At 40.0% G+C, this 104,289-nt stretch overlaps 1 protein-coding gene across 2 annotated transcripts; it reads right to left on the reverse strand.

Moving 5' to 3' along the window:
* Positions 1 to 6,181: 6,181 nt before the first annotated feature.
* Positions 6,182 to 101,183, reverse strand: ptpn4a (protein tyrosine phosphatase non-receptor type 4a). 2 transcript variants are annotated; one of them, XM_047370454.1, is made up of 27 exons: positions 100,683 to 101,183; positions 62,670 to 62,824; positions 52,546 to 52,653; positions 50,643 to 50,685; positions 50,033 to 50,111; positions 47,248 to 47,292; positions 46,901 to 46,953; positions 42,480 to 42,600; positions 39,319 to 39,406; positions 37,881 to 37,969; positions 27,070 to 27,133; positions 26,050 to 26,222; positions 25,388 to 25,456; positions 22,837 to 22,971; positions 21,379 to 21,540; positions 16,561 to 16,720; positions 14,632 to 14,715; positions 14,473 to 14,529; positions 14,175 to 14,331; positions 13,264 to 13,430; positions 13,082 to 13,172; positions 12,883 to 12,944; positions 12,617 to 12,763; positions 11,865 to 11,993; positions 11,236 to 11,384; positions 7,874 to 8,009; positions 6,182 to 7,154 (listed from the first exon to the last, which is right to left on the reverse strand). In XM_047370454.1, exons 2-27 carry the CDS (start codon positions 62,805 to 62,807, stop codon positions 6,783 to 6,785), a joined length of 3,078 nt encoding a protein of 1,025 aa, XP_047226410.1. In that variant the 5' UTR covers positions 62,808 to 62,824; positions 100,683 to 101,183; the 3' UTR covers positions 6,182 to 6,782. The 2 variants fall into 2 exon arrangements, with proteins under 2 accessions (XP_047226410.1, XP_047226409.1); XM_047370453.1 differs by having other exon boundaries at positions 22,837 to 22,974.
* Positions 101,184 to 104,289: the final 3,106 nt, after the last annotated feature.

The following is a 104,289-nucleotide window of genomic DNA, read 5'->3' on the forward strand; positions in this document are numbered from 1 at the left end:
GTTGTTAATTAGGCCATTTAGATTAACCCAACAGCCAGAACATTATGACTCCAAACAGATAAAGTTTGGAGTCATAATGCAGTATCCCGACACTTCCCTGACTGCTTGTTAACAGCTTCCAAACTAATTTCTGAACACGCCAATCGTAACTGGCAGGCATTGTTAGAGTGGGGTTTGAATTAGTAAAAAAAAACACAATTAATATAGCATAGTTGGGACCCATGTCTACTCAGCACTAATGGTGTAAATCCCACATTGATCCCCTTTTCTGGCAACTTGAATTCATGGAATGTGACAACAAAGAAATGCCCTCCTTAAGAAATGTCATATTTATGTCACTAAAGCATTGTTATATACAGTTTTATGTAGATCATTGTGGAGGAACACAGGGAACCCTTCCTTATACTCGTACTCGCTGTCTACCGCTTCATCCGGGACCGGGTCGTGGGGGCAACCGACTCAGAAGAGACACCCAGACGTCCCTCTCCCCAGACACCTCCTACAGCTCTCCTGGGAGGAGCCCAAGGCGTTCCCAGGCCAGCCGAGAGACATAGTGCACCCAGCGTGTACTGGGCCGTCCCCTGGACCTCCTCCCGGTGGGACGTCCCTGGAACACCTCCCGAGGAAGGCGTCCAGGACGCATCCGGTATAGATGCCCGAGCCACCTCAACGGACTCCTCTCGATGTGGAGGAGCAGCGGTTCTACTCCGAGCCTCGCCCAGATTATCGAGCTCCTCACCCTATCTCTAAGGGAGCGCCCAGCCACCCTGCCCCTTCCTTATACTCTCTCATAAAAATAGGAAAGATAGGAGAACAAGTCATTTAAGTAAGGCAGACATGTTGGCCGTCCTAAGTCAGCTACATAAATACTTTCCTGAACTTGCCCACGCTCAGACCAATTATAACTTTAAGGCTTTAACAACTGGAGCTGTGACAAGCAAGGCAAGTTTATAAAAAAAAGTTCATGGTGAGGATGTATGGAAGGCTTAAAAAATTCCCTGGTGCTTTCTCATAGGAGGCGGAGGGCACTGCCTTCACTGTGGGGATGGAGACAGAAACAGGTTAGAGAATAAGGCCTCAAATGTGTTAATTGGGACAACACAGTTAAAAACTGTTAGACATGTTCCTTCAAATCAGTCTTTTGGTTTAAATCACAATATGCCTTTAATCTTCTGCCAAAAGCTCCAGGTTCTGAGATACTCCATCATGGTCTTTGTGAATATGTAGACTACCATGTTGTTTCTGATTCAAGACACGATGATGTCATCACAGAGTGCTCACCCAGGTTAAATGTCTTTTCAACATTGGCACAAAGCGTTGATTGGCTTGCTCTGCGGTGCACAGCGTCCACTGCCTGAAGCAGCCTTTGAGGTCTCAAAGTTCGTTTTGCTCTATCGGCTAATCAGTTATTTTCTGTTATTGCGTCACAAAACATATGGGGTTAACTAGAAGCTACTGGAACTGTGTGCCTCTGTTAGATCAAATTAAGATTAAGGTTTTAGCAACAAACCCTCCCGTTGGGATCTTATGGGAAACAAAGAATGAATATGGTGGGAAAGCTACTCATGTCCACTGTAAAGCATAGTGGAGGGTCTTTGATGATGGTGGTCTCTTTCTCCTTTTTAAACCCTGAAAACCTAGTATCATAAACTCTTCGGAAAATCTTAAAATGGTTCATCATTGGGTCTTTTAGGGTCTGAGAGGAGTAGATAGAAGTTCTTTAATTGTACTGTATCTACTGAATGTGGTCAATAAAAGCTGGTACAGTATGTGATTTATCCTGCTATTTTGCCGTAAAACCACAGCAATTCGCCTCATTTAATCAAAGCCGCCATTTCCCTGTAAGGTTCACTTTAGTTGAAGTCTTCATTAGTGATCCGATCTGTCTGATGAGATATATGATGTTGCCTAACCTCACTTTTACAGTGTGGAAAAGCAATGTGATCTGAAACCACATCTCCATGCGTTGACAGACAAGCTTTAATTGTTCAGAATCAAGCTTATAGACATGTCCAAAGCGCTGTAAAACCATGATACCAGAAAGAAACGAGCAACTGAGGACAAAGGCTTGTTTTTTTATGACACAGGTAGGAAATAAACCAAGGGTAGAATACGGTAAAACATCTTGCGGTTCATTAAATATACACATTTGCTGTAATAGATTCAAATAAAACAAACAAATCAAACTTTTGAATTACACAGCATTTGTGTCACATTTGGAAACATCCAAATAAAAATAAAACAATTTTTCTGCTCACAAATGATTTTCCCTTTTATTTTAAAGTTTTTTTTTCATATACAACATTGTATTTACAAGGTCTAGTAGTATTTACACAAAATGAACAAGTGGCACTGTGTCATTAAGAGTTCTCTTCTTTGTTCTTTACAGGTGTCTCATTTTCAAAGAAAAAAAAAGATAAATTAAGAATAAAAGTACTTATTTAAACAATGCTTTACTTAGATCTGCTTTTTATTTTCAGTAGCACTACCTGCCCGCCCAGCCTCTCTACAAAGTGCTGTCCCCTTTCCCTAACCAATTAAAACTGATATTAGTTTTTTACAAAAATACAACGAACTAAAACCATCCCCACATCTCATCTCCAGACTTCGATCAATCAGCACCTTTAACCCACATCTTAAATTATAAACTCGCAATTTCCTACAAATTCCAGAGATTTTCCGCTTTTACTCTTTCTTTCTTTTTGAGCTAATTTGGAGCTTTAAGTTCTCTCTCTCTCACACACACACACACACACACACACACCTCAACAACAAAAACAGTTAAAAACCAGTTATTCAGCAAGTCATTGCTTAGCTGGTTTAAAACTGAGCTGTGCTTCTGGACCCACCATATTCTGCTCAGATGTGTCATTTGCCTCGAGGCCATGCAGAGAGAGTGGGATCTGTGTACAATGAGCCGAATAGAGAGGCATCTGGGTGGAAGAAATGAGGAGAATGGATGCTGTGTAGGCAATGCAGAGATGACTGAAGGATGCTGGGCTGAATTTGGGAGAGTGACACACTAGAAGAAAGCTTAAGCAATAAATAAAAGCGGAAGAGGATGGCGGCTCTTCGCTCATACCCAAAATTATGATCCAGCTCTGGGAAAAAGAAGATTTAAACACAGTGTAAATATTTTCTCAAGCAGGACTCTGAGATGGATTTGGATGCATTTTTTCAATGTTGTGCAATAGCATGTCTGCAAAAACAGAGGAGGAGGAGGAGGAAAGGGCAAGAAAGAGGTATAGTACCTTGCAAAAATATTTATACTCCCTAAACTTGTTTCTTTTTCGTCAATTTCCAACCACAAAACCTTAATTTAGTTGTTATTTTATACGATAGGCCAGTACAAAGTTGTGCATAACTGTGAAGTCGATGGAAAATTATGCATATTATTTAAAGTGTTACCTTGATTTGTATTCAGCCCTTTTTACTCAGAACTATTTTAAAATCTACCGAAATTACCTAAATGGTAAACAATTCACCTGTGTGTGAACATGCTGGAGGCAGTATTATGCTGCCTTTCTTCGGGAGATTCAGGTAAACTCGTCACAGTTCATAAAGAAATGGATGGAAGTTATTTCAGGGTGACTCCAGAGAAAGATACTGATCTGATTATAAATACAGCCCATTCTGTACTTATTCAGACCTCTAAGGTTTGTTAAATAACATTAATGAACAAACTGCAGGCAAGAAGAAAGTCTCCATTAAAAGAAGGCCATAGAAGACCAGTCTGCAGTTTGCAAACATCTGGAAGAGGGTGCTCTGATCTGATTAAACCAAATCTGAACATTCAGCCTGCATGTGGAGAAAAACTAATTCCCTTAACACAACATCCTCATAGTAAAACATGGTGGTAGCAGCATAATGCTGTGGGCACACCTTTCTTTAATAGGAACAAGAAAGCTGGTCGCAGCTGATGGAGCTAAATACCAGGCAATGTAGGTTCCAGTAAAACGACCCTGAAAACATATAGTCAGCGCTCCAATGGAACGGTCTGGATCAAAGCATATTCATGTGCTAGGATGGCCCAGTCAAAGTCCAGACCTAAATCCAATGGAGAATCTGTGGCAAGGCTTGATTATTCATCCTCACAGGCGCTCCCTATCCCCTCTGACTGAGCTTCAGCTTATTTGAAAGAAGAATGGGCAAAAAATTTAGTTTCTCGACTTAAACAACTGGCAGAGAAATACCCCAAAAGATTCGCGTAACTGCAAGAAAAGTAAGTTGTAGTATTTACTCAGATAAGCGCCACATTTACCAAGTTTTATCATTGTCAAATAAAAAGAATGAAGACCATGCATCCCTTTTCTTCAACATTACAACTACTCATTGCTTTGTGTTGGTCTAATCACATAAAATCCCAACTAAACACACCGACGTTTGTGGTTGTAAGGGGACCAAAAATGTCCCATTTTCCAAATCCTTGTAAGGACACAGATCAACACAAATCAGAGACTTCACACTCTCTCTCTCACACACACACACACACACACTCACACACACACACACACACACACACACACACACACACCAACGCCCAGAGCTGTAGAGTTTTCTAGAAGAATTTGTGAGTTCAATGGGAGAAGCCATTTACAGCAGTTCATTATAACAATGAATAAAAAAAATAAAGTTTAATTAACTGTACCAAACTCACAAAAAAATCTAGTGAGGTAAAAACAAGTCATTCTTCTCTTTTATCACTCAAACATTGATTTATCAGTTGCTTTGAAAGGAAACAGAGATGAGATGGAAAAACTTATCGCACATATGTTATGTTTGTGCTACCTCTGTCAACCAAGCTCAGGTAGAAGCCAATAAGTCTTTACACACCCGGTGTGTGAAGACATTTTCAGATCAGCTCACTATAACTACTTCTGTTGAAGCACCAAAGAAATAAACAAATACTGATTGCATAAAACTTGTAGCAGCTCTTCAACCACCTCTAAAACAAAACAAAGCATGAAATGTCTGGAAATATCTGTGTTGCAAACTCATTCTGATCTGAACTACACAGGGCTTTAGTGTCTGGCTCAAGGACACTTCAGCAGGAACACTGAACACAATGAAAAAAGTGAAGTGATCCCAGATGTTGAGATGGAGATTCTAGCTGAGGAAACAGTTTTTCTCTGTCTATAGGCTCCCACAGAGTCGGACGTACTGTGCGTGTACCGTGAGCGGCATGGACTCCGCGTGCATTGACCGAGGACATTTGCGGTTTCATACTCGAGCGTACCAAATTCCTACATTTTTTGCCATGCCATCATCAGTCGAGGAGGAAGAGCTAATTTACCTCGTAGCTTCGGAAAAACAAAATAAAAGGTGGTACAGTGCTTTGCTAAAGTACTCAGGCCCCCTTGAACTGGTCAACATCATTTCAGGCTTCAAACATAAAGATATAAAATTCAAATTTTTTGTGAAGAATCAACAACAAGTGGGACACAATCGTGAAGTGCAATGCAATTTATTGGATGTGTCAAACTTTTTTTTAACAAATAAAACACTGAAAAGTGGGATAAGTGTTGTTGATTCTTCACAAAAAATTAGAATTTTATATCTTTACGTTTGAAGCCTGAAATGTGGCAAGAGGTTGACCGGTTCAAGGGGGCCGAGTACTTTCGCAAGGCACTGTATATAAGGCCTTTAAACCAGACTAGGTATGAAGAAGGGGAATATACCGGTCAGTGCGGCGCAGGAAGCGGCAGCGACACTGCACATCCTCACAACTAGTTGCTTGGAACAGCGCTTCACATATAAAACAGTTCAATGTGAAGACTTTTTCCCGCTTAGTAGTTTATTGTGTGACACCAAGTGCAGGTATGCAGACGTAAAAATGTAGCTTTGTCTGGCAGACTCCCGCGGAGTCAAGTCCGCCCGATTCTGCAGGAGCATTTAGCCTGTTAACTCGTTTTGGATGACTGAATACTGCTGGGAATATCTGCAAAAGTGGAATAGAGATCTCCAGTAAACAAAGGCCCTGAGGATTGCAAACTACAAAGTGTGTCCAAGCTCAGAAAACGCAGCGCAGAGTATGAGAAAGTACCCAGCTTACCGCAGCGACGAGTAAAATAAGCGAGAAAGTGCTTTCAGCTGTCCACCTGTGAGTCTATGCTGTTAAAAACGTAGACAAGAAAGCGGAGAAAGATCAAACCAAATACAATAAATTAAATCACTGCTTTTGTTTTCCTCCACAAAAAGCCAAAAAAATTAAATAAAACAAAACAGAGCAGGAGGAGCAACACTATCTCACTAGCTAAGATTTAATCAGGAAAGCATGAAGCTCTAGACTTGTACAAACAAACAGAACATAGAGCTTTTTTTTGTTCAGTGGACAGGGTTTGACACAAACTAAAACACAATAAATACTCTTTCTGAGGAACCAAAGATAAGATTTCTCTCTTTATCAGCTAACATGACTTAAAAAAGGCAGGTCTGCCTGGCAGACTTGCTCAGAAGGGGACAGGATGACCCTTTGGGTAAAACAAAAAGAATGAAGGTCGGGGGAGCTTCTCATCTATGGGGCAGCCCCTCCCCTTCGGACTCATGGCACTACCGCGATTTCCCAATCCACACATTACTTTTTCGTACTGTTTTATTCTTTTATACACTTGTTTTCTAACCCTGATCATGAAACACCCCGTCACGGTACCTATTCAACACAGCTGGATTTCTTATTTTTGTTCATAAATGTCATGTTTGTTTGTCCTTTTTTCCGTTTTCGTCAGCATAAAGTGCAACAGTGCTTCTGTTTTCTCCTCCTCCTGGTAACCTCCATGCTGAGGTCAGGCGTCAGCAGGAACAAAATCCGGATCCGGATCTGGATTCGCGCTGGTCTCGCTTGTCATGCTGGTGCAGCTTGCGACGCTTGGCTCCTCCTCCTCTTCTTCCGTTACCTCCCCCACGTCCAACACCTCCACTTCCTCATCGTCATCTTCATCCTCTTCGTCCAGGCCTCTCTCCAACAGCTCCACCACAGCCGCCTCCGCTTCATCTACCACTTTCTCAGCCTCTCCTCTGTCCTCTTTATTCTGCTCCTCTTCACCCTTTTCCTCCCTTGGCTTCTCCTTCTGCTGGTAGACGACCGGTGTTTGGGGCTTGAACAGGCCTTCCTCGTACACTTTCAAGATGGCCTCACACACAAAGCGGTACTGGCTCTGATTGAGCAAAAGAAAAACCAGAAAAGAAGATTATAAGCACTGATCTGACTCTGGTGTTCCTGCATTTTAATGTAAGAATTCCAGACTTTTCTAGACAAAATTGTGCAGAGCTCTCAGTCATCGTGGTTCATTTTCAAATACAAAATACGACATTTTATTGTGAAAGTATGGCAGACATTTGTACAGGGGACAAGATATAAATATCGAACCTGCAATTACCAGAAACTGGGATGGATGGATGAACACAAGAAAAGAAAGAAGGACAGACAGAAGGAAACAAGGTAGGACACAAAAGGAAAAAAACACAAAGAAGGAAGGAGGGAGGTTGGGTGGGTAGGTAGGTAGGACACAATGAAAAAAAAAGAAAGTAGGGCACAAAGAACACAAGGTAAGAAGAGAGGTGGGACTCAAGGGAGGGGAGAAATGACATAAAGAAGGATAGATAAGAAGGAAAGACACAAGGAAGAAAATAAGGAAGGGCATAAGGTAGGTAAAAAGGAAGGACACAATGATGAAAGGTAGGTAGGGCACAAGGGACTGAATGAAAGGAAGGAAACAAAGAAGGAAAGAAAGGAAGGACACCATGAAGGAAAGAATAAAAACTAAAAAAAGGAACAAAGAACACAAGGACGGTAAGACCGGAGGGAATAAAGGAAATAAGGAAGGATGCACTCAGATGGAAGTAGCTGCGTGGTCACATTGTCCAGTCTACTTACAGGTGTTTGTATCATCATTGCCCTCTGATCTCTCATGGTTCTGACGATATCCAGAGGATACACGGGTTGACCACACTCCATCAGACACAATGCTGTCTCCATGGTGATCAGAACCCCTGTTCGACCAATGCCGGCGCTAAAAAAAAAAAAAAAACACAAGACAGAAAAAGATTAAAATCTCTTTAAGTTCTTAGGTTGTTAAATATCAGTTCATAATTTACTTGAAATATTGTAAATGTAGCCTCAGAAATATATCTACACATCATACATGCAACCATTTCTTCATTTAAATAAAATCAACCTAAAATAAAATGGCAGTGTGTGAAAAACAAACTGCATCCTAAGATAAACTAGCATGTATGATGACAAAAACAGCAATAACCTGAAGTAATACTTTAGTATATGACCTTCTCAGTCTCTCACACTGTAGTGAATCCCGAGTCCGGCTAATTTAAATTAATTACGGACTACCATACTTAAACTGTCAGACAAACTTGATTATGGAATAAACCAATCCCAAATTATTACAACACCCCCACCGTGCTTGATAGCTGGTACGAGGTGTTTGCTAATATTCTGTTTGGTTTTCTGCAAACATGACTTATTTTGTAGCCACAACTTCTGCTAGGTATATTAGTTCATTAGGAAATGTTTTCAGAAGTCTTGTGGTTCACTCATGTTTCAATGTTGTATCTAGAGAATCCTGTTTGAATTAGCATATAACTACTAACTTAGCCCTGTAGAGGCCCAGATTGAGTTTCTTTATAACTTTTTTTTAGCACAGCATGTTTATAGAGAACATTTTTAGAGAACATTGTTCCAAGTCTTGCGGTTTATTTAAAAGCAATTTTGCAGTCCTAAACTTTTTGCCATGTGGTTCCGTGAAACAAGACAACCCTTCCAAAAAGCTAGTATTGTTAAATTTGTTTTTTCATAAGCTTTAATATTTAACCTTGTTTCAGACGTCTGATGCTTCATTCAGGTACAAATTTGCAAACCTGAGTCATGCTGCCATAATCTTTTCAGGGATGCTCTGTCCGTCAACTCTTACGAAAAAGCCACACTTCTTTACTCTTTTTTTCCTGTCTTGTCATAAACTCTAATGTTTAACATGCTTACAGAGGCCTGAACAGGGTAAAAGTTCTTGGGATTTTGCAATTTGTCTGAGCATTGCACATTCTCCCCTTGAGCTGAATTTACAGGGAGGTCCATTTCTGGGAAGTTTCCCAGCTATCCGAAATGTTTTCCACTTATTTATAATCTTTCTTTCTCCAGAGCAGTGGATTATAGGTTGTTTGCAAAAATCCTTATAACCATTCCCAGATTGATGGGCAGCAACAGTTGCTACTCTAAAGTAATTGCTGATATCTTTCCATTTTGGCATTGTGTTAACTAACACCTACAGGTCCTTCTCAAAATATTAGCATATTGTGATAAAGTTCATTATTTTCCATAATGTAATGATGAAAATTTAACATTCATATATTTTAGATTCATTGCACACTAACTGAAATATTTCAGGTCTTTTATTGTCTTAATACGGATGATTTTGGCATACAGCTCATGAAAACCCAAAATTCCTATCTCACAAAATTAGCATATTTCATCCGACCAATAAAAGAAAAGTGTTTTTAATACAAAAAACGTCAACCTTCAAATAATCATGTACAGTTATGCACTCAATACTTGGTCTGGAATCCTTTGGCAGAAATGACTGCTTCAATGCGGCGTGGCATGGAGGCAATCAGCCTGTGGCACTGGTGAGGTCTTATGGAGGCCCAGGATGCTTCGATAGCAGCCTTTACCTCATCCAGAGTGTTGGGTCTTGAGTCTCTCAACGTTCTCTTCACAATATCCCACAGATTCTCTATGGGGTTCAGGTCAGGAGAGTTGGCAGGCCAATTGAGCACAGTGATACCATGGTCAGTAAACCATTTACCAGTGGTTTTGGCACTGTGAGCAGGTGCCAGGTCGTGCTGAAAAATGAAATCTTCATCTCCATAAAGCTTTTCAGCAGATGGAAGCATGAAGTGCTCCAAAATCTCCTGATAGCTAGCTGCATTGACCCTGCCCTTGATAAAACACAGTGGACCAACACCAGCAGCTGACACGGCACCCCAGACCATCACTGACTGTGGGTACTTGACACTGGACTTCTGGCATTTTGGCATTTCCTTCTCCCCAGTCTTCCTCCAGACTCTGGCACTTTGATTTCCAAATGACATGCAGAATTTGCTTTCATCCGAAAAAAGTACTTTGGACCACTGAGCAACAGTCCAGTGCTGCTTCTCTGTAGCCCAGGTCAGGCGCTTCTGCTGCTGTTTCTGGTTCAAAAGTGGCTTGACCTGGGGAATGCGGCACCTGTAGCCCATTTCCTGCACACACCTGTGCACGGTGGCTCTGGATGTTTCTACTCCAGACTCAGTCCACTGCTTCCGCAGGTCCCCCAAGGTCTAGAATCGGCCCTTCTCCACAATCTTCCTCAGGGTCCGGTCACCTCTTCTCGTTGTGCAGCGTTTTCTGCCACACTTTTTCCTTCCCACAGACTTCCCACTGAGGTGCCTTGATACAGCACTCTGGGAACAGCCTATTCGTTCAGAAATTTCTTTCTGTGTCTTACCCTCTTGCTTGAGGGTGTCAATAGTGGCCTTCTGGACAGCAGTCAGGTCGGCAGTCTTACCCATGATTGGGGTTTTGAGTGATGAACCAGGCTGGGAGTTTTAAAGGCCTCAGGAATCTTTTGCAGGTGTTTAGAGTTAACTCATTGATTCAGATGATTAGGTTCATAGCTCGTTTAGAGACCCTTTTAATGATATGCTAATTTTGTGAGATAGGAATTTTGGGTTTTCATGAGCTGTATGCCAAAATCATCCGTATTAAGACAATAAAAGACCTGAAATATTTCAGTTAGTGTGCAATGAATCTAAAATATATGAACGTTAAATTTTCATCACAACATTATGGAAAATAATGAATTTTATCACAATATGCTAATATTTTGAGAAGGACCTGTTAACTAACACCTATATGCTCCAGGCTGTCAAACTAACAAAATGTCAGCTTTTACAGAGGTGGTTACATTTGCTGTTAATATTCCAATAAGGACATTATGTTGAGGGTTCTTTAAACAAATTTGAATATAACCAGGCGTGTTATGTGGGTGCTTTCATTTACACATCACTGAAGAAAGAAAATGACATCTGTGATTGAAGTTGAAGGATATCTAAGCATAACTCGTCAATGAAGAAACTTGTATAATATGAGCTACAACAACATTTAATTTTCCATTGGGATTAATTAAGTGTTTTTGAATTTGAATGAAATCACTGGCTTCCTACTGACATAATTCAGAGATTGTGTACCTGCAGTGCACCACCATCGGCTGGTCCTGTCCGGCCCGTTTACTTCGTACCAGAGCCACGAAGTCCAGAAAATCGGTGGAGTCATCAGGAACGCCGTGGTCCGGCCAGGCCAGGTATTGAAGCTGAGTGAGCTCTCTCTGCTGGGCACTCTGAGTAAGTATAAACACATAAAATTACAGGAGAAATTAAAAAGACTCAATATATTTTTCAGAATACGTTCTACAGAGATAATAGTAGATATGACAGATCCAGTTCGGGATCAAGCATCAAAGTATAGAACCATTAAAACGCCTAAACATGGAAATAGAGCCAACTTCTCATTTACATATTCCCTATTTTGTAAACAAAAAATCTTCATCCCACTTCTCGCTCCTCTGTTTAGTTTGATCTTTTCTCTCCCTTTCTGCATTGTGACGGACTGGGATGGTTGTGTTGTCATGGCAACCAGATCCCACAGCATGAGGCCTGCGCTCGGGCACTGGGATCCAGAAAAAGAACAGCCCACACTGGTCACTATGGCAACACACCTCTTCGGGGTCCTCGGCAGGCTGACTGTATCTGGAGCGGCGCCTTTACCTCAACTCGGTCTTTGTTGGGTTTAATAAGTGTGTGTGTGTGTGTTGGGTTACCTGTGTGTGAGTGAGTGTCATCTCCCGGACCAGGAAGGCGGAGTTGCCCTCTTCGTTGTGGCACATGACTTTGAAGTCCCCATAGGTGGCCATGCTGTCTGGGTTGGGCCAGTACTGGTGACACTTCACCTGTAAACACAGACGGAGGATTCTGTTCGTATCTGCACGTTAAACAGATCAGATCTCAGTTATTCTGCTTCTGGAGCTTTCGTTGTTGTTATGTAACGCTGGTTTCATTCTTTCACAGGTTTGTTTCTTTGAAACTGAATGAATGAAGAGTTGCAGGAAAGATAAAGCAGTTTCCTCAAACTACATAGTTTGGAAAAGGCAATAAGAAGATGGGATATAGTAGTCATACTAGTCAAGCATAACTCAATTTTAGACTTCATGAGATGGATAGTTAAATCCACTGACCACTCCCTTTCTAATGATAATTATGATCATTACAGGGTTCTTCATGGTTTCCACATTAAATTTCCAGGGATCTCAGATCTTTTCAGCCTGTTTTACAAGTCTAAACAAAAAAGTCATTCTTGCAGATATTTCTAAATGAGGCTTTAAAAACAAATAAATGGCTCTTTTATGCAATATGTTTAGACTCTAGACACAGGAAACTCTTGTTATTAATGTATTTTACACTGAAACATAGACAAGCCGGTAACATGTCTTAGCGTTTACGCTGAATGGTTGTTTGCAGCTGTCGAAAAAAGATAAACAGAGCGTTTGGGAGTATTAAGCGTGGTATTACATACCCGCCCTCTCTCCACTTGTGTAGTCAGCATGACCACCATAGACGAGCCCTGCTCCCAGGTCATTCGCCAGAAGTCAGGGCAGGTGTTGGGCAGTGGACCCTGGCATGCAATGTAGCGGTTTATCAGGCTAGATGCAGGAATCTCCATCTGCACAAAGGGAAACATCATGTAGCAGATCATGTTATTAAAAATCTTTATCAAATATCAGTCACATAAAAGCTAATAATAGGAAGGCCACACCTATGACTGAGGAGGAACAAACTTACATTGATGTAATTTGCATTGATGTAGTCGTCTGTGCTTTTCAGTACGACCCGTGTGGCATCATCTGTCAGCAGAGAGAGAGAACAGTCAGATTACACAAAGACCAACAGGGAACACAGACATTTAGAGCTCAAGATGAGAACAATCCGAAACAGGAGAAAGTGATGGGACGAAGCATAAAACACATGTGAAGTCAAGTACATGGAGAGATGTCTCTGTAGCGATTTTTGGAAACATTCTGAGGTAATTTGGCACACAGCATGGTCATCCCCGGCCTCTTCCTGTACAGTTGCTATGGGATGAAAGATGGAGATTATCAGGAGGATAAGCATTTCCTTCCAATTATTGCAGCGAGTCTGATTGTGTGAACTTGCTCTCCTCACATCAAACTGAGCCAGTATGGCTCCACTACTCAGGCCTTCCTTTAGAGCCATGATGGAGTCCCTCAGGGCGTGCTGGTCAAGCTGGGTGGGATCCTGCGGAGATTTCTCTGGGATGTACTGAAACTCCGGCTCCGAGTCTACCTTCTCTTCCACCACATCATAGATGGCTGAAAGACACATGGAAACAAATCACACCACTGTTTCCGTAGATTAAGACCAGAACTGACGCACAACAGTCAACTTCAACCGCAAAACTGAAATATTTGCACTAATAAGCCTTCAGTACATTGATCCAGTAAGATTTGGGATATATGAGAACTCCAAGCAAAAATTCAACTATGACCCCAAAAAAGACTTCAACAATGCAGATGTTTCTTTTTGATCATTTGTCTAAAATGTACAACTCTTTAGTACAAGAAACACTACAGGATGAGGCTTTAGGATTGTTTTTGTCCCCCCACCCCCCACAACATGATGCTGCCACCACCGCACTTCACAGCTGGGTTGTAATAAATGTAATAATAGTATTTATGGGTAAACCTTGCAACTTTTGCTGCTGATTCAGTCATATATTTAATTGTTAATACCTGGTTGCAGCTGTATGATTCCATAACTATAACAAAGATTATGCATTCATGACCATATGAATCCATGTCACAGTCCTTTTTGAATATTTAGCCTCGTCACAAACAGTATGGTGAAGTGTCTTTCTGATGACCTACTGCTACCATCTTTTCCTAAACCTACTTTATCAACTACTTTAAGTATATAGGAAAATAGGATTTATGTTTTTTAAAATCTGATATAAAGCAAAACAAACTTGTACTTAAACTTTACTGTATATTTTCAAGAATATGTATGAATTTAAAAGCTCTGTATTCACTGTAAAAATATAAATTTGAAGAATTTACCGTTCGGCCTGACCAATAGGATGAGCTCCCCAGAATGGCTTTCACAGCTGGCTTTGATGAACATCACCACCTGGTCATGGGTGTGGTCAGAGATGTCCCGTCCATTTATCAGGACCACCTGGTCCCCTTCGTTAAGGCGAGGAACGCAAAGGTCGGCCTGAAAAGGCAGACAGGGATGAAAGGTAAAAAAAAGGACGTTTAAATGTCCTGAAAAGCATCGGGTGTTTGAAAGGCTTCTGCTCTGCTGCAGGCTCAGATGTTTTGGTGTGCATCGTTGTACGTGAAGTTGTTAACTTACTGAAGTTCCCGGAGCCACTCTAGACACAATGATAGGCATCTTCTGGTCAGCTCCACCCTACAGATAAAGAGACATGTTGAGAGTTCAATGCCTTGCACACAGTTTTTTGAAGGCTGCCGACTGAGAAATGATCCAATGAACCACAGATTTAAAGCTTACCTTGACATTGAAGCCAAAACGTCCGTGTTCATCAGGCCTCATCTTGATCAGGACCAGATTATCATGAGGGACGACTCCATTAAGCTGAAAGCACCCATTAAAAACATAATGGAGTCAGAGTTGTCTCCATCTGTGCTCCACACACAGACCTGCATTACACTGTATGTTTTAGCCTGAAATATTAAATATTGAAGATGTAAGTGAGATCAAAGACTTGAATGCATCTGTGTTGACCACCAGGGGGCAAAAAGTGATATAAAGCTGCAAATCCATGTTGCATGTCTACTTTACAGCAGTAAAAACTTTGGTAATAAACATGGAGCTGCAGTATTAACAGTTTTTCAACCAACCCACCAGTATGTTGTCTGATTGTCAGATCAAAAGTCATTTTAAAGTATAAACAAGCTCTCTTTCTGCTGTTGTAAATACAGAATGGCTCAGTGTGTTTCTTGGTGCTTGTTGATAATCTGCAACAAACGTTTTACGTATGAAGAAAACAATGATGAAAAGGTATATTTTGGCATTCAACAGAGACTAAAAAGCTCACAGCGTATTAGTCATCCTGTTACATAACAATAATTGCACTACTGATTGGTAATTATAAATATTTTAATGAAGAAGTAAAATGTTGCTTCACACACTTATGTTAAAAAAATCAATTCATCTTTCACAGACCCAACCCCGTTTGAGACCAATGTCTCGCATCTTAAAACATTTCTTAAAAATATAAGAAAAGCAGTTTTTTATGTAGACTTTATTTTTACAAGTTGATCAAAGTGTCATTGAACATTAAATTAGTAAGCCATAACATCCTTGGTCTCTGTGGTCCAAATAGGACACAGAAACCCATTTCTCTTAGCGAGTTTTCAACATAGGAAATACGGGAGAACAGCCGTTTACGAAAGTCAGACCTGACCTGATCTGTTTGCAGTAAACCCTAAATGGCCAAAAAATTGGGTACTCACCTAAACTCACCAAACCTCACTTTTAGAGAACTGCAGCAAACAGAGGTCCCTGGACTCCACAACACATTATGCATTATCTACATCCCAGATGGATGTATGATAGTAATGACAGAAGAAAAAAATATTTTCAGCCCCACATGTTTACAAATGTAAACAAGGACTTTGCTAAACTCTACTGGGGACTTTAACTCAACCAGCGCTTTAGTCACATAAGACTAAGATTGAGCTTTTCTTCAATAAAAAGACCAGGGTGAATATGTGGGAAGGACTTTTTGTCCACTCTTAACTACGCTAGAGAATCTGTGATGCTGTGGGCCTGTTTCTCTTCCAAAGGCTCTTTTAGAGTGCATGGCATCATGAACTACAAAATACCAGGACATTTTAAATAAAAATGTGTTGCCCTTTACCAGAAAGTTGAAAAAGAGTCATCACTGGGTCTGTTAGTGGGATAACAATCCAACATTTCCAAATCAACAAAGAAATGGTTCACCAGACAAGAAATCAACCTTCTTCTATGGCTAATCCAGTTTGTAGACCTAAATCCAAAAGAAATGCATGATCCAAAGGGAAGAGAGGACCCAGGACTCTGGATGATCTGTCTGCTCCAGCCTTCTAACATATCATAGAAGACTCAATGCTGTCCAGTTGGCAAAATGGTTCAAGGTATTAACAGCAGGGGTGCTAAACATTGAGGATTCCTTTCTTTTTCGCTCAAATCTATTATTTCTTAACCTAGATTTTTTTCCACCAGTTAAATTAAAGGTTGGATTTTTCTAAGGTTTTTCAATGTGAGATCTTGATACTGTAAAAAAAGCTACATTTATTTTTAGGACTATTTACAGACTTTTCCGGAGCTTCCTTAAAATGTGGCAATCTATAAAGCAAACTAGCAACTTCCTCATCAATATGCAGATAACCGAATTCTTAGTGACACATTGTGAGTACTTTCATTGGGCTCACTGACCGTGGTTTTGTCGACATTGACAGGAACATCGTACATCTCGTTGAGGTGGTTGTCCAGGAGGCTCTGCTGGGAGTGGGCCTGGATGATCTGGCTCAGTGTTTTCCTGCTCAGCTGCTTCGGGGGCAGCGCTGGAGGCTGGCCATCTACCCCATCAGGAGACCTGAAGTAGAGGACAGAAAACTTTTATATTGCACTAAAAGAAGCAGCGATGCAGGAAAAAAATAAGAGGGCACAAAATAAACCATTTATGAGAGTTATGCTGTTTCTTTTGCATGATATGACAGAGCCCGTCTTTACAAGACTAAGTCATTTCCAAACGTACTGTACATTTGGTATAGAGGGAACATAGAAAAATATGGATAAGAAGTATGAGGAAAAATAGACATAGAAAGAAGTAACAGAACCGTTTGTCCCAGCGCATTAACCTCAATAAAAAGGCAGCAAAGGGAAGGAAAACAACCACCCCTCACACTCCAGCTCCATCAAGCAGACAGTAAAAGACCGTTAGTGCGCAGGGGGAAACAACATGGCCAGTCAGTTAAAGCTTTCAGCAACGTCAAGGCTCGCTCCTTTGTGGGTAAAAGCCAGTCGTTTCACTCTGTGTGCTTTTCTGTGTGAGGAAAAATGCTACAAACCGGCATTCCTTGGGGGAAGGGGGCATGAGTCAAAGAGCATTGCATTTGTTTTGGCTGCTGCAACTGGTGCCACTTTGTGTCTTAAACAGACACACACAGACTGACATTTACTACGGGTCAAAACCAGGTCAGGACGAGACGGTGCTCAGCAGGATGGAGCCAGAGGCGACACATCCACCTCCTTTCCTCTTATCGCATTGATGCGAGGCAGACACGTGTAATGGATCTGCAAACGTCTTCATACCACACATCTGCTTTGTAAAACAACTTAAAATACTACAAAAAATATTCGCCCCTTATAAATTTCCTCCGCTCTGCTTATGTTTAGGGATGGGTACCTTTCACAGCTGAACTGATACCGTACCAATTCCAGGTACCTGGGAATCAGTATTGGTACTCAACAGTACCAGTTTTCAGTACTTTTGTGTGTGTCTGTCTTGTGGTAATAAATGTTAATTTGTTTAACAATAAAATATCAAAATTTTTACATTAAACACATTTATTTCTTAATATCTAAACTTTAACAAATATATCAAAACAACATCCAGCTGTTTTCAACATTTCCCTTGTTGCTGGCTGCAGATGACGGGTTGCTAATGGATGCAGGCGTGCTAACCGCTGGCCTTGCACTTTGCGTCACCAATATTGCAGCGAGCGTAATCTGCATCGCATTCTGGAAAGTGGAGCCATAATTCTGAGTGCTTTCTATCAGACATGCTTTGTTGACTGTACCAGCGGCTACTGATGTCATTATGTTTTTGTGCATGCAATGCTATGTTCATGTCCGGCATGGAAAATCGCCCACACTTCCACTCCCTCAGTGGCACAATGATGCGTTTAAGTACCGAAACATGGTACCATTTGATTTTACATGGATAGGTACTCGGCAGTACCGACGAAATTCGGTCGGTACCTATAAAAGTACCAAATTCGGTTCCCATCCCTAATTATGTTTCACTTTTACCGCTTCAGATTAAACAAATCTTTTTATCAGGAAAAGACCATCTAATTAAGAATCAAAATTCCGTTTTCAAATGAGGATTTGCCCCTATGTGAAAAAGTAATTCCCCCCTAGACGCTGCACGGTGGTGCCGTAGGTAGCACTGTTGCCTTGCAGCAATAAGGTCCTGGGTTCGACCCCTGGCTGGGGGTCGTGTTGCATAGAAATGGTATATTCTTCTCGTGCATGCATGACTTCCCTCCGGGTAAGCCAGCTTCCTCCCACAGTACAAAACATGACTGTTAGGTAAACTGGTCTCTCTAAATTGAACCTTAGGTGTGAATGAGTGTGTGCATGGTTGTTTGTGTGCTGCCCTGCAATAGACTGGCAACCTGTCCAGGGTGTACCCTGCCTCTTGACCCTAGACTGCTGGAAATAGGCACCAGCTTCTCGTGACCCACTATGGAATAAGAGTTAGTAATAACTGGTTGTGCCACCCTTGTTTGTTATGGAGGAAATTAGTCCAGCTTTTGTCTCAGCAGGACTCCAATTTAGGTCCAGACTTCAACCAGACCTCGCCTAAACCTGTTTCTCTAACCATGCTGAGATGGGCCAATTGACAATTGATGGACGGACGTTCTTCTTCAGGAATTTCTAATAGAGAGCAGAATTCATGGTTCTATTAATTACGACAAGTTGTCCAGGTTCTGAAGCAGCAAAGCAGCCCCAGACCATCACACTACCACCACCGTGTTTGACTCTGAAATGTACAGTAACAAGCCATCTTTGTTACTGTTGCATCATGAACTCTGACCTTAACCGAGACCAGCGAGGCCGTCTTTAGATCTGGGGATGATGTGTTGGTTTTGTAGAGCTTACTGCCTACTTCATATGTTGACAGACAGATTCTTTTTCAAGGATTGCTTGATTCTACAGGTCTGGCAGTAATCTGTGTCTTTTTTTAAATTTAAATCGGGTTGATCTGAGACATTAAAATGTTAGCAAAAGCAAAAAGAGCAGACATCTGTAAGGGAGCAGATACCTTTTCACAGGACTGTGCTGAAGCAGGTTGGGTCAGAACTAAGTAAACTAAGAAGCAGATACCAGGTCAAGAAAACCCAACTCAGCACTAAGTTCTTAAAAAAACAGCAATCCCACAATCCAACCAACCAACCAACCAACCAACCAACCAACCAACCAACCAACCAACCAACCAACCAATTAACCAACCAACCAACCAACCAACCAATTAACCAACCAATTAACCAACCAATTAACCAACCAACCAACCAACCAACCAACCAACCAACCAACAGTATTATTAAAAAAATATAAGAAAGAACCTAAAAAATTCAATTTCACCCTATTCAACTGAAACACCGTGTATCTAGATCATTGTGTAACTGTCAGAGTGAATCGAAGAGCGTGCAACTGTTTCTCCTGCAGAGGAAATGTAGACTCACATCAGAGAAAAACGTTGGGAAGATCTGGATTATAGGCTTGAGTAAAGTGGTGAACCAGGAAATCAGTCAGGATGGCAAATCTGCAGTTACATTTTTAGTCATTGCCATCAGGAACATAAATTGTCAGAGAGGAAAAATGCAGCATTATAATCTGCAGCCATCAGATAGTTATTACGAAGGAAGTGGATTGGGACCAAATCTTTTCCACGGACAATATAATGGAGCTGGTGAAAGATAGACATTAGAAGCTTTAAAACACAACTAAGACTTCAATCTGTTTCTTTGATTCAGGTTCTGGAAATTACAACCGTGACCATCATTCTGAGAGGTTTGCAGTCTAACTGAAATATCCGATACTGAAAAAAAGTCGATAGTGAATTTGAACAAATGGATCATTTGTCACTGTTATGGTTGGCATGCCAACAGTGAAAATGTCTAACACAGACTGCTTACGCACAGTTTAATCTGCTTTGAATTTATCGTTAAATATATTGCCTTGCTTGCATGCCAGCAGGTGAATAATTAAGGACAGATTAAGATCCTTTAAGACAGAAAATTATAGGTTAAAAGATTATAAAACCTGGAAAATCTATTTAAAAAATGCTGCTACAGTGCTATCCAAGGTTATTTGCACCTCTGCTATAGATGTGTAAATAAGCTTTAATTATTAAACATTTTAGTGCATTAACATATTCTCACACAGCATTTCCTAAAACATTTAACAAGATTGGAGAATACCGAGAGAGGGATCTTTGACTACTCCTCTGTCTGTATCATTCAGAGTGCTAGGTCCTCTCTTCCCTAAAGCTCACATTAAAATTATTTTACGGCATTTAGGTCTGGGGACACACATGGCCATGGAAAACGTTTGACTTCATGTCTGGTTAACCATTTCATTGTTGATCCTAGTCATTTAAAAAAACTTATTTTCAGTTTTCTGGAAGATGGCAACAGCCTTTTTTCCAAAACGTTCATGATTCCCTTCACTTAGGAAGAAAAAAACGCCCCATGCCATCACAGATCACAATTAGTAGATGGTCAATAATTCTTCCCCTCTGAATAATTGTACTAATAGTAATAGTTCCAGTGTGAGCAAAGATAGGTTAATTTATTTTACCAGCCGTGTATGACGGGTGCTTTATAGGGACGAGAGCTGGGGATTAAGTCATTCTTTGGCTCCAAGTTATGAACCACTAAACGTTCAGTGACACTTTGATTTGACTTCACTGCTCTGAAAACTGCTGCATCCTCCCAGCTCTTTAATTTTTTACTCCCCACTTTCAGACTTCAAAAACAGCAAATTGGGACCTTAACAAACTTTACCAGAATTTTTTAGTGTGTGAGCAGTTTGAGGATGTGCAGCGAGCCCAGATCTGCTTAAGTCCTGTTGTTCAATCTTCTCCACCCTGCTACGCTGCTATAAACACATTTTACAGGCTGTTTTTTAAAAGGCTCATCTTTCCAATGGGGCTAGCAACGTGACATTGGGAGAGGGTGTGAACTGCTGGGAGAAGCCACAGACACCGTAAGACGTTTAAAGGAATAAAAATAAACCCGTCAGTACAGCAGAACAGACAGACAGACTAACGCTAATGAGGAAAATGTAACTGCTAAATTAAAGGCTGTCTGTTCTGGGGAGATGTTTTATTTATGAAGCAGTAATGATCTAACTAATCCTCTGCCAAGTCAAAGCTGATGTTTTTAAAACAAGCAGGAAGGAAAGTTAAGGGAATGGAAATATTAAACTGAGAATGATGATTAGCAAAAGGTTTTGACTGACGGTGTTGAGTCCAGGCTGATGCTGTTGGCTTGGGTGGATGATGCCGACTTGTGATTGGAGGAGAAGACAGGTAGGCTGGGTGAAGCGTGGATCACATGATCAACCAGGTGGCCAACTGACGATGGGCGTAGCCGTGTGCCGTCTTGTACAAACAGCGAGTTCCTGACAAGAACACACAAAGAAACACACATTTCAATGTGAAATGAGTGTGTTACTTTTTGGCACACGTGCAAAAATAAACTTCTAATGTGAATGACAATAAACAAACCATCCGCACGGTGAAACATGGTGGCGGTGGTTTGTCCATCAGGCTCAGTAAATCCAAGTTAAAGGGAAAATGGTTAGGAGCTAAATATAGGTGAATCCTGTTAATAGAAACCTTGATAGAGGCTGAAAAAGAATTGAGACTGGTGCGAACGCTCACCTTCCAGTAGGATAACAAACCTAAACAATCAGCCTGAGGGACAGTGGAACCGTTTAGATGACTCAAACTTTTTGCCATCAGAACCAGAATCGTCACCATTGAAAGCACTTTTTCTTTTCATTTTCATTTGAAATAAATATCGTTTGCGTTTTTCATTTTTATCTGCTCAATCATAAAATAAAAAAATGATAGATTTCATGAAAATGAATGTAATAAGTCTGATATTTTTAGAAAAGGGATCAGGACAGTATTATAGTTTCCTAACCTTTTGGGTTAGAAATTTTCTTTTTTGGGCATGAATATTTTTAGGTCTAAGCCAAGCAATGAGAACAGGACAGTGCTTGCTGTAATGATCTAAAGGGTGCACCCAAGTCTGATTTTCAGTAAAGGTTGCAGGATTTTTGTGGTTCGATTTACTACAAGGTTCCTATGTAACGTCGGAGGCCGCACACAATTATTCAGAGGGCAGCAAATGTTCCTCGAGCCGCACTTTGGACACCCATGATTTAGATCAAAGGATATTCATGAGTTAAAATGGACCAGTCAAAGTCCAGACCTAAATCGAACTGAGAATTTAAGGGCAAACCTTAAAAAAACTGATGTTCACAGATGTTCTCCATTCAATCAGAGTCAGCTTTTGCTATTTTTTTTAAATGACACTGTCTGAATTTGCAAAGCTGGTAGAGATATACCCCAAAAATCTTATGGTTGGTCTACAAAGTATGTATTCAGTAGGGCTGAGTACAGATGCATGCCACACGTTTAATATTTATTTACAAAAAAAGGTTGAACCCATTAATTATTTCACAATTACTTACTACTTTCTGTTGGTCTACCATATACAATCCCATTAAAATACATTAAAGTCTTTGATTTTAAGGTGACAAAACAAAAATAAAAAGGTTCAAGGTGTAAACTTCTGCAAGGCGCTGCCTAATTCACTCTAAAAAAGCGTTTACAACAACCTGCAGGGTGGCTCATTAAATAGGCTTATTACTATGGAACATGGACAACTAAGATCTGCGCTAACTTACTGGTTAGGTGTTCCAGGTGGCGAGCGTGTGGGCAGGCTTTGGGTTTCCAGTCTCTCGTCTGATAGGCTGTTCCTGCTTACAGACTCCCAGTCAGTCCCGCCCACCAGCTTCCTAGCCAATGGCTTGCTGGGAGACCTGCTCAGACCAATAAGGTATTTTGGTTACAACCAAATTAAAAAGAAACGTCTCAGTGCATTTCCGCCACGTTTTAACTGTAAAATGCAACTCAGTTTGCCTCCACTTTATTCACGACAGCTTCCAGCTACTTTGCTTCACTACTTCTACTGCATGTCATTAATGTGGGCAGGATGTTGTAACCACCAATGAAAGAAGCAAAATAGGAAACTGTTGTGTTGAAAAAGCAGGCACCTCAAAAGAGAAGAGAAGAGTGATCATGTAACTGAACTGAATAGAAAAGGGTTGAACATGTTTTAATGGAAGAATAGCAGCTATTTGTGAGTGTGTGTGAAAGAGCTGGGCTCTGTTTTAGAGGCAATACCCTTTTTTCTGACCCATTAGTGGCCTGGAGTGTTTTAGTGTCTGCAGTGGTCCAAACTTTGATGTTGCATTTTTATTTATTTTTTTATTCTTAGTCAAACCACTGGTCATCTGATTCACACAAGCACTTCCTGAACCTTCGTCACACGCATATGCATAATCTTAATCTGACTGAAAGAAAGACCAGTACTAGTTTTCTCTGCAGAAATACAAGCAAATCCAACTAGAACTGGTGGAAATATGGATTCTGGGTAATTCTTGGGATAAAAACAGTATTTCAGAGTTTGCTGCATGACGCCGAGTAGTTGGACTGGTCAGGACAGAAGGTGGCCCAGTAAAGTAGGTGGAACAAATATGATGCCTTCAGGTGCATCTGAAACAAACAGGAATATCACTGAAAAGACCAACTGAAAGCATGAAAGAAACAGAGAGACATATTTCTGCATTTCTTTCTCTAAAACCAGAGACGATATCAGAAGAGAGTCTTATCTGGGATAAGGAGAGAAAAGACTGGACTAATGCTCAGCGTTCAAAGTCTTATTTTTAGAAAAGAGTAAATGATGCTTTTTAGTTGAAAATCAAGGTCCCAGAGTGTGAAGGCACACACCCCACAAAGAACCTGCAGACTACTGTCAAGAGGAAGATTAGAGATAACAATAAAGACAAGTTGAAGGCTTCAAGTGACTTCCAAAACACCTTAGCAGAGCCAAAACCTGATTATCTTCATGCTGTGTCACAATGATGCAGGAATTCATGCAAAAAAGCCCTGAGCAAGAGGTGCACACACTGTACAGTAAATGGACATATGTATGCATGGTGGTCACATGTTTGATATTATCTTGCACTATTCAACAGAAGACAAACATTTGTTTATGTTGATTTCACAACTACTATCGATAGTATCGAATCAAAGCAGAAATAAGGTTCATCCTACTATGGCTTTCCTAACATTTCCACATTTGCATTGTTTAGCTAAAGCTGTAGCTCTAGGTCAGGAAAGGGCAGAAAGGTTTAAGAGTATTAATAATATACCACGGCACAATATGACAGGCATTAATAGTTGCAGAAAACACAGGACAACAGTGACATTAGAAAAACTGAACATTTCTCTAAAAATATTGCAAAGTCAAGAGAAACTAATCAGGGATTTTGCCAAGAACTGGTTATGTTCTACATGAGAAAACAATCTTTTATATTTTCCACAAGTCTAGACTAAGGAGTAGGGCTGTAAAACTGAAGCGTCTTCTTCCATATAGAACATCTGGCCCAGGTTAAAATCTCCTAGAAACTTATGGGAGATACACTTTGAAGGAACCAAACCAGAAGATAAGTTTGGCACAGAAACAACACTGAGCTTCAACAAAAGAACACCATGCCCACAGCGAAACATGATGGTTGCAGCATAATGATCTGGGGTTACTTGTCTTAAGATGGAACTGGGTTTTATGAAGATTGATATAATTATGAACTAATAGTGAAATGGACTCCTGAAGATGAAGAGGGATTTTATGTAAATCAACAAAAGAATGGCTTAATGAGAGGAAAATTAAAGCTCTGTAATAGGCCACTACGTCTCAAAAGTACCCAGATTTGAACACAACTGCATTTGTGATGTTCTTTAAAAACGAGAACTGTGAATGCAGAACAAGGCGTCACCACTTCCAGAAACCGAGAGATGCACTGAGAACTTTATCTCAGACACAGTGGAGTCTGTGCGTAAATGTTTCAGTGCTGTTTTATTTTATTATTGTGACGGAATATAAGGACTGATCGGTGAATCCCTGAAAAGTGAGTATATAGGGAAAAGATGTGGTGGTTAAGGTCTTGGCAGAAATAAGGCTGGGGAGTCAAATTGATGCCCTTCTGACTTAAACACAAACACTGATCACTTGAGTCATGTTAATTAGTGGACTGATGAGGCTGCTAACAAATGCAGGCTGCCAGGATAGGCCCATAAAGCAAAGGTGAGTACAGTGGAGTCATGTTGAGCTGTAATGGATGAGGAAATAAGACTGCTTCCAACTAACCAGAAAGGACAGAAGGCTTTTACTACCTGGCAAAAACTCTGTCCTTGATCCCTTTCTCCTTTCCATACTGCACAGATTGCACTTCTGTCCGCCCACTAAAGAGAAAAACAACAAAAACAACAGTTAATAACACGATTTAAAATAGTTAATACCTGTTCCCGAATTAGAAAAAGAAAAGATAATTTCCTCACAGTTTTTAAAATCTTTCCAAAAATAAAGCTGCATTCAACAAGAAAAAATCAAATCAAAAGAAGCAGTCAGTCACATAATATTAGCTGCAACACATTTCCCAGTTTTCATGAACAAAAACAGCTTCAATTCAAAAGATTCTCTTTATAGGAAAGTGTGGAGATATCTCAAGGGCAACAGCGGATTTGAGCCAAACATCAGACAAGGCTCGCTCACGTTGCATCACTGCTACTCAATAATACATCACATAACTCGCTTCATATTGTACAGCTGCCTTTCATAGAAAAGGGAACCGAAAAAGGTTAACGGTGAAATGAAACAAAGTTCACATAGGGCGAACTCACCGTGAGGACAGAAGAAGATAGATTTTATCTAATGGGTCTCAAACCAAAGAGAAATGACAGGAATAAAAGAAGAAACCGTGCATGATGATGCATCATCAAGGCTGTTTCATGCCTCATTGCTCCTCTGGGAGCACATGTTGGGGTGATCTTCTCACCAGTATCTGAACTTTGAACCCAGGCTGAAGTAGTGAGCGAAGAAGTTTTTCTGTGGTGGGATGGGCCGCTCCAGCCTGAAAAAGGTGTGGTGCTCCACACAGGCCTTCCACAGGTTCTTACAGGCCCGGTAGTTGACCATGTTGAAGCCCAGCAGCGACTCCCGAGCCTCAGTCTGCATGCATAGAGAAAAACATCAGTTTATGGGGGGCTGAAAGGGATGGATGGATGGATGGATGGATGGATGGACGGAGGGATTCAAGCAAATTCTACTCTTTTCCAGAATGGGTAGGAACTTTATTATAAAAACCTTCACTCATTAATATTTAAGAGCTTTCTGAAAAGATTTTCTTCAGTTCAGTTCAGCTGCTGCTAAGGCAACACCAGATTTTGGACAGACAAATCAATGATAGAACAGTAAACATTACAACATCAACAGTTGGCAGCACACAAGAGTTTCATGTGTTAAGATGGCTGGCTGTATGATCACTCATCATCCATATATGGCAGAGCACATTCATTTGTATAAAGCAACGCCTTCACAGGCTGTCACTACATCAGAATATTTTAAAAATTAAAAACTGATAATCTGCTTTAAAAACAGTAAAACACCAGACAGTGAATTATTTATGTTGCTGCTATTAAGCTTTGTAGGTTTTCAGTTACCAAAGTATGATGAACTATAACCTTTAAACATGGGATTGCTTTAAAATGCACAAAAAATGACTACATTCACAAAAGACAACAAAAAACAAAGAGATTCAAATGTGAAACAAAGGATTTAAAGGGGGGATTAATTCATAAATGTTAGGACAAAGACAGCAGGGGGTTAATCTGACACCTGATTACCCAAACAGATGCAGACATAGCACAGCTGCAATGCTGTACCTTAATAAAGTACATAAGTAAATTCATACATTTGGCACAATACAGAAAACAACACTATGAACTCCAGATGATTAGTTACTGAGCAGTGGGGGGAGGTTGTCTAGAGGTGCATATATATTTGTGTGTACACCCACCGCCTCTCTTCTCAGCTGGACGAAAAACTGTTTGCACTTGAAGGAGATTTTCACTATTTTCAACCTAGAAGTTGGAAAAGAGAGCAATATAAAGTGAGTTCTTGCCTTTTTTATGAGATAAATGTCACATTTTAAAGCCTGACAAAAATATTCTACACCAACACAGAACTGTGTGCCAATAAATGTATGACCTTGATTGATAAGGTTCAATAAGACGTTGTAGTTACCCTTTTCCGAATTAAAACCACAGAAAATGTAGCTCTAAATAGATCTAAATTAAAACTAAGACAATTAAACTTATTCTTAAAAACTCAAACCAAACATTTACGTTCCTGAAGTCTAAACAGTGACTTCCTTTCTAATAACAGGTAAAACTGAGCCATGCTACAAACACACTATATGCCAAAAGTACTCACTTATCTGCCTTCACACAAATAATACTGAACGACAGGCCATTCTCAGCCCACAGGGTTTGATGGAATATCTAGCATAACGTTGCCGCTATAACAGCTTTAACTCTCCTGGAAAGGCTTTCCACCAGGTTTACGAGGGTGTGTTCATGAAAATTTGTGACCATTCTTTCAGAGGAAGATTTGTGAGGTTAAGACACTGATGTTGGACGAGAAGGCCTGACTTGCAGTCTTTGTTCTAATTTATCCCAAAGGTGTTCTATCCGGTTGAGGTAAGGGTTCTATGCAGACCTGTCAAGTTCCTAAACACCAAACTCACTTATCCATGCCCTTGTGGATCTTGTTTGCACACTGGTGCACAGTCATGCTGGAACAAGGACTTCACTGGAACCTGGGACAAAGCCCTGAAAAACAGCCCCACACCATAATCCCAACAGCACCAAACTTCACACGATGAAGTCATGTAGGTGTTGTTCATCTGACAAGTGTCAAATCCTAACTCGTGCTAACTACAACAATCCTACCTACAACGTTATAGTACACCTGAGGTCAGGTAGGTGACCGGTTGCTGGTAAGGAGAGTACTCCAATGTGCCCTGTGCTTAAAAAATATTCTATCGCTGGAATGGAGAAAATATAGACAGATGTTCCTCAAGTGTGCAAAGATGTAGAGAAGTTATAACTGTGGAGAAAACTCCGAAGCTCAGGGGAGCAGCAACAAAGAGCTCCTGCAACATCATCAGGCCAACCAATACGCTGCTTTACTTTGTTGTTTCGGAATTTTAAACTCTGGATGCAATAGAGTATAAATGTTCTGCTAACAAAGCAAATGGCTACAACTGCTGAAAGAAAGAAAGAAAGAAAGAAAGAAAGACAGGGGTGTAATAGATCTCATTTAAAGATAATATCCAAATAAAAGTATATTTTAATAAATAACTTCTAATTTTCTACTTTAGTCATATTTTACATTAAAGGTGAACATCAGTTTCTGACCAGATGAAGTACGATCACTTCATGTTACACAGCCATGATGTTAATGCATTATGGGTTCGAAGCTTATCAGAGCAGAGGAGTCTCAAAGCGGTGCCACAGTACATATTTTCTAATCACATGTAGGAGGGAGGTGTATAAATTATGCTAAAATCAGGGGACCACACGCCAGGCAACAGTAAGACAGCTACTGATGAGCAGCGGCAGCAGCGTAACATAATCTGTTCTGCTGCTGTGACTCATCGCTCTCTGCTAAATATATTTTACACACTCACTCACACACACTTGCATTGGCAACAACAGCACGCACACACACACACACACTCTTGTTTTGCTATATGTAGTGAGGACCATGTGTTGAATCCCATTGACTTCCATTGATTTTCAGTCATTTTCAACCCTTTCTATGCCCTAACCCTGACAATAACCCTAAACCTAACTATTACCAGTGCATGCCTAACCCTGACCTTAACCTAAACTCAATTCACACCTTCGTCCTAAACCTAACCGTTAGCTAAATAGGTCGTGAGGACCAGCAAAATGTCCTCACTTTGGTACAAATGGTCCTCAATTTGATGGTGAAATCGGGAAAATGGTTCTCACTGGGATGCCAAGACAGGAACACACACACACACACACACACACACACTTAAGCAGAGAATGAGTCATGCCCCATCTAAGCGTGGCTCATTTGTCAGGCTGTTGCAAACAGAAATAGAAAAGAGGCAAAAATCTAAATGTCTTCCTGCTGCTCTCCTGCCCCCTAATTTTAATCTAACATTTTAACTGAAAGGAGAGTAGAAATAAAATAAGTGAAAGGATATAAGCGGCGAGCCTTCGCTAATAAGAGGATAAAGAAAGACGATGAATTACAGAAAGTCAGTGAGACCAGAGCTGAGAGAGAGTGACCGTGATTATGTTTCGCTGTTTCTGTCTTGAGGACACGGCGCAGAACAGCTGCTGAGGACACCGCTGGGGGTCTCTAAATTTAACTCATCTGGTGGGATTAACTCAGGAGGCCTCTGTTTTGATTTAAACCTTCTGAAGTGAAATGTCCTACACAATGAAACAGAAATGTTGACGTTAGCAAACAGGTGTATCTTAACTGACATTATCATTGAACAGTGATGTGAAACTCATATAGACTTGTTACATACAGAGTAATAGATTTAATTAATTTATTTCTGTTAGTATTATGGTTTGCAGCTGGTAAAAACTCAAATTTCAGTTTCTCAAAGTGTGACCAATAAAAAGGATTTTAATTTAGACATGTTCTCTAATGGCAAACACTGTCTTGGGGGTGACTGCTGACTTCACAGTTGTCCAGAAGAAGGTCACTGACACACTCCACAAGGAAGGTAAACCACAAAAGGTCATTGCTAAAAAAGCTGGCTGTTCTCAGAATGCTGTATCCAACCATATTAATGGAAAGTTGAGTGGAAGGAAAACACTTGGTAGAAACGGATGCATAGGTGACAGGAATACCTGCAATTTCAAGAAGAGCAAATTCAAGAGTTTTGGTGGAAATTCAGAAGACCACAGCTGGAGACGTCAAGAGGAACTGCACAGAGACATACCCAGAAAAAGGGCTACAACTGTATGCCTACATTTTCTTGTATTAAGCCACTCCAGAACCAGAGACCATGTCAGAAGCCAGATAAATTCTGAATTTCATTTGGGAATCAAGGTCCCAGATTATAGAGGAAGAGTGGAGAGGCACAGAATCCAAGTTGGCTGACCTTTACCCCATAGAGAAATTGTGGAGTATTAACAAGAGGAAGATGAGAGACACGAGAGACACCAACAATGCAGACAAGTTGAAGGCCGCTGTTACAACATGGGCTTTCTTCACTTCTCAGCAGAACCACAGGCTGATGTCCTGCATGCCATGCTGCATTGCTGCAATAATTCATGCAAAAAGAGCCCTTACCAAGTAATCAGTGCATATACTGTAGAGTACATGGAAATACTTTCAGCAAACATTTCTTTATAATAAATAAATATTACATTCATCTTCTCGACCGTCCTCCTCCTGAATTTAGCTTTTTAATTAGCTGTAATCATCAAAAGTAACTAAATCAAACACTTGAAATCTATCTATGTATAATGAATCTATATAACTGAATGAACTTTTCAATGATATTGTAATTTTTTACAAGTTATACACAGACACAAGAGTTTGCATAACCTGTAACAGTAAATAATGGTCTCCAGAGTTCGGAACGGTTTCTCTTTCTCTTCTGCATGCAGTAATATTTATTCTCTTCAACATGCATCAGCAGTCTGTAGCAGATTTCTAAGTACTGATTTATTGAACTGAGAACGAGACAAAACCAGTGATAAGAGGAACTAACAGCAGAAAGAGGGTCAGCGAGAGCAAACAGATTTGATGGTTGTAATGTTTCCAAGAAACCTGGTTTAACAGCAGGTCACTGCTAGGGAAAAAACAGAAAACATGCTGGAGTCAACTACATTATTCTGCAAAAGTTCAACAGAGGCTTAGATATAAATATTCGCTGTCAATAATCACTATGTGAAAGATTTCCAAATGCTATGCAGGCCAGTTCTCTGTGAGACTGTTTCTGGAGGCAGCTCAAGTGAAACTGGCAGCAGCAGTGATGGCCACAGAGGCCAGTTTGTAACAAAGGCATCCACAACTTGAACTTCCACTTCAGTGGAAATGACAGAGAACATAAATATCAACAAAGAACGTTTGTTTTAACAGTGTAAGAGCTTCTCAGGTGTGTTTCCTGTCCACACAGATCCCCTGACTTCCACCTGATAGCTGCCAGGTTTTCTGCTGGCCAAAGAAGACACACGCTTTCAAGCAGTTGGCTTTCAAGGGGCAGGATCTTGGCCTAGAGCAGTTGGAACTGAAATTCTTGATCACAAAGTGCCTGGAACATATGTTTGTTTTCAGGTGCAGAAGCTTGTTCAAAAACCACAGTTAAAACAGGAATTAGTAGTAGCTTTCTTCTTTTTGCTCTACAGCAAAACAGTCTAGGCTCCTACCAAACCATCTAGAAGAAGCCTATGTATTACAAATATAAATATACACTGCTCAAAAAAAATAAAGGGAACACTTAAACAACACAATATAAATCCAAGTAAATCAAATTTCTGTAAAATCAAACTGTCCACTTAGAAAGCAACACTGATTGACAATCAACTTCACATGCTGTTGTTCAAATGGAATAGACAACAGGGGGAAATCTTTGGCGATTAGCAAGACTCACTCAATAAAGGAGTGGTTCTGTAGGTGGGGACCACAGACCACATCTCAGTACCTATGCTTTCTGGCTGCTGTTTTGGTCACTTTTGAATGTTGGTGGTGCTTTCACACTCGTGGTAGCATGAGACGGACTCTGCAACCCACACAAGTGGCTCAGGTAGTGCAGCTCATCCAGGATGGCACATCAATGCGAGCTGTGGCAAGAAGGTTTGCTGTGTCTGTCAGTGTAGTGTCCAGAGCCTGGAGGCGCTACCAGGAGACAGGCCTGTACACCAGGAGACGTGGAGGAGGCCGTAGGAGGGCAACAACCCAGCAGCAGCACCGCTACCTCCGCCTTTGTGCAAGGAGGAACAGGAGGAGCACTGCCAGAGCCCTGCAAAATGACCTCCAGCAGGCCACAAATGTACATGTGTCTGCACAAACAGTTAGAAACAGACTCCATGAGGATGGTATGAGGGCCCGACGTCTACAAATGGGGGTTGTGCTCACAGCCCAACACCGTGCAGGACGCTTGGCATTTGCCAGAGAACACCAGGATTGGAAAATTCGCCACTGGCGCCCTGTGCTCTTCACAGATGAAAGCAGGTTCAAACTGAGCACATGTCACAGATGTGACAGATTCTGGAGACACCGTGGAGAGCGATCTGCTGCCTGCAACATCCTTCAGCATGACCAGTTTGGCAGTGGGTCAGTAATGGTGTGGCGTGGCATTTCTTTGGAGGGCCGCATGGCCAGAGGTAGCCTGACTGCTATTAGGTACCAAGTTGAGATCCTCAGACCCCTTGTGAGACCATATGCTGGTGGGGTTGGCCCTGGGTTCCTCCTAATGCAGGACAATGCTAGACCTCATGTGGCTGGAGTGTGTCAGCAGTTCCTGCAAGATGAAGACATTGAAGCTATGGACTGGCCCGCCCGTTCCCCAGACCTGAATCAGATTGAGCACATCTGGGACATCATGTCTCGCTCAATCCACCAACGTCACGTTACACCACAGACTGTCCAGGAGTTGGTGGATGCTTTAGTCCAGGTCTGGGAGCAGATCCTTCAGGAGACCATCCTCCGTCTCATCAGGAGCATGCCCAGGTGTTGTAGGGAGGTTATACAGGTCCTTCTCAAAATATTAGCATATTGTGATAAAGTTAATTATTTTCCATAATGTAATGATGAAAATTTAACATTCATATATTTTAGATTCATTGCACACTAACTGAAATATTTCAGGTCTTTTATTGTCTTAATACGGATGATTGTGGCATACAGCTCATGAAAACCCAAAATTCCTATCTCACAAAATTAGCATATTTCATCCGACCAATAAAAGAAAAGTGTTTTTAATACAAAAAACGTCAACCTTCAAATAATCATGTACAGTTATGCACTCAATACTTGGTCGGGAACCCTTTGGCAGAAATGAATGCTTCAATGCGGCGTGGCATGGAGGCAATCAGCCTGTGGCACTGCTGAGGTCTTATGGAGGCCCAGGATGCTTCGATAGCGGCCTTTAGCTCATCCAGAGTGTTGGGTCTTGAGTCTCTCAACGTTCTCTTCACAATATCCCACAGATTCTCTATGGGGTTCAGGTCAGGAGAGTTGGCAGGCCAATTGAGCACAGTGATACCATGGTCAGTAAACCATTTACCAGTGGTTTTGGCACTGTGAGCAGGTGCCAGGTCGTGCTGAAAAATGAAATCTTCATCTCCATAAAGCTTTTCAGCAGATGGAAGCATGAACTGCTCCAAAATCTCCTGATAGCTGGCTGCATTGACCCTGCCCTTGATAAAACACAGTGGACCAACACCAGCAGCTGACACGGCACCCCAGACCATCACTGACTGTGGGTACTTGACACTGGACTTCTGGCATTTTGGCATTTCCTTCTCCCCAGTCTTCCTCCAGACTCTGGCACCTTGATTTCTGAATGACATGCAGAATTTGCTTTCATCCGAAAAAAGTACTTTGGACCACTGAGCAACAGTCCAGTGCTGCTTCTCTGTAGCCCAGGTCAGGCGCTTCTGCTGCTGTTTCTGGTTCAAAAGTGGCTTGACCTGGGGAATGCGGCACCTGTAGCCCATTTCTTGCACACGCCTGTGCACGGTGGCTCTGGATGTTTCTACTCCAGACTCAGTCCACTGCTTCCGCAGGTCCCCCAAGGTCTGGAATCGGCCCTTCTCCACAATCTTCCTCAGAGTCCGGTCACCTCTTCTCGTTGTGCAGTGTTTTCTGCCACACTTTTTCCTTCCCACAGACATCCCATTGAGGTGCCTTGATACAGCACTCTGGGAACAGCCTATTCATTCAGAAATTTCTGTGTCTTACCCTCTTGCTTGAGGGTGTCAATAGTGGCCTTCTGGACAGCAGTCAGGTCGGCAGTCTTACCCATGATTGGGGTTTTGAGTGATGAACCAGGCTGGGAGTTTTAAAGGCCTCAGGAATCTTTTGCAGGTGTTTAGAGTTAACTCGTTGATTCAGATGATTAGGTTCATAGCTCGTTTAGAGACCCTTTTAATGATATGCCAATTTTGTGAGATAGGAATTTTGGGTTTTCATGAGCTGTATGCCAAAATCATCCATATTAAGACAATAAAATACCTGAAATATTTCAGTTAGTGTGCAATGAATCTAAAATATATGAATGTTAAATTTTCATCATGACATTATGGAAAATAATGAACTTTATCACAATATGCTAATATTTTGAGAAGGACCTGTACAGGCACGTGGAGGTCACACACAATACTGAGCCTCATTTTGACTTGTTTTAAGGACATTACATCAAAGTTGGATCAGCCTGTAGTGTGTTTTTCCACTTTAATTTTGTGTGTGACTCCAAATCCAGGCCTCCATTGGTTAATAAATTTGATTTCCATTGATGATTTTTGTGTGATTTTGTTGTCAGCACATTCAACTTTGTACAGAACAAAGTATTTAATGAGAATATTTAATTCATTCAAATCTAGGATGTGTTATTTGAGTGTTCCCTTTATTTTTTTGAGCAGTGAGTGTGTGTATATATATACATATATATATATATATATATATATATATATATATATATATATATATATATTATTTATATATAGTACAGACCAAAGGTTTGGACACACCTTCTCATTCAAAAAGTTTTCTTTATTTTCATGACTATGAATATTGTATCTTCACACTGAAGGCATCAAAACTATGAATTAACACATGTGGAATTATATACTGAACAAAAAAGTGTGAAACAACTGAAAATATGTCTTATATTCTAGGTTCTTCAAAGTAGCCACCTTTTGCTTTGATTACTGCTCCGCACACTCTTGGCATTCTGTTGATGAGCTTCAAGAGGTAGTCACCTGAAATGGTTTTCACTTCCCAGGTGTGCCCTGTCAGGTTTAATAAGTGGGATTTCAAGCCTTATAAATGGGGTTGGGACCATCAGTTGTGTTGTGCAGGAGGTGAATACAGTACACAGCTGATAGTCCTACTGAATAGACTGTTAAGCAGCTAAGTAAAGAAAAACGAGTGGTCATCATTACTTTAAGAAATGAAGGTCAGTCAGTCCGAACAATTGGAAAAACTTTGAAAGTGTCCCCAAGTGCAGTCGTAAAAACCATCAAGCTACAAAGAAACTGGCTCACTTAAGGAGCGCCCCAGGAAAGGAAGACCAAGAGTCACCTCTGCTGCGGACGATAAGTTCATCCGAGTCACCAGCCTCAGAAATCGCAGGTTAACAGCAGCTCAGATTAGAGAACAGGTCAATGCCACACAGAGTTCTAGCAGCAGACACATCTCTAGAACAACTGTTAAGAGGAGACTGTGTGAATCAGGCCTTCATGGTAAAATAGCTGCTAGGAAACCACTGCTGAGGACAGGCAACAAGCAGAAGAGACTTGTTTGGGCTAAAGAACACAAGGAATGGACATTAGATCAGTGGAAATCTGTGCTTTGGTCTGATGAGTCCAAGTTTGAGATCTTTGGTTCCAACCACAGTGTCTTTGTGCGGCGCAGAAGAGGTGAACGGATGGACTCTACATGCCTGGTTCCCACCGTGAAGCATGGAGGAGGAGGTGTGATGGTGTGGGGGTGCTTTGCTGGTGACACTGTTGGGGATTTATTCAAAATTGAAGGCATACTGAACCAGCATGGCTACCACAGCATCTTGCAGCAGCATGCTATTCCATCCGGTTTGCGTTTAGTTGGACCATCATTTATTTTTCAACAGGACAATGACACCAAACACACCTCCAGGCTGTGTAAGGGCTATTTGACCAAGAAGGAGAGTGATGGGGTGCTGCGCCAGATGACCTGGCCTCCACAGTCACCGGACCTGAACCCAATCGAGATGGTTTGGGGTGAGCTGGACCACAGAGTGAAGGCAAGAGGGCCAACAAGTGTTAAGCATCTCTGGGAACTCCTTCAAGACTGTTGGAAAACCATTTCAGGTGACTACCTCTTGAAGCTCATCAACAGAATGCCAAGAGTGTGCGGAGCAGTAATCAAAGCAAAAGGTGGCTACTTTGAAGAACCTAGAATATAAGACATATTTTCAGTTGTTTCACACTTTTTTGTTCAGTATATAATTCCACATGTTAATTCATAGTTTTGATGCCTTCAGTGTGAAGCTACAATATTCATAGTCATGAAAATAAAGAAAACTCTTTGAATGAGAAGGTGTGTCCAAACTTTTGGTCTGTACTGTATATATATCTATATCTATATCTATATATATATGTCTCTTTCAAATTGAATTGTTGTGTATTTTATCATCTAACACTTTAAACATGTAAAGCACTCTACACAAATCCAACTAGTGCTCAAAGTGCTTTGTAAATAAACTTTGATTGATTAATAACTAATTAGCAGGATTAGTTTGTTAGCATTTCTAACTGTAAACAGCTGTCTCCTTGTGTATTGTGTAAAGAGATTAGAAATCTTTAACTCTGACATTCTCAAAAGGCTGCCAACATTTCCAAATCCAACATTTTCCATGACCGAGAGGGGCTAAAGCCTCACTAGTTTCAACGGGGTTTACTTGCTAAGCTTTTCATCTTTATGATCCTCAGACGTTCTTTCAAACACCTCCGTGATGCTAAAACTAACTAAGTTTAAATCTTCTCTCACATTGAAGAGTTTTTGTTGTTGGCGTGATCGGTTAGTGTTTAAGAATAGCAGATTTTTCTTTAAATAAGTCAAGCTGAAAACCGACCGATTCTAGCCACCAGACTAAGTATCTACCGTTAAAGATGAATTCCCATCTCCCAGTCCACTCTACCGACCACTTGACTGCAAGGCCTGTTTGGTGTAAATTTAGCCAAATTACACTCCCCTTCATAGGGTGGCGCCAAATCCACAGTAGAAACAGAAACCCGAGAATAGGATCATGAGCTAAAGACAAAAAACAACAATGAAGCCATTTTTTAAGTAACAGTGCAGGTGTTACCCTCTGGATGGTTTATCTTTCAGGGACCATAAGGATACAAAAACACCACTAAGAAATCAATTCATTCTCACTTTCCGGTTCTTTTCTTCTTTTTTGAGCAGACTCTACAAACCAGCGCATTTTCGCCCTCTGTGAGGCTGCGCTTCAATTGAACCAAAATAGCATGTCATCTGGGGCCAAACAGAAATGTATCAGAGTTGTACACAACTGCATTTGAAATGGAAGAACTTCATTGATAATTATAGAAGGAAAACTGGGAGAGGGATATCGATACACATTTCCAATTATTAATGGTCTGACTAACTTTAGAGAATGTACCTTTCTTCCATGGTCCTACACAGTTTAAGATTGTACACAGGCTTCACGTCTAAAAGTTATTCCATATTTAACCCTTTGATTCAGTGTCCAACAAGGTTTTTCATTTTAAACTCTGATACTTTCTAGCATCATCATGTCCTTCCAGATTTCTGATGACACTATGAGAACGAACACATCTGTGCCTAAAGTCAAGACTATAAAGACAGGCTTTGATAGGTTCAGTGTGGCCTGCACAGAGCCCTGACCTCAACCCCAGCGGGGACCTTTGGAATGAACTCAAGCAAAAACTGCGAGCCAGACCGTCTCATCTTTACATGACCTCGTTTAGACTGAACAGCATGAAACGAGAACCTATTCTCAAGAAAAGTTCCACAGTCCTGTGAAACGTTCTTCAAGATGACTGAAAACACAGGTATGTGTTCAGTCTGTGTTTCACTCACCATGGGAAGTAGTTGATCCGTACCCTGTTCTTGTAAACCATGATTCCAGCGGACATCACCCCAATGAGAATCTCTGTGTTGCTCTGGTCCTAAACAGGGAAGAAGAGACGACGTTTGAATAATAAAGACGGGCCAAATCCATTTTACATCTTGTCCCTACTTTACGGCCATCTTCAAGCCGTGGGATCAGAATTTCCCAGTCATTTTGTGATGTAGGCATGCCCTTCAAACACAGATTTTCCAAGAAACAAAAATGTATGAGCTGTGTATGTAGATGCCTAGTTTTAGGGGACTTCTGAAGGGAATCAGCTGCACTAGATTTAGGGCGAAAAGAGAAGAGGGGAGGGAATACAAATGCAAATAATATTTATGTAAGAGTTTGAAAACCATGCATAAATGTCTTTCCATTTCACAATTAAGGACTACTTAGTGTTATTCTGTCACATAAAACCCCAATACGTTACATTAAAGTTTGTGGTTGCAGCGTAACAAAATGTGAAAAAGTTCAACGGGTCCTCCTCTATCGAACCTGCACATGTGGCCACATCAGCTGGCACAAAACAAAAACTGCACTTTGCGGATTTTAGAGGGAAGTTAGAGGAAGGGTATTAGAGGCTTTTAGAAGAAAATTTCACATTTGTAACTTTTGGAAATCACAAGAGATCAAAACAAAACAAATAAAGCTGCATCAGCTCTATAAGAAAGAAGTCAAAATACAAAAACACAGTTTTTTTTGTTATTGTGGGACCTTTACAGATGGAGGAAACACTGACTGCCTGACATGCACTGACCTCAACATGTAGCTGGATCAGCTACAACACAAAAAAACAAGAATAACACAAAGAGGGCAAATGACTGCTAGAAAATAAATAAATCTATGCTGCTACCTGTAAAAAACAAGATGACTAAAATAATCTAGAAAGACTTTTAGGATATATGGTAAACATGTCTCCCAAGGACTCTTCATATTTTTTTTATTTCAGTACTGCTCAGTTGAATCCATATGTAAGCATCTATTTACTGAACAGCTTATCTTTTCCACCTTATGACATTATGGCTGAGAGTACTTGCTCTTATTTCCGGTCAGAGGATTCACTCTATAGGATGAGCAGGAAATGACCAGATGAAAGCACTATTCAGCCGTGGAGTGGAGTTATATATTGAATCTTTAATCTTTTTCTGTTTATCTTTCTACACCTCTGTAAAAAACAGAAGCTTAGATGTAAAGAGTAAAACAAATAAATGATGGTTTTAGGATTCTGGCAGGGCATCACTGTTCAACGTAAACACTGAAAGTAATGTTCGCATTACTTTCAGTGCAGAACTGCTCAACTCTGCAACTGGTGGCAACATTCAAGCCGTCTTCCTTGTGGAGGAAGCCGTAAGCATGTAGAAACATACGCATGAAATAACAGACATCGAATTAAACTTTGCTCACCTTTGCATAGTGCAGCTCCACCCCGTAGAGCTCCAGCGAGCGTGCTGTGTTCAGATAATTAAACTCCGACTGGGCAGGAGACAGACCGCTGAGAGAGGGAGGAGGGGACAGACACAGACGCAAGAGCGCGGTTGTGAGAGCAAAGGAAGCAGTGATGGTAGGGTGGCAGGGTGGTGGAGAGGGAAAGATGACAAAAGAAAAAGAAATAGTCACAGATGAATTGAAGTAATGGCAGGAAAAAGGGTCAAGTAAAGTTCAGCATATGAGCTGTTGGTGTGTGAATCTGTGTATGTCAGAGCACGTTAAACTATGTTAGGTATGTACGCTCTTACAGCTTACCACTATCGCTTCCAAATATGATGCACACGAAAGGAAGAATTATTTATGGCTAATCTGTTCATCCCACACACTTTCCTGTCAAAATTCCAGTCAAATTTCAAGAGCTTCCAATATTTTTTATTCCAGTTTTTGAGCTTTGAGTTACAGGTTGTTATATAGTTAATGCAAATGGATGGATGGATGGATGGATAGATGGATGGAAATGTTTTTCAATACTCCAGTCATTTTCTGATATTTGTTTAGAACTGGAAAATACAAAAAAAAAAATCTAAATCTTTTTAAGACATTTCCAAATAGTGTTGAAACTTTCACCTAATTTAGATTTGAAAACACTTTTTCCACCAGAGTGTCTGTCCCAGTTGACTTCTCCTGTTTCCACACATACAGGTCCTTCTCAAAAAATTAGCATATTGTGATAAAGTTCATTATTTTCCATAATGTCATGATGAAAATTTAACATTCATATATTTTAGATTCATTGCACACTAACTGAAATATTTCAGGTCTTTTATTGTCTTAATACGGATGATTTTGGCATACAGCTCATGAAAACCCAAAATTCCTATCTCACAAAATTAGCATATCATTAAAAGGGTCTCTAAACGAGCTATGAACCTAATCATCTGAATCAACGAGTTAACTCTAAACACCTGCAAAAGATTCCTGGGGCCTTTAAAACTCCCAGCCTGGTTCATCACTCAAAACCCCAATCATGGGTAAGACTGCCGACCTGACTGCTGTCCAGAAGGCCACTATTGACACCCTCAAGCAAGAGGGTAAGACACAGAAAGAAATTTCTGAACAAATAGGCTGTTCCCAGAGTGCTGTATCAAGGCACCTCAGTGGGAAGTCTTTGGGAAGGAAAAAGTGTGGCAGAAAACGCTGCACAACGAGAAGAGGTGACCGGACCCTGAGGAAGATTGTGGAGAAGGGCCGATTCCAGACCTTGGGGGACCTACGGAAGCAGTGGACTGAGTCTGGAGTAGAAACATCCAGAGCCACCGTGCACAGGCGTGTGCAGGAAATGGGCTACAGGTGCCGCATTCCCCAGGTCAAGCCACTTTTGAACCAGAAACAGCGGCAGAAGTGCCTGACCTGGGCTACATAGAAGCAGCACTGGACTGTTGCTCAGTGGTCCAAAGTACTTTTTTTGGATGAAAGCAAATTCTGCATGTCATTCGGAAATCAAGGTGCCAGAGTCTGGAGGAAGACTGGGGAGAAGGAAATGCCAAAATGCCAGAAGTCCAGTGTCAAGTACCCACAGTCAGTGATGGTCTGGGGTGCCGTGTCAGCTGCTGGTGTTGGTCCACTGTGTTTTATCAAGGGCAGGGTCAATACAGCTAGCTATCAGGAGATTTTGGAGCACTTCATGCTTCCATCTGCTGAAAAGCTTTATGGAGATGAAGATTTCATTTTTCAGCACGACCTGGCACCTGCTCACAGTGCCAAAACCACTGGTAAATGGTTTACTGACCATGGTATCACTGTGCTCAATTGGCCTGCCAACTCTCCTGACCTGAACCCCATAGAGAATCTGTGGGATATTGTGAAGAGAACGTTGAGAGACTCAAGACCCAACACTCTGGATGAGCTAAAGGCCGCTATCGAAGCATCCTGGGCCTCCATAAGACCTCAGCAGTGCCACAGGCTGATTGCCTCCATGCCACGCCGCATTGAAGCAGTCATTTCTGCCAAAGGATTCCCGACCAAGTATTGAGTGCATAACTGTACATGATTATTTGAAGGTTGACGTTTTTTGTATTAAAAACACTTTTCTTTTATCGGTCGGATGAAATATGCATTACCTCCACATTACCGCCCCCACCGTTTCACAACTGTGTTCTCACAGGGACCGTCTGTTTAAAGCGACGTCGGTCAAACACTGTATGCAGGCAGTGCTCAAGGGAGTTGTACAGGTCCTTCTCAAAATATTAGCATATTGTGATAAAGTTAATTATTTTCCATAATGTCATGATGAAAATGTAACATTCATATATTTTAGATTCATTGCACACTAACTGAAATATTTCAGGTCTTTTATTGTCTTAATACGGATGATTTTGGCATACAGCTCATGAAAACCCAAAATTCCTATCTCACAAAATTAGCATATTTCATCCGACCAATAAAAGAAAAGTGTTTTTAATACAAAAAACATCAACCTTCAAATAATCATGTACAGTTATGCACTCAATACTTGGTCAGGAATCCTTTTGCAGAAATGACTGCTTCAATGCGGCGTGGCATGGAGGCAATCAGCCTGTGGCACTGCTGAGGTCTTATGGAGGCCCAGGATGCTTCGATAGCGACCTTTAGCTCATCCAGAGTGTTGGGTCTTGAGTCTCTCAACGTTCTCTTCACTCTTTCTGTGTCTTACCCTCTTGCTTGATGGTGTCAATAGTGGCCTTCTGGACAGCAGTCAGGTCGGCAGTCTTACCCATGATTGGGGTTTTGAGTGATGAACCAGGCTGGGAGTTTTAAAGGCCTCAGGAATCTTTTACAGGTGTTTAGAGTTAACTCGTTGATTCAGATGATTAGGTTCAAAGCTCGTTTAGAAACCCCTTTAATGATATGCTAATTTTGTGAGATAGGAATTTTGGGTTTTCATGAGCTGTATGCCAAAATCATCTGTATTAAGACAATAAAAGACCTGAAATATTTCAGTTAGTGTGCAATGAATCTAAAATATATGAATGTTAAATTTTCATCATGACATTATGGAAAATAATGAACTTTATCACAATATGCTAATTTTTTGAGAAGGACCTGTATACCAGTCTAGGTGGACTCTCAGAAGCACTGCAGTGAGCGTCCAAGCGTACCTGTGCTGCTGGTGATGTTTGGAGACCTCTTTGTGGAAGTCTTGTGGAGGGTTTGGGATGAAGCAGAAGTCGGACAGATAGCCGGGAGAATGCTCCGCTTCATTGTAGTCCCCCAACTCGGCTATAGGAAAGGAAGGGAAAAAAGATCCAATGTGTGACTTTATTTAAACAAACCAGAATGATCGCTGACAAATTATTTTTAACCTATATACTAGCTGCAAAGTGGAAAAAACACTTTTATTAATTGTAAAAGGTTGATGATTAAACTTACAGGTGTTTGGCACTCATTCAATAATCAATGTTTGAAATGTCAGTTTTTAAGAAAATGAAGGGATTTCAACTCCAAAATTTGTTGTTACTGTTTAACTGTTATACAGTTTACAATACAGTGATTTATAAATGTTTTTCAAACCTGAGCATGTTACTGAGCTGTGGCTGATTAATGATTAGCTCTGAGATGTTACAAGTGTTTATTTTACAGGTTCATCATGTCCCATCTTCTGTTTTCAGTGGATTCAAAACCAAAGTAAAAAAACAGAAATCATGATAGAAGATCAATTATTTATGTTGTCTTACATTTTTAACTCCGCGTAGGCTTTACATGAAAAAAAAATAAAACTATTCATCACTTAATACCAACTAATGAATAAAGATCAAACAACTTAGCTGGCTGGGATCTTATTTAAAGCCTCAAAAGCATATTTCAAAATTTAAACAATTTCAGCCAATGAACATCATAAAAACTATCACTATGAAATGTTTTCAACATTTTGACATTTTTACATCAGCACCAAACCACAGCTGTACTTTGTTGCAACATCTGTGAATCTTTGTGTAAACCACTCTGTGATGTCAGCTGTTTATACAGAAGATAATACAGGTAAAGAGAAGTCCTTTTCATACCTTCACCGTACGTTTTCTGATTACAACTCATTAAAACCGCCACGAACTTTGGATAACAGAAGAGTGAAAGCATCAAATCAATGCTGTGGTGAAGAAAAAGCTGAGCAGAAAGGCAATGATGTTTAATCACTTCGTGAAGATCTAAAATAAAACCCAAGCTGTCAACCTCAGAAGAAGGGAAATTAGCTACAATATTCTGGAACAATCAAGAATCAAGCTTGCCATGAACAGGAAAATGCGGGACCACCGGTGTCACTGTACACAGTGAGATCAGTTTTACATTAACATGGACCAAGAGGGCGCCAAGATAAGAAGAAGCAAATGAGGTCTAATGAGGCATTTTTTCCCCTATCAACAAACCAATGAAAAGGTACTTCCGTTTGCATATAATATATTTAATAATCTAAATGGCAATGGCAGAAGAATTTAGACTAATCTTTATTGTTTTATTTAAGAAATACAGGAATTTACCTCTGACTCAGAAAAACAAACAAAAAAACCAATGGTTTGAACTCCAAGGAAATAAAAAGGGCTGTTTACGGGCAACAAACAGAACGAATGAAAAGACTCTTGATAGCTTTCAGAACCCACAGGGATGGGGGGCTAAAAGTGGATCCCATTGGCTCACTCGCTTTCAGCTGAAGCTTAAAAACATCAATTCGCTCAAGGAGTCCCTTGACTTACCTACAAGCCGGTAGCCTAAGCATATTGACCAACAAGTTGATTGCAGCTCAGACACTTATTGACGCATACACACCACCAGGGGCATAAACAGTTCAGCATCAACATTAAAGCAACTGACAGGTTAAGAGAAGAGCACTGAATATCTTGTAAGGACGGCATTAGTCATAATTTAGACAGTGAACAGAACCCCATATGAGTAGTAGGAATGGTGGTCAGACAACTTACAAAAGCGACTGGGGTCAAAGCCATACTGATGACATCCACCATTGTCTTGACCTCAAATGACAAAACGGCATTCATTGTTTTGTTTTAGTTGTAAGTTTGTTTTGGTTTTTTTTTTTTTTTTAATGGAAGGGACCGGTGTGAGTTTAAGGCTACTTGTAATGATCCAATAAAGAAAGAAAACACATGCAAAAGAAGAAGAATCAAGCGAAATCGAGAAACCGACTGGTGACCAGAATCTGTTGGTCACCCTGGACGGTGACCGGTTGGGTGGAAACTCCACTGATCTTTTTCCAGTGAGTGAACTCTCCATACCTGAGCACAGCCTGGCTGCGGTAACCACAACACTCTTCAATGTGTATACAGAGTGAAGAAGAGGTAAAGTTGAACATTTATACGTATCTCTGAGGTGTTTAAATTTAAGTCTAAGGAAGTGCAGAGACGTAAGAAGCAAACAGTATGTTCTACGATCTATCAGCCCTATTTCTGTGCTTTATTCAGGCTGAGAGAGAGACTTTCAGCAGATAACAGGAAGGCTAAATGAATGGATGGACACATAGAAACCAGCTAAAATCGATACTGAAAGATCTAAAATGTTGCAAAAACCTAAATCAAAAATTCAAAAACAAGAATTCAGAATCACTAATAGCTAAAATAATTAATTAATCACATTTTGTATGTATCAGTGAGCATGTAGAGTATAACAGTTTATTCCATCAGCTTCAACTACTGTTGGCATAATTAACAGTGAACAGTGAACCTAATGATAACAAGCGTTTCAAGTGTTTGTTTGGTGGTGATACAAACTGTTTGGGCCAAACTGTGAGCCCACATCTACTGCAAAATACATACATAAAAAAACTATATTTTATTTCCCTCTAACAAGAGGTTTGATAAGTTGAGGAAAGGCTTATTTTTCTACAGCTTTTCAGTCAATCATGAAACTGGAATTGAGGTCTACCAGAAGGGATTTCAGATCTTTTGAGAATGCAAGCCTGAGAGTGGGATTTGGAGTCGGCAGTGCTGGCAGTCGAGCTGAATTAGCAGCATAGCAGCTGCTTCAAGCCATTTTTTTCTCCCCAAAGCAAACATTTATCTCCATAATCTGTGTTGGCACTGTGAAGAGTGACAGCATGGACCCAGCAACACAGTATGTGTGTGTCAGTGTAAAAGCCGTAGGGTCAGAGTGACGAAGGTCTAGGTCAAATCTCTTGTTTGACCTATATATTGAGGCTGTGGAGATTCCTGGCTAAATATGCCATAGAGGGGGAGCGCAGGGGGAGGCAGAGAGAGCAGAGGGGCTAGAGGGGGGAGGAGGTACTAGTGCTGAAATGGCATGATGAAATCTAGCAACAAATGCAACAAAGCAGCAGGCAAAGGGCTAAAAGGCTGCATGAACACAACAAGTAAGAGTTTAAGAGGATGGAAGACAGAAAAACCACTGTGTTGGAAGTAAACAAGCTTAGCTCCTAAGCTAACATCTATTGGTATAAACCAATCTGTTGTTTTACAATGATATTTAGTTTGAAACAATGTTGCATAATTAGTCTTATAAAACAATAGAGAACATAAAATGATCTGGTCCTACAACAAGATAAAAACAATGTTAATGAGCTTCTGAAAAATTGCATTTTTGTTATTTTAACCAGTCATGTTCTACAAATAAATGCTAAAAATTAGATTTTTATTAGAAATGTAGAAAAAAAATGGTTTTGTTTAGAAGAAAACTAATTTCATTCAAAAGATATGCGTCTGAAAACAGTAAAGATAATATGTAAACACTGTGGTCCAGCCAGAGTCCTGACTAGAATCTGATCAATAATCTATGGAGGCAGCTAAACATTAGGGTGATGGCTAGGAGACCTTCTAACCTCACAGACTTGGAGCTCACCATCAAAAATAAATTGGCAAAATACCAGCGGAAACATGGAAAATGCTGGTCAGCAGTTATTAGAAGGACTTGATTGTTGTAATACCCATAAAGATATTTCCAGTTTTATTGTGAGAAGGGTGTGAAAACTTTTTGACTTGCCAGCTTTCAATAAAATATCAATTAAAACTGATACCTTTCATCTCATTTCATATCTTAAAAAAAAAAAATTGTTCTTGAATGAAACTGATTTTACTTCTAAATCTATAAAACCTATAAATACTTTTAGGCTTAACTGTAAGTACTTAATGTTGTTGGAAACTCTTCTTACTTTTTGCCACGTCTGTTTTAGCTTACCTAAGCATCATGTAACGTGTATTTTATCAAAAAAAGCACAAGCTTGCAGACTGAAGCTGGATCTATGAAGAGAGACTGAACATCATCTCAACAGCTAGTCAAACTGCTCACCTATCGATCTGCTTCTGTACATTAATCTATTATTAAAGGCTCCACTCCAGAGAAAACCAGTATCACATGGAATGTTTATGTAACCGATGGTAATATAAGATCCCATCCCACCATACGGTAGGAAGAAAATCTCCATGGCTTTGGGGCAGCAGTTGTAAAAGCACTCCAGCAACCACAGTCATTACATTTAACAGTGTGTGCAGCTAAGGAGAGCCCTAATGAATCGCCTTTTCATTGTTACGTGTAATGGGTGTACCCAGGGAGCAATACTTACACTGAACAGCATAGGATGCCAGCAGAGCAGCTGTGTTGTGAGGACAGGGCAATCTGAAAATAGCAAAAAAAAAAAACAACAACAAATAAATTAACACAAATATACAAAAGTTCAAGGATTTCTGCACAGGTGAATATTTAAGATGACGCTCTCTTCACAGAACATAATGTTAGGGTTTAATAACTATAATAAAAATTAATGAAAAGAAGCATTAACTTCAATTATTATTAACATGCTGTACATGAAACCCCATTCCCCTGTTTGTACAGTACACAACTCAGTTTTATCAGGAAAGATAGCTCAACTCTCTTTAAATCCAACAGATCCCGGAAGTACAACATGCTCACCTTCCAGTTAATATATCCTGTTTGATCTGAAGAAAGTATTGGTACCTTAGGGGGACAAAACACACCATTATCACAACAAATGAGCAAACTATCCCGTTGGTTTTAAAATTTAGAATACATTTCGAAATCAAAGGCAGTGAACATGTTTTAGAAAGGGTGCATTTTTGTTCATCTTCCAGAATAAAGTATTACTGGAGAACTACAAATCAAAACGTGATTAGAAAGCTCAGCAGACCTGCATGACACTCGAGATTTTACAGAAGAAAAATTTGTTTCTTTACCTGAAGAGTCACATGGGGACTACTGTAATATTACATTATCAACCCTATGACCCACTGCTCTGCTTGGAAAGTATGATGCCAGAGCATCTCTCTGACAGAGGGACACATGTTTAACATTTGAACTGCTCTCAGAACTGACACCCTTCCTCGGTGTCACAATGAACTGCTTGTATGTGCAATTTGGAAGTGTGTCCGTTTCTCCTCAGCTGGAAGCCCTGCTCCACAGGCAGGGTGGCTGATATGATAATATTAGATCATGAAGGATTAAAATTGTTCATGGTCTGCCAAAGCAGAGAGATGTGGGATCAGGCACAGGGCACACTCTATGCATTGCAGTTCTATGCTGTTGCTTAGAAGCATCAGTTTCATTTTACTCCTTTAGGTTTATAAACTAGCTTATATATGGTGACAATGAAATAGTTATTGGTTTTACTGATGACCATGGTACAATTATTTGTTAATATTTAACAATATTAACTTTTAATAATGTAAATAATATTGAAACTGCATTCAGTTTCCAAACAATAAAAAACTCAGTTTTGTCTCAGAAACGTGCAGAAACAGACAAACTATAAAAAAGTGTTAAACGTAGATGCATGTTCAACTTTTTAACAAGTTAAGACGGGTTTGGAAGAGGTTTCTCCTCCCTCCATGCAGATGGAAATTATTAGACTCCTCTCTTTCAAGCAGCTTCAAGCTGGTTAATGTATAGAGAGTTAACCTTCAGCTGGGTTTGTCTATTTAACTTGTTACCAGCTTGTGCTACCAGTATTGTATCAGAGGGTCTACTTAGACTCTGCAAAACAGCAAAAATAATATAATGAGCCTGAAGTTAGCAGTTAACTGCCCTTAAATCCTAGGAAGTCCTAAGCAAACATACACGTACTGTACTCTGAACTTTACTTTGGTCCCTGACCACATAATGCATACATAAGACAAAGTTTGTGTGAGTTAGAGAGTGATAGTCATTCTTATATTATTATGCTCAACTCAAACAGTAATTTGCTTGTAATATAATACAAAAATTCTCATAATTTTGCATCCATATTAGTGAAAGTGCAGTATATTATTTTTTGGTTTAGTAAAGGAAAACAGCTTGATGCTGCGTGTTCTTTAAGTATGTATTTCATTAAATATTAATCGGATAACAGAGCAATTTGTCTTTATCAGCTATGTTTTTACAAAGGGAAATTGCGCTACAATTCTGATCATAATTTTAATAAATGGTGATATATTACAGTGGATGCCTATATCTATGCTGCAATCGCAGACCCTAAGCATTGTAAACCTCACAATTAATATTTAATTTAGCAAATAAATGTCGGTTTGTCAGAATATACAGCCTTTATTTCAGGGGTGTCCACAGTTCAGCCTGTGGGGACTTGGCTGTCCTTGGAATGATTTCGTGCCATCTGCCATTTCAGAAACAAGCTTTTTAAAACAAAATGGAGTGTGATTTTCACAGACGAGTTCAAATCTTAAAATAGAAGATGTTAGATACAACACAAAGTATTTGTCTTTTATTCACCGGAAACTCCAGCAACAGTTAAATGCAGCAGCTTTACTCAAAGGCAGAGCTGGGTGCACCCATATTGTATAAATACTGTATTGTTTTGTATTGTATTGGTTTATTTGTCATATGCAGGTTAACACACAGTCAATAATGCAATGAAATCCTTGGGATAAGAAGAACCGTTCAACTCACTATAAAAACTAAAGTTCTAATGGCGTGCAATAAAAATGTACACATCATGCAGCAGCAATAAGTTAATAAAGTGTCACAAATGTGGTTTGGTGCAGTATTATTGTCCAGAGTTCAGTAGTCTGACAGCTTGTGGATAATAACTGCCTTTAAGTCTTTTTGTGCGTGCTGGCAGGCACCGGTACCGCCTGCCAGAAGGTAGAGGTATATATTAAACTTGACTAAATGCATCAAGCATTTTCTTACAAAAACTGACTTATTTATAATTCTTGTTGCTGAGAATAGACTAAAAACCTTTCTAGACCAAAAAATGTTTTTTTAAACTTGCCTTTTTTAAACTAGGTTACAGTTCAATGCATGTTTAGTTTCTTGTTCTGCAGATACATGCAAGTATTTTCAACTTGACGATTATGTTCTGTCTGACAAAGGTTTGGATTCCTCTGCGGAAAGTAGACACTATTCCCTATCTTAAAGTGTAGCTATATGGAGGTTGATTACAGCCCATAGGTACCAAGACAATTGCTGCTGGTCTGCTTGTGTTTTCTCTACATGTTTAGGTGCTGATAGAGAATGTTTAAATCGTATGCAACAAGAAAGAAACAGAAAACACTCAGAAACAGCTTTACTTTGCATTAAATATGTAACTTCCAGCATCACGCTCATATTCAATAAAGAAATAAGCAAAAAACATGAACTCTGTTTCAACTTCCAGTTGGCAATATGGATGAAGCAATGTTAAAACTGTGGTGAGGAACCTAATGATGCTGAGGTGATGATGTCAACAGCTGAAGTCCACTCTTACCGTGTGTATTCTTCCTGAAGTTTGCTCGGGTCAGTCACAAAGAATTTGACCCTGAAGCTCAGGTTATGTGGAGACCCTCCTGGAGGAAATGCAATTAACAGTTACGAGACACATCAGACATTGATATCAACATGACATCAATATACTGGTAACTAAAATGACATTTTCTACCCAATTACACATTTTTTTTCACTTACAAACTCCATACCAAAAGAAAAGCGAGTGGTGTGTTCAGTCAGTTAGTCAGTCAACTGAGATCAAAACAAGGGTTGAAATACAGTTCAATCATTGCTGCAGGTTGACTGCCGGCTCCACTTGAGCTACTCCTTAATTGTTCTGCATGTTACAAATTCCATTACTCATTATCAAAAAAAGAGCAGAGTTGAAATGGAGTTTAATGATTCCCCGAGGCGTTTTCAGAATAGTAAATGACATCGTGGACTGGTGACTTTTGCTGGAGGCAAAGTGTGGATTGCTAAATGTTACAGAGACTAAACTGCAACATTTAAAACACGTGATCAAGTCAGACTTGAGTGAACTTCAGATTTTCTGATGATTTGCTCATGATGCAGTGGATACGCTCAGGTGCAGTGTGGTGGAAATCACCTACTTTTTAACTGTTTTCTGATGAGCTTATTGGGATCCAGCCAGCGCTGTAAAAGATTGATAAAAACAGACTTAGAGTCATTCTCCAGAAAGCTGGACCACACCATTTCAATTTGTTCACCAGTGGCCACCAACACAAACACAGAAACCCGTCAAAGACCCACCTATATAAAAACAAAACATTCAAACCACCAAAAACATCATCTGGTCTGGATTATGATCTTAAAATGAGGTTTTATGGGTTTTAATCAAGTATAACATAATCAGCAAGTGTTGGAATCTCTATAAAAGCAGAAAGAGTTTATCAATCCAAGTTTGTGTTACCAAAATTACAAAGAGAGAAAACTTAAAAGATCTTATAGATGCAACGACTGTTCATTAACCTATGAAGGATTTCCAAATCATTTAGCCTGCAGTAGGAAACATTATGGACAAGCAGCAGAGACTCTAGTCTGCAGCAGAACATCCATGGAGTGGACACCAAGCTCATACTGCTCAGAACAATTCGAAAAATACAAAAAGGAAGATCTATGACACCACTGACCTAAGGTTGTATAACATGTTAAAGTTCATGGGAAAACTAACTATAGCTTGTTTCAAATGGTTGCCAGAAATGAGTAAGTTAATCATTAACTCTGCACTAGGTACTATTGTCTTCTGGAGGATATAAGAAAAACCTAACATGATGATATTATTGTTAAATATAGCTATGACGACTTGGTTTGACCCAAATGTTGCCCACTACTCTGCCTGAGCTTGGGAATCAACCCAATCCAGTTTGTCAAGTACCTGACTGGAAAGCAGAATTTATAATACGTGGCACCTGAAATCCTACAGCCTCCCTAATGTTGCATCCAAGTTGTAGCAACTCTGCACATATTGATATCGTGCTGACAATAGTGATTTGATATACTGCCTAATGTAAAAAAAAAAACAACGCTATATTGTGAAGCGAATTTGTGATTTGGGTGGATGCAGTTGTAGATTTAAAGCCAAAAACACTGTTATGGATTTTTAAACCGTTTTTTATCATCATCCGAAAGCGTTTCACAGTAAAATTCAGGGCTAGCTGTCCAGCAGTTCAATTAAAACATTAACCTTCCATTATTTAAATCACACCTGATTTAAATAATGTAGTGGGGTCAGATGTTTGTCCTTATTCCAGGTTTGTACTTCAGCAGTTTTGGTCTTTTCATACCAATCATGCTTCAAACTGTTCCTGTCACGTGATTTGAAATACTTTTCTAAATCTGATCATTGCCTCCAAGGAAATTAGGTCCTTTGATCTCAATGAACAATACCTATCAGTAAGAGGTTGCCCATAGTTAAATGTCATACAATTAAATTCAATTACACAGGAGATTTGAGCATTTTAATAGTTTGCTCTCTATTTATCTAAAATACACAACTACCGGGAAAAATAAATATATACTTGGATGCGAGGGTATAAAACGTTGCCACGAATTGACCTGGAGCCGGTGACACAAACGAGGTGTTAAAATATAAGAGCTTAATTAAGTCATAAAGAAGAATAGCTTCCTAAATGTGGCTTGAAAAGATTTTAAAACATAGTAATTGTTTTTTTGTCAGGTTTTGTTCTGATATCTGGACTAGGTTTTCTTACCAATATAATATTCATGATTGTGTTTTCATTCTTCAGTAGAAGAATACATCTAATTGTGAAACATAATAATGACCAGATGAGGTTTTGTTAGCATGCAAAACCTTCAAAAATAAACGCTTTATTAGTAAATATTAAAATATACAAGTCACAATGCACAATAAGTTTTATTAGAAGAATTAAAATACCACACATCTTCAAAGTAAAAGCGTGCACGCTCAACCCACTAACACACACACACACACACACACACACACTGCAGGCAGAGTGAAAACAGGATACTGACTGGTGCATCTGAGCCATCATCAGCCAGGTGCAGGCCAAAGTAGTCTCTCTCAGTCAGCTCCAGGTGCTTAAACACGGTGTCCAGCAGCACCTGGCCGTGATCAGACTTCTGCAGAGAAGAAAAGAAAACAACGAATAAGCTCGCTGCCCGGTGTGTTGCATGGCAAATGGGTCTGAGAATCCCATCTTGCAGCTCCTCACTGAAAGGTCAGGGAAGGAACAGCGAGCGAGTTGAATCCCCTTTTCCCACCACAGACATCTAAATTATTTAAAACACCCTCGATTCTGCTGAAACATTCCATTTATTTGAAATTCATCTGCAACTTGTCTGTGTTGAGCCTCATTTAATATGGTTCCAACCACATTGGAGAGTTACATATTTAAGGAATTAAGCTGATGAACTCCTGTGGGCTGCTCTTTTTTATTCAGCTCCCTTTTCAGCAGTAACATATGATCACGACCACTAAATGACGATATTTTCAGAGATATGAAACATTAATGAAGTGTGTCAATCTGTTAAAACAGCTTAATTCAAAATGATTAATTAGCTTTTCCTCATACATGAGTATGTAAACAGTGCATGACTCAAAATGATCCAAACAGGAGCTAAGCCTGAAAGCACATTTCAATGTTCAGTTAAAAGAGAGAAAATAACTTGTTGGATGGACTGCAGTGAACTGGACGTGATCCAGACTGCGAAATGTACCACTAATGGCAAAGGAAAGATCATAAGTAAATCAAAAAGTGGATAGAGTGCCACTTAAACAGAAAAAAAGAAAGAACAGTAGGAAAAAGTGAAGAATAATTGATCAAATCCATCATTAAAATCTCATCGTTCTGAGAAAGCGTAGGACAGGCGAGAGGATAAACTGTGGGAACACAAGTGGAGCAGAAATTCGCACCTGATCCTGTAACTGAGAGCGAGAGAGAGAGAAACTGAGTGTGGAACGCCATCAGCGCTCCCACGGGAGAAATGCACACACACACACAGACACACACACACACACACACACACACACACAGACACACACACACACACACACACACAGACACACAGGGTTAGTGCTTTTGTCCACTTCTCCTGTTTGCCCTGGTGACACAGTTACACAGTTTTACAGCGCCGGGCGTGAGAGTGAATGATAGTTGACAGTTGACATGGTAGCCCTCTAGGAGAGCTGGCAGTGTGTGTGTGTGTGTGTGTGTGTGTGTGTGTGTGTGTGTGTGTGTGTGTGTGTAGGAATGGGTACCGAATTTGGTACTCTTATAGAAACCAACCAAATTCCGTCGGTACTACCGAGTACCGATTCACGTAAAATCAATCGGTACCATGTTTCGGTACCTAAACATTGTGACACTGAGGGAGTGGAAGATTGGGCGATTTTCCATGCCGGACATGAACCCAGCATTGCACGCACAAGAGCGTAATGACGTCAGTAGCTGCTGGTACCATCAACAAAGCACGCTTTCACAATGCGGTGCAGATTACGCTCGCTGCAATATTTGTGATGCAGTGTACAAGGCCATCGGTGGGAATACTTCTAATCTGAGGAAGCTCCTGCAGCGACTCCCCTACCACTATATTCTTCTGAGTGTGTGTATTTACACCGACATGGTTAAGCACAAGATTTTTGTCAAGGCTGAACAGACAATTTTCGTCAGCCTCAGATCTACGGCTACAACTTCTGCATTCAGCGCCGTTTGGACGCCTGCATCCGTTAGCGACTCGTCTGCACCCAGCAACATGGCTGGGTTTTAATTTGTGCATTGCACTGCGGAGTCAAAGTTAAACGGTTTAATGTCGAAGAAATGTTTGAAACAACTGAGATGTTACAATACAAACAGCTGGATGTTGTTTTGATATATTCATTAAAGTTTATATATTGAGAAAAGAACAAATTAAACTGAAAATGTTTGAGATTTTATTATTAAACCAATTAACATTTAGTATCACATAAACAGACACAAAAGTACCGAAAACTGGTACCGCTGAGTACCGGTATCGATTCCCAGGTACCGACTATTGGTACGGTATCGGTTCAGATGTGAAAGGTACCCATCCCTATGTGTGTGTGTGTGTGTGCAGTCAACTGCTGTTAAAGCTGAATTAAACAGTGGATTATGGCAGCCTGTGGGCTCCTTCCATCTCTGTTGTGTTTCTTTCAGCATTTGAACATTTTGAAGTAGTGTAAAAAGCTGCTGCAAACAATTAACATCATTGCAATCAGTTCACAGTAAGGCTGTTCAATGAACATGCTTGCCTTCTTTGCAAAATAGTCCAGTCAGATCTGTGTTACCACAGAATCTCAATTAGATGTAGGTCTGGACTTTGACTAGCACATTCTAACACAGGAATACGTATGTTTTGATTTAAAGCATGTTATTGAAGATTTGGCTTTATAATTAGGGTTGTTGTCCTGCTGGAACATTAACATCCACCCCAGTCTTAAATCTTCTGCAGCCACAGGTCTTCTTCCAGGATTGCCTTGTATTTAGCTTCACCCGTATTCCAGTCAACTCTAACAGCTTCCGTGTCCCTGCTGAAGAAAAGCATCCCCACAGCATGATGCTGCCACTACTATGTTTCACCATAGTGATCTATAGTTAATTTTTCAGCCAGAAATCTGGGCCAAAATGTTAATTTCTGGTCTTTTTTCCACTGTGTCCCCAATATGGCTTGTAGCAAACTGCTATATGAATTTAATATGGTCTTTCTTTCAATAATGGTTTTCTTTCTACCAATTCTCATCCTCTCAACGAATTCTCCCACTTGAGCAACTGATTTCTCCAGGTCATCCAGGGTTACACCATGCCTGGCCTGTCAACTGAGGGTGAACAGGTAGGTCTGTTGTTGGACCAATTGGAGGATAGATGGAAAAGAGCTCTGAGCGCTGTTCAAATATTGCAATACTGCTTTATAACTTAACGCTTATTTAAACTTCTCCCCAGTTTTAACTCTGAGCTGTCTGCTGTGTCCCTTGGTTTTTATGATGTTTGTTCACTAATGTTTTCTAACAAACCTATAAGGTTTTCACAGAATGGCTGGATTTTTACACATAGGTCGACTCTAGTTCTAATTCTGTGACTTCTGCAACTGGTTGCACTGGGGTAAAGGGACTGGGTAGAAAGGAACACAACAGTTGTCAGATTTTTTTAGTTGTTAAAAAAAAAGTTAAAAAAAACTGCAGAAATGTCCTTCTGTACAACTGTGCAATAATGTATGCTGGTCTGTCACAGTAGATATCAATGAAACACTAAAGTTCCAAGGGGTATGACTACTTTTACAATGCAATGAATAACACTATGTTTTTGGGTGAACAAACAAAACAATTTGGAAAATGTATTAAAGTGCATAAAAAGTTACATTTAGTGTGCATAGCAACAACATCAAGGCTGCAACATATGGTGAAAAATGGCGGCACTCCTTAAATTATGTGTCTTTTATAGTTTCTTTGTTTAATTTGATGTAATAGAGCTCCAGCAAATATTATAAAGGCAGGTCTTTACCCACTTTTGAAAGACTTGCATCAAACAAATATCACATTTCCGTGCTTCCCTTCCCTTTCTGTCATTCTGAGGGTCACAACCTTCTCCTTGGGCTTTAATGCCTCAGTTCCTTGGAGCATCTAGGACAGCGAGAGTTCATCTGATTGGCCAAACATCACTGACATTTAGAAAGATAATGAGTGGCCTACACAGGCAGTTTTTATTATCTAGTTGCTTACTACTTGAAAGAGAAATGAAAATGAAAAAAAAACATTCAACACTGTTATGTTTGTATCCCCTTGCTATGAGGACACATTTATCCTCTCTACATGAGAAACCTAGTGCTTTTCCAATGCTTCTTCTTTGTAAGATGCAGCTTGTCAGATGGATGTGGGAGCCCTCTGTGCGCCTCACACTGCACTCCCTGAAAGCGTGCACAAAATATGAGCAAGTGCAACGGCAAACAGCCGTATGTTGTTAAAATAAAACTGAGTCACATAGGCAAACCTGTCTGCATGCAGTCCGTTTTTGTACTCTGTATAACAGAAATTTTAAGAGTAGCTGATGGGTAAAACTTGCATAGAATGTGTCACAAAGAGTCACACAATGTAAACTACTGGAGACGTTCAAAAGGAAAAAAGAGCAAAAGAATGCAAGAAGAAAGAGACACATTGAGGGAGAGGAGAGAAAGTATAGGAGAAAAGAAGTGATTGACGATGCGACTGGGTGAGACAAATGCTTTTTGTGCGGACTGAAAAAGTGTCTGTGTGCATGAGAGTGAGGAGAGAGGAAGAAGACATGGCGATAGAAAGCAATTGGAGCACGAGAGACTGGCTGAGACCGGAAAAATGGGAGCAAAGGGGAAAGAAGTTCCTATAAGTTTTATACCCTCAGGGTTTATCTTTGGCATCAAAGGGAAAAAGGACCCACAGACAGTGGCTGGGGTGACAAGTAAGGGGAAATCCCAGCTTCTGTATGGCAAGTGACACATGTACTTCTCTTCTGAAACAGGAAACAAGACTGAATATTGTGGATGTGTTTAAGGAGAAGGGAAGTTCAGGAGCATCCTGTCCAGACAGAAAAAAACAGGAACATGAAATAGAAGTTTATATCTATCTAACCCAAAGGGAATCATGGCTTTTTTGTTCTGTGGCAAACATTAAAACCTAAATTTTTTGCCCAAATTACTGGTTCTATTGATACATACGGCCATGTCAGTTAATTAATTGTTTGCAAAAATAATTTCATATCTTAACATTTAAACCAACTCCATCCACTTAGGAAAGTTTATGGTTTAATTTATGTCTGGACTTTGACTGGACCGTTCTATCCAGCTCTAGCTGCATTCTCGGCACTGTTGTCCTGCTGAACGGTGAACCTCTGACCCAGTATCAAGTGATTTGCAGCCTCTATTAGATCCTCCAGGACTGCCCTGTATTTAGCTCCTACCAGTGGTAGTGAGAACAGCTCCATGCAGTGCACTGACTGACAATATTAAAACAAACAAGCAGAGGGAGAATCTGTTTCATTGGTAACCAGGCTTTCTCTCTCTGTACTGGTGAGAAAGTTGGTGCCTTTAAGCAATAAACAAAGAGAGAAAAGGTAACAGCACTGGTTTAGTACCCCAGTGCTATCGTTCCAGGCTGGTCTCTGTTCAGACAGTTTGATTTACCAAAGAGGAACAGCATCAAATTCATGTAGCCCAATCACTGTGTGAAAATAGATCTTACTGTGAATTATGACCGCAGTAAAAGACTAAATCATATCTGCAATTCAGTTAAGAGTCAAAGTATTGTCATAACTAAGCAGAACTAAAGATGGATTACAAATGATCATTCAGTCTTTAAATATCCACTAATATTTTCTGTTCCTCACTACAACATACTTTATGACCAAACAGCTCCTCCAGACAGCTGGATGTTTACATGGAGAGCAGCGGTTACTATGGTAAACTCTGTAATACATCTAAATAAATTATCCCTCTGACCTTTCTTTTCTATTATCCCAAAGACGCATCCATTAACTTGAGTTTTTGTAAGATGCTTCTCAAGCTTTCTATCTACAATTGATTGAACTTAATGTTAATTATAATTTCCATCCATCTAAGATCAGCTAAGCACACATGCTCGTTGGTTTCCATGACAGTAAGTGACTGCTTCTGGATTTTCAGTCGCCACTAGAATCGCAGGCGGTTGGCCAGAAAGAGGATCAATGGATGTATTGTTGCTCAGAGGATGGCTCGTCTTTCCAGGAAGTTGCTGCGGCAGTAGGCTTCTGATCAATGACACTGACAGAGACCGAGTCGCTTCATTCAGCATCGCGCAGGGGAGACGGTGCGGTGCTGAGAGAGCCGAGGACAAAAGCTCTCACAAAAAAACCAACGAATATGAAGTTAAAACGTTTTGGCTGCACTCCATGAAATGTTTCATCGTGTCGAAAAAACAAACAACACACATAAAAAGGCCTGTCACACTTAATAAATAGTAGAAAATTGCAGTTATTTGAGTCGATTATAAAATAATTAATTTTTTGTTCCGCTTACGACAGAAGGTGCTGCCTCTTAGAGCTGGAGCCTCTTTACTAAATTCTTATGTCCATGTGTATTTACCATGCACATTTAGTTCTGACAGATATGAAGGTAAACACTAACGGTCATTCTTTTAAAACATGGTGTTGTATTCCCTTTTGAATAAAATATTTAATTTTTGTAAGGATTAAGTTAAATACCAAATCAGAAGGCTTGAGCCATAACAGCAGACGGCCAGTGAATCACAAGTTCTCACAGAAAGTCCTGGTTTTTAGTCGGTTTGAGTTCTCAGTCTGTATTTGTAGTTTTAGAAACTGTTTATTGGGAATTTCCAAGACAAAAACCTACTAACATTTTAAAACTAAATATCAACAATTTATTTAAAAATGGGGAAATAATCACCGCACATATAACACCACTTGAACTTGTCACATAACAACCACCAACTTCAATGTAATTTCTTGGGTTTTATGTTAATGACAGGAAGTGAAGCATATCTGGAGTGGAAGGAAGAAGGATACATCATTTACATGTTAAAACCTTCTGGCAATGCTTTTAGCAAGTACAGAAAGGCTATATGCAAAACTAACATTGTGTGACACTGCAAACCACCCTGAACGCATAATCCTCACAGTTAAATACAGTAGTAGCTGCTTTATGCTGTGAGGATGGGTTTATTCAGCAGGGACAGGGTTGATGGGATGGAGCTAAATACAGGGCAATCCTGGAAGAAAACCAACTAGAAGCAGCAGAAGAGTTAAGAATTAGGACAAAAAATATCCAATTGTTGGAATGGCCTAGTCAAAGTCAAGATATTAATCCATACAAGATTCGAAAATTGCTGTTCACCGGCATTCCCGATCCAATCTGACTGACAAAGACCGACTGGAGAGACAGAACAGCTCTTCTAAGTATTGAATAAATAAAAATGCATGCTACAACGTTCATATTTTCATTTGTAAAAAAAAAAAAGAAAAACACTGAAAAACTGGAAAAAAAAAACCATTTAACTTCCAATTCAATTATATGCAGTACCTCTCTGTGTTGATTTATCGTAGAGAAATGTTTCCAGATCAGCTTGTTATTGACAGTTTTCCTTCCACTGAGAGCCAAGCCGTTTTAGTTCGTCTTACTTGAAAAAGGTTTGAACGCTGCTGTGTGAAGACCGATGCCATACTGAAAAATGTACCCTGATAAAATAAGGAAAGTCTTCAAACACGCAATGTCTTCCTGTGAATGTGGAGTAGAGGAAATGCCTGCAGCCCCTTTAGTTTAAACGGAAATTTAAATATCTGTGTAGCTGCCTCAAACAGTGTTTGATTCATATGGCATTCAGTTTTCTTCCATGTTCTACCTTTGTTTCACTTTCACATCTGCCCAATTTAGGTCTTACTTATTTTCAAGTCCGAGGCCATGGTTCTCGACCGGAAAAGGGTGGCTTGTCCTCTTCAGGTTGGAGGGGAGTTCCTGCCTCAAGTGGAGGAGTTCAAGTCTCTCGGGGTCTTGTTCACGAGTGACGGAAGAATGGAGCGGGAGATCGACAGACGGATCGGTGCGGCTGCCACAGTAATGGGGACGCCGTGCCGGTTCGTTGTGGTGAAGAGAGAGCTGAGCTGAAAAGCGAAGCTCTTGATTTATCGGTCGGTCTACTTTCCTACCCTCACCTATGGCCATGAACTTTGGGTCATGACCAAAAGAACGAGATCCCGGATACAAGCGGCTGACATGAACTTCCTCCGTAGGGAGGCCGGGCACTCCCTTAGAGATAGGGTGAGGAGCTCAGCCATCCGGGAGGGGCTTGGCGTAGAGCTGCTGCTCCTCCACATCGAGAGGAGCCAGTTGAGGTGGCTCGGGCATCTATACCAGATGCCTCCTGGACGCCTTCCTCGGGAGGTGTTCCAGGTACGTCCCACTGGGAGGAGGCCCAGGACCCGCTGGGTGGACTATATCTCTCGACTGTCCTGGGAACGCCTTGGGCTCCCCCCGGAGGAGCTGGAGGAGGTGTCTGGGGAGATGGACGTCTGGGCGTCTCTGCTGAGTCTGCTGCCCCCGCGACCCGGTCCCGGATAAGCGGAAGACGACGAGTATGAGTTATTTTCAACACTAGACACGGGTAAAGTGGGGGAAATTTTTTTTTCTCACATTTAGATTTATTTTACCTTTATAAAACACTTGAGAATCTATGTATTGTTTGATAGGACATTGTTCTTATGTCAAGCATTTAGTTTTAATTGCTAACTGATAAAAGCACCATCACTAAGCAGTGGACACAGAATAGTTTTGTTAACCATTCATTTCAACATATCTGCATTTCTATGAATAGTATGATTTCACACATATACACCCTGTTCTACACAATGAGGATGTGGTCTGAAAGGAGAATGGCGGTTTTTTTTTTGACTCAAAGGGAATTTCCAGGCTCATGCTGACATAAATCTGACTGAACGCATGATAAAGAGCCGCATGCAGCCAGAAACAGCCGTGATAAACCTCTGAAGCGTAAATCATGAGCTTATTTGTCACTTCCTTTATTTGGTCCATCTATGTGTCCTTCACAGCGACCAACTCATGATGAGACACTGAGGCCAATGGGATATAAATTTAAACTTAAATATTGTTATGGAAAAGAAAACGGACATAAACAGCGTGGGTTGGGTTTTACATGCATTCCAACGAAGGTGTACAGACATATGAAAACACCTCCATCCCCCCACCAACACTAAATCAGTTTAAGGTGGGTTTGGAGGAGAACTAAATGGCAATGTGAGGAAGAGGAGGGAAAACTGTGGGAGGAAAAAAAGGGGGTGCAACATGAGTGGTGTTTTTTAGTGCACCATATATTCTGGTAAAGGAGATGCTCATAGATCCAGAAAAATGTCCTTTTGTAAAGAACACAATTATTTTCCATGAGTCACACAGAAGCAAGAAAATGTTTTTATTTATTTATTTCAGCACTTCAGTTCAAAAAGGGAAACTCATATATAGATTTGTTATACACAGTGATATTGTAAGCAACTGCTTCTGTTAATTTTGATGATTATGGCTTACAGCAAACCAAAACTAGAAATTACACAAAACCAAAAAAAAAAAAAAAAAAAAAAAAAGATTTTTAGTACAGCAATGATATGTCATGGCTTCATAGTGACCTCTGTGATCATGGGAAAGACTTCACAGTTGTCCAGCAGACAGTCTGACTTTTAGGGTGAGGCACAAAAAGAAGCCGGCTGTTCACAGAGTGCTGTTAACCAAGCCTATTGATAGAAAGTTAAATGGAAGGAAGACGTGTGGTAGAAAAAGCTGCATAGAGAAACAGTCATAGCCGCGGTCTTGAGAGGATTATGAGTCAAAGGTCATTTAAGAGTCTGGAGAAGATTCACTTGGTGTGGACTGGTGCTGGAATCAGAGCTCCACGGGACAGATCCAAGACATGAGCTGAAGCTGTAACACTGAACCAGAGACAATGTCAGAAGTGGCTTAGCTATGCAAAGGAGGAAAGGGAGTGGACTGTAAATGTTCATTTTTATTTGGAAATCAAGGTCCCATAATCTTAATAGAGATGCAGGTTTCATTGTCCAGCAGGACACACAGAGAGGATTGTTAAGAGGAAGTTGAGACGCACCACAGGAAATAATGCAGAGGCGCCATAGGCCGTCATGAAAGCAACCTGGACTTATTTAACAGCAGAACCCCAGGCTGATCACCTCCATGCTACACTCTATTGATGCAGCAATTCAAGCAAAAGGAGCCCTGACCAAATATTGAGTGCATACACTTTCAGTAGGCTGACAATACTGTTTTTTTTTTAATCTCATGTGATTCTGTCTGAAAACACAACTTAGGGTTTAATTACTTGTTAACCATAACCATTAAAATAAAAATAATTGAATGCCTGACATATATCACTCTGTGTAATAAATCTAGATAAAATGAGTTTCACTTATTGAACTGAGCTACTGAAATGAATTACCTTTTAAATGGTATTTAAAAGGTAATTTAATCTTTACCAACTATATGAAAACCCGGCAGCCACGTGTGTATGATTAGTACCTCAAGAACATTTCTGTCAAAAACATAAATGTGTGCTTTTATCCTATTTAGGGCATAGGGTGACTTACATTGACTTTGAACGCCTGCACAGTGTTGTCCAGCAGCAGCACGTTGCACACAACCTGTGTGTGCTGCCTGTCTCGCTCCAGCTCCGTCGCCCGGACATTGTAGGATTTGCCAGCAGGCAAGCGGAAGCGCGCGCTCATCACGCTCCTACCAGGCTCTGCAACAACCAAACACAAGGACAAGAGAAGGCGATGAGTTTGCGAAAGAGAAAAAGATTGCTTCGGTCAGATCCATGACATTTAGACAACTAATAGATTGCATACACTTTAAGACTCGTGTTCCTTATGTTGCAAGAAAAAAATGCAGATGTATGTATGTTGCAGTTTTCTCCAAATGCCTCAGGGAAGGAAGCTAGAGAGCAATGCAAGCCTGTACAGGTACAGTGAGGGAGTAGAGAACGTGTTTCATCAGCAAAGAATGTCTACAAGAAGGCAAGCTCAAAAAGGAAAATAAAAATGTATATCATGCAAAAACGGTTTAAAATGTATGCAATCTTTACCATTGCATGAAATGAAAACACATTTTTTAATCCTATTAACACAAAATAGTGTTCACAATTAGAATTAGGCAAAGATTAAAATCAGAACTGAAGTTAGAGTGATTTTAATCATTAACTTCTATGAAATAAACAAATCCACTTTTACTGGTTTATAATGATTTCCCTGACATCTTTTATTGTGACTATAACACATGCCAACCCATGTGCATACGTTAAACCTAGCAAGGCACGAAGATGTGGTGACTGTTCTGCCAGAGGGACATGGTCAGGAACAACAGTGTGGTAAGCTATGGTTTTAACACAAGACCAAGGGCAATAATGTGTGCTTACAAAATATCCCCACACCATTATACCACCACCATCATTAAACCACTGATACGGGACAAATTTGAACCCTACCCTCTGAATGTTGCTTAATGTAGCTTAAATTAAAATAACGTTAAATAGTCAGAAATATAATTGTTAAATCCTGCTTTTTTAGTTGAGGCGACTGTCTTAATCGAAGCTCATAAAGTCTACAAGGAACCTTGAGACAATAATACATGATTTCATAACATCCAGGCTTGACTTCTGTAATGTGCTTCATTATAGAATAAGTCAAATCTCCATCGCATGTTTGCAACTAGTTCAAAATGCTGCAGCCCGATTATTAACTCGTACTGGCAAAAAAGAGCATATTTCTCCTGTTTTGGCATCCCTTCACTGACTGCAGGTTCACTTCGAATAAATTTGAAAAACCTTCTGTATGTTTTATAAATGTCTCAACAGTTCTGCACCTTCTTATCTCCCTGATCTGCTGCAGCCATATGCTCCTCGGCGCTCTCCGAGGTCAGCAGAGTAGATGCTTTTATCGATTTCATGAACACGATACAAGCTCAGAGGTGACAGAACTTTCTCTGCTGCAAGTCCAAAACTGTGGAATGATGTCAGGCTGGCTCCCTATCTCGCTGTTTTAGGTCTCGTTAAAAAACGCTTTTGACCCAGTGTGAGCTGTTCTTAAAGTCTTTGTGTTTCTACATATTCTAGTGGATTGTTCTTTTTCTCTGCAGATTTATGATTTTTATTCTGTAGTTTCTGTTTTTTTTGTTCTGTGGTACAGAAGTTTGGTTGGTCTTGTTGCTGTTTTATTGTGCTTTATAAAAAAAGTGGTATGGTATGGTGAAACTCATTCAACCATTTTTTCCAATCTGTCATTGTCCAGTTATGGCTGATCTCTGACAGGCAATGAAACATCTTTGTCCACATGTCTGCCGCTCACTGGATAGTTTATCTTTTTCAGAATATTCTCTATGCAACCAAGAGTATGTGGTACAGGAAAACCCGAGTAGATCAGCAGCGTCGGAAATACTCAGATCAGCTCATCCTCCTGCAAGAACCACGGCATGTTCAAAGCCACTTAACTCCCCTTTGTGCCCCAGTCAGATGATCAGAACTTCGCCTCAACTAAAATGTCTAAATGCATTGACTTGCCAACTAGTTACATTACTTTGATTAAGTAACTGAAATTTAAATAGACGTAACTAATTTTTAAAGTAATCCTACAAACACTGTTGAATAATACCTCCAGACAGGAGGGTGTGTAGATGATGATAATTGTGTCTCATTATTACAGGATTAACAAATTAAAAGCAACTTCATTTCATATATTGTGACATTTACTGTCTTCACATCTCACCACATGACTCATCTCAGTCTAGAGCAAACTGACCACAAGCACTAAATCGCAGTTTACAGAGTTCTCAACATCATTGTACATTTTTCTGTTACTTCTGGTCAATCAGTGCTTGGATCCATCAATACTGTCACTAATTATTCCGCCAAAACCTTTTTCCACTTTATCCGTCTGGTGCAGATTTTTCTGTTGTTGTATTTAGTTTAAATTTGGTTATCTCTCACCGTTTTTGTTTTTATTTCTTTGTGATCCATTGTGACCGTAAGCATAATGACCCCACAGGGGTCATGGCCCATACATCAGAAGCTGCTATATGAATACAGATAGTTTGGTGTGAGCATATCTCATTTTTAATAAACAGTGTGTGTTGAAGGTTTGCTGTGCATGTGAACGGCTTGTCATAACAGATCACCACAAAGCTCTGTGAGCACTGGCAGATGGTGTAAAAGTACACTCACAATAGCCACACAGTCTATAGTCTTGCACACTTTCTTTTACTTCATCTTTTTACTACTTTCTTTTTACTTCATGAGAAAATCTGGTGAATGAAAATCTTTTCAACAGTGACCTTTTATACACCTTAATAACGTTACTCCATCAACTTATTAAAGAAAGAGCCACGTAAAAGGCTTGCTGGCCTTGGATCCCTGGAGGGAGCCCACGAAAACTAACAAAAAGGAAAATGCCACAGAAATAGGTCTGCTGCAAAACTAGCAAAATGTTAAAGGAAAGAGAAGTGCTCAAACAGAGCAAATTTGATGGAAAATTTCTTATCTTATTCAGTTGCATTTCTCCACTACGTTATGCTATAAAACAGACTGACACTTCATGCGCTTTGCTTCACAGCTGGTTTGAGATTCTTATGTGAGTTTTAGACTTACCTGACCAACGCAATTCAACAACTCCTTGACTTTGTCTACATTTTCTCTTTTAAGCCTTTTTGATTTTCCTCCTTGTACATCTCCCACGAAACTTAAACTCCTGACAAGTTCTCCAAAATTGGTGAAAAGGCAAAACGATAACTGGCATCCCGGAAATAAAAGCAGCACTGAGCACAAGTAAAAGAACACAATACCTGCATGATGGTGGCAGCATCATGATGTGGGGTTATGTTTTCTTTTAGAACTGTGGAGTTTTTTTTTTTTTGTTTGCTAATTTTGAACATATCCATATCCATTTTGAAAGAAATTTCAACAACTTACCCCAGATGTGTACACTATTACTTTCTGATGATATCCAATGTCTACCATAACATGCTAGTGCTTTTTTACATTTTTTTCCACTGTAGAATGACTCCTATGGAATGATTTCCTTTTTTCCAGGAAGCTGACACGAGGCTATTCGACTGAATAAACGTATTTTTGATTTTACATCTTAAAATACACAAACATGGCTCATCTGAATCTGGAAATTGCTACTTTTGTGAGTAGACGTTGTGCAAAACTTGAAGTGGGCATATAAAATTGTCTCGTGTCACATTATGAGTCTCTGATTGGCAAGATGTGCAGGTTTTAATGTCACTCTTCGGCCGGTCAACAGAACAATCACACAAAAAAAGAACAATGTGGCACACACTAATGCATAAGTACAGGCACAAACTCACAAATGTGCAAGTGCACCAAGAAAGGCGGGCATGTGCAGTCAGCGGTATGGTCAGCTCGGCAGAAACGGATGCAGAGATTAAGGCATGCAGAAGGAAAAACAGAGCAAGCCTCACAATGACAAACAGACTCATGGATGGGGAAGTCTGACTTTATCCTCGACTGCATCGCCTTATACCAAAAACATCTCTTACACTTGTGATTTAATCTGATCAGAGTGTGATCCAAAAACAGAGTAAAACCTACTTTTATTGGCTTCTGCAGTAAAGCTGACAACAAACTGTCTCTGCTTGCCCTCATCAGGTTTACTTTAGTTAACTCCTAGTGGTCTGACTGCTTCCTGGTGTCTCACAGTAATCAACCTGTCTCATCTCATACCCCCTACTGTAAACACAAAGCACAGAAAGCATATAAGCACAATGAAGTGGAGTCTCACAGCACTTTTGGGTTAAAAGAGGCAAACAGATCGTTTTCGTTTAATTGGTCAGACAAGCTGCCCCGGAAACAAATTTACACGCAGCCTCGGCCGCCTCTGTCCACACGCATTTTCATCCCCTTGAGCCTATTCATATTTAATTGCATTACAGGGTTTGTCTTCATTCTATAATTAAAATGTATGGCTGACCTCTCTTTACACAGAGCCCAAAAGGTGGAGGTCATACCTTCATTAAGTTTAAGCAGAAGCATTAGCATCTCTAAGTTAAAAGGTTAGATGCATGCAATTTTTAAAAAAAGGTCTCCATTCATAAGTGAAACTATTGGCTAAGATGCATGGTAATATATTTTACAGTGGTATCATTACTGTTATCACAGTTCTTATCCCAGGATGAGCCATTTATATCCAGAACTTGCCACAGGCCGTTTCTGCCAAGTTGCATCATAATGTTACTGAAGTGGTGAAAAATAAATGGGTCAAACTAACAACAGTGGCTGTGGATGATGCTGTGTTTGAGAACAGAGGGGGGTGTGGATGTTTTTTTGATTAATGTGCCCAGATTAAAGTCTTTAAATAGTTTTTAATGTAAAAATTAAACAAAAAACATTTAACGATGAAAAAAAAAACAACAGTAGCTACTATGTTCCAGCTAAACAACTAATTGTAACAGAGTTCTAACATATTTGCCACATCAAACCTCTGTCCTTTTCCAGCCTCATATTTATTGCAGATATTTTCCCATTGCTCAGACTTTAAATATGGAGCCAGCGGGAAGAAAAGTTTGGTTGGTTTGGCTGATAATGAATTAAGAGACTAATGCAGGAATACAAGTGACAAACAGTGCTAATGGAAAGAGAGATGTGTGGATGAAACGGGGACCAATGGATGAAAAGACGAATAATGGACAAAATTATAGAAGGAAGGCAGGATAGGTGGATAAATGGATAGACGAACACATAAATACAGGCTTAGATGGCTGGATAATGGGCAAACAAGGTGATGGATGGATGAATGGATAGATGGATATTAGAATGTTTTGTTGTATTTATTATCAAAAGGGGAAAAATGAAAATACATTTTCAAAAAATTCATTACAGCCTTTTAGTTGTATCCCTGAATAAATATTGTTCTAAATACAAACACATGAACATGATCAAAGACCATTTACAGTAAGTACTATGGCTATAATGCCAAACAGCAGCCAATAATTGCATTCAATCATGTTTCAAACATTATCTGGTCATTTATTGATTCTCAAATGGAACCAACGGTGGAAAAATCATGCAAAAATGGCAGTCCCAACCCATGATGACATGCTTCTGAAGTCTGAAAGCGTAATCAGTTAGAATCTGTCGTTATAATAAAGCACAGTTCTTATGATGAAAATGATTTTCTCCATTTAAAAACGATACTTGTCCAGTCTTAAGGAATCAACGAACGGACAGATGTATAGATAGATGGAAAACGGCTGTAAGGATGGACGATTGGAAAGACAGGTAATAAAGGAAATGAAGTCTTATTTAATATGTCCGGTCTTTGTAGGATAACTGATATTATGTAAATTGAACTGAGGCAACAAGCACTTTACTGTAGAACACCATGTAGGACGCCATTGGTTGGGATAATAGAAAAATCTTACTCTGTTTCAGAAACGTCAATTTATTAGTCATTATCAAGCAAACTAAACTGAAAAATGAAAAATATACTAACACATATTCAACATACTTTTAAAACTTAGAAAAGATGCATCCTTGCAGATCTTGTTTGGCTGGGTGTTTGCAAATATTCACAGCCTTGGCAAGAAAGGAAAAATGTAATATGTTGTTCCATTTTTGCCAAAGTAATGTATATTTAAAGGCTTTAAAACTCTGCTAAAATACTGTAACAGCTTTGTCAAGACTTTCTGTTAAATGCAACATGTCACTGGATGCTGTGTGCATTTTACACATCTAATAGAAAATAATTTATGTTAATAACTCTACTAACAACTGGCCGTTTTCTTTTCTTTGTGCTAACAGATGCCTACTGCGACATTTTTTGTTGTTTTTCGTCAACTGTGTTTGTTCCCGTTTGGTCGTATTGTATATTCTCAATTGTACTCCAGTCTATTGACAATGTTCCATAATTTTCTGCACTGCTGTGTTCTTTTCAGCTAAGCTGGACAGGATGGCTACAGTCCCCTGAGAGAAGCCTCCGGAACTCCGGAAGCATGCTGCCATTATTGCTTCCTGCAGTCAGCAGAGCTTACAAACACAAAGCAGAGCATCTGTGTGTATCCGAATGTGTGTGTGTGTGTGTATGTGTGTGTGTGTGTTTGTACTATAAGGGCTCTTGACCCTTACGCTTCCCTCACCGGTGGGCTCCTCTTAACTTATGGCAAATGCAGATGGCCCTGCAGCCTTCCTGTCAGCTTCAGATGGACACATTAAACAATCTTACCTTAGCAAAAGCGATAGACACAAACTTGTGTTATTTACCTTTAAAATCAGGCATGCAAACAAATCAATCACCGAAAAAGGATTTAACTTCTAGTCCCAATTTCTGTCTACAAAACAAACATCTTAAAAAGCCAAGCAACACAACAGCCTCAGTACAAATATACTCTGACAACAAATGAACCTCCAAGGCCGATACAATGCTATTAATGCACAGATTTCTTTGAAGTAACTCAAATACATGCATGCACACACTCTCTCCTGTCCTCTGTTGCTTTGGACCAATTGAAATAAGGCTCTTGCATTTAGAAAAGTCACTGGTTGTGTATTTAACTGCTCTACAGTGTTTCACAAAGCATAAACTAGGTCAGAACAGAAAGCAGGGATGAATATTTGGTTAGCAACAGTAAATGATTTGGAAAAAATGCATTCATTCAAACATAGAATAAGAAATATATAAATGTAGTACACATGTAAATCTCCATGGGACCAGAAAACACCTAAAAGGAGTAAAGTTGCTTTTTTAAATTTTCTCGTACAATAAAGTCTGCTTTGACTGACAGTAAAGTCACGCAACGCGGGTCGATAAATGATAAACGGAGTGAATTTCAATAGTGCTTTCCAATCATAGCGACCACTCAAAGCGCTTTATGCTAGAGTTATTCACCCAATCGCACTCATTCATACATCCATATGCAGCTTGGTAGGCAGCTTGATGTCCGATGTCTGGATTCAGCAGAGAAAAAATAATACAGACAAAACGTCTATTTTGACTGAACATTAATTTAAAACAAGGTAACGAGTGAAAAAGATTTACTGCTATACACAAATGTCACAAACATCTTTGTGTTTATCATCCTTAAAATAAAATAGTTTTGGGCTTATTAATCTTTTTATCAGGCAAGGGAAAAAGTTTATTAGTGAACGAAACAGTAGACGACACAGCTGCTTTCTGAGCTTCTTCTGGTCATACATAAATACCAATGATCCACACCCATGTGAACTTTAAAAAAAATCAACACAGCCTCATGCAACCAAAGGAATCATGGAGTGCGTCAATAAACACCACAAAGAGGTGGTCTCTGCCTTAAATCCCTCAGCCAGCCTGCCGCACAGCCCATCTAATCGCTACAAAACAAATTCAACTGATCCAGTTTACCCTTTATCAAGTCAGCTGACACCGCTCTGTGACAGGGGCCATAACAGTGACAGCTCTGAATTAGATTTTGAATAACTAAAGCAAAAAACATGCCAAGATCACAGGAAAATACAGAGTTCAGAGTCAAATGCCAATGATACCCAATTATGACTCTCATCAGCATCACACACCAGCACCTTTAGGTGGTTCAGGTGTTGCAACAATAGAGCAAATTAGTAAAACATGTTACCAAAATAATGAAATAATATTGCTGACAAAGCAAACAGCCAAAGAATCAACATAAAGTACCACAGTCTCTCCCCTTTGTGGGTCTCCTAAACTTCGACATGAATTAACACCAATTGTGAAAATCACATGGCCTTACTTTAGTTGGACTTGAAGAGAGTCTGTTTTTAATAGTGTGCTAAAACGTAGCAGAATATTTCTCTTTTTTTTTTATTTGTAAACAAAAATGTGCATTCTGATAGAGGTTAAACTAACCAACCCATCACTTGGTACAGATAAACCCAGTAGTACGAACTTAACTGTAGGCATGGTTTGTGGGCCGCTTATGCAAATTGTAGCCATCAGTGCCAAGGAGCAGGAATTTGCTTGAGCACACAAACACCCACAGCCATTCATGAAACCTAACACCTGTCAAATAGGATTCCCGCTGAATCAACGATGCAGATGACTGAGACTTGTAGTAGCTCCGTTCAGCTCAATCTGGAACCAGCCCTGTTCGCCTCCTTTAGACACATCTCACAGGTTCTTGCTTCTGATCATCACAACAGCTTTATTATGTCATCCAGATCTTCCCTTTCGCTGGCCCTGATTATTATTCGTTTCCCACGCCTCAATTTAACCATTTACATGTTGTGATATTCTTCACAGCCCTTATATAAGCACCTATTCTTTGTTCTCATCTCACCTTTCCTTCTTGACCTTGCCATCACATCAATGCCCCTAAAGCTCATCCAAACACGTTTTTCCTTCTTTTGAAAAAAATAGCACTGATTATTTTTAGTGACTCAATGGAGTTTAACACATGTTACAAAGTAATGACAGTGTTGGTAAAAAAAAAAAAAAAAGGTATTGCATCACAAGCGCCCACAAACGGCAGAGGCTTTTCACGCAGTACTGGATCTCAAAACTGTCAAAAAAAACCCTTAAAAAGTCAAATTTATGTGACATACAAAATTAGACCGTGATAAATCAGTTCAAAACGTTTCCCATCTGTAGTCAAACTTTGAAAACAATTCTCTTGGATCTTCAGCTTCCTAGCAAACATCTAATTGATTGGTGGTTCAGACAGTTTATAACATTGCATCCACTTGATAACGAAATGAAAAAAAGCCAGTTCCATCTGAAGAAAAGTAACCCAGATTATGATGCTGCCACCACCGTGTTTTACTGTGAGTATGGTGTTCTACCGGTGATGCAGAGTGCTGTGCCTTACCCTGACTGATACCTTTGTACAATGGGATCAATCTATTGTAACCTCTCCACAGCACAGCTTTAGCTAAAGGATGCACAAAGAAGAAAGCAAATCATGCAAAAACTACTTGAAAAGCTGAAATTTATTTTAAGCTAATCAGATACACCATCAATGACGGCAAGCGGGATTTCAAGATTACTGAATGCTGAACTTGTATCATAAGGTGCTTTGACAAACTATTGAGGAAAGAGTGTGCAGATTATTGAATTCAAGTTGTTGACGCTTTTTCATTTATTTCCTACAGATCTGTTTTTCATGTGGCATGAAGATGCAAAATTAAAGGGTGGAAAAGGTTTTCTAATTTTTCACGTCACGAGTGTGTGCAACCTTTCTGTAATCAAAAAGGCCTTTCCCAATGTTTCTCACATGAACTTTAAAAGCATATGGCTCCAAGAGCATAAATACCAATTTATACTCAATGAAAAAGCATATTGCAAAAAAGAAACCATTTCTGATCTGTAAACTGTAAGAAGGCAAACCCAAAGATGCACAACTTTCACCTCATTGCGTTTAAACGCCTCTAAAGCGTTCACTTGTTGTGAATTTACATATAACACAAAGAGTCACAGTTAGATGGTGGATAACAGTGGGGAAAAAGTTATCATCTTGAGGTTTCCTGCTTTCAGCTAACACTGCAAGAAACGCGCCTACAAGTGTTCCGATTAATTAGCACAACTTTCACATCAAAAATGTTTAAGCAAACATGCAACAAACACACAAAAAAAGACATTCCTGAATTTATAAATGAGCTTTTCTTTATGCAAATGCACCCTGGGCTATTTCACAAAACAGTTTCTTATTTGAATCTTTGTAGATGACAGCTGCTGTATGATAATCACTTTCATATGTAACTGGATATTGCCTAATTAGATAGAAAATAATTTAAAATATGATTTAGACTTGGTTGGCACATTCTGCTCAGGAAAAAAACACTAGCGGTCAAATGTTTTAGACACACTTTCTCCTTTCATGGTTTTCTTTATTTTCATGACTATTTACATTGTATGTAGGTTCCCACTGAAAGCATCAAAACTGTGAAAAAACACATAGGAAATTAAGTAGCAAACAAAAAATTGTAAAAGAACTTTGGATAAGTTTTATATATTAGATTGTGTAAAGTAGCCACCCTTGGCTGTGATGACTGAAATATTAACCTTTGGCCGTCTCTCAATGAACCTCTGGGAAGTTCTTTGGAAACCCATTTCATAAGACTACGTCATGAAGCTCAGGGAAATAATGCTGAGAGAGCAAAGAAGTAATCAGAGCAAAGGGTTGCTTTTTTGAAGAATCTAAAATATAAAACTGTTGAGAAATGTTATTTCACACTTTTTATTTACTATATAATTCCTTGTTTGTTCATTCAATCTACAATTTAAATAGTCATGAAAATAAAGACATCCATTAAATGAGAAAATGTATCTAAAACTTTTGAATGGTAGTGTATAAACAAGAGAAAACCTACACAGATCCTCTGGATTAGAAATATGAGCAGGGTGGGACAGTGGTCTTTTAATTATAAAACAAAAGGCCTTTCTATGTACAGTATGCTGCACTCACACACACACACACACACACACATATAACACACCTCTCAGCACGCACAAAGAGGAACAGAAAAGCAGGTCTGATTAAAAAAGCACATTCCCCTGATTTTTTCCCTTTCCCGCTGATGCCGGCACCTTTAAATGTTACCGGGGGTCGAGTTCTGAATACGCTGCAGATTTCTACCTGCATCCACCCCAACCTTGCACATTCCTGTCCCGCCAGCAGGGAGGCCAGGTGTTCTGCAGCAAAAACACACACCTTCCTGCTGATTGGCGGTTACACTGCCAGAGCAGTTCAGTCACAAACACACAAATTTCAACAAACCTCAGACTGAGATACTGACCTGGAACTACATTAATCTTTATCTTTCATTTGAATGTGCTAACTCCTTGATTTTAAAATTGATTCAATCAATGATTCTGTACGGTGGTATGACTGCAGTTACTGAGACAAGTATCTAGTTTGTCACCTTAAAATCTAGGCAGAAAACATGCTTCTTGTGTTTGTCAGGCAACTATAACTGGAAACATGAACCGAATGATGAGCCCAAAGCACCTTCACACTGAATGATGTTTGAACTAATGAACTCATTAGGAGGGTTATTCACTTTGGCAGAGCCAAAACATTTTTACTGCTTAAAAACCTGTGCATATAATCTGTTTTATAATAGGTTTATTCTGCAACAACCTGCATGTTCAAGCTAAACATTTTAGTACATGGATAAGCTTCAAACACAGAGCCTCTCCTTTCAGCTTGTAAACAGTGCAAACGCTTAACTGAGGGGGTAGAGGGTGTGTCTGAATGTCTTCTTCCTGATAAATATGGCAGCCTGGTGAAACAGTAAACACAACTGTGATACCACACCAAAAAGTTCACATGTTCAACCGTGGTACCATGCATGAGCATTTCTTCATGTGGTTTGCTTCGTGTTTGCGTGACTGCATTGTTTTGCTGCTGGTTCTCCTGTTTTCTTTAGCATCACATTGATAAATCAAGGTGTTTTTGTCCATGTCGTTTGTTTCTCACATGTCCCATTTATCTTATAAGCTGTTTGCCCCATCTGTTGAACACTAGTTTTATGTCGATTCTAAATGAGACATTTAAGTGCACTTTTGGGGAGTTTTGTAAAGATGATTCCTGTTTCATGGCTCAAACTGTGAGAAAGAGACGCTTAAAAAAACTGTATTAGAAACGATGAAGTAGGCCAAGGCTTCTCTCAGATTCTCAAGTTATGACGGCCTTCAGTAAAAATATTAACACAAAAAGTAAATTATTTACTTGCTTTTATATAGCACAGAAGAGTAACAATTCTTACAACTCCTGCTAAGATGACATTGAATTTTTATGAATATTTAGAGCTGCACAACGTACTGAATTGCAATCGTCATCGCAATATTAATCTGGGCAACACTGCAACTGCGAAGGACAGCTTGGATGCAATGTTTGGTAGGATGCTAGACCATCCATACCAATAAGATAAGCTTTCACTGCCCTCTACACCAACCCTTGATATATATTCTTAGTGGATGAGATGCTAAAGCTCACACCAGGGATATTATAATGAAGGAAAAAGTCTCAATTGACACTGTCATTGCAATATGTAGCAAGTAGCAACAACATAGTCATTACATGGTTTCCTGATAATAATAGTTTTAACACATCTTCAACACGCCTCAATGTAAAGATGTCATTTTTAGCATAATGTCTAGATTTCATCCACAAACCTAAGGCAGTCACTACTAACATAACACACAGTAACATTCACCCCAAACAAAATTTCTCAAGAAATATATAAAACTGTTTAACACAACAAAATTAACACAAAACAAACAGATCCTATAGAACAGACTAGCTAAAATACAAGGAGAGGCTATAGTTTGAGGTAGACAATAGATATTCATGTATAGGTATGTAACTGATGTGTTTTTAACCACCATTTGAGTTGTTTTTTAAATGGTGGAGTAGTGGTCACAGCCCCTGACAGGTACTGCTGATTTATTGCAGGAGTGTGTGCCTTTAACGGACACAGGCATCCGACTAAACTCGGTCCTTCGCCTCGGTGTACAACATTCTCCTCTGGTTTTTATGGTGTTACTGTCTCTGACTCAAGTGATTTAAAAGTGGCCGGGCAAGCCCATTGAAAACCCTTAAAAACAAGAGAAACATCTTATGGCTTTCAATGTTCAAAATGTCTTTAACATTGGTACAATAAATAAAAAGGCTTCCTATCAAAGACTTTGAGCGTCCTTTTAATGCTGTTTGCTGATTTTGCAACCAGGCTGCAAAACAGTATTTCATGTATGAAAATATCATTAAATAATTCATATAGTTAACATAATTAGAATTTTTAACATGTTTAGATGTGATTTGTAGACTACAACAAGATACTTAAATTTTTTAATTAACAAGCACATGTGGGACTGTTTTTGTTGACCCCCTGCCATTTTTTTTTCATTATTTTGATATATTGAAATATATTCATTCTATATATATATATATATATATATATATATATATATATATATATATATATATATCTACATACAATAAACACCCAATAGTAGTTTACAGGAAGCACAGAAGAGTAGGAAGAATTGGGGGGTTTTGTTATTCTACCTTCAAGGATTAACAAGAATAACAAGCTAACATTAGCGGATTAATTCGTCAAATTATCTGTCTAATTACATGCTGCTTGTAGCTTGCCAGCTGTAATTTTACAGGTCTTACCTTAATAAGTGATAAATGGGACATCCTAAGCACTTCAGCCACACTGGGACTCAATTTGTCATATGAAACAGCATCTTATGTAGGCATGGACCGTGGTAAATTTTCCATGGTATGACTAAAACCTTGTATGATAAAAACTAAAACGTTCCCTGGTTTCGTTGCATACAAACAAACTCATTGAAAACATTTATGCCACAGCCTAATTGCTCTTTGGGTTGCAAACTGCAGTTTTAGAAACAGTTTTACCATAATAAGAGAGATGGCTTCCACACTTTTAGTGTCCACACCACAGCTGTGGGTGTTTTTGGTTTTTCTTTTTTTGCTAACAAAAATGTTTCCAAACAGCTGAATGTCTGACTTGTGAGGAAAAAGTGCACTAATGTGTTTTTTATTCAGCTGAACAACAGTGCACAGGAACAGGTGTGGGAGGGGCAGTACTGTTTCAATCTAGGCTCCATACAGCTGGAGAAAATTAGGTCATTTCATGTCCACACTGGAAGAAGAAAATCTGTCAGAATCCTAAAAGATAGCATGCAGGTAAAATGTGTCTTTACCTTATTATGTGAACTATAAAGATGACTCTTATTCCTAGAAACTAGAGATCACAATGAGGACCCAATGATCAAGAACTGAACCTGACATTTCAATCTATTGTGGCAACCTAATCTCAATTTTCCACCCATCTCTTAATCATCTGTCTGTCACACTACTCAACCCTGATAGAGAGGATTAGTCAGGCGTTGACATTTAAACAGAGAGGCAACTGGTATTTACAGAAACTCTATAAAAAGGGGTTTTTATGATGGCTTAAGGTCTTTAGAGGAATCATGCCCTTTTCCTGGAAACCTGGCACCTTCTGAGCCAGATCAGTGCTCGCATTACTGTAAATATGAATAATTTAGCCAACTTGAGGTTTTAGCTGTGCCAAAATCCTTCATGCTGTTAATAATAACACACCAATCGGATTTAATAAAGTCAATCACACACTTAGGGTACCGTCTTGAAATGTCCTTTTTGTAAAGCACATCTTCACTGGCGCATGTAGGCCACCAGCTTCTTCATATTGTATGCCTGAAAGGCCAAGACAAGGCATGTAGAAAAATCTATAATTATCATAAAATAATTAGGGCTGAAACAATTAATCGGATTAATCGATTATTGAAATAATCATCAACTAATCTAGTAATCAAATGGAATCGTTAATTGGAGGATACAGATTCTGAAACATGCCTTTTGCTGAAAGAACAACGCACTCAGAGCAGTAATTAAGCCAAAACTGTACAAAAAAATATGTTTTGCACTTTAGATGGAAAACCTTCTTTGTCTGTAAATATGCTCTATCCAGAACGTCTTAAGTGGCATAGTTTTAGCTTCACCTAAGCATTGTTCATGTTTTTACAAATGTTTTGTACAATTGACCCTCCCAACATGCATGTTTTTGCCATTTACAATGCATTTAAAGTGTGTAATAAGTTTTTGTTTTTTAAAGTTCAAAACATTTGTGTATTGAAGTATGATTACTTACTAAGAATATATCTAGATGAATCGATTATTCGAAAAAACAATCGCTAAATTAATCGCTTACTAAAATAATCATTAACTGCAGCCCTAAAAATAATAGACCAAAACAATGCTCTCTGATATAATCTACAGTCCGCTTGCAGCTTGAAAGGCTTTGGCTCTAACATCTTGTTGGTATAACGTGAAGTATCAGTTATCTGTGGTTGCTGCTCTACGCTCACATATAGAAATGCAACATCTTTTTAGAATATAAAACCTTTAAAGTCACCTTAAAGTCATTTTTGCATAGTTTTGACCCAAGAGATAGAAACTGGCATTTTCTACATGTGGGGTTGCATGAAATGGTTCCTGCATGCAGGGGACGTGGCAGAACCCTAACGATAAAGGCATTAAAAAAATACATTCAATAAAAATAATCAACTCAACAGTCTTTGCAGGAACACATGCCATTCAAGAGGAACAAGTGAGTCAAGAGCCAAGCTGATGATTCAACAGCCTGTTTGAATGTATTATGCAGCTCCTATAACAAAAAACGTGTGTAAGGAGATATCTCTCTGCTGCTGAGTGTGTGACGAGGTGAGGATGAAGAGATGGAAGTAGGTGGAACACATTGTGGTTGGTAAACAGGGCCAAAACAGGAACGCGTGGGCCCACCCGACATTCACCTCAGGGGTTGCGTTTTGTTGCTGTGCTGTGGAAAATAAGGCAAGTCTAAGGTGAAAAAAACTGAGACAGCAATTTGTTAATTTTATTTATCAGTGCAGTTTCGATGTTATCCAATGATCACGCAGACACATTCCTCCTTGCAAATCTTTCTAAATGGTCATGATTTTCATTTAAAATATTCTGGTATTACAGGTTTCCCAGGGCCCACAGCACCGCAGGTTCTCCATTATAAATAACAGTGGGCATGAGAAGCTTTTCAACATATTAATCGTTTGTTTCACACCAGACCCACCTGGAGTCTTGCCACAAAGGTCAATGAGAGTCTCATCCGACCAAACCAATCAGTTCCAGTTCAAATCTTTCATAAATTCTTGACTTATGATGATCAACCCTCATCTGCCTGACTTAAATGGCATGTTCTTTTGTGTTTCCCATTTTGAAAAGTGACTAGTGGAATCTAGTGGTCCTCTGTGGCATAGCTGTACCGCAGGAAACAAAACGTCAGATTTAAAATCTTCCTAAAACACCCCTGGATGCTCTGATCAGCTTAAGAAATAAAGCATAAATTTACCTAATTTACCTAAATGAAAGGCTTGCTTTTTCAAAGCATTTCTCTGCAACATTATGCTTTTGCAATAAAAGATCAATTAACTTCAGCGCATTTTTAAGCATCTATACCAACAATCCAAATAAGCACAGAGGCCATAGTAGAATGCAATGTGTGAAACACAGCAGCTCAAACCAGAGCTGCCTAAAATAATTGATCGTATCTCGAGCTGATGAAAATAGACTTTCATCTGCAGCATTGGTTTGATACACACATGTTCAAAGCAGACTTCACACACACACACACACACACACACACACACACACACACTATTTTGCTTGATTTAGCCAGTTCTGTAATAAACTGATTTCACAAAAGGAGATTAAATCAGCTCTGTATCCAGGAGATTGCTTCGATAGATCAATGAATCGGTCAACATTACAAACTTGTAACAATATTATTTATAACAAATGTAAATGCTGTAAAACAGATTATAGCAGATACAGATGCACATCGCCTTGACTGCACGTTGATTTTATGGTTACACTGTATGAATGTAAAGAAGCACTGAGCCTTTTGGAGGACTCTGTTGTACTAACTGGAATGCAGTTGTATCAAGCAGCAAACAGCCTTGAAAGCTGCTGCTTAGACTGCCAACAGGTCACCAATCTGCTCTCCAAAATGGTGTCTGCACCACACATACAGTTGCACCATATTTGGCTCTTCTGCGATGAGAGCGTGACCCCCGACTTAGCCTGAACCCAATCTTTCCACAGAGTTCTGCTTGAGCAAGGCCTTCACATTAATGCACTTCTTCCCATCCTGTAATCAACGTTCCTCAGATTAAAGTGCCCAAAGATGTCCTGTATTGTCCTCTTGGTAATAGCCTCCATGCTGGCACAGAGGCTGACGGGGAGAGAAAGCCCATGAGTCAGCCAGAGCCAGCTCCCTGCCTCATACTGAAATCAGAGAAACCACAAGAATGTAACAGCTTCTGTTATTATCCCTCCCTGCTGCCTCCCAGCCTGATGGCCTGCCCCAGAAAATAGCAGCCAGCCTCCATGTTTCTCCCTCTCTCTCACACACACACACTTGTTCTTATGTTATCCCTGTCCTCGTCTCAGATATACCGATTCCTCTCGGGGTACGGCTGTACGTTTTGCTCGTCTTCACTTCTGCACAAGCGAATAATTTATGCAAGCTCACTCACGCGCCCCAATATTTGGTTTTCTTTTTGAGAAATGCTGCAAATGTAACATTTAGGAAATAACCTCCACATTTAAAAGGAAGCTGATGCTGTCTGCACAAGTCAGCAAAAAAACAGTGGTCAAGACGTTTTAAGAGGTTTCACATTTCAAAAGACCAAATATTTAAGGTTGCGCATAGCAAAGAGCAGCAGACAGCAATTTCATATGTACAGCAATAATAGCATTATTTAGTATATCTGCATTTATTTATAAAAGAAGCTCATAAAAAGCTCGCACAAAGTCCTCAGAATAAAAAAGCATGTTGGGTGAAAGTAACACAGCTTAAAGCAGTGAACGTAGCTTTCCCTTTTACACACCAGAGGTCTTTAGACATCTCCCATGGCTGGACTTGTAATGCACCAATTATTTACCCAGGGATAGAAATCCTCTGACCACACATCAACAAGTCAAAACTGGAAATAAAAATGTTTTCTCATTAGGTTTAATGAAGATTGTTAAGATCTCACAGTTATGATTTAAATTTGAAACCTACTTGAATTACAAAAAAAAATATTATGTAAACTTATATTTTATAACCAATAATTACATTACTTTTTAAAGTTAAATTTAAGCTTAGGTAAGTTTATTATTGTTGTTCTTTTTATCAGGCAGGGTGGGTGTTTCTCATCTCTGACTTTTCTGGCATTTTTACACCCAGGTTACCTAACCTAAATGTCTTAAACACAATGTAAAGTAAGTTTTATAACAGCTATTAACCCCATTGACCTGCCAAAAAAAGTATTCACTCACCTGCATCGACTCGCATATGAACGGAAGTGGCGTCCCGTTCTTAATCCATAGGGTTCAACATGACGTTGGTCCTCTATTTGCAGCTATAACAGCTTCAACTTCTAGGAAGGTTGTCCACCAGGTTTAGGAACGTGTTCATGGGAATTTTTGACCATTCTTCCAGAATCACATTTGTGAGGTCATAGACTGATGTTGGACAAGAAGCCCTGGATCTCAGCTCCCCTCTAATTCATCCCAAAGGTGTTCTATCGGGTTAAAGGTCAGGACTTTGTGCAGGCCAGTCAAGCTCATCCACACCAGACTCTCCCATCCATGTCTTTATGGACCGTGCTTTAAGCATTAGTTTACAGTCATGTTGGAGGAGGATGGGGCCATCTCCAAGCTGTTCCCACGAAGTTGGGAGCATTAAATTGTCCAACATCTCTTGGTACGCTGAAGCGTATAGAGTTCCTTTCACTGGAACTTAGGGGCCAAGCCCAGCTCCTGAAAAAAAACCCAGCAGCATGATCCCTCCTCCACCAAACTTTACACTACGCACAACACAGTCAGACAAGTACCGTTCTCCTGGCAACCACCAAACCCAGAGTCATCCATCAGATTACCAGATGGAGAAGCGTAATTCGTCACTCAAGAGAAGGAGCCTCCACTGCTCTAGAGTCCATCTGACGCTTTGTATTGCTCTTGGTGATGTATGGCTTGAAGACAGCTGCTAGACCATAGAAACCCATGAAGCTCTCTACCCAGTAAAGCTAATCTGAAGGCCGCATGAAGTTTGGAAGTCCTTACTGATTGACTTTGCAGAAAGTCTGCAATCTCTGAGCACTGACAGTGGAATATTTAGGAGCAAAGAAATTTCACCAAGCTGGTACTGTGTTAGAGCGACCCACTCTTTCACAAGTGTTTGTACACATAGTCTGCATGTCTAGGTGCTTGATTTATACACCTGTGGAAGTGATTGGAACACTTGATTTCAGTTATTCGGATAGGTGAGAAAATACTTTTGGCAATATATTGTACCTCTATCAAAACAGCGGCAGCTCATTTTTGTCCCTTTATGGTCAGTGTTTGTTTCATTTAACTGTTGATTTAAAACTACACAAGAAATGTCTATGTGTTATAGTCATCAGAAAGAAAATCCGAATTGGATGACTGGACCACAAGAAGGAAGTCAGTGTTGCCCAATAAAAGCCTGATTGTGGCATCTCTAATGTTCAATTAATCATGTGGCAAACACTACACTCTGGCCTTGTTTCTGTGACTGATTTATACAAGGATTGCAGCAAATTACAAATACCCGTCTAAAGCCTTCAGCTTCAATATAACAGTTATATTAGATTTGTCCCTGTTTAACTTCCCAGCTGATTATAATCATGTTGCCTGGGTACCACAGCAACAGAAGCAACAAAGGGGAGTTGATTTTTCTTTATTATTATCAAGGTTACTACAGCAGTGACAGCTACATTTCAGCGTTTCTACATTCATTCTTATATCCCTGATGCTAAAGTTACACATCAAGTTAAGTAGCATTTTTTTTTTTTGCCATTTATGTAACGATTCAATAATGTTGTCCTATAATGGACTACTTCTTACTTCTTAAATTCTTTGCATCTACTTCAACATGTAAAAGAAAATGCATTTTGACAAATGTCTTTAATATAGGGGCTGCACGGTGGCACAGTTTGTAGCACTGTTGCCTTGCAACAAGACAGTCCTAGGTTCGACTCCCTGCCTCGGGTCTTTCTTGGAGTTTGCATGTTCTCTCCGTGCATGAGTGGGTTTTCTCCGAGTACTCTGGCTTCCTCCCCCAGTCCAAAAACGTGACTTAGGTTAATTGGTCTTGTAGAACGGGTGTTTGCATGGTCATTTGTCCCGTGTGTCACTTTGTTGCCCTGCGATGGACTGGCAAACTGTCCAGGGTGTACCCCGCCTCTTGCACGTAGACCGCTAGAGATAGACACCAGCTCCCCCGCAACCCTTTACGGAAGAAGCGGGTATAGAAAATGGATGGATGGATGTCTTTAATCTAATGGTTAATTTTAAATGTGAATCCCTCCAACAGAGATAGAAGTTAATAAATAGCAATTAACTATTTTACATCAACTAAACACTGACAGGATCAAGCTTGTAGAGAGGATAAACAGGTAAGACACACAACAGCTTACTTTCACATTTCAAGAAAAACTTTACAGTAAAAAGACAGCTTGTATTATGGATTATTCCACTCTGATTAGGCTGGACTAGATGTTGGCATTAAAGCACATGTTTCTTGTGTAAAAGTGCATCATCTCACAAGGTCCTGTAAGACTAGAAATGCACCGATCAATCAGTCAGAGCTTGGAATCGGACCACTTTCCTTTGATTGTCTTTGTCAGTGATCCGCAATGCATCAAAACTAAAAACTCTCACCATTCTCCGTCTATAAACAGATCAACCAACGCGTACCAATCAGTCATAACAAATCATACAGGAAGGCAGCTAGCATTAGCATTGTTCCTACATAATCCTTACCATACAAAGCATACAGAAAAGTTTTTTTAAGATGTTTTCCTGAAAGCAAGTGAGGTACTTTTTAAAAGAGAAACATACGAAAGATGGACCAATCTATTGGCCAGAGATTGGGATCAATCAACCTTCCCTTGACCAAATCAGGTCAAAATATCTTTTCTTCATTAAATGTATTAAAATGAATTGCTCACACTGTTTTTAGTCTCTAAACACAACCAACAGCATGTGAGTAAATGCCCCTTTTCTTAGTTTAATAAAAACTATATAGGACATATTCTTGTCCCCAGCCTTTATACTATGAACTTGTAGTTCTTCACCTTTTAGATTCTAAAGTACTATATTTATGAAATAATCTGCAGAACACTTTTCTCTTATGTGATAAAGCCCTCAGGAAAGAAAAATCGGAATCTGAAGGTCAGACCTCAAAGAATCGGCCTGGAAAAGCCTGATCTATTCATCTCTAAATGCAGAACACAGGGAGATTCCCACAAAAAGATATTACATTTTTCCTGTAAACCTGTTGAGCTTTTATTCTCCAACAACATAATTAAAGGAACTTTCCAGAAAAGTAAAGAGATAGATTAATAAAAAAATATATGGATGTCAGTGCGCCGTAACTGTGACAATATTTTCATAGCCTGCAGCTACATGTCTGTTGGCTCAACAGGATGGGGGGGAATTAACACGCAGCTCTTCCTTAGTCACATGCAGGATAATTCATCAACAGTAGAGATGAAATAAAAAGATAAAGAGAAGGATAAAAACATAAAAAAAAAACACCTCCCAGAGAAGTTATAGGAAGCACTGTGAGGTAAGGGTAGCAATACTAAGTCCTGTGCTTTTCATGTTTGAGTTGGATATAGAACCACTTTGCTTTTCCACCACAGATCTCCAAGCAAAACAAGCAAGGGGTAAAATTCAGTTTTACAAAGTAAACTGTTGATGTTGCAGTAAAATTTGTGCTGCAGAAAAACACACTAAATACCCAGACAAGACTGAAGGACACTATAAAGTACAGAGAAGGGCACTGAAATTAGGACTTTACAAATCTTATTTGAAACATAACTGAACAAAATCATAACCAAGGGCCTCATAATACATTCAGTGCAATATTCATAACAGAGACAGAACAAAATAGGAAGAGCTTTCCGTTCTAGGGTTTATCCAGTATGTTTGAGCAACTGTGTCCTCTGCCTTCCTAAGGTATTCAAAGCTCTTTAAGCAGCTGTTTAATGGACAGACCCAGACACCCTCCACACACACAAACACAGATCAGTTTAGCCAAGTGGCAGCAGGTTACAATGAGCATGTGGCAATGGGTCGGCAAACTATTTGCTAGGCGCAGGTCAACCCACATGAGGCTTGAAAATGTTGGGAAAGTGGGAGAAGGATCATAAATTGTCCTATGCTGCTGCTGTGTGTGTGTGTGTGTGTGTGTGTGTGTGTGTGTGTGTGTGTGTATCAATCCCTGATGGAACCCCAACATTGTGTGGACATTTTTGCCCGGTCCACACATGGAAATGGGTTATGTAGGTTAATAGTTTGGTTTAGGACTAAGGTCAGTGTTAGGCTATAGCAATAAATGGAAGTCAATACGAGGTCCTTGTAAGGATAGCAAGATACTAAGTGTGTGTGTATGTGTGTGTGTGTGTGTGTGGGGTGGGAGGGTGGGGGTTGTGCAGCCATAGATACTAGGGGGTGGGATGTGGGAGGTGGGGGGGGTGTTTGTAAGATGGTTGATAGCGAAGTTGGAGACAAGACAAAACATGTCCTGAAGAAAGATTCCAAGAGCCAGGAAGCAGCTATACTTGCATACCTGGGGATCGTAAAGAAGGTGCTGCAAACGTCTACTGTTTAGCTCACTTTTGCAAAGAAACTTCAAACAAGTCTAAGCTCCAGTCCACACAAGCAAAACTAACTCCCACTATCCTGATGTTTCTACTTATTGGCAAGGGTGACATTAATGCAAAGACTCAGCTGATCACTGTTGCATTTCCAACCAGAGTTGCAGCTATGGACTGTATCGTTTTATCCTTAGAATGAATAAAATGAATATTTTGTCATGTGTGGTTTGCTCCCAACCATTTCCGTGTTCATCCAACCGCCCACCCCATGCATTCAACCTGCCTTCTTTTTTCTGTTTTAAAAAAATCGGCTGAACACACACATACATACTGCTCCTTTATCCTTATTCTTATTTCACCCAAAGTTTATGTATTTATGGTTAATGTCTGTACGATGTGACTGCTGGAAACCGAAGTCAACTTCTTTGTTTGTACACAAATTTGATTCTGATGCACAACTTTTAGAAACTAACAACTTTGCTGTTTTTTTTTGACAATTACTCTCTAAACAGATTTCATTTACCTCTGTGAATAGGGCCGTATATATTTTCCATTTCAAAATTCCATTATTTACCGGACATAAATCTTAAGCTTTTTCTAAATGTTTTAGTAACATTCTTGGCATTGAATGCATAGTTGGCTTCTAATTTGGCAGTGTGGTAAAGGTTTATTTCACTGCTATTTATTTGCCATCTGACCTGACTTAAAACAGCTTCATTTTTTTTTTTTATGATGATCAGATTTCCGATTTCAAAATCAGAGCATATTTATGTGGGGTTTCTCAGCCAGAAACTCCAGAACAGAATACCGAAGGTTAAAATGTTATGGCCTAGTTGAGATGTGGCAAATCATATATAAAAGGTACTCGTACTCGTCGTCTTCCGCTTTATTCGGGACCGGGTCGCGGGGGCAGCAGACTCAGCAGAGACGCCCAGACGTCCCTCTCCCCAGACACCTCCTCCAGCTCCTCCGGGGGGAGCCCAAGGAGTTCCCAGGCCAGCCGAGAGACATAGTCCCTCCAGCGTGTCCTGGACCGTCCCCTGGGCCTCCTCCCGGTGGGACGTGCCTGGAACACCTCCCGAGGAAGGCGTCCAGGAGGCATCAGGTATAGATGCCCGAGCCACCTCAACTGGCTCCTCTCAATGTGGAGGAGCAGCTGCTCTACTCCGAGCCCCTCCCGGATGGCCGAGCTCCTCACTCTATCTCTAAGCTCATTTCAGCCACTTGTATCCGGGATCTCGTTCTTTCGGTCATGACCCAAAGTTCATGGCCATAGGTGAGGGTAGGAACGTAGACCGACCGGTAAATCAAGAGCTTCGCTTTTCGGCTCAGCTCTTTCTTCACAACAACGGACCGGCACAGCGTCCCCATTACTGTGGCAGCCGCACCGATCAGTCTGTCAATCTCCCGCTCCATTCTTCCCTCACTCGTGAACAAGACCCCGAGATACTTAAACTCCTCCACTTGAGGCAGGAACTCCCCTCCAACCTGAAGAGGACAAGCCACCCTTTTTCGGTTGAGAACCATGGCCTCGGACTTGGAGGAGCTGATCTTCATCCCAGCCGTTTCACACTCGGCTGCGAACCACCCCAGTGCATGCTGTAGGTCTTGGCTAGAGGGGGCCAGCAGGACCACGTCATCTGCAAAAAGAAGAGACAAAATCCACTGGTCCCCAAACCAGACCCCCTCCGGCCCTTGGCTGCGCCTAGAAATCCTGTCCATAAAAGTTATGAACAGGACCGGTGACAAAGGGCAGCCCTGCCGGAGTCCAACATGCACCGGGAACAAGTCCGACTTAGTGCCGGCAATGCGAACCAAACTCCTGCTCCGCTCGTACAGAGACCGGATAGCCCCTAATAAAGGGCCCCCAATTTCATACTCCTGGGGCAACCCCCACAGGGCATCACGAGGGACACAGTCGAATGCTTTCTCCAGGTCCACAAAACACATGTGGACCGGTTGGGCAAACTCCCAGGAACCCTTGAGTACCCTGTAGAGGGTATAGAGCTGGTCCAGTGTTCCACGGCCGGGACGAAAACCACACTGCTTCTCCTGAAGCCGAGGTTCGACTATCGGCCGAACTCTCCTCTCCAATACCCTGGCGTAGGCCTTACCAGGGAGGCTGAGGAGTGTGATCCCCCTGTAGTTGGAACGCACCCTCCGGTCACCCTTCTTATGTAGGGGGACCACCACCCCAGTCTGCCAATCCAAAGGCACTGTCCCCGTCCGCCACGTAATGTTGAAGAGGCGTGTCAACCATGACAGCCCCACAACATCCAAAGACTTGAGGTACTCAGGGCGGATCCCATCCAACCCCGAAGCCCTGCCACCGCGGAGCTTTTTAACCACCTCGGTGACTTCAGCCCGGATGATGAAAGAGTCCAACCCCGAGTCCCCAGCCTCTGTTTCCACCAGGGAATGCGTGATGGCAGGATTGAGGAGATCCTCAAAGTACTCCTTCCACCGCCCGATAATGTCCCCAGTCGAGATCAGCATATATAAAGGGTGTCAGTTAAATATAAAATCAATGAAAACTAGATTTGTTTGAAAAATGCCATTACAAATCAACATTTTTCTATGCTTGATTTTTGTTTTACCAACCGTATCCACACCTAGAAAATGATAAAAGCAGATTCCAGACTTTAAGACTGAAAAGGAACCCTGTGTAAAAGGTTGAGATGTCCAGCATGAGCTTTGCAACAGATAATCCTTATTACAAGCCATTTCACCTGTTATATGGTGTTCTTCTCCACCAGGACTGTACTAAATGAAACTATGTTAAAACTCATGAAGCATATTCTTATGTCTTAATGCTGCATGTCGATTAGTGTCACAGAATGCGTTCTTTCTGTTGAGATACTAAAGATGTGATGCTGTACTACTGAACACATAATAGGATAGAGATACATAGCTGTACAGGTCCAAGGGTATAAAAGTATAAATTCATGCAGTGGTCTTAAAATATAAAGTTGAAATTACCAATAATTGTTACTAGAATGTGTTTGCTTACATTCTTACAATATATAAACACAGTAGTCATTTTATATGGCTATCGGGTGGCTATTTATATGGACTGCTATTCACTTTTTTATGGTGAATATGAGGTGTACCTCTTTTGTAGAAGACAATGCTACACATTTCAGATTATGTTTTATTGTCTTTGTGGCCACAAACACCTTTTTTAAAAGAAATAGTATTGCTTTTTAATTTGTACAAAATTGTGTTACTACTTCTTGGATGACTACTACACACATTATGCATCACAAACATCCTATGTGTTCTAGTGCAAACAATATGCAGCCATTCTCATTTTCAGAAAACAAAATATTTGATATATTTTTTTGGTAATAGAGTAGTATTTGTAGCTTAGTGAGCATTCTCCTACCCTATTTTTTTTTTTTTATCAGAGCATCAGCATTAATGGTGCATTCCATTTGTACTCTGAAGTTGGAATTTCTGACCTCCAAGTAGGAAGCTTCAACTGGAACGTCCCCAAAAGTCGGAAGGTCGGGGAAACACAACAATACCCAACTTACGCATTCAAAATGGTTGCTACTCGCAGCAATTGTAGTAAAACGTTCTTTATTATTCATGTAACATTTGGTCCGTTGTACACGTACTACTTTTCAGTGTTTATAAGAAAAGATCTTTTAACGCTGTTTATATGTTCAGAATACCACGAAGAACTGTTATTTTCATTGTTACTGTTGTAAGACTGCCGTTACAGTTGCTAACAATACGTACAAAAAACAAGCAGGAAACTGGAATGCTACAGCTCGGACATGGCGTAAAATCCGACTTCCCAGTTCCAACTTCCGAGGTTAGTGGAACACAGCATAACACAAAGCTTCTATTGCTAAATAGACTGAAGAGATTTAAGAGGCTAAATTGACCTTTTACAGAAGAAAAACTGATTTCAGTAGATTTGACAGTATGCCATGCGACAGTGGTAAGAGTTTGTCCTGTAAGCGGTGTGTTGGCGGTTCAAACCCCACTCCGTCCGTCTGCCTGAGTCGTTGTGTTATGGGCTACACAGCTCACCCGCCTTGCCTGCTGATGTTGGTCTGAGGGTTCGTATGACAGCCTCAGTTCTGTCAGTCTGCCCAAGGGCAGCTGTGGCTACAATGTAGTGAATGTGTGTATGAATGGGTGGATGACTGATTGTAGTGTAAAGTGCATTTGGGTCTCTGGGGACTTTATAAAGAGACTCAAAATGGGTAATGGCAGGCCATTTACCATTCACCTTCTGTTACAAACCAAATAAAAACAGTCACACAATCTGAATTAAAAATTGGGACAAATTTAGTTGTTTCCTGTGTGTACTGTGTATGTATTGTAAGCAGCGTGGCATGTACGCAGCATGTACTGTAAGAAGCGCGGACTCCGCGCACACCGTCTGCAGACATTTGAGATTTTATACTCAGGCATAGTAATTTCCTACATTTCTCAAGACAAATTCTTGTAATGCTGCTGCTGGTATAACTGAGCCCTGTATTTTCCAGAAACTGGTTTGGAACTCATATGTGGCTCATAATAAGAATGATAAGAGATGATTAATAACAGCAGCTGCTATCTGGAGAAACCCCTTATGGAGCCAAGGCCTGTAGATGTAGGGGTGAAGAGCAAACCCCAAAATTTTGCTTTTCATTCCAAAACTATAAACTATAAACTTCTAATATTTTACAACTTAGTCATTTTTCTTCCCCAACCATTTTCTGCACTTTTCTTTTTTGTATGCTACAGAGTGCGACTTGATAAGAAATGTATTGTCTCCTTACTATCTTCCTGCCACTAGTGAGGTAGAAAATGTGTATTCTTATAAACCCGACTTTGCCCAATGATACTGCCCGATGGGCACAGAAAATACACATAAACAACAGCAGAGAATGAATCAGTTTAACAAACATGTTTGAATATTTACCTGATGGAAATAAGCTTTATTAACTTTCAGGCTTTTTCTTAAACCAACCTAGACATGTGAATTGACCTACGACTTCAACTCACATCAATGCTCCTTAACCTCCAGTAGAGTTTTCTTCTTTTTTTTTTTAAGAGGATTTATTTTTATTATTATTAAAGCCAACCTTGTGAAAGGAGAAATATTTTCTGGTAAAGGGGACACACCGTGCAGGATTCTGTTGGCTTTGCACGTTTGTGCCTCGGATGTTTTTAATCTAAAAGCCAGACTCAGAAGAAATGGCCCAGTAACACGCTGCAGTCTGACTGAAATGGAAAAGTTATTACAGGAAATGTTTTAGCAGAATATCAATAACATTACTGTATCTAAACAGAAGTTAGAAGAACATAGGTTAAATGTTGACAATAATAGTAGACCAAGAACGTTTGAAATTCCCAAAAATTTGGTTAGAATTGCTTGATTCAGAATAAAATCCTGAGTCGAGTTGGCATCTGATAGTTGAACAATTCTAAGTTTAGTCAGCCAACAAATTTAGCTTAAAAAACTATTATTGGTAGAGAAAAATAAATTTATATTTAAATTAGTCTGACTTAAACTATTTAAAAAGTCACGTTAGTTCTACGCTAGAACAAAATCCACATGATGATGGCTTTAGCCACCCTGTGTTAAACACTCCCAAAATATTTGAAGCTCATGTTTTCTTTGACATTTTTACCCTAGCCTCTTATTCATTTACTTTCAGAGATTACATTTGAATTCCCCCACTTTTTCCACCATTTCCTGTCTGCTTACTATCAAAAATGAAAAAAATAAGGCCACTAGTGCCGCAAAAAACATTTAAAAAAAGAACCAGTTTTCCAGAACCTGAGACCCAACCTGAAGTCATGTTGTTGCGTCACAATTAAGGCTGCACAATATATCGCGAAAATATCATCATCACAATATGAGTAAATATTCATATTTACTCAATATTCATACTGCAAAGGACTATTTGAGTGCAGTAATTGTTGGCTAATACACTGCTCAAAAAAATAAAGGGAACACTCAAATAACACATCCTGGATCTGAATGAATTAAATATTCACATTGAATACTTTGTTCTGTACAAAGTTGAATGTGCTGACAACAAAATCACACAAAAATCATCAATGGAAATCAAATTTATTAACCAATGGAGGCATGGATTTGGAGTCACACACAAAATTAAAGTGGAAAAACACACTACAGGCTGATCCAACTTTGATGTAATGTCCTTAAAACAAGTCAAAATGAGGCTCAGTATTGTGTGTGGCCTCCACGTGCCTGTATGACCTCCCTACATCGCCTGGGCATGCTCCTGATGAGACGACGGATGGTCTCCTGAGGGATCTCCTCCCAGACCTGGACTAAAGCATCCGCCAACTCCTGGACAGTCTGTGGTGCAACATGACGTTGGTGGATGGAGCGAGACATGATGTCCCAGATGTGCTCAATCGGATTCAGGTCTGGGGAACATAGCTGAAGTCCATAGCTTCAATGTCTTCATCTTGCAGGAACTGGTGACACACTCCAGCCACATGAGGTCTAGCATTGTCCTGCATTAGGAGGAACCCAGGGCCAACCCCACCAGCATATGGTCTCACAAGGGGTCTGAGGATCTCATCTCGGTAACTAATGGCAGTCAGGTTACCTCTGGCGAGCACATGGAGGGCCATGCGGCCCTCCAAAGAAATGCCACCCCACACCATTACTGACCCACTGCCAAACCAGTCATGCTGAAGGATGTTGCAGGCAGCAGATCGCTCTCCACGGTGTCTCCAGACTCTGTCACGTCTGTCACATGTGCTCAGTGTGAACCTGCTTTCATCTGTGAAGAGCACAGGGCGCCAGTGGCGAATTTTCCAATCCTGTTGTTCTCTGGCAAATGCCAAGCGTTCTGCACGTTGTTGGGCTGTGAGCACAACCCACATTTGTAGACGTCGGGTCCTCATACCATCCTCATGGAGTCGGTTTCTAACCGTTTGTGCAGACACATGCACATTTGTGGCCTGCTGGAGGTCATTTTGCAGGGCTCTGGCAGTGCTCCTCCTGTTCCTCCTTGCACAAAGGCGGAGGTAGCGGTGCTGCTGCTGGGTTGTTGCCCTCCTACGGCCTCCTCCATGTCTCCTGGTGTACTGGCCTGTCTCCTGGTAGCGCCTCCAGGCTCTGGACACTACGCTGACAGACACAGCAAACCTTCTTGCCACAGCTCGCATTGATGTACCATCGTGGATGAGATGCACTACCTGAGCCACTTGTGTGGTTTGTAGAGTCCGTCTCATGCTACCACGAGTGTGAAAGCACCACCAACATTCAAAAGTGACCAAAACATCAGCCAGAAAGCATAGGTACTGAGAAGTGGTCTGTGGTCCCCACCTGCAGAACCACTCCTTTATTGAGTGATTCTTGCTAATCGCCATAGATTTCCTCCTGTTGTCTTTTCCATTTGTACAACATCATGTGAAATTGATTGTCAATCAGTGTTGCTTCCTAAGTGGACAGTTTGATTTCACAGAAGTTTGATTTACTTGGAGTTATATTGTGTTGTTTAAGTGTTCCCTTTATTTTTTTGAGCAGTGTATGTTCCAAGTGTTTTGAACTTGAATTTTACAGGCTAATGTAATATCTCGCCAGTTGGGCAGTCCCACAGCAGCAGATGCTCACACCGGACACAAATTGATGTTCCTCAAAATCCTAAAGGTCACAAAGTGACAGAAGGACAAATGACAAAGACAAGAAAGAAGAAAGCAGGCATACAGATACATCTAACAAAATTTTAATATTGCATAAAAGTGCAATATGTTTTGCCAGTCATTTCAGAAAGTGACAAGTTTTTTTATAGATGTTTATTCCTCATCTTTTAAAATATTTCATGCTTTTATTTCTTGTAATTTTACACAGGTAAGCCATAATCATTTTCACAGGTAAAGAAAACCTAAAATTCTGTTTCAGAAAATTACAATATCACATTAAACAAAATAAAATGAGCATCTCCATACAACTTGTCAGCAGAGGGAAGCTTGAAGTCCTCTAGATTTTCCTGGTAGATGGCTACATTGATTGTGGACTTCAGAAAACCCAGTGGACCAACACCAACAGATGACATGACACCCCAAACCATCACTGACTGTGAAAACTTCACACTGGGCTTCAAGCAACGTGAATTTTGTGCCTCTCTACTCTTCCTCCAGACTCTGGGACCTTGATTTCCGAATGAAATGCAGAATTTACTTTCATCTGAAAACAGGATTTTGGACCATTGAGTAACAGTCCAGCTTCTTTTCTCCTCAGCCCAGGTAAGATGCTTCTGACATTGTCTCTGGTTTAGGAGTGGATTGACACGAGGAATGCGACATTGTAGCCCATGTCTAGTATTCGTCTGTGTGTGGTGACTCTTAAGGAACTGACTCCAGTGTCTCCCCACAAAAAGGTGCACAAATATCACCAGCTCCCTTTACTCACACTGTTTTAAACAAACAATGTTTGTGAACACTTCACAACCCAAATCAGCTTAACCGCACCAGCAGTGCTTAAAAACAAGGATTAAATAATGTTTACAGCAGGATTAGTTAAAACTGCCTGGTGATAGTGAAAGAGAAGAAGTCGGAGGTGTCCTTATTGGATTCAGAGGAAAGGGAGGGACAGTGAGCTTGTGTTATTCTGAGGCTCACGCAATGCTTTATTAATTTGGAAGAGCTCCATTTTAGCTGTAATTGTTTTAAATTGCACAGATCTAAAACAAAAGCGACTCAATGAACCCATCCCTTGGATGTTTCTGGCCCAGCTTAGAGGGGGTGCTGAGAAAGAACCAGTTTATTAGGCTAGAGCCAGATGGTGGCAGTGGAAACCCAAAAAATGGCTCTAAGCAAGAGCTAGCACCAGATTAGCACTGTTTGGTGGATATCTGGCCTATAATGGGCCTCTAAGTGATTCATTTTATTTATCTCTTGATACAACATTAACAGCTTTTTTTAAATCTCCAATTTAAAAAGATTTTTTATAAAAATCTGACTACATCTCATTTAAACTTTGCATGTGGATGGGAAGTGAAACACAGCAAAAAAAAATTATTAGTTTTGCAAAATATCGTTGATTGTGTAGATATCACCTGTGGATGTTTGTACTGACCACCATTTGGACCACAGATTCAGAAACGCAAATGGGATTCAGGCAGTATTTATAAAGAGCAGCTGGCTAAATCAGAAACAAGACAGCAGATGTACGTTTAGCTAAATGTGATTTATGGGCCTACATTCCATATGTAATGAGTGATGTTGGGAAAAAGTAGGATAAACAAGAGACCAAGAACTCACAATATTCCAGTGCAAACTGGATTTGAAATTTGTGTTTTTGTATTAACTGAATGAGCCAAAATAAAAAGCTAAATCAGGAGATTATGCAGAGCGCTTACAATATTGTAGCTGGTTGTTGGTCTCTATAAACCCACAGCTGCCCCTGATTAATGGAGAATGAAAGAATGTCTGCTAACCAAACAGTAGCCACGTTGTAGTACTGGAAACTCTATTACTCCTCATGAAGTCATAATTCTGAAGAAATTGTTGTAACCTGCAGTCTGTAATATAGTGAGAAGTTTTGTTAAAAACTTTGAATAATCCAAAAGGATTGGCCATCAAGTTTTAGGATTATGCAATAATTGAACCATAAATTGGGTGGGGGATGGGTCTCTCCATCTAGCTCCTCTATTGGTAAATAATATATAGTCTCAACAAATCAGGCTTCTGTTACAGTCCGGTACAAGTGAGAACATTAACATTATTTACAGCTCCATCTCCTCGGTTATGCATAATCCAAAGGCCATAAAGGTAGAATAGAATGAAATTTAAAAGAATGTAAGAACAGAACAAAATGGCGCAAACAAAAGCTTTAAACAACATTAACAAGATTTCAAATGCATATGAAGAAAAAAATAACATGTTAGCGTTTTTGGACATTAATGTGTAACTGAATTCATCTGTACCTTCTGTACTGTTATTTTTAACCCAGTGTTCACAGGCAGAAAATGACGTTTAAATCTGAGCTTTGAATGTTAAAACCAGCAAACACACAATGCCACAGACACAAGGCGGCAGCTACCTAAATGCACATTTAGAAAGTGATTTTTTTTCTATCACAATAAATAAAAATGAATTCTTCACTATCAATATGGCATTACATGCTTTGCATTTCCAAAGTCAAGATCTGCGAAGACACTTTCATCCTGGCATTCTGTAGCTGTGGCAACTCGCAGCGAATAAACACAGTTGTGTTTGGAGTTCAAGAGACGATTTTCTGCTAAAGTCTGGTGCCATATCCGCCCCAGCAACAAACCACTAACTAGCTGCCTTTTTCAGATCTATCTGGTTAGATACACGAATAGATGGTTGTTTGGGTGGTTTGCGTAGATACTGCCAGTCACACAGACTAACAAGTGTAGCTTAGGAAGAGTGTTGCAGAAATCTTCACTCTAAATGCAATTCAATTTACATCTACCACACTTGATAACTAAGCTTTTCATTTGTGTGCTGGGTTAAAATGATCCATATAATGCAATGGGATTAGAAAGGACAGAAAATAAACAACTGCATACATGGAAGGGGCAAACATCTGGCAAAGATCCCAAGTCTTCTAATGTATGACGGAAATGCTCACATCTTTCAAGCCTGATAATGTATCTTGCTTACAGCATCCAGCCAGTACTCCTCTCACTAAAGCTGTCAGTTAAGACCCATTGGTATTACTGAGCAAAAAGCAAAGAGGAAGGGTGTGCCTTGCAAATTTTGATACAAGAAATAAGCTGCCAGTCAAAGATAGAGTGGAAAGACACAAGTATAACGCTATAGCTAAGGAAAAAGGCAGTAATAATTCCATCAGAAAGCTAAATATTAAAGCTAAGAGCCAAATGATCTGGGCTTTTAATATTGGAGTAAAACAAAGAAACCTACTTACTTTAATTTTAAACACATTCTCCTATTAATGTGCACAGAGCCCACCCCGCAGTGTAAACTCAGCTCGTCTCAAAAACAAAATCTGGCCTTTCAGAGCTTTAACTAGGAAATATTATGTATCAACTCTGTAAATTAGGCCTGTGACTGCTCATTATGGTGGTAGTCTACAGATGAATCAATCAATAATGTCCCCTATTAGTTGATTAGTCAATCATTATTTCAATCCATTTCTGCTTTCTGGGGGCACACCTGTTCTCAGTAGAGGTAAATGTTTACCTGAACCTTTTCAGTCTGCACAGATCTACAGACCTGTTGATTATCACTGAAGTCCTCACAGGAAATTATAATAATAATTTGTGGGACAGGAATTTGGAATTATTATTTTTGACAAGTCAAACCAGATCCTCATTATTCTTCACTGATTACAGATTCTTGAAAATACAGTTTCCGATTTGTTGAACTATTATTCTGTTTCTCTATTTTCCAAATCACTGTAGACTGGTTACCACTAAAGTGGTTTTATACACATTGGACGCTTATGGTTAAAATGGCTCAAGTCCACATTTTATTCCATCTCTGTGTATTTCAGCTAGATGTGTCAATACATCAAAAAGTTCTGTTCTAGTTTTGTTGTTCTATTCATTAAGACAATAGCAAAGTCCATATTATACAAATTAAACAGTGACAGTAATCTAAACCTCCAAATTAAAGGGTAGTTTGTGTCCCTCAAATACACTAAAACATGTTAAAGGATTTGACCTAAAAAAAATTGTTTTTATCACAAAACGTGGAATCATTGGTAAATGTTTAGATTGTTGCTTTCAGCAAATGGTCTTTGATAATTGTTCTGCTTGTCTGGTGGAAATGATTCGTAATTGTCCTTTACATCAAGTAAAGTCCATTGCTGTAGAATAATATTTTTACCATTAAAAACACTTTTAAAATAACACATTGTAGTTAAATAGTTTATATATATATATTCAAAAACATTAAGTAAATGGACTGAACTTATATAACGCTTTTCCAGTCATGCAGACCACTCAAAGCGCTTTACACCACAGCCACATTCACCCAATCACACTCACATACATCGATACGCCGATCAATAGGCAACTTGAGGTTAAGTGCCTTGCCCATGGGCACATCGACATATGGCAGGAGGAAGCTGGAATCGAACCCACAACCTTCTGATTGCAAGACGACTACTCTTCCTACTGAGTCACAGCCGCATTGGTAGTTTAGTTTGTTTTAGCATGGTGAAGAGTTTGTTGATTGAAATATGTTTGACTTTGAGTTGACTTATTTTTGTTAACAAATTCTTGTAGTTTAAGAAATTGTATGAATTCATTCCATATATGTGCAGAGTTTTGCTGTTCAATAATGTCAGAGCTTGGCTCATCCCTTTCAATTTGGTCCTAATATCACCGCCTTATTGGGCTGGTATCCACAGGACAACCCTTAACAGACCGAAATAATTCAATTTTCGGTGACAGACTACTTTGTGCAACACCTCTTCAAGTAAACCAAAGGTGGTTTTGTCAGATCAAAATATTCAATATTGCCCTTCAACTAAGTCTCTCTGAGAAAAATGGTAAAACAAATAGGATAATCACACTCAAAGGACAATTTTGGGAAGATATCTTGACATCTGGTGATAATACCCAAGTTGCCCCAGAGTGGGTTAACCCCTGCTCCCTGCTAACAGGTACAGTTTATTCCTATTACTTTTAGCACACCTGTGCCTCCTCTAGTTTCCACGGTTAATACACACAGGCTCAGGTGTGCTTCTCAAGAAAAGCATGGCTCCTGCCATGGGAAGCTGAATCATCCCCAGCTGAGCTCCTTCACCTCTAAAATGCAGCACTTAAGTAGAGCTGGAGGAAGATACGTTTGGAGTTAAGGCCAGAGTTCTGTTAAACACACAAGCGAAAAAATGTATAATACGAGTAAAAATAAAAATGCAGTCTAACCAGTTTTTTTTTTAATAAAATGAATGTGGGTTGTTTTTGTTTCAAACACAATGTCTGCTCAGCTCTATTTTAAGAAAAAGGTCTTGTGATTGTACCCCAACATTGTCGGAAGTTCGTTTTACAGAGTCACAGCCGATTTTGATTTGAATGAAAGCTGTCATTGGTGGGATGTTAACTGTGATTTAATTTCTAACTCAGTGAAGCCTATCAAGTCAGTGGCAAGTCCTCCCATACTGCAGAAATATTCAAACAACATCAGGATATCTGATACAGAGAAACTCTTGTCACGTTTGGACTGGAACGCTGTCCTGAATAAAATCTCCAGATCAATAGATATCAGGCCTTGAGAACCATCCACACAAAGAACAATAACTTTAGAAAGGCAACAAAGGGTTCTGCTCTAGTTTTATTATTCTATTTTTTTTTCTATTTTAGGATAATGTCCATATTATAACAAAATAAAACAGTCTCGTTAAATTCTCAGTCTTAAAACGGGGTTCATCCATTTATCATACACTGTTAATCGTGTTTAGGGTTGCAGGGGAGACCAATGGCAGAGGTGGGGTATACACCCTGGACAGGGCTCAAAGGGATAAGACAGAGCAACTTTGCTGTAATACATTCAGCCTTGTTAGTTGCTGTAAGTTTCACTTTCGAAGCTCATGGCTGGATGTATGCGTTCTTTCGAAGCGCACACATCCAGGCATGTTGTAGAAGATAGTCTCATCTCACTTTGTGTTTCCGTTGAGTTCAGTTTTAAACACATCACAGAAAACGGCTCCGTTTGACTGTTCTTCACCGAGTATCAACTTCCACACTGAAGAGTGTTTCTGTCAGTGCACCTGGTAGTGATTATGTATGATGCATTCACTGATAAGAAAAAGATTAGTGATTTGAGTTTCGGACCGGCCTGGTATTGGTCAGGGCCGGTCAAACTGAAAAATTGCAAGATTTTTGTTTAACAGTCATTTTTTCTGTGGATCTCCAACTACTGTATTTTATTATTTTCTGTATGGAGGAGGACACTTCCTGAAGTGATACTGTTTACATTAGGAATTTTTAGAAAGGACAACTACAAAGATCATTTCAGACAAATTATGTTTACAAGGCTTTAAAACTCTGAAGCTGATGTGTGCCTAAAGGGATAGTTTGTGATTTTCAAAGTGAGATTCTGCTAAAAGGTTATGAGAAGTTCATATGTTAACTGCAGTAGATAACTCTCTGAACACCTTCATTTGGTGTAAATCCAGATTAGTTAATCCAGGAGGCTCAACCAGTTATTAGCTCTTATTTGGGACAAATGTTTTTTTTCCTGTGATAAATTAAAAAAATAAAAATTTAAAACAGCATTGGGTATTTACTGTAAATATCTTTCTCCTGTATCAACATTTGTTTGATGAACTGAAGCTTAAAAACCAAACCCACAAACCCTACTGCAGGTAAAATGATACCTGCTCACCTTTAACTATCAATCTACTTGAAATCAAATGGGGAAAAGAAACTTGGAGGGTATGGCAACAAACCTAGTTCAGGCCCAGGGGCCCACATTCTCCTGAATCCGGCCCTGCACCCAGCCCCATCCTCTGGATTTCATTCATAACTCCCTGGTCCCGATGAGGTGTTCCATTCAAAGTAAACTGCGACCCGAATTTACAGTCATTCATGCAGTTCGACTTGGGGTACTGATAGAGAGGCGGGACAAACGGGACTGAGCAGTCCAGATGATCTTGGCAGCAGGCGGCGGAGGAACCAACTGCGACCCGAAAGATGTGGCTCGGATGGTGGAGGATTACGTCATCGTAAAAAATAAAGGAGGACGCCTCATCACAGCAGACCTTTACCATCCATAATAAAAACGACCTCCCCGTTTCCACCACAAATAACGATTAATAATGCAAAGCCACGCTGAAAGCAGGGTCTGTTAGCAGATTATCCGTGCAGGCGTTTCTAGAATGTGACAGGGAATTGAGCTTTGCTTCAGCAGTTCTTCACCAATTAACAACCAAACTCTGTTTAGCATTTTCTGACACATGTTAAAAATAAAACCTGAAATGTTTTGATGTTTGGTGAATAAGTCGCAATGAAAGCGAACCGGACTCCTCATTAAAGGGTTTATTGTACAGTGTCCAATGAATGAGCTCCCCCTTTATAAGATAAACACAAATAAATACGCATGGCAACACAATGGTGCATGGACGGGTTTTCACGCCTTTATACATATTTCAAATGCACCCAAATACTGCGCACATTTGGTTACCCAATGTTTTTAACGCAAAAATATTGAATGGGCTAAAAAGCAGCAAGCTAACAAGCAGGCAACACAACAGTTACAGACAGAATGCGTTCATTTGTGTTCAGATTAAAAGGCTTACATAAAAAAAAAAAGCCTTTTACGGAATAGTTATCCCAATGTTATGCAGCATTATTAGCTATTTTAGCTCCACGGTGGATAAAAGTGACAGAGCTAAGCTAGTTTGCTAGCGTCAACTGACTGTTAAGAGGAGGAAAAATAAAAATCGTTCTGATTTCTTACCGTCATAAACTGCTCCAGGGGCGTCCAGTTTTTAAGGAATCAAAGTGTTGCTGTGGGAGAAAATGGTTCGAGTAGGAGGGCGATGAAGCCCGGACATCCAAGATCAGTTGACCCAGTGCCGATGAAAGCCGAGCAGCAGCATCATTACCACCGCGCCGCCTCACACACATCCATCCAGCAGAGTGGGGCCTCCTCCGGGCTCAATCGTACGACTGACTCGGCGACTACGACGACGGATAATCCACAAGACAGAAGCCCCTGCAGTAAGCATTGGCTAGACGCGGTACCTATCCAGTCATTTCAGGCCGTCGGGAGAAGAAATGTAGTCCCAAAGCGAGCGGAAAAAAAAAAAAACAATATGCAGTCAGAAAAAGAAGAAGGTTGGAGTTGAAAACGCTCGGATCACAGAGAGAGAAAATGTTGCGTTTCTGACTTCTCCAGCATGAGCCTGCCCGTTGTTGTCAGCATTCCCTGATCTCTCTCTCTCTCCCTCTGCAGCTGCTCTCTTGCCTTGCAGCAGCGCAGCAACGAGCTGTGCAGCGACGTAATTGCGCAACCGCAGAGCGGACCGGGGCGTGGCCGTGCAGCGGGAGGCGTGGCATTTAATTTTAAACGCCCCTAAGTAATCCTACCGTCAAAGCCTAATAGTAGAGAAACTGTTGGTTTTTAAAGAACTCTTGAAAAGTCTAAAGCAGATATTTTGCTGAACTATCAGGTATTGATTTTACGCAGTAATTTAACTCTCATTACTACATGCCCCTACTATTTTTTACCATTATAACTTTTACAGGTATACGCTGAATCAGTGGCGGTTCTTGTTTGAATGTCACCCTGGGCGAGGCCCTCCTTCTGCCACCCCACAACTAAACACACACCATGTGATCACCATTCTGCAAAAAACAGTACATTTTCTCTATGTAAAATTATTGGAACATCGAGAGCCAAAAAACGCCTGTCTTCGATGCTAGTCTTGTGTTATACAAATATAATTAAATAGATGACCCAAATAAATTTGTGCTTTTTACGTTTTCTCAATTTACAGTGGTCCTAATACCTAAAAAACAATTGAAAATGCTGCTTTCTTGTTTTTACACATAGAATATGTGTTTCGTGAATCTTAAACTATGAAGGAGGACTCAATCCAGTTTAGGTTTGACCCGTTTAAGTATTTGGGATTTAAAACTAATGTTCAAAAGGGGTTCAGATTATTTTAAAATCAGTGAACCTGTCCTTTAATCCAGTGCCAATTTAGAAGCTGTAAATCCCACAAGTTTCAGTGTCATTAGCCAGCTGTAGTATGGAGTTAAATTTGTCTCAATATTATTCAATCAAACAAAAAACTAATCTAAATTATAAAAAAAACCTAATCTCAATCAAAAAAATTATATTCAATCAAAAACAAACTAATCTCAATCAAAAAATATGAAGTTGTGATAAAATCTTTCAGAGTTTTTTCTCACATTGAGAAAAAAGTTATTTGCAAAACATAAACTTTTATTTGCGCAGGTCAAAAATCTTTGGTTACAAGTCTCGCTTTTTTGGTTTTGACGCTCTTTGTTTTTGGTTGAACTCAACGAATTTTGAGTTCTGGAAACATGAACATCCTGGGCGGGGCCTAAAGACGAACGATGTAAGACGTTTCCCTATTGGTTAGCGCTGACTAAAGCAGCAGAATCTGATCCCCTGCATCTCTGAACTTCTGCTCGAACTGCAGGGCTTGCAGCGTCGCTTCAGTGAGGAGACATCAACTGTACAGAAGAAAACTGCGGTAAAGTGAGCCGACAGTCAGAAATACGCGGTCACGCCAGCCGACATTAGCTCTCTCTTAAAGATTAGCGTCGGGCACACAAGGTGCTTTACGGTAATGGAGCAGAAAGGACGCCGATCCTGGCAACGGTTGAGAAAATAAGAGGAAAACAGAAAAGTAACCTACAGAACATTTATATTAATTACATTTTTACAACTTTCACATTCATGTTTTATGTAAAAGAATAAATATTTTATATTTTACTGTACAGTTTTGGATAAATATCTTGTCAAAGTACCTAAAAACGCTCAACCATTATATGCATTTGTCCCACCTTCAGGAATTTATTTCTCCAAAACCATGAGAGGTGACAACACAATAATTCAGATTTTATTAGAGGGTCATCTACGCTATAATCAGAATTAGTATTTCATAATTTCACTGTAGGTTTCTGGAGAAATACACAACTACCCCAACAAAGTACCACAAACGCTTCTTTTTGGTGAGGTCAATGAGGTCCTGGGAAGTGGTCTGGACAGCTTAAAGTGCAAGAGCATCCAGATCTCCTCTGACCTCTCCTGGACCGGAAACGCCCCTCGCCTGTTGAAGAAGGTACAACAACAGCTCTTCTTCATCTCCTCAGCTGCTTACAGATATCTACAAGGCCACGGTGGAAAGCACTCTGTGTCTCAGCATGACAGTGTGGTGAGGGAATTGCACAGGAGAGGAAGTATGTATCACGGGTTGTGAGGACAACACACAGGATTATGGGATGCCATCTGCCCGACATGGACTCTGTTTTATACTACACTTGGGGTAGTTGTGTATTTCTCCAAACCTTTTCAGTAAAATTATGAAATACTAATTCTGGTTATAGCATAGATGACCCTCTAATATAATCTGAAGAGATTGTGTTGTCACCTCTCTTGGTTTTGGAGAAATAAATTCCTGAAAGTGGGACAAATGCATATAATGGTTGAGCATTTTGAGGTATTTTGACAAGATATTTCTCCAAAACTGTACAGTAAAATATTAAATATTTATTCTTTTACATAAAACATGAATGTGAAAGTTGTAAAAATGTAATTAATATAAATGTTCTGAAGGTTACTTTTCTGTTTCCCTCTTATTTTCTCAACCGTTGCCAGGATCGGGATCCTTTCTGCTCCATTACCGTAAAGCACCTTGTATGCCCGACGCTAATCTTTAAGAGAGAGCTGGTGTCAGCTGGCGTGACCGCGTATTTCTGACTGTCGGCTCACTTTACCGCAGTTTTCTTCTGTACAGTTGATGTCTCCTCACTGAAGCGACGCTGCAAGCCCTGCGGTTGGAGCAGAAGTTCAGAGATGCGGGGGATCAGCAACTCAAAATTTGTTGAGTTCAACCAAAAACAAAGAGCGTCAAAACCAAAAAAGCGAGACTCGTAACCAAAGATTTTTGACCTGCGCAAATAAAAGTTTATGTTTTGCAAATAACTTTTTTCTCTTTGTGAGAAAAAACTCTGAAAGTTTTGATCACAACTTAATATTTTTTGATTGAGATTAGTTTGTTTTTGATTGAATATAATTTTTTTGATTGAGATTAGGTTTTTTTGATTGAATAATATTGAGACAAATTTAACTCCATACTCCGTATTCAGTCCTATTTTCTTCCTGTTTTACCGAACTTGTGAAAGCATTCCCCATGGACTGGAGAAGCTATCAAGCAGTAGAAAACCTGTTTGCAAAAGAACTACTCCCTGACATATTATTATTATTTGAGTGCTAATGGCGCCCTCAAAGCTATGACACCACAAAACCGCCACTGCACAGAATGTGCAGTATTTGTATTATATTTACATAAAGCCTATACATTTAGTAT

This window comes from Girardinichthys multiradiatus, chromosome 7 (genome assembly GCF_021462225.1).
Source record: "Girardinichthys multiradiatus isolate DD_20200921_A chromosome 7, DD_fGirMul_XY1, whole genome shotgun sequence".
Lineage (NCBI taxonomy): Eukaryota > Metazoa > Chordata > Actinopteri > Cyprinodontiformes > Goodeidae > Girardinichthys > Girardinichthys multiradiatus.

Excerpts from the sequence above, each read along its gene's own strand:
- ptpn4a (XM_047370453.1), bottom strand. The coding sequence starts at position 62,807 with ATGAGCGCGCGCTTCCGCTTGCCTGCTGGCAAATCCTACAATGTCCGG. Across the intron at positions 47,293-50,032 it reads CTTCAGGAAGAATACACACG|GTACCAATACTTTCTTCAGA; the intron begins GTAAGAGTGGAC and ends TGTCCCCCTAAG. Across the intron at positions 11,994-12,616 it reads CACAAGTGGAGAGAGGGCGG|GTGAAGTGTCACCAGTACTG; the intron begins GTATGTAATACC and ends CTGTGTTTACAG.